The sequence below is a fragment of the Chiloscyllium plagiosum genome, unplaced genomic scaffold (assembly GCF_037043375.1).
Source record: "Chiloscyllium plagiosum isolate Xiang-an unplaced genomic scaffold, Cpla_swu_hap1 HiC_scaffold_27, whole genome shotgun sequence".
In the NCBI taxonomy this organism is placed as follows: domain Eukaryota; kingdom Metazoa; phylum Chordata; class Chondrichthyes; order Orectolobiformes; family Hemiscylliidae; genus Chiloscyllium; species Chiloscyllium plagiosum.
This window is the reverse complement of record NW_028270165.1, coordinates 60,454,033-60,598,211: the sequence shown is the minus strand read 5'-3', so window position 1 is coordinate 60,598,211 and position 144,179 is coordinate 60,454,033. Positions and strand designations below refer to the sequence as shown.

At 45.7% G+C, this 144,179-nt stretch overlaps 5 protein-coding genes, 2 long non-coding RNA genes and 1 pseudogene across 13 annotated transcripts; 2 read left to right on the top strand and 6 right to left on the bottom strand.

Moving 5' to 3' along the window:
- Nucleotides 1-13,590: 13,590 nt before the first annotated feature.
- On the bottom strand, nt 13,591-16,797 carry LOC148144365 (uncharacterized). The gene has a single exon (XM_087974678.1). It carries the CDS (start codon nt 16,408-16,410, stop codon nt 15,358-15,360), a length of 1,053 nt encoding a protein of 350 aa, XP_087830804.1. The 5' UTR covers nt 16,411-16,797; the 3' UTR covers nt 13,591-15,357.
- A 9,170-nt stretch (nt 16,798-25,967) lies between these two features.
- On the bottom strand, nt 25,968-38,736 carry LOC148144364 (uncharacterized). Its single transcript, XR_015751447.1, has 4 exons — nt 38,574-38,736; nt 37,215-37,387; nt 26,746-27,673; nt 25,968-26,661 (listed from the first exon to the last, which is right to left on the bottom strand). It is a non-coding gene; the product is annotated as an uncharacterized LOC148144364 (long non-coding RNA).
- A 2,023-nt stretch (nt 38,737-40,759) lies between these two features.
- LOC148144363 (uncharacterized) lies at nt 40,760-44,341 on the bottom strand. The gene is made up of 2 exons (XM_087974683.1): nt 44,173-44,341; nt 40,760-42,584 (listed from the first exon to the last, which is right to left on the bottom strand). Exon 2 carries the CDS (start codon nt 42,192-42,194, stop codon nt 41,322-41,324), a length of 873 nt encoding a protein of 290 aa, XP_087830809.1. The 5' UTR covers nt 42,195-42,584; nt 44,173-44,341; the 3' UTR covers nt 40,760-41,321.
- Nucleotides 44,342-52,636: 8,295 nt separating this feature from the next.
- LOC148144362 (uncharacterized) lies at nt 52,637-71,069 on the bottom strand (annotated as a pseudogene). Its single transcript, XR_015751444.1, has 4 exons — nt 70,930-71,069; nt 64,938-67,976; nt 58,785-58,951; nt 52,637-54,243 (listed from the first exon to the last, which is right to left on the bottom strand). The product of XR_015751444.1 is annotated as an uncharacterized LOC148144362 (transcript).
- A 1,200-nt stretch (nt 71,070-72,269) lies between these two features.
- Nucleotides 72,270-86,086, top strand: LOC148144361 (uncharacterized). 2 transcript variants are annotated; one of them, XM_087974685.1, is made up of 2 exons: nt 72,270-72,495; nt 81,234-86,086. In XM_087974685.1, the coding sequence occupies exon 2, from the start codon at nt 81,621-81,623 to the stop codon at nt 82,476-82,478; it is 858 nt and encodes a 285-aa protein (XP_087830811.1). In that variant the 5' UTR covers nt 72,270-72,495; nt 81,234-81,620; the 3' UTR covers nt 82,479-86,086. The 2 variants fall into 2 exon arrangements, with proteins under 2 accessions (XP_087830811.1, XP_087830810.1); XM_087974684.1 differs by lacking the exon at nt 72,270-72,495 and adding an exon at nt 80,162-80,291.
- Nucleotides 86,087-87,753: 1,667 nt separating this feature from the next.
- Nucleotides 87,754-94,550, bottom strand: LOC148144360 (uncharacterized). The gene is made up of 3 exons (XR_015751448.1): nt 94,420-94,550; nt 93,292-93,363; nt 87,754-87,880 (listed from the first exon to the last, which is right to left on the bottom strand). It is a non-coding gene; the product is annotated as an uncharacterized LOC148144360 (long non-coding RNA).
- Nucleotides 94,551-114,298: 19,748 nt separating this feature from the next.
- LOC148144359 (uncharacterized) lies at nt 114,299-125,992 on the top strand. 4 transcript variants are annotated; one of them, XM_087974674.1, is made up of 2 exons: nt 114,299-114,397; nt 123,129-125,992. In XM_087974674.1, exon 2 carries the CDS (start codon nt 123,512-123,514, stop codon nt 124,685-124,687), a length of 1,176 nt encoding a protein of 391 aa, XP_087830800.1. In that variant the 5' UTR covers nt 114,299-114,397; nt 123,129-123,511; the 3' UTR covers nt 124,688-125,992. The 4 variants fall into 4 exon arrangements, with proteins under 4 accessions (XP_087830800.1, XP_087830801.1, XP_087830799.1 ...); XM_087974675.1 differs by lacking the exon at nt 114,299-114,397 and adding an exon at nt 114,440-114,587; XM_087974673.1 differs by lacking the exon at nt 114,299-114,397 and adding an exon at nt 119,804-119,867.
- A 4,199-nt stretch (nt 125,993-130,191) lies between these two features.
- On the bottom strand, nt 130,192-143,112 carry LOC148144358 (uncharacterized). Of its 2 annotated transcripts, XM_087974672.1 has the most exons (3): nt 143,030-143,106; nt 138,511-138,595; nt 130,192-132,516 (listed from the first exon to the last, which is right to left on the bottom strand). In XM_087974672.1, exon 3 carries the CDS (start codon nt 132,192-132,194, stop codon nt 131,001-131,003), a length of 1,194 nt encoding a protein of 397 aa, XP_087830798.1. In that variant the 5' UTR covers nt 132,195-132,516; nt 138,511-138,595; nt 143,030-143,106; the 3' UTR covers nt 130,192-131,000. The 2 variants fall into 2 exon arrangements, with proteins under 2 accessions (XP_087830798.1, XP_087830797.1); XM_087974671.1 differs by lacking the exon at nt 138,511-138,595 and having other exon boundaries at nt 143,030-143,112.
- Nucleotides 143,113-144,179: the final 1,067 nt, after the last annotated feature.

The window sequence follows — 144,179 nt, the reverse complement described above, 5'->3', positions numbered from 1 at the left end:
GAATGGTTAATACTCTGTTACAAACTTGGTGGCACCCAGATTTTCAGAAAGCAGTGAGGAAAAGAGCTGAAGAGTGTTTAATTTGTAAATAAACAATATGCATGCTGTAAGAGGGCTGCCCTGAATTTGTTCACCACTTCCTTGCCTAGTGGGCCTTTTTACCTGTCTACAACTTGCTCTTATAGAATTACGTTGCGTATGTTGTTATGAATATTGTCTAATAAGAGTAGATGTATTTGGTAGATGAATCAAAACCATCCCAATGATTGAAACAGCTGCCACTATAGTGTTGGACAAATGCGAAATATTTGCATCAGTTAACCAAAACTCTTCAAAGTTTGCATTCACAGGTACGCCAAGCCAAAGAATTAGTACTGGGCATATTGGAGCCGAGATGGAAGGGCCCATTCCTCGTCCTGTTGGTCACCCATTCAGCAGTCAAGGTCAAGGGAGGCCGCATGGACACACACAACAAAATGCAAAAGAGCGCCACCTCCTGGAGGAACACCAGAAGACCCCATCAGAGACAGATCTTCAGCCTTCATCCGTGAATGGCTCAGCCTGATCATTCTGCCTTTCACTGCACTCTTTCTTACCTTTCTTTCATGAACTACATTTGATTGGACCTGATAACCTCTAGTAAACGGGAATTACAGTTTAATACTTTTCTTTCTACACAGAAGGTCAACCACTCTAGCTGCTGGGTATGTGTCCATATCCCCATCCATCCCAAACTTGCAACAAGCGAGCCCTTATAGAATTTGACAGACTTGCAGCTTTCTTTTCCCCTGCCTTTGGAACTGCTCGACTGAAAATCAAAGTCACCCCACAGATAATCCTGTGGACGGCTCAGTTCACTGTTGTGGCCCTCCTCTCCAGCGATCTCTCAGATGCCGAGATTTCCCCATCTTGATGATGATTCCCAACCCCTGGAGCCTTCTGCCCCTGTCCTTACTGAACCAGAGGACTATCTGTCTGATCTCCAACCACCACCCCCTGACAATCCCCCTGGCTCTGGGTATAATCCCCCTTTTGCTGACACCCCCAATCTCTTCTTTTTAATAAATAAATGGAGGGATTGTGGGAGAATTTGACCAAAATTGACACAAAACTGCGTGGAAGTCATTTTGTCACAAAGCAATGTTTGCAGTAAAATGTAGCCTGTTAACATAATGCTGTCTGAGCCCTGGCTAAGGAATTCTGTTTTGATAGCCTGACCTTGCAGCTGCAGGTTGTCTCTGCTCCTCAGACCATTAGATTGTGCTGCTTCATAGAGTGATGTATTGTTTCTCGCTGTTCCTTATCGGTAATTCGAGCAGAGCTAAACCTGCAGTAGAAGATAACATTCAGTTTTGCAGACATTAAGAAATGTGAACCTTACAACTGCCCCTCCGTTGCATAATTAATGGACAGTAGGCTTGTGTTTTACCATAAAACTTGTAACATTCTGTATTTCATTGTTCAACACAAAGTCCAACGTATTCCAAATAGGTCTTCCCAATGGCAATGAATAAAGCTAGTTAATTGCTCAAGGTCTCCTCTCCTGACTACTTTGCTTTAAATGATTTGGCACACGAGTTACTTTGCCCCAACAGTACTAACAGTTACACCTAAGGGAGACAGAATTCCTCATGTAGGGGACATCAGAATCCTGGGAGACCCCTATTTCTGGTTTACTTCCTAATGAACAAACATTAAGCATTTATTTTATTCTAATTTTGTTTCATTTTTCTTCTTTGATTCCCTGCTATGGCTACACTATGTGTCTGGATGGTTGACAGGCTGGGAGATTGTGGGTAGGCTTTCGATTGACTGAAAAGACATTTGGATAAGTACATGAACAGGCAAGGTTGAGAGGGACATGGGCCAAGCACTGGCAGGCAGGACTTGTTAGGTTCGTGAATATAGTCAGCATGGACCAGTTGGACTGAAGGGTCTGTTTCTGTGCTGTATGATTCTGTAAGTGTTCTATACTGGTTTTAAAAAATCATGCCTTCCCCCATAAACTTCCACTTCTTTGTTGTTCAAAGATCAGATGAACTCAGCCTTGAATATATTCAATGAGCCCCTAACTACAGGAAGGCATTTCTGAACCCATTTTCTCATTCCTGATGAAGGGCCCGTGTCTGAAGCATCGACTCTCCTGCTCCTTGGATGCTGCTTGACCTACTGAGAGTTTCCAGGGCCACACCTTTTGACGCTGATCTCCAGTATCTGCAATTCTCACTTTCTCCACATCCCAATGTATCACTATTTAAACAATACACCTCCTTTCTGCTTTTTTTTTCCACAGCAAAGGCTATAACTTCACATTGTGGTAGCGCATTTGCCACATGTTTGCCAATTGTGGTCTTGTCTACATTGGGGAGACCGAGCATAAACTTGGGGAACAGCTCGCCGAGCATCGCAGCTAGGTCCACAGAGGCTGACCGAACCTCCCAGTCACCACCTATTTTAATTCCCCTTCCCACTCCCTTTCTGACGTGACCATCTTTGCCACCTCCATTGCCACAACGAACCAAACCACAAGTTAGAGGAACACTACCTCACCTTCCGCCTGGACGCCTACAACCCAGAGGACTCAATATTGAGTTATCCAGTTTCAAATAACCTCCCTTCTCAGCACCAACCCTTCATTTCCACTGCTCCCTGCCACCATCCAGATTCCTTCTTCCTACTGACCAACCAGATCGTACCCTCAGCCTGTCTTCACCTATCCCCCTTCACCCCCCTGCCCTTTGCACCCCCTTTATCTGCATCTCCCCCTACACCCGTCCCCAGTCCCGAAGAAGGGATACACCCGAAACGTCAACTTCTCCATCTCCTGAAGCTGCCTGGTTCGCTGTGTTCTTCCAGCCTCCTGCCTGTCTATTTTGCCAATTGAGACACATCTGCACCAACGTTTCCAGAGTCTGTCCCTCCCGGATTCACTTCCTTTTCTTTCGATTGCTGCAAGTCAACAATTGCACGACACAATGAAAACGAAATGGCAAAAGGGGTGAGAAAACAGAGTGCCGTACTCACAGAAGTTGGACAGAGGAAAGAATTTACAGTCTGGGTGAAGCTTAATCTTCATTCACAGACAGGAGCAGGAATGGCAACTTCAGAAGCTCATGGTCCAACGCCCGCATTCAGACGATGGGGTGACTCTGAATGGCAGGAGGACCAGACTCCTTCCGGTCCTCCAGGGCTCTCTATTGGCCCATCAAGAAAAGGTCGCGCTCCTTTTTCTGTGGACAGCAATGAGCATGCTCAGTGTTTTGCTGACACTGGTGGACATGCTACTGCTTTGCTGACACCGGCAAACATGCGCGGTATGCGCTACGCGGATGCTGGTGTTCCTGACAGATTTTAAGTATCCAAACGCCAAAACGAAAAAAAAAGGCAGAGCCACAATTATTTTCCCGATGTGGTTCGACATTTCATTGCTTTTGCATTTTGTCTCGTTGCTCAACTTTTATATGTTTTTTCCCCTTGTTGAGAGAGAGTGTGCCCCAGTGAGCTGACTGTGGGAAGGAGCTATAGCCAGTTACACAAACTAAAGAAACATTACACTATTCGTAGCAGCGGGGTGACTGTACACGTTTCCCGAGTGTGATCCCAGTTTCAATTGTTCATCGGAAACACAGAGCCAAAAAGTCACCAGAACTGCGGAGAAGTTGTGGAAATGTGGGGACTGAGGGGAGGGATTCCATTCCCTGTGGGCACTGGAGATTCATCAGCTCAGTCGCAGTGCGGAGAGGCCGTTCTTCAAAAAAGTTATTACAATCAGTATTTACTGTGGAAAAGGATATGGAAGTATAGACTGTAGGGAAATAGATGGTGACATCTTGCAAAATGTCCAGATTACAGAGGAGGAAGTGATGGATGTCTTGAAACGGTTAAAGGTGGATAAATCCCCAGGAACTGATCAAGTGTACCCGAGAACTTTGTGGGAAGCTGGAGAAGTGATTGCTGGGCCTCTTGCTGAGATATTTGTATCATTGATAGTCACAGGTGAGGTGCCAGAAGACTGGAGGTTGGCAAACGTGGTGCCACTATTTAAGAAGGGTGGTAAGGACAAGCCAGGGAACTATAGACCAGTGAGCCTGACCTCGGTGGTGGGCAAGTTGTTGGAGGGAATCTTGAGGGACAGAATGTACATATATTTGGAAAGGCAAGGACTAATTCGAGATAGTCAACATGGCTTTGTGCGTGGGAAATCATGTCTCACAAACTTGTTTGAGTTTTTTGATGAAGTAACAAAGAAGATTTATGAGGGCAGAGCAGTAGATGTGATCTATATGGACTTCAGTAAGGCGTTCGACAAGGTTCCCCATGGGAGACTGATTAGCAAGGTTAGATCTCACGGAATACAGGGAGAACTAGCCATTTGGATACAGAACTGGCTCAAAGGTAGAAGACAGAGGGTGGTGGTGGAGGGTTGTTTTTCAAACTGGAGGCCTGTGACCAGTGCAGTGCCAGAAGGATCGGTGCTGGGCCCTCTACTTTTTGTCATTTACATAAATGATTTGGATGTGAGCATAAGAGGTACAATTAGTAAGTTTGCAGATGACACCAAAATTGGAGGTGTAGTGAACAGCGAAGAGGGTTACCTCAGATTACAACAGGATCTGGACCAGATGGGCCAATGGGCTTAGAAATGGCAGATGGAGTTTAATTCAGATGAATGCGAGGTGCTGCATTTTGGGAAAGCAAATCTTAGCAGGACTTATACACTTAATGGTAAGGTCCTAGAGAGTGTTGCTGAACAAAGAGACCTTGGAGTGCAGGTTCATAGCTCCTTGAAAGTGGAGTTGCAGGTAGATAGGATGGTGAACAAGGCGCTTGGTATGCTTTCCTTTATTGGACAGAGTATTGAGTACAGGAGTTGAGAGGTCATGTTGCGGCTGTACAGGACATTGGTTAGGCCACTGTTGGAATATTACGTGCAATTCTGGTCTCCTTCCTATCGGAAAGCTGTTGTGAAATTTGAAAGGGTTCAGAAAAGATTTACAAGGATGTTGCCAGGGTTGGAGGATCTGTGCTACTGGGAGAAGCTGAACAGGCTGGGGCTGTTTTCCCTGGAGCGTCGGAGGCTGAGTGGTGACCTTATTAGAGGTTTACAAAATTATGAGGGGGATAGGACAAATAGGCAAAGTTTTTTTTTCCCTGGGGTCGGGGAGTCCAGAACTAGAGGGCATAGGTTTAGGGTGAGAGGGAAAAGATATAAAAGACACCTAAGGGGCAACTTTTTCATGCAGAGGGTGGTACGCGTATGGAATGAACTGCCAGAGGATGTGGTGGAGGCTAGTACAATTGCAACATTTAAGAGGCATTTGGATGGGTATATGAATAGGTAGGGTTTGGAGGGATATGAGCCGGGTGCTGGCAGGTGGGACTAGACTTGGTTGGGATATCTGGCCGGCGTGGACAGGTTGGACCAAAGGGTCTGTTTCCATGCTGTACATCTCTATGCCTCAATAACATTATTTCCCATTGACAAAAACACATTCACGCGGCCTGATTACCTTGAGCTTATACAAGTGCCCTGTCATAACATCTTTAATAATAGCTTTGAACATTTTCTCTATGACATATGTTAAGGTAAACGGTCTGCGGTTTCCTGTTCTCTGTCTCCCTTTTTGAAGAAAAGAGTTTACCAATCTTAAGAAACCTTCCCTGAGACTAATGAGGTTTGGAAAATTAAAACCAATGCATTAACTATTTCACTAGTTAGCTTTTCTTTAAGAGTCTTGGATGAAGTCCTTCAGATACCTGGGACTTGTCAACTCGTGGTTCCACAGTTTACTCAGTAATACTTCCCTGGTAATTGTAATTTTCTTCAGGTCCTCCTTCCCTTTCAATTCCTGATTTACAGCTAGTTCTAGCGTGTTACTGATATGTCTCTAGTGAAGACAGATTCAAGCTCTTTTCAATTCATCTGCCATCTCTTTAGCCTCTGTTATTGAATCCCCAGAATCATTTTCTGCAAAACTAACACTTAATTTGTTAACTTTTTTAAAAAAAGCTAATGAAATTTTCCTACCTGTTTTTATATTTTTTGCTAACTTTCTTACCCTAATTGCTGTGCTCCTGCCTGTATTATTTCTGATGTTTTGCCCCAGCTCTCAACTCTAGCATCAACCTGTCTGCTTATTCTATTGAACTGACCTTGGTTAAGTGATGCAAAACACACAAGGGCAAATCTTTCCTCTCCAGAAAGTCTTCATACTTAATACGATAACATTCACTTTGAAGTATTGTTCATTAAAACTTTACCATGCACACACTACAGATTCAAAATCCCACAATGGCACCCAGTTTTGGAATGACCTTTAATTTTGAAGAGAAATCTGAATATCCAGTGATTAATTGGAGTTCCTCACCAATCTCTTGGCCACGACTCCACCTCTTGGAATATTTGCATCAAGAGCAAGCATCCCTCAGGATGGCAGGCTGGTTTCAGTAAGTGTCTGCACTCCTTGCTCATTACTTCAACTGCTCACCGGTCCATTTTGGACAGGAGCATATCTAACCTCAAGGTTCCCAACAAGACCGCCATCAATTCCTCGTTTCCCACGTTTTGGACTGGAGCCCAATGCAATAATCTGTTGCTCTTCAATGGCACTGATTTCTTTTGTGGTCATATGGCCTAATCCTGGCTGCCTACCTCCTGGACTGGCAGCTGGTATTTAGGTTATGATGTCTCTTTCCTTTAACACTCCCACACTTTGCCTTTTGAGAATTCCAAACCACACATCAAGAGAGCGCTCACAACTTTTCAGCACCTTGAGTCATAGAGATGTACAGCATGGAAACAGACCCTTCAGTCCAACCTATTCATGCCGACCAGATATCCCAACCCAATCTAGTCCCACCTGCCAGCATCCAGCCCATATCCCTCCAAACCCTTCCTATTCAAGTACCCAACCAAATGCCTCTTAAATGTTGTAATTGTACCAGCCTCCACCACATCCTCTGGCAGCTCATTCCATACATGTACCACCTTCTGTGTGAAAAAGTTGCCCCTTAGGTCTCTTTTATATCTTTCCCCTCTCATCCTAAACCTATGCGTTCTAGTTCTGGACTCCCTAACCCCAGGGAAAAGACTTTGTCTATTTATCCTATCCCTGCCCTTCATAATTTTGTAAACCTCTAATAAGGTCACCCCTCAGCCTCCGACGCTCCAGGGAAAACAGCCCCAGCCTGTTCAGCCTCTCCCAGTAGCTCAGATCCCCCAACCCTGGCAGAGGGGGAAGAGAGTAAGTGGCATGGTGTTTTCAAATTTGTGGAGGGGACGGTACTGTAGCTCAGTGATTAGCACTGCTGCCTCCCAGCGCCAGGAACCTGGGTTCGATTCCAGTCTTGGGCGACTGTCTGTGTGGAGTTTGCACATTCTCCCAGTGTCTGCGTGGGTTTTCTCTGGGTGCTCCGGTTTTCTCCCACAGTCCAAAGACATGCAGGTTAGGTGAATTGGCCATGCTAAATTGCCCGTAGTATTAGGTCCATTCGTCAGAGGGAAATGGTTCTTGGTGGGTCAGTATGAACTTGTTGGGCTGAAGGGTCTGTTTCCACACTGTGTAGGGAATCTAATCTAGAAACAAAAGAAAAGAACATTTTGCAGAAAGGAGAATTAACTGTTCTGAATTTCTACCCTGGACTGACAGTGATGACTTTTGTAATCTCTTTTTACAGAGTATTTGAGATCTGAAGTTTCAAAATGAACAGCTGAAGGCCTTATGCCCAAAACAGACTCTCCTGCTGCTCTGATGTTGCCTGACCTGCTGTGTTCTTCCAGTGCTGCACTTCTCGACACTCACTGTCTAGCGTCTGCAGTCCTCACTTTGACGTCAATGTCTGACAGTCACTCAATCCATTGGGACCACAACAATTTTCAACCATGATTCTGTGAGAAGGAGAAAGCTTGTTGGTTCCTGTTTCAGTACATTTTCAGCATCAGTGGGACTGGATGAGACCCTACTGTTGCAGCGCACTGTGTGTGGAGCCTGAAACAGCTATACGGCCTGGGAAGAGGAATTAACACCAGGGAGGAGCTGTACAGACGATTGTTTGCAGCTGAAGCTACGGCCATGGAGAAACCTGAGGAATCCCGCCCCATGGAGAAACCGTGGAAGTGTGGCAACTGTGGGAAAGGCTTTCATGCCCCGTCTGCCCTGTAGACTCATTGGCACAGCCACACTGGGGAGAGGCCATTCTCCTGCCCCCATCTGTGGGAAGGCCTTCAGTGATTCCTCCTGAGGCACCGGTTCGTCCACACAGGGGAGAGGCCCTTCAGCTGCCCCGATTGTGGGAAGACCTTCAGCGATTCCTCCTCCCTGCTGACCCACCAGCGAGTCCTCACTGGGGAGAGGCCCTTCAGCTGCTCAGAGTGTGGGAAGTGTTTCACCCACTCCTCCCACCTGCAGAGGCACCAGCGAGTTCACGTGCCATTGCAGGGGGATTGAAGGAGTGGTGGCCGAGTGCCATTATTGACTGGACTATCAACCCAATTCCGGGGACTCCCGGGTATGAATTCCGCCGTGGCAGTTGGTGGAATTGGAATTCTGTTGGAAGTCTTGGAGTTCAGAATCTATAAATGAAACCATTTTCATGGTGGGGGGGAATCCCATCTCATTCACTCACATCCTTTTGAGGAAAGGATTCACTCAGTCACCCTAGCTGTATCCTTTACCTGGTCTCACCGACAGGTGACTCCAAACCCACAGCAGTCTGTTGACTCTACACTGCCTCAACTCTCCAACCACCCTCCCCCAGCAGATGGGCTGGGAGAATCTTACAGGGAGACAGGGTATGGGTTGAAATCGCTGAGTGAGGCAATACTTCCTCTGGATTAAGGTTGTACCAAGGATCCAATTACAAAGGGACAACTTGGTAGTTACCAATAGTAAAGGAAGTGAGGTGGGGTGGTGTTTGCGCGCTTTGACCTACAGTTGTTTAAAAAGCAGCTACGTTTTCCATGCCTTTTTACTGGGGGATCTGAAGCTGTAACAAAGTTGGGTCACAATAAAGGTTACCTGAACTTACCGCCGGGCTCAGACTTTCATTGAAAGCTTTGAGCTCCAAGAGGTTTTTGTTTTAAAGCTGCTCATTTCTTTCAGCCTCCTGCACTAAGTTTCCAATGTCGTGTACCAGATGGAGCAGTGAATGAGCAGCTAGTATTTTTAGAAATGGTAAACTTTTCAGGAGTGCATGTACTGTGTTGTTACATCAGCAGTGTAAAGTTTACTGGTAACACTGGGAGGTATGGGCTGTATTCACTAGAAACGATGCGGAGGAGCCAGTGTTGGACTGGGGTGTACAAAGTTAAAATTCACACAACACCAGGTTATAATCCAACAGGTTTATTTGGAAGCACTTGCTTTCGGAACACTGCTCCTTCATCGGTTAGCTGTGAGAGAGGTATGAATAAAGGTGAGGGCTTGCATTTTCCTAAAACAGGGGTGGGCAGGACTTGTACAGTTAAGGGTAGAGCCCTGGACCATGTTGTGAAACAGAGAAACATTGGGGTGGAGGGGCATTCAGATACATAGTTCTTTGAAAGTTGCATCATTAGTGGACAGGGTGGTTAAGAACGTATTTAGCACCATTGCCTTTATTGTTCCCCCCACTGCGTATAGGAGTTGGCACATCATGTTGAGGTTGTACAGGATGTTGGTGAGGCCACTTCTAGAGTACTGAGTACAGTTCTGGTCGTTCTGTTACTGGAAGAATACTGTGCTGTACATCTCTATGACTCTATAAAAGAGCCATTACAAATTTGATGGACCAAACAATTGCCTTTTGAGAGAGATAAATGGGAGCATCAATATTTAAGTAAACTTCCAATTTTTGTTCTCCTCCCAAAGTCTCTGTTTTGTCAGGGACAGTGCAAGCCAGTAGGCTTTGCAACTCAACCTCATCTTGTCCCCACCCAATATTCAAGGGAAATTAAGGGATGATGAAAAATACTGGCCTTGCCAGTGATGCTCACAGTCCATGAACAAATTAAACAGATTATGGTGCTGCCATCACTGCATGTGTCAGAACTAAGTGATCAGAAAAATTCTGAACTCACACTACACACAGTTTGCGCACAATGCCATCATGTCTACTAATTCTGATCATTTCAATTGATATTCAGTCTGTACCAAATTCAGAGCAGCCATGGTTTATGTTTCATTGGCAATTCTACATGTTGACTTTCTATTATCACAATCTCTTTGACGTTGTTATATGTATTTAATCCTTAGATTGGTTGTGTCTTTAATTGTGAAACAGACTGAAAATTCACAACTTCACCAAATGCCAAAACGTTTTTTTTAGGATGTTTGGGCACGAGCACTGACAAATAAAATATCAAAGAAATACAAAGTTATCAGGAGAGATATCTTGTTAAACCAAATACATTGGCAGTGCAGAGAATTTCAGCAAAGTGCAATAAATATTCACTTTGTACCCCTTATTCAACTCATTCAAGAATTTCAAATTGAGCTTGAGGTAATTCAAGAGCAAATGGCAACATTCGTTTGTTAATACACTCACCATTAACTCTGATAAAAATAATCTTTCAAAGTCACAATGTTTAGTCCCAAACGGAGCAATTAAGTGCAAAGTTACTTTCAACCATTTAATAAAACATTGCAAATTTTATTTCTTATGAAAAACAATTTTATAGTTTTGATAAGATCTTTACAAATATATTAAACAAAACAGCTTTCCTGTGTATCAATATTTACAACAGTTATGCAGCTATTATTTGGCAATTGACCAACTAATTGAAATAATTTCAGAATAAATTAGCTGCTTCATTATAATACATTAAGATATTTTAATAAAGTCATGAAAACGAAATCTTTAACACAAAGTTAAATAAAATACAAAACCATCTTACAGAATTCAATTCAAATCATATCTGTTGAATCACAAAAAGATGATGCTCAATGTACCAATGACAGACAATCACTGGTAATGAAGGAAAAACATTGTAAAGAACATATATATATATATAGGAGAAAGTGAGGACTGCAGATGCTGAAAGTTTTTTTGGCAAATTGAAAACTACAATAGCAAAGCTTTAGAAAATCCATCACTGAGCCCAACCTCAAATCAATGTTTTTTTCAGGAAATCCTTTTCAGATTTCAGGCTTCTCCAGCTACAATTAGCACGAAGGGAAAGGCTGAGCAATAGCAATATCTTGGCTCTCACCCAAGTATTCTCCGAAGAAGAAAAAAATGGATGGGGACATGAATAAGGAAGGAATCAGAGGGATATGGGCCAAATGCTGGCAAATGGGTCACTAGATTACTTTAGGATATCTGGTCGGCCTGGACTGAAGGGTTTGTTTCTATGTGCTCATTACAGATACTCCTCTTCTTTGATCCCCAGTCATCTCCCCAAACCAGCTGTACTTTTCATGAAATAATTTGACAATTGTTGACTTCTATCAACCTCTTCAATCCTGAGAAATTTCCTCTCTCTGCAAAATGTGGTTCACATTGGCAAGTTCAATCCTCCTCCGGTCCACAGGAACGCACTTTATAATGTGCAACGTTCTCAATAGCTGTTTAACATTCAATGGGGAAACTATTTTCAGTCCAACAGTTAGACAGAATTTCTCTGAAATGTTTATGGAAAATGCACTGTCCCATGAAAGCTTGTGGGGCCACAGTTAAAATGCTTTTAACAGCCTTTTCTTTAAATTTCCCTGCCTTCCCAGGATAGAAATTATCTCCCAGAAATTATTTGCCCTGAAAAAAATCCAGCAGTAAAATGATTATGGAGCTCTCAGTAAAAATGTCTCAGTTGGGTTATCCAAGGTTAGAAATGGAAGAACATCTCCCTTCAAGGTTACAGCTCAATTTGCCCTTTCAGCGTTCCTTGAAATTAAGGTGTTCCATCATAGTGTTTAATTATGATCCATGAAAAGCAGTATCGACTCTCATCTGAGTGCAGAACCAACTCAACTGACTAAACAAGCAAAACAACTTTTCTGTATGCACTTTAGATGTGACATCCTCTCCCTCTCTGTTGACCCAACAAGATTACCAGGGCTATCGAGTAACGATTGCTGATCTACAGTTTGCTTCTGCTGGTTAACATAAGCATTTAATAACTGCCAGCCTGGTCATCCCCAAAGTCAAAGAACAGACTGTTCACCTGTGCCTGAGCAGAGGATAAATTTCACTTGGAACAGATCACAAAATGACAACTGTTACCAGTTCCACAACTTACGAGTTTCCATGGACAAAGTTAAAAATCACACAACACCAGGTTATAATCCAACAGATTTGTTTGGAAGCACTAGCTTTTGGAGCACTGCTCCTTCATCAGGTGGTTGTGGAGAATGAGATCATGGTCACGGAATTTATAGCCAAAGGAGTCAAGCATTATGGAAATGTGATACATTAAACAATTTTAGATTAAATCTTTCATCTTTTAGAATGGGTTTCTGCTCTTTGGTATGTTAATCCCAGAATTTGGTTTTAATTACCTTCTCAAAAATGCCATTGAAATGCAGAGCTTTTTGAACAGAGGTGTGAATTCTGTTTGTGTCCCAATGTCCAGTCAGACTGACATTTTTCTTAGAAAAGCTCTGTACTTAAATTACATTCTTGAGAAGGTAAATTATAAATTAGGGTGGATTGGCAGTGCTAAATTACCCACAGTGCCCAGAGATGTGCAGTTTAGGGTGGATTAGCCATGGAAAATATGGAGTAAGGGGGTGTGTATGGATGGGTAGCAATATGGAGGGCCAATGTGGAATAGATGGGCCGAATGGCCTGCTTTGACATTGTCAGGATTCTGTGACCCTCCTCAACAAAGGCACATTTTATCTGCATCTATTCTGTCAAGCCCCTTTCAGAATTCTACTGGGTTCAATAAGATCACTTCTGATTCAGAGAGATATACAGCACAGAAACAGACCCTTTGGTTCAAATCATCCATGGATTCTCAAACCGAACTCGTCCCACTTGCCTGTATTTGGCCCATATCCCTCTAAACCTTTCTTTTCATGTACCCATCCAAATGTCATTTAAACGCTGTAGCTGTCCCTGCATCTCCCACTTCCTCAGCAAGTTCATTCCTCATGTAAACCACCCTCTGTCAAAATGTTGCTCCTCAGGTTCCTTTTACATCTCTCTTTACACCTTAAAAAAAATGCCTCCTACCTTTGAGCTCCCCTACACTAAGAAGACCCTTTCTATTCACCTTACCTCCACTCCATGATTTTATAAGTCTCAACGAGCGCACCCCTCAACCTCCTGTGTTCTAGTGAAAAAAGTCCCCTCCTTGCAACTGAAACCCTCCAGTCCTGGTAAATCTTTACCAAACCATCTCTAATAGTATTCTTCCTGTTGTGGTTCTGTTCACCGAGCTGGGAATTTGTGTTGCAGACGTTTCGTCCCCTGTCTAGGTGACATCCTCAGTGCTTGGGAGCCTCCTGTGAAGTGCTTTTGTGATGTTTCCTCCGGCATTTATTGTGGTTTGTCTCTGCCGCTTCCGGCCGCTGGAACTGACAACCGGAAGTGGCAGAGACAAACCACAATAAATGCCAGAGGAAACACCACAAAAGCGCTTCACAGGAGGCTCCCAAGCACTGAGGATGTCACCTAGACAGGGGACGAAACGTCTGCAACAGAAACTTCCAGCTCGACGAACAGAACCACAACAACGAGCACCCGAGCTACAAATCTTCTCCCAAACTTTGAAGTATTCTTCCTCTTACAGGGTCACCCAGAGCTGCACCCGGAAAGTGGCCTCACCAACATTCTGTACCTCAACAAGATATCCCAACTCAATGGTGTGAACATTGGAGGCAATGCTGCTGAATGCCTTCTTAACCACCCTGTCTAGCAGTGATACAACTTTCAAAAAACTATGTACCTTAAATTCCCCCATGTCTCTGTTTTACAACATGACCCAGGGCCCTACCATTAACTGTACAAGTCCTGCCCTTCTTTTAGCAAAACACAACTGCTCGCTTTTATTCATACCTCTCTCATACACACGCTCTCTCTCTCAGTCATATACATGTACACACACCCCCACCCCCCGAAACACTCTCACAGGCTTATACTCCATCACACTCACATTTTACCAAATGTTCACACAATCTTATGCACACTCGCATGCACAAACTGACATGCACACAATCACACTCTCTCATGCACACACAACCCTATGGAGTGAATTTGTATTGGCAGAATTATATTTGTAGATAGATACAATTTTGCTCAAAAAGCACAGAATCTGCAGGCAGTCAATGCAGCCAGTCAATCCATGTAATATTTTATAAATTCCTATTGGAAATAGAACCAGTCTGATTCAAGATTGGGATACTGCAACCCATTCTAAAAGATGAATGGCTTAACAGCACTCTAGGTTTGTTCAATATATCCTATTAGTTGCATGACACTGATTTTTGCAATAAAATATGTGTCTTATGATCTTGCTCTGCAGCTACCTGATGAAGGAGCAGCGCTCTAAAAGTTAGTGCTTCCAAAGAAACCAGTTGGACTATAACCTGGTGTTGTGTGATTTTTAACTTTATCCACCCCAGTCCAATGCTGGCATCTCCACATCATATCTCGCGAACACAGCCCACATCTCCCGGTGCTGCCAGTAAGCTTTACAATGCTGATGAAACGACGCACTCTACACTCCTGAAAAATTTACAATTTCTAACGATACCAGCTACTCATTCACTGCTCCATCTGATACACGACATTGGAAACTTAGTGCAGGAGGCTGAAAGAAATGAGCAGCTTTAAAACAAAAACCTGTTGGAGCTCAAAGCTTTCAGAGTCTGAGCCCAGCAGTAAGTTCAGGTTACCTTTATTGCGACTCAAGTTTGTTACAGCTCCAGATCACCTCAGCAAAAAGCTGTTGAAAAAGTAGCTGCTTTGTAAACAGCTCAAGGTCAAAGCACCCCACCCCACTTTGTAATTGGATCCTTGGTACAGCCGTAACCCCGAGGAAGTATTGTCTCACTCAGCAATTTCAACCCAGACCCTGTATCCCAGTAAGTCTCTCCCCGCCCATCTGCCGGGAGGGAAAGAAGTGGGGGGAAGCAGATGGAGTCAACTACACTGCTGTCGGTCTGCAGTCACATGTAGGCCAGACCGGGTAAAGGATGCAGCTGGGACGACTGAGTGAATCCTTTGCCACAACAGCAGTTTCCTTCCCTAAAAAGGACGTGACTGAATCAGAATGGGGCTTCCCCCCTCCCCGCCCGATGGTTTCATTGTTAGATTCTGACCTCCAGATTTCTGACCGAATTCCAAATCCGCCATCTACTGCGGTGGGATTCAAACCTGGGAGTTCCAGAACTGGGTTGGTAGCCCAGTCCATAATGGCACTCGACAGTCGCTCCTTCAATCCCCCTGCGATGGCACGTGAACTCCTTGGTGCCTCCGCAGGGTGGCTGCCCGGGTAAAGCCCTTCCCACATTCGGGACAGCTGAAGGGCCTCTCCCCCGTGTGGACCCGCCGATGCTTCACCAGGGCGGAGGAATCGCTGAAGCCCTTCCCACATTCGGGACAGGGTAATGGTCTCTCCCCCGTGTGGACACGCTGGTGCTTCAGCAGGTCAGAGGAATTGCTGAAGGCCTTCCCACACTTGGGGCAGGGGAATGGCCTCTTCCCCGTGTGAACCCGCTGGTGTTTCAGTAGGGTGGAGGAATCGCTGAAGGCCTTCCCGCACTTGGGACAGATGAAGGGCTTCTGCCCGGTGTGGACCCGCTGGTGCGTGCGCAAGTTGCCCATCTGAGTGAATCCCTTCCCACACTCAGGGCAGCAGAAAGGCCTCTCACCTGTGTGGATCCGCTGGTGGATCAGCAGGACTGACGCCTGGGTAAAGCCCTTCCCACACTCGGGGCAGCTGAAGGGCCTCTCCCCTGTGTGGACCCGCTGGTGCTTCAGCAGGGAGGAGGAATTGCTGAAGATCTTGCCGCACTCTGTGCAAGGGAAAGGCCTCTCCTGTGTGTGGACCCACTTGTGGGTCTGAAGGGCAGAGGAATCGTTGAAGGCCTTCCCACACTCAGGGCAGCTGAAAGGCTTCTCCCCCGTGTGGACCCGCTGGTGCGTCCGCAACTTGTCCACCTGAGTGAATCCCTTCCTGCACTCGGAACAAGGGAATGGCCTCTCCCCCGTGTGGACCCGCCTGTGGGTCTTCAGGTCAGAAGAATAGCTGAAGTCCTTCCCGCAATCGGAGCAGCTGAAGGGCCTCTCCCCGGTGTGGACCCATCGGTGCCTCAGTAGGGCGGAGGAATTGCTGAAGGCCTTCCCACACCTGGGGCAGGTGAATGGCCTCTCTCCGGTGTGACTGCGCCAATGAATCTCCAGGGCAGATGGAGCACGGAAGCCTTTCCCGCAGTCACCACACTTCCATGATTCCTCCACGGGGTGGGATTCCTCAAGTTTCTCCATGGCCAAAGCTTCAGCTGTACACAAATGTGTATAGAGCCCCTCCTCACCATGAATTCCTCTTTCCAGGCCGTATAGCTGTTTTTGGGTTCACACTCAAGTGCGCTGCAACAGTAGGAACTTTTATCCAGTCCCATTGATGCTGAAAACGTACTCAAACAGGAACCAAAAGCTTTGCTCCTTCTCACAGAATCACATTCAAACATTGTTGCAGTCTCGATGGATTGAATGACTGTCAGACATTGACAACAAAGTGAGGACTGTAGTTACTGAACAGTCAGTGCTGGAAAAGCACAGCTGGTCAGACAGCATCTGAGGAGCAGGAAAGTCGATATTTCAGGCATAAGCCCTTCATCTGTTAATTTGGAAACTTCCATCCTCAGATCGCCAAATACTCTGTAAAAAGAGATTACAAAAGTCATCAGTGTCAGTCCAGGGTAGAAATTCAGAACAAGCATTTCTACTTTCGGGGGAACGTTCTTTTCTTTAGTTATTCCACAAAATTGAAAGCACCATCTCACTCTCTCTTGGTTCTCACATTAACGCCCCTGGGAAGTGGGGGGAAAGGAGACATCAAAGCATTAACACCGACACCAGAGAGAAACTGTACATACGTTAGTAGAAAGCCAGAGTCATAGAGATACACAGGACAGAAACAGACCCTTCGGTCAATCTCTTCTGTGCCAACCTGATACCCAAAATCAATCTAGTCCCATTTGTCAGTACTTGGCCCATATCCCTCTGAACCCTTCCTACTCAAACACCCATCCAGATGCCAGCATCCACCATTTCCTCTGGCAGCTCATTCCTTACACACATCACATTCTGCATGAAAACGTTGCCCCTTAGGTCCCTTTTACATCTTCCCCCCACCTTAAACCTATTACCTTCTGGTTCTACACTCCCCCATCCCAAGGAAAAACCCTTGTATATTTACCCTATTCATGCCCCTCATGCTTTTCTAGAAGTCTATAAGGTCACCCCTAAGTCTCTGGCGCGGGAGGGAAAACAGCCCCATCCCATCCCTCCTCACCCGGGTAATTAAGACACATTCCTGAGTTTCCAGAGTCTGTCCCCTCCAAGTGAACAGTTGCTCCAAGTGAACAGATTTTACCCCCACTCCCTCCCAGGATGAAGGGGTTGCCCAGAGGGAGGGAGTTTCACTCTGAAACGGACAGGGCCACTTCCGCGTTATGACGTCACAGATGAAGCGAGGGGGCGGGGAAAGGCCGACAACAGCCCCGCGCACTGCGCCTGCGCAGCCCTGCAGTTTGCAATTGGGTAATCCCTTTCAGAGAATTCCCAGAGTGTGGAAGCAGGCCACTCGGCCCAAGGAGTCCATACCGACCCTCCGAAGGGTAACCCACCTACACCCATCCCCCTATGACCAATGCACCTAACGTGCACATCCCTGAGCACGACAGGTAATTTAGCTTGGCCAATCCAACCTAACCTGGATAAAGTTAAAAATCAAACACCCAACAGGTTGATTTGGAAGGACTGGTGTTAACAGCGCTGCTCCTTCATCAGGTGGTTGTGGAGAATAAGATCATAAGGCACAGAATTCATGGAAAAACATTACAGCGTCCTGCCATTGAAATTACATATTGAACAGACCTGGGTTAAGTCTTTCATCGTTTAGAATGGGTTGCAGGTATCAATAATATGTAAATCCTAGAACTTCCTGTCAGTTACGTGTGTGCATGCATGCATGAGGGAGAAAAAAGTCTCTTTCCGTGCTGTATATCTCTGTCTATATGATAACAGATGCTTTATTTACGTTAGTGTAAATATTGTTGTAAATCATAGCTGGGTACTAATAGTTAGATGTAAGGGAGAGAGTATTCCTCAAGTAGTGCACTTGAGGAATAAGAATCCTGGGAAAGCTCTATTTCTGGTTTACTTCCCAATGAACAAACATTTGGGGGCAGCATGGTGGCTCAGTGGTTAGTACTGCTACCTCACAGCACTAGGGACCTGGGTTTGATTCTGTGTGGAGTTTGCACATTCTCCCTGGGTCTGAGTGGGTTTCCACCGAGTGCTCCTGTTTCCTCCCACAGTCCAAAGTTGCGCAGGTCAGGTGAATTGGTTATGCTAAATTTAGAATAGATTATTTACAGTGTGGAAACAGGCCCTTCAGCCCAACAAGTCCTCCGCCAAAGCGCGATCCATCCAGACCCATTCCCCTACATTTACCCCTTCACCTAACACTACGGGCAATTTAGCATAGCCAATTCACCTGACCTGAACATTTTTGGACTGTGGGAGAAAACTGGAGCACCCAGAAGAATCCCACACAGACACGAGGAGAATGTGCAACTCCCTGAGGCGGGAATTGAACCCGGGTCTCTGGCGCTGTCAGGCAGCAGTGCTAACCACTGTGCCACCGTACCGCCCACTATGCCCATAATGTTAGGTGCATTAGGTAAGGGTAAATGTAGAGGAATGGGTTGGTTCCTCTTTGGAGGATCAGTGTGGACTTTTTGGGTGGAAGGGCTTGTTTCCATACTATAGGAATCTAATCTAATTAAGCACAAGCACCTATATATTTTTAACTTTGTTTCATTTTTCTTGTTTGATTCCATACTATGACTACACTCTTGTGTCTGATTGGTTTGAGAGATTGGGAGGTTGTGGGTTGGGTCTCAATTGACTGAATGTTTTATTGTTCCAGAAGGTGAAAAGGGGTGGGGGTGGGGCGGATGGGGTCAAAGCTTCAGCAGAAACCCAGCAGAGCTGAGAGCAGACCCACATTTTACTCTGTTGGAACAGGAAAAATCAACAGAAGACAGAGAAACCAGGACCTGAAATCCGAACTGACACCAGATTACCCTGTGATCAGTGCTTTCATTAGCACCTCTCCCATTATCTTACTTTCCATTTGAGTACCCCCTCAATATTCAGAATCCAATCCTTGTCATTCTGAAGCCATGTCTCCATTAGGAGTCACAGATCATAATTATTCTCTTCAATGTGTGCAGTCAATTCATTCGCTTTTGTTACAATGCAGCACACATTCTGACACACCGTTTTTAGTTTCCATTTTTGTGATCTTTAGAATCCAGTTTTGATTGCTGGTATATTTACTCTCCTTGCCCCTTTCTGTCATTCTCTGATGTTAATTCTCCAGGTCACTACATTGCTCACTGGCCTTGATTTGGATTGGCCATGCTAAATTTTCCAAAGTGTCCAGGGATGTGCAGGTTCGGTGGGTTAGCCATGAGAAATGCAGGGTTATAGTTTCATAGTAATAGAAGCAGGAGTAGGCCATTGGCTCATCGAGCCTCCTCTGCCATTCATTAAGCTCATGACTGACCTATCCATCGTCTCAGCTACTCCTACCTCCATTGTCCCAACTACCCTTAATTCCCCTACCATTGCAAAAACCCATCCAACTGTGTCTTGAATATACTGAATGAAGCTGCCTCTCCTGATTCCTTGGCAGAAAATTCCATAGATTCACTACTCTCCAGGTAAAGCAGTTCCTCCTCATCTCTGTCCTAAATCTATTCCCCCTATTGAGTCCGAGTCTCATCTACCAGCAGAAATGACTGGATAGGGTAGGGCTTCATCCCCACAGTTCAATGAATTCTCACTTTCCAAGATGTATTCACTCATTCAGTTGCTGTCTCACAAATAAAAGATTTAATTGCAACTTCTTCTGTTCCCAGTCAAGGCAAAACATCTTTGAAAGCTGCTCTGAAAGTCCAGTCTTCACAACCACACATCTGCTTTCACTGAAGATGATGAGAGTCATAAGCACAGAAACAGACCCTTCAACCCAACTCATCTGTGCCAACAAGAAATCCTAAATTAATCTAAATCATTTGCCAGCATTTGGTCCATATCCCCCTAAACTCTTCCACTTTATATCCCCATCCAGATGCCTTTGAAATTTTGTAGTAATTGTATCAGACTCCATCATCCTCTGTGAAAACGTTGCTCCTCTGGTCCCTTTTAAATCATTCCCTCTCACCTCAAACATATGCCGTCTAGTTTTGGACTCCCCTACCCTGGGTACTCATCCTATCCTGCCCCTTATAAACATCTATAAGGTCACCCCTCAACCTCCAGTGCTCCACAGAAAATGTTCCTGGCCTATTTAACCTCTTCCTGTGTCTTAAACACTCCAACTCTGGTAACAGCCTTGAAAAACCTTTCTGAACCTTTTCAAGGTTTCACAACATCTTTCCTGTAGCAGGGAGACCAGAACTGAACACAGTATTCTAAAAGTGGCCTAAACCAATGTCCTGTACAGCCACTCCATGACCTCCTAAGACTCACTTTCAAGGAACTATGAACCTGCACTCCAAGGTCTCTTTTTGTTTTGCAACACTCCCCTTCACTGTGCCAGTCCTACCTGGATTGCTTGATCAAAACGCAATACCTCACATTTCTCTAAATTAAACTCCATCTGCCAGTCCTCAGCCCATTGGCCCATCCGATCAATTCTAATTCACAGCAAACTCTTTTTCCTCTCTTATTCCCTGGAAGCTGAAAATCTCCATCCAACGCAATCTCCCTCCATTCTCACTTTGTTGAACCTAATTCCTGCTGCAGGAGAAAGTGAGGTCTGCAGATGCTGGAGATCAGAGCTGGAAATGTGTTGCTGGAAATGTCATTCCTGAAGAAGGGCTAATGCCCGAAACGTCGATTCTCCTGTTCCCTAGATGCTGCCTGACCTGCTGCGCTTTTCCAGCAACACATTTCCAGCTAATTCCTGCTGCACCTCATCTTGAAGGGTTTGGTTCATGCTGATTAACAGGTGTCACAAAGGTAGTTCCGTTTTTGAATAAAAGCTTTTCCCTGGCTCAAGGAGACTCTGTCCATGACTTTTTTCAGAGAGGTAATAAACAGGCCGGGTTCCATTCAGTCTGGTTTGAACAGAGATGAAAAGAATTTTGAGAGGCCTTTTGTTTATATGTAAACAGATGTGACTTCAGGCCAAATTGGTCATGTTTTAGAAGTGACTTGTATAAAGAAAGGGGAGTGAGCTGAGCAGTTTTAGTTCAGTCTTGAACTGGCTGCAAGTTCAACAGGGAGCTGTGTGGAAACTCTCTCTCTCTCAATTTCAACCTATAAGCATGTGTTCCATTTATACTGGTTTTCAAAGGGAGTTGGCTTATTGGGACTGTTGTGTATATTCAGAACAGCATAACTGAGTCTCGTTGGATAGGCTGAGTGTTGTATGGGTTCTTTATTCTGATCTTTGTGTTTCATTGTGTAGTTTTGAGAATAAATTTTAGTCTGTTTTAAAATCTAGTAGTCAACTGAGCTAACTTACTCCAGATAATTTTCACTGTACACTTACCAAATCAAATTGCAAAGTTAAGGTCTGGGGCTGCCTGCTTAAGAATGTTTTGAGTGGTCTGGCTTAGTCCATAACAGGCCCACACTCTCACTCGGGGAGATACAATTGAAACATACAGAACATTGAAAGGCCTAAACAAAGTGGGCGTTGGGAAGATGTTTCCATTGGTGGGCGAGACCAGGACCTGAAAGAGACTAGAAAAGGGAAGACCTTTTCGAAGGGAGATAAGGAGAAACTTTTCAGCCTGAGAGTGGTGAATCTATGGAATTCACTGCCACATGAGGCTGTGGAGGCCAAGTCACTGGGGATATTTAAGACTGAGATAGATAAGTTCTTGAGTATCAAGGGTTATGGGGAGGAAGTGGGAGAATGGGGTTGAGAAACATATCAGCCACAATTGTGTGGTATGAGCAGACCTGATGGGCTGAATAGCCTACTTTCTGCTCCTGTGTCTTATGGTCTCTTGCTGTCTTGGACGCAGAGTGAGAGAGAATTGGGAGCAGGAGTCGGCCATTTGGTCTTTTGAGCATGCAGCAGCACTGAACAGATCATAACTGGATATGAATATGCCTACATCTAGGTGGATAGGCTGGGACATTTTTCCACTGAGGGACAGGAAGTTGAGAGGTTACCTATGAAATTTATAAAACCAAGAGGGGTGTCAATGAGGTGAGTGGCTGGTGCTGTTGCCTTCTGGTGGGGGTTTCAAGATTAGGGAGCAAACTTTTAAGGAGAGAGGAGAAAGATTTAAAAAAAGATATGAGGAACACCTTTTTTTGAAAGAGAGTGGTTTGTGTGTGGAATCAATGTCCTGAGGAAGTGGTGGATATAGGTACAGTAATAGCATTTAAAAGACATTTGGATAAGTACATGAGTAGGAAAGGTTCAAAGGGATATGAGCCAAACTACGTGGGACTAGTTTAGTTTATGAATACAGCCAGCATGGACTAGCTGGACTGAAGTGTCTCTTTCTGTGCTGTATGACTCTGTAACTGTTCTGTACTGGTCTTAAAACCATTATTTTTGCCTTCCCCCATCACCATCCACTTCTTTGTTGTTCAGAAATCAGATGAACGCAGGCTTGAATATATTCAATGACTGCCTGATCACAAAAAGCAATCCCAACTTCTGAATTCTTGCTAATGTACCACTCGCCTTGCTGATTGCTTGCTACACTTGTCTGACAACTGGCAGTGACTGGTGTGGAAAGTTGCCGAGACCCCATTGTACATCCACACATCATTCCTGGTGAAGGGCTCGTGTCCATATCACCAACACTCCTGCTCCTCGGATGCTGCCTGACCTGGTGTGCTTTTCCAGCACCACACTTTTCAACTCTAATCTCCAGCATGTGTAGCCCCCACTTTTTCCACATCCAATATATAACCATTTAAACAAATTACCTTTTTTTCTGCATTTTCTTCCACAGCAAAGGCAAAATCATCACATTGTGGTAACGCGTTTGCCAATGGAGACACAGACCTGGACCAACGTGTGCAGACTCTGTTCCCCCAACCCCCGATTTACCCCATTTCCTTTCAGTTGCTGCAAGTCAACAATTGAAGCTCAGAATTTAGAAAAGAAACGGAAAAGAGAGTGCCGTACTCAGATGTTGGACAGAGGAAGGAGGTTGCAATCGAGGGTGAAGTTCAATCTTTATTCAGAGAGAGAGGTGCAACAACAGCAACTTCCGAAGCTCATGTTCCAACTTCCGCATTCAGACAATAGGGGCGCTCTGATTGGCAGGAGGACCAGTCTCCTTCCGGTCCTCCAGTGCTTCCTATTGGTCCATCAAAAGAAGGGCGCGAGCCGTGTGCGCGGACACTGAGCAGCTGGCGCAGTTTTCTTGCTGACTCCGAGGAGCATGCGCAGTGCTTGCTGCCACAGAGACGCTGGAGACCCTGGGAGGTGGTATTACTGACAGATTTGAAGTGTCCAAATGCCAATAGGAGAAAAAAAGGCTGGAGCCACTTTCTTTTCCCCATCTGTGGCTCGACTTCTTAGTCCTTTTGCATTTGTTTGGCTGCTCAACTTTTGTATATCTCTTCCCCGGGGTTGGGGGTCCTAAACGAGAGGGCATAGGTTTAGGGTAAGTGGGGAAAATTTGAGGGACTTCGGATTAGAAAGAAAAACAGTGTGAAAGTTAATTGTCCTTAAGAAATACCCTCCCTTACACCCCAACAAAAATAGATTGCTCACAGCCTATTGGATCACTCAGTGGGAAGAATGTTGTGAAACTTGAAAGGGTTGAGAAACGACTTATAAGGATGTTGTTAGGTTTGGAGCTACAGGGAGAGGCTGAAAAGGCTGGGACTGTTTTCCCTGTAGTATTGGAGGCTGAGGGGGTAACCTTATAGAGGTTTATAAAATCATGAAGGGCATAGATAATGTAAATAGACAAGGTATTTCCCCTGGGGTGGGGAGGTCCAGAAGTAGAAAACATTAGTTTTAGGGCGAGGGGGGAAAACTTAAAAGTGTCCTATGGGGCAGCTTGTTTCACACAGAGTGGTGTGTAAATTGAATGAGCTGCCAGAGGAAGTGGTACAATTACAACATTTAAAAGGTATCTGGATGGGGACATGAACAGGAAGGTTTACAGGGATATGGGCAAAGTGCTGGCAAATGAGACAAGGTTAATTTGGGATATCTGTTCGGTCAGAACCAAAGGCTTTGTTTCTGTGCTCTACAATTCTATTTCGACATAGTCTGAGCCAATTTCACAAGACTAGGAATAGGCCATTCACCCATTACAGCCTGTCCTCAGCTGTGGCCTAACTGCACATATTTCAATGCGAGTTTCTAAAGATGTCTGCAGGTTTTTTATAAAATTAAACATGCTTTAATAATGTTTCTGAATATATCATTTTAGCTATTCTTAATTTTAAAAATAAGCCATTTCCCAGGTAGAATCATCACCATCCATTCTCTCTCCCTCTTCTTATCGGTTCCTGAATCCTGGCACCAGGCAGACACCAATATCATCTGGCCTCCTGCTGGCAACTGCAGAGAACGGAGACAATCCCTGACCCAATCAGAAGGCTGTCCGGAGGGCAATGACCGTCTCCCAGAATAAAGTGTCCGGTTAAGATCCCCCCACCCACCACCACCACCGTGTCTGCAGCCTGGCGTCCAGCTGAATCTGAGCCGAAAGTTCTCCAGCGTGTGTTTACCCTGGATGATAGCATACAGAGCCTCCCACCTTCTGTGAGACAAGTGCCACTCTATCCTCTCCGATGGGTGTTGTGTCACTGCTTAACTGTTTCCAGTGACTGAGCAGAGGTTGATGGCCAAGTTCAGAACCCAAGAGGATAACCTTGGGTGACCCCACTACACTCTACACTCTCTCTCACTCACGGTCTCTCTCAGACACACACAAATCCACCAATGCACACACCCTCTCACAGGCTCATACTCCATCATACACACATGCAAAAACACACACTCACACTACTCTCTCATGCACGCACATACAAGTCCATGGGACGAATTTGCGTTTGCAGTATTATATTTGCAGATAGATTCAACGTGTGCTTTTTGTGGAAAAATCGGCAGGCAGTTAATGAAGGCAATCAATCCATGTAATATTTTATCAACTCATACTTTGGAAATAGAACCAGTCTGATTCAAGATTGGGATACAGACAGACTGAACCTCACACCCTTCATGCATTGTCTGAGCTGAGATGTCACCTATTTTTATAAAACCTTAAGTCATCTTGAGAACATGAATTAATAGTAGTTCTGGGATTTACATATTAAATGAACAGAAACCTGCAACCCATTCGAAAAGATGGAAGACTTAACAGCAATCAAGGTTTGTTCAATATATCCTATCAGTTGCATGAAACTGTGATCTTTTGCTATAAAATCTGTGTCTTCTGATCCTGCTCCACTGCAGCGCTCTGAAAGCTAGTGCTTCCAAATAAACCTGTTGGACTATAACCTGGTGTTGTGAAATTTTACCTTTGTGCACATCAGTCCAACAGTGACACCTCCACAACGTTTCTAGTGATCACAGTCCATACTTCCACCAGGAAACTTTACAATGCTGATAAAACAACGCAGTACGTGCATTCCTAAAAACTTTACAATTTTTAATGATACTAGCTACTCATTCACTGCTCCATCTGATACATGACATTGGAAACTTAGCGCAGGAGGCTGAAAGAAATGAGCAGCTTTAAAACAAAAACCTCTTGGAGCTCAAAGCTTTCAATGAGAGTCTGAGCCCGGCAGTAAGTTCAGGTAACCTTTATTGCGACCCAACTTTGTTACAGCTTCAGATCCCCCCAGCAAAAAGGTCTAGAAAAAGTATCTTTTTTAAAAAAAACAGCTCAAGCTCAAAGCACACACACTTCTCTCCCCCCTCACCCCCACTTTCTTTACTATTTGTCAGCACAGAGTTGTCCTTTTGTAATTGGATCCTTGGTATAGCCATAAATTAGAAGTATTGCCTCATGCACCAATTTAAACCCATACCTTGTCTCCAAGTAAGTTTCTCCCCCCTCATCGGCTGGAGTTGGGGTGGGGAGGGAGAAAGGAGTGCAGAATAGTCATCCAGACTGCTGTGGGTCTGGAGTCACGTGTAAGCCAGCTCGGGTAAAGGATGCACTGGGACAAGTGAGTGAATCCGTTCCCACATTAGCAGTTTCCTTCCCTTAAAAGGTTGTGAGTAAATCAGATGGGGGTTCCCCCTCCCCTCCCTGACAATTGTTTCATTGTTAGAAATCTGGAGTTCAGAATCTAACCGAATTCCAATTCCGCCATCAGCCTTGGCAGCTCCCGGAACTGGGTTGATAGTCCAGGCGATAAAGGCACTCAGCCGTCACTGCTTTAAACTCCCTGCGATGGCATGTGAACTCTCTGGTGCCTCCGCAGGTGGGAGGAGCGGCTAAAGCTCTTCCCGCACTGAGAGCAGGTGAACGGCCTCTCCCCTGTGTGGACCTGCTGGTGCCTCAGCAGGTCAGAGGCCTGGGTAAAGCCCTTCTCGCACTCTGGGCAGCTGAAGGGCCTCTCTCCCGTGTGGACCCGCTGGTGCTTCAGCCTGTCGGAGGAACTGTTGAAGGCCTTCCTGCACTCTGTGCAGGGGAATGGCCTCTCCCCTGTGTGGACCCGCTGGTGGGTCAGCAGGGCGAAGGAATTGCTGAAGCCCTTCCCGCACTCGGTGCAGAGGAACAGCCTCTCCCCAGTGTGGACCTGACGGTGTGCCAACAGGGTGGAGGTCTGGGTAAAGCCCTTCCCGCATGCGGAGCACCTGAAGGGCCGCTCCCCCGTGTGGACCCGCTGGTGCCTCAACAGGTCAGAGCAATTGCTGAAGGCCTTCCCACACTCGGGGCAGCTGAAGGGCCTCTCCCTGGTGTGGACCCGCCGGTGCCTCACTAGGTCGGAGGAATTGCTGAAGGCCTTCCTGCACTCTGTGCAGGGGAATGGCCTTTCCCCGGTGTGACTGCGACGATGAATCGCCAGAGCAGATGGGAAACGGAAGCCTTTCCCACAGTCGTCACACTTCCACGGTCTCTCCACGGGGCGGGATTCCTCTGGTTTCTCCATGGCCAAAACTTCAGCCGCACACAACACGTGTAGAGCTCCTCCCCTCCGTGAATTCCTCTTCCCAGGCCTTATAACTGTTTCAGGCTCCACACTCAGTGCACTCCAACAGTAGGGTCTCTCATCCAGTCCCACTGATGCCGATAACGGACTGAAACAGGAACCAAAACGTTTTGCTCCTTCTCACAGAATCAGTCAAAAATGGTTGTGGTCCCGATGGATTGAGTGACTGTCAGACATTGACGTCAAAGTGAGGACTGCAGACGCTGGAGAGTCAAGTGTCGAAAAGTGCGGCACTGGAAAAGCACAGCAAGTCAGGCATCACCTGAGGAGCAGGAGGGTCGGCATTTTGGGCATAAGTCCTTCATCTGTTGATTTTGAAACTTCCGTCTTCAGATCTTCAAATACTCTGTCAAAAGAGATTACAAAATTCATTACTGTCAGTCCAGAATAAAAATTCAGAACAAGCAATTTGTTTGTGTTGTTACTCCACAAAATTGAAAGCACTATCCCACTCTCTCACCCCCCCGCCCTCCGCTCTAACTCATTCTCCTAAAGGTGTTGATTCAGGATCTTATCGGGGCAGAAAAGCAAAAACGTCAAGACTGACATCTCTCTGAGTTTTGGATAACTCCATCTGAAATTTAATATCTTTCACAACATTGGGATATTGCTGAGAGTGAGCAGGTCTGATTTTGGGAAGCAAAAAAATGTCAGTTCAGGGTGAACCTGCAATGCAGGTTCTTGAAGAACAACCAGACACAAAATGGTTAACATTCCCAGGAAGTCGGGGGGTAAGCAAAATGAGCCATCAAGGCATTGACACCGCCACCAGAGAGAAACTGAACATAGACATGACAAACGTTTGTGGAAAGCCACAGTCATCGAGATGTAGAGCACAGAAACAGACACTTCAGTCAAATTCTTCTGTGCCCAACCAGATATCCAAAATTAATCTTGTCCCATTTGCCAGCGCTTTGCCCATATCCCTTTGAACCCTTCCTTTTCATACACTCATGCTGATGACTTTTAAATGTTGTCATTGTACCAGCCTTCACCACTTCCTTTGGCAGCTCATTCCATACATGCACCATCCTCTGCGTGAAAATGTTGCCCCTTAGGTCTCTTTGCAGTCTCCCTCCCCTTGCCCTCACCTTAAATCTATTACCCTCGAGTTCTGGACTCCCCATCCCAAGGAAAAGACCTCGTCTATTTACCCAATCCATGCCCCTCATGAGTTTAAAAAAGTCTATCAGGTTACTCCTCACACTCTGATGCACTAGGGAAAACAGCAGCACCCAATCCTTCCAACCCTCCTTACCCGGGTAATTAAGACACATATCTGAGTTTACAGAGTCTGCTCCCTCCCTGGGTTCATTCCAGTTGCTACAAGTGAACAAATTACTTCCCCCCGCACTCCACCCACCGCTTCCACCCTCCCCCCTCTTTCTGAACAGTTAACAAAAATCCCTTCTCTTCACAGAACCCTCACTGTTCTAACAAGTCTACACCAACCTCCGAATGGCAACCTCACCACACCTATTCCCCTATTCCTATTGCTCTACATTTACCCCTTGACTAATACATCTAACCTGCACATCCCTGGGCACTGTGGGTAATTTAGCATCGCCAATCCACCCTAACCTGCACATCCCTGGGGACTATGTGTAATTTGACCTGACCAATCAAACCTTACCTGGACAAAGTTAAAAATCGCACAACACCAGGTTATCGTCCAATGGGTTTATTTGGAAGCACTAGCATTTGGAGCGCTGCTCCTTCGTCAGGTGGTTGTGGAGTGTAAGATCATAAGACACAGAATTTCTGGAAAAGCATTACAGTGTCCTGGCATTGAAATGATATATTGAACAAACCTGGATCATTAAGTCTTTCATCTTTTACAATGGATTGCAGATACCATTAATACGTAACCCAGAACTTTCTGTAAGGCACCTTCTCAGGATAACTTTATAACAAAAGGAGACACCTCAGCTCAAACAATGCATTAAAGGTGTGAGGTCAGAATCTGTCTGTATCCCAGTGTAGTGTCAGACTGGTTCTATTTCCAATGTGGAATTTACAAACTATTACATGTATTAACTGCCTGCAGATTGTGCATTTTTTGAGGAAAATAGAATGCATATGCAAATATCATTCTGCAAACACAAATTCACCCCCATGGACTTGTGCATGTGTGTGCATGAGAGAGAGAAAAAGTCTGTTTCCATGCTGTATATCTGTATGTCAATTTGACAACAGATACTTTTTTTCCTGTTGGTATAAATATTGTTGTAAATCATAGTGGGTACTAATAGTTCGATGTAAGGGTGAGAGAATTCCTCAAACAAGGCACTGTAGGAATCCTGGGAGAATAGTATTTCTGGTTTACGTCCTATTGAACAATATTAAGCAAAAGCACCTACTTATTTCTAATTTTGGTTCACATTTCTTGTTTTATTCCCTGCTATGACTACACTCGGTGTTTGGATGGTTAACAGGCTGGGAGATTGTGGGTTTGGATTGACTTATTGTTCCAGAAGGTGTAAAAAAAAAAGGGGTCCAAAGCATCAGCAGAAATCCAGGAGGGGTGAGAAATCAGGACCTGAAATCTGAGCTGACACCAGATTACCCTGTGATCAGTGCTTTGATTACCTGTGCACCCTCTACCTTTATCACCTCCTCAATATTGAGGATCCAATCCTTGTCATCCTGGAGCCATATCTCTGTAAGGAGTCTCATATTTTAATTGAAGGAGTTCCCTTCAACGTGTGCAGTCAATTCATTCGCTTTTGCTGCAATGCAGCACACATTTTTAGTTTCAGTTTTAGTGATCTTTAGAATCCAGTTTTGATTGCTGGGACATTTACTCTCCATGTCTTTCTGTCGTTCTCGGATGTTCATTTTTCACATCACTGTATTGCTCACTGGCCTGGATTTGGATTGGCCATGCTAAATTGTCCATAGTATCCAGAGATGTGCAGGTTAGGTGGGTTAGCCATGGGAAATGCAGGGTTAGAGTTTCATAGTAATAGAAGCAGGAGTAGGTCATTTGGCCCGTCGAGCCTGCTTCGCCATTCATTTAGATCATGACTGATCTCTCCATTGTCTCAGCTTCTCCTCCCTGCATTGTTGCAACTACCCTTAATACCTTTACCATGCAAAAACCCATCTGTGTCCTGAATATACTCAATTAAGCTGCCTCTACTGCTTCCCTGGGCAGAGAATTACATAGATTCACGATTCTCTGGGAAAAGCAGTTCTTCCTCATCTCTATCCTAAATCTACTCCAACTAATCTTGAGGTCTGGTCTCACCTACCAGCAGAAATGACTGGATAGGGTAGGGTTTCATCCCCACAGTGCAATGAAATCCCACTTTCCACAAAATCTCAGATGTACTCACTCACTCAGTTGCCGTCTCAAATGAAAGATTTCATTGTAACTTCTTCTACTCCCAGTAAGGACAAAACATCTTTGAAGGCTGCTCTGAAAGTCCAGTCTTCACAATGACACTTCTGGTTTCACCAAAGACCCAGAGAGTCATACAGCACAGAAACAGACCCTTCAGTCCAACTCATATGTGCCGCCCAGATATCCTAACTTAATCTCGTCCCATTTACCAGCATTTGGCCCATGTCCCTCTTCCTATTCTTGTACCCATCCAGATGCCTTTTAAATGCTGTAATTGTATCAGGCTCCACCCCTTCCTATGACAGCTCATTCAATACATGCACCATCTTCTGCGTGAAACAAGTTGCCCTTCATGTCCCTTTTAAATCATTCCCCTCTCCCCTCAAACATTTGCTCTCTAGTTTTGCATTCACCCTATCCATGCTCCTTATACATATTTATACGGTCACCCCTGAACATCCAATGCTCCAGGAAAATATCCCTGACCGATTCAGCCTCTCTCTGTAGATCAAACCCTCCAACTCTGACAACAGCCTTTCAAGTCTTTTCTGACCCCTTTCAAAGTTTCACACCATCCTTCCTGTAGCAGGGAGACCAGAACTGAATGCAGTATTTTAAAAGTGGCCTAACCAATGTCCTGTACAGCCACAACATGACCTCCCAACTCCGATACTCAATGCTCTGACTAATAAAGGAAAGCATACAAAATTCCTTCTTCACTATTCTGGCTACCTGAGACTGCACTTTCAAGGAACAATGAACCTGCACTCCAAGGTCTCTTTGTTCTGAAACACTCTCTTAACTGTCCTGCCTGGATTGCCTTACCAAAATGCAAACATCACATTTCCCTAAATTAATCTCCATCTGCCACTCCCTGGCCCATTGCCCCATCCAATCAATTCTAATTTATAGCAAACTCTCTGTAATTCTTATTCCCTGGAAGTTCAAAATCTCCATCCCACACACACTCCCTCCATTCTGACTTTGCTGAACCTAATCCCTGCTGTACCTCATCCTGAAGGGTCTGGTTCATGCTGATTAACAGGGTCACACTCAGGGGAATCTAACTGAAACAAACAGAATACTCAATGGCCTGGACGAGTTGATGTTGGGAAGATGTTTCCATTGGAAGGAGAGACTAGCAGCCGAGGGCACAGCCTTAGAGTAAAGGGAAGACCTTTCAGAACTGAGATTAGGAGAAATTTCTTTAGCCAGAGAGTGGTGAACTGATGGAATTCATTGCCACAGAAGGCTGTGGAGGCCAGGTAACTGAGGATATTTAACACTGAGACAGAAACAGCTCTTGAGTATCAAGGGGATCGAGGGTTACAGGGAGATAACAGGAGAATGGGGCTGAGACACTTATCAGTCGCGATTGAATGGTGTGGGCAGACCCAGTGGGCTGAATGGCTTAATTTCTGCTCTTATGAATAGGAAAGGTTCAGAAATATATAGGCCAAACAAGGTAGGACTAGTTTAGTTTATGGATATAGTCAGCATGAAATCAAGTATCTGTTTCATAGAACATAGAAGAATACAGCGCAGTACAGGCCCTTTGGCCCTCGATGTTGCACCGATCCAAGCCCACCTAACCTATACTAACCCACTATCCTCCATATACCTATCCAATGCCCGCTTAAATGCCCATAAAGAGGGAGAGTCCACCACTGCTACTGGCAGGGCATTCCATGAACTTACGACTCGCTGAGTGAAGAACCTACCCCTAACTTCAGTCCTATATCTACCCCCCCTTAATTTAAAGCTATGCCCCCTTGTAATACCCGACTCCATACGCGGGAAAAGGTTCACACTGTCAACCCTATCTAACCCCCTAATCATCTTGTACACCTCAATCAAGTCACCCCTAAACCTTCTTTTCTCTAATGAAAACAGCCCCAAGTGTCTCAGTCTTTCCTCATACGATCTTCCTTCCATACCAGGCAACATCCTGGTAAACCTCCTCTGCACCCGTTCCAGTGCCTCCACATCCTTCCTATAGTATGGCGACCAAAACTGCACACAATATTCCAGATGCGGCCGCACCAGAGTCTTATACAACTGCATCATGACCTCAGGACTCCGGAACTCAATTCCTCTACCAATAAAAGCCAGTACGCCATATGCCTTCCTCACTGCACTATTTACCTGGGTGGCAACTTTCAGAGATCTGTGTACATGGACACCAAGATCCCTCTGCTCATCCACACTACCAAGTATCCGACCATTAGCCCAGTACCCCATCTTTTTGTTATTCTTCCCAAAGTGAATCACCTCACACTTAGCTACATTGAATTCCATTTGCCACCTTTCTGCCCTGCTCTGCAGCTTCTCTATATCCTGCTGTAACCTGCCACATCCTTCCTCACTGTCAACAACTCCACCGACTTTCGTATCATCCGCAAACTTGCTCACCCAACCTTCTAACCCCTCTTCCAGGTCATTTATAAAAATGACAAACAGAAATGGTCCCAAAACAGATCCTTGCGGAACACCGCTAGTGACGGCACTCCATGAAGAAACTTTGCCATCAACTACTACCCTCTGTCTTCTTCCATCCAGCCAATTCCTAATCCAAACCTCCAACTCACCCTCAATGCCATATCTCTGTATTTTCTGCAGTAGCCTACCATGGGGAACCTTATCAAACGCCTTACTAAAATCCATATATACCACATCTACCGCTTTCCCCTCATCAACCTCCTTCGTCACCTTTTCAAAGAATTCAATAAGGTTTGTGAGGCACGACCTGCCCTTCACAAAACCATGCTGACTATCCTTGATCACATTATTCCTATCCAGATGTGCATAAATCCTATCCCTTACAATTCTCTCTAAGACTTTGCCCACAACAGAAGTGAGACTCACCGGCCTATACTTACTAGGGTTATCCCTACTCCCCTTTTTGAACAAGGGAACCACATTTGCTATCCTCCAGTCTTCTGGCACTACTCCAGTAGACAAAGAGGACATAAAAATCAAGGCCAATGGCTCTGCAATCTCCTCCCTTGCTTCCCAGAGAATCCTAGGATAAATGCCATCAGGCCCAGGGGACTTATCTATTTTCACCTTTTCCAGGATTTCCAACACCTCTTCTCTACATACCTCAAAGCCATCCATTCTACTTATTTGTGACTCAGTATTCACATCGACGACAATGCCCTGTTCCTGAGTAAATACTGAAGAAAAGTATTCATTCAGTGTCTCCCCAATCTCTTCCGCCTCCACACGCAACTTCCCACTACTATCCTTGACTGGACCTATTCCTACCCTAGTCATTCTTTTATTCCTAACATACCTATAGAAAGCCTTAGGGTTTTCCCTAATCCTACCGACTAAGGACCTTTCATGTCCCCTCCTTGCTGCTCTTTGCTCTCTCTTCAGGTCCTTCCTGGCTACCCTATAACTCTCAATCACCCCAATTGAACCTTCACGTCTCATCTTGAGATAGGCCGCCCTCTTCCATTTAACAAGGGATTCCAATTCCTTATTAAACCACGGCTCCCTCGCACGACCCTTTCCTCCCTGCCTGACAGGTACATAATTATCAAGGACACTCAATAGTTGCTCCTTGAACAAGCTCCACATATCATTTACACTCTTGCCTTGGAGTCTACTTTTCCAAGCCACACATCCTAAGTCATGCCTCACCGCATCATAATTTCCCTGACCCCAGCTATAACTCTTGCCCTGTAGTACACACTTATCCCTCTCCATCACGAGTGTAAAAATCACCGAATTATGGTCACTATCCCCAAAGTGCTCACCTACCTCTAATTCTAAAACCTGGCCTGGTTCTGGGTAACGAAATCCAGTATGGCCTCACCTCTTGTTGGCCTGTCTACATATTGTGTCAGGAAACTCTCCTGCACACATTGAACAAACACTGACCCATCTAACGAACTTGAGCTATAGCTTTCCCAATCAATATCAGGAAAGTTAAAGTCCCCCATAACAACCACCCTGTTACTGTCACTCATCTCCTGAATCACCTTCCCTATCCTTTCTTCAATGATTCTAGGACTATTAGGAGGCCTGTAAAAGACTCCTAACAGGGTGACCTCACCTTTCCTATTCCTAACCTCAGCCCAAACTACCTCAGATGGCAAGTCCTCATCCATCGTCCTTTCCACCACTGTAATACTATCTTTGACAAGCAATGCCACACCTCCCCCTCTTTTACCCCCACCTCTGACCCTACTAAAACATTTAAATCCTGGAACCTGCAACAGCCAATCCTGTCCCTGTTCTAGCCATGTCTCCGTAATAGCCACAACATCGAAGTCCCAGGTACCAACCCACGCTGCAAGTTCACCTACCTTATTTCGTATACTTCTTGCATTGAAGTATACACACTTCAAGCCACTTTCCTGTTTACAGACACCCTCCTTGGAAATTGATGCCATGTTCCTAACCTCCCTACACTCCAGGCCCTGCACCCTGAAGCTACAATCTGGGTTCCCATGCCCCTGCAGAGTTAGTTTAAACCCCCCCCCCAAGAGCACTAGCAAACCTCCCCCCAAGGATACTGGTGCCCCTCAGGTTCAGGTGTAGACCATCCTGTTTATAGAGGTCCCACCGTCCCCAGAAAGAACCCCAGTTATCAAAAAACCGGAATCCCTCCCTCCTGCACCATCCCTGTAGCCACGCATTTAAGTGTTCTCTTTCCCTATTCCTCGAATCTCTATCACGTGGCACGGGTAACAAACCAGAGACAACAACTCTGTTCGTTCTAACTCTGAGCTTCCAACCTAGCTCCCTGAAAGCCTGTCTAACATCCTCGGCACTCCTCCTAACTATGTCGTTGGTGCCAATATGGACCACGACTTCGGGCTGCTCCCCCTCCCGGACCCGGAAAACACGATCAGAGACATCACGTACCCTTGCACCTGGGAGGCAACATACCAAACGTGAGTCTCTCTCGTTCCCACAAAACCGCCTATCTGTGCCCCTAACTATCGAGTCCCCAATTACTACTGCTCTGCTCTTCTTCACCCTTCCCTTCTGAGTAACGGGGACAGGCTCCGTGCCAGAGACCTGAGCCCCGTTACTTACCCCTGGTAAGTCATCCCCCCCACAAGTATCCAAAACGGTATACTTGTTCTTGAGGGGAACGGCCGCAGGGGGTCCCTGCACTGGCTGCTTCCTCCAAGTCCCCCTCACTGTCACCCATCTATCTGCCATCTTTGGAGTTACTACCTCCCTATAACTCTGATCTATGACCCCCTCTGCCTCCCGAATGATCCGAAGTTCATCCAACTACAGCTCCAGTTCCCTAACACGGTCTTGGAGGAGCTGGAGATGGGTGCACTTCCTGCAAGTGTAATCGGCAGGGACGTCGATGGCATCCCTCACCTCATACATGTTGCAGGAGGAACATTGCACTGCCTTCACTGCCATCCCTCTAAAGCTAACTTTTATTTTTAAAAAAACTGGGTCTAAAGAATACAACAAGCAAAATTCAGCACTTCCTCTCCGCGCTTTTAAAGGGGGAAAAAACCTACCCAGGTAAGCTGACACTAACTGCTTCCGGGTCTCGGCTGCCCCTCTGGTCGTCGTCACTTCCCCCTGGTGCTCCCGCTCTTTCTGTGAAGAGAGAGTGAAAGAGAAAAAAAAAACACCGCTGCCCGCTACCGGTAAGCACTTTTAAAACCAAACGGTCTTACCTTCGCTGCTGCTCGCACTGGAAAATGTGTGCTGTACGATTCTGTAACTGTTCTTAAAACCATTTTTTTCCTGTTCCCTCATAACCATCCACTTCATTGTTGTTCAAAAATCAGATGAACTCAGCCTTGAATATATTCAATGACTCCCTAACCGCAGGAAGGCCCCACCCCACTTCTGAACTCAATTCCTCTTGCTAATACACGACTTGCCCTGCTGACTGCTTAGTGCACCTGTCTGACAACGGGTATTGACTGGTGTAGAAAGACATTGAAACCTCTTTGTACATCCACATAACATTCCTGATGAACAGCTCGTGTCCAAAACGTCAACTCTCCTGGTCCTCGGATGTTGTCTGACCCGCTGTTCTTTTCCAGGGCCACACTTGTCAACTCTGATCTCCAGCATTTGCACTTCTCACTTTCTCCATATCCCAACATGTCACATTAAAACAATGCACCTCCTTTCTGCTTTCTCACAGCAAAGGCTATATTATCACATTGTGGTAATGCATTTGCCATGTGTTTGCCAAGTGAGACACAGATCTAGACCAACATTTCTAGACAAAAAAGTGAGTACTGCAGATGCCGGAGATTAGAGTCGAGAGTGTGGTGCTGGAAAAGCACGCAGGTCAGGCAGCATCTGAGGAACAGGAAAATTCCTGATGAAGGACTTTTGCCCGAAACGTAGATTATCTTGCTCCTCGGACGCTGCCTGACCTGCTATGCTTTTCCAGCACCACACTCTCGACCAATATTTCTACACTCTGTCCCCTCCCTGAATTCACTCCCTTTCCTTTCAGTTGTTGCAAGTCAACAATTGAACGCCAGAATTAAAAAAAAGTGGAACAGATGTCGAGAAAAGAGAGTGCTGTACTCACAGTTGTTGGACAGAGGAAGAAAGTTGCAGTTTGGGGTAAAGCTCAATCTTCATTCAGAGAGACAGGAGCAGCAGCAGGGGCTTCAGAAGCTCATTATCCAACTTCCGCATTCAGACAATAGCGGTGTTCTGATTGGCAGGAGGACAAGACAACTTCCGGTCCTCCCGAGTTCCCTATTGGTACATCAAAAGTAGGTCATGAGTCGTTTGTGTACAACCAGGAGCATGCACAGTCTTTTGCTGACACCAGCGGACATGCGCAGTGCTTGCTGACACCGAGGGGCAGGTGCATTATGCTCTTCAGAGATGCTTACGTTACTGACAGATTTGAAGTGTCCAAATGCCAATCAGAGGAAAAAAAAGTTGAACCACAATTTTTTCCCCCCTGTGGCTCGACATTGTATATCTTTTGTATATATTTTGTATATCTTTTCCCTCGGTTAGGGGAGTCGCAAACTGGAGGGCATAGGTTAAGGGACCAAAGGATGAGAAAAAACGTGAGACATTTAATTTGCCTCAAGAAATGCCAGAACTAGAGGACATTAGTTTTGGGTGATCGGGGAAAGATTTAAAAGGGACCTAAGGGGTAACTTGTTTCACACAGAGGATGGTAAATGTATTGAATGAGCAGCGGGAATGGAGGCTGGTACAATTACAACTTTTAAAAGGCATCTGGATGGGTGTACGAATAGGAAAGTTTAAAGGGGTTTGGGCCAAGTGTTGGCAAATAGGAGTAGATTAATTTAGGATATCTGGTCGGCATAAACCAAACTGTTTCATTCCATGCTCCATGACTCTATTTCTTCATAATCAGAACCAATTTGACAATATTAGAATGGGCAACTCACCCCTTACAGCCTGTCCTCAACTGTGACCAGACTGCACATTTTTCTACGCAAGTTTCAGAAAGATGCCTGCAGCTTTTTTAAAAATAGAATTGAACATGCCGTAATGTTGTTTCTGAGTAGCTATTCTCAATGTTAAAGATCAGCCATTTCTTGTGCACCCCCATCTCCCAGGTAGAGTTATCACCATCTGTCTCTCTCTCCTTAGAAGGGCTTGATACAGCGAACAAAGAGGGATGGAGGCATGAGAAATAATAGGTGGTGGGGAAAGAGAATAGTTGGGGGGGGGAGGAGCTGAGGGTGGGTGTCAAGAGAGAGAAAATGGACAGGGGGACAGAAAGAGAATGGACAGAGGACAGTGACACTACAAATCCCACCTTTCCCAGGACCATAGTAATCATTTTTCAATATACAAATGGCTAAAGCAGTAGAATCACATAATCCCTGCAGGCCATTCAGCCCATTCACCTCACACTGACCTTCCAAACAGCATCCCACCAGACCAACCCACTTACCATACAACCCTGCAGTTCCCCATGGCTTACGCACCCGAAAATGCATATCCCTGGACACTTCAGCACAGATGATCCACCCTAAACTGCAGATCTTTGGACTGTGGGAGGAAACTGGAGCACCTGGAGGAAACCCACGCAGACACAAGGGGGACAATGTACCAAAGTCGCCTGAGGCTGGAATCAAACCCAGCACTGTGAGGCAGTAGTACTAACCACTGAGCCACCATGCCACCCAGAGCTTTGATGTTCTGCTTTGTTTTCATAGCTTCTGACTTCTCATGCGCCCTCAGCAGAAGCTCTGCCCTCCTGAGATTTGTGGACCACACCCACTGCAGCCTCCCATTCCCACTTCTCCTGTCCTGAGCACGTCAGTTCCTGAACCTGGTGCCAGACAGACACTGATGCCATCTGGCCTCCTGCTGCTAACTGCAGAGAAAGACGACAATCACCTGTCAATATTCTGCCCCTTACTCCCAACGCCCCCCCCCCCTCCCACCACTCAGCCAGGTAGCTCCTCCCCGCTGCCCAATCTCAGATCCCCTTTACCTCTGTGATTCACACTCTCACCCTTCTGACCCTGTCCAATGACCTAATCAGAAGGCTCTGTCCAGAAGGGAATGACCATCTCCTGGAATAAAGTGTCCGGTTAACCTTCCCCGTGACATGTCTGCAGCCTGGCTTCCAACTCCATCTCTCTGAGCCAAAGGTCTTCCAGCGTGTGTTTACCCTGAATCACAGCATCCAGAACCTCCCACCTTCTGCAAAGTGAAAGACAAGTCTCACCCTGCCCTCTCCAATGTGTGAGCGTGTAGATTAGATTTGATTCCCTACAGTATGGAAACAGGCCGTTTGGCCCAAAATGTCCACACTGACCCTCCAAAGAGTAACCCACCCAGACCCATTCCCCTCCCTATATTTACCCCTGACTAATGCACCTAACACTGTGGAATTTAGCATGGCCAATTCACCTGACCTGCATATATTTTGGATTGTGAGAGGAAACTGGAGCACCCGGAGGAAACCCATGCAGACATGGGGAGAATGTGCCAACTCCACATAGACAGTTGCCCAAGTTGGGAATCGAACCCGGATCCCTGGTGCTGCGAGGCAGCACTGCTAACCACTGAGCCAGCATGCCACCCAGTAACTGATTAATTGTTTCTACTGGCCAAGCAGAGGCAGATAGCCAGGTTTGGAACCCATGAGGACGGTCTCAACCGGGACCTTCACTACACTTAACACTGTCTCTCACTCCCACACGCACACATACACACCCAGTCACGCAGACCCTCTCTCACACATACACCTCCCACACTCAAATCCATGCACACACCTTCTCACAGGCTTCTACTCCATTGCATCGACACACTTTATCAAGCATGCACATGCAAACACACACACTGTCTCTCTCATGCGCGCACACACACACAAACCTATGCAGTGGATTTGCATTTGCAGATACATTGTGCTATTTGAGCAAAACACAATCTGCAGGCAGTCAATCTATGTAATATTTTATAAATTCCTACTTTGGTAATAGAACATATGTACTCAAGACTGGGATACAGACAGACTTGAACCTCACACCTTTCTTGCATTGTCTGAGCTGAGAGGTCACCTAATTTTATAAAATCTTAAGTCATCGGGAGAATGTGACTTAAAAGTAGTTCTGGGATATACATGTTAATGAACCGAAACCTGCAACCCATTCTAAAAGATGAAAGACTGAACTGCAACTGGACTGGTTCAGGAAATCTTATCAACTGCATGACACTGTAATGTTTTGCGATAAATTCTATGTCTTATGATCCTGCTCAACAGCTACCTGATGAAGGAGCAGCGCTCCGAAAGCTAGCGCTTCCAAATAAATCTGTTGGGACTATAACCTGGAGTTGTGTAGATTTTAACTTTATCCACCTCGGTCCAACACCAGCAACTCCACATCATTTCTAATTAACACACCCACACCTCCTGGTGCTGCCAGTAAACTTTACAATGCCGATAAAACGACACAGTACCTGCACTCCTGAAATATTTGCAATTTCCAACGATACTAGCTACTCATTCACTGCTCCATCTGATACATGACATTGGAAACTTAGTGCAGGAGACTGAAAGAAATCAACAGGTTTAAAACAAAAACCATTTGAAGCTCAAAGCCTTCAATGAGAGTCTGAGCCTGGCGGTAAGTTCAGGTAACCCTTTATTGTGACCCAACTTTGTTACAGCTTCAGATTCCCCCCAGCAAAAAGGCGTGGAAAAAGTAGCTTTTTATTTAAAAACAGCTCAAAGTCAAAGCGCACACACTCCCTTTCTTAACCTGTAGGAAGTATTGTCTCATTCAGCAATTTCAACGTATACTCTGTATCCAAGTAGGTTTCTCCCTGTTCATTTGCTGGGGAGAGGGAGGGGCCCAGTGGGGAAGAGAACAGAGTGGGGGAGGAAGGGTGGGGAGGAGGGAAGGCAGTGTAGAGTCAACCATAGGCCAGACCGGGTAAAGGATGCAGCTGGGACGACTGAGTGAATCTTTTCCCACAACGGCAGTTTCCTTCCCGAAAAATGACGTGAGTGAATCAGATGGGGGTTTTCTTCCCCCTCCCCCCCCCCCAAAAATGGCTTCATCATTAGACTTGGAACTCCAGATTACTGACTGAATTCCAATTTCACCATCGAACCCGGGAGGCCCTGGAACTGGGTTAATACTCCAGTCGATAATGGCACTCAGCCATCACTCCTTCAATGCCCCTGCTATGGCACGTGAACTTGCTGGTGCCTCTGCAGGTGGGAGAAGCAGGTGAACACCTTACTGCACCTGGGGCAACTGAAGGGCCTCTCCCCTATGTGGACCTGCTGGTGTTTCTGAAGTGTGATCGCCTGGGTAAAGCACTTCCCGCACTCGGGACAACTAAAGGGCCTCTCCCCCGTGTGGATCCGCTGGTGGGTCTCGAGGTTGGAGGCCCGGGCAAAGCCCTTCCCACACTCGGGGCACCTGAAGGGCCTCTCCCCGGTGTGGGACTGCTGGTGTCTCAGCCGGGCAGAGGCCTGGGTAAAGCACTTCCCGCATTCACAGCAGCTGAAGGGCCTCTCCCCTGTGTGGACCCGCTGGTGGGTCTGCAGGGTGGAGGAATCGCTGAAGCCTTTACCGCACTCTGGGCAGCTGAAGGGCCGCTCCCCTGTGTGGAGCCGCTGGTGGATCAGCATGGCAGAGGCCTGGGTAAAGGCCTTCCTGCACTCGGAGCAGCTGAAGGGCCTCTCCCCTGTGTGGACCCGCTGGTGGGTCAGCAGGTGGGAGGAATCACTGAAGGCTTTCCCGCACTCGGGGCAGGAGAGTGGCCTCTCCCCCTTGTGGATTCGCTGGTGCCTCAGCAGGGCGAAGGAATTGCTGAAGACCTTCCCACACTCGTGGCAGCTGAAAGGCCTCTCCCCTGTGTGGACCCGCCTGTGGGTAAGCAGGGCGGATGCCTGGGTAAAGCCCTTCTTGCACTCGGGGCAGCTGAAGGGCCTCTCCCCGGTGTGACTGCGCCGATGAGTCTCCAGAGCAGACGGGGCACAGAAGCCTTTCCCACAGTCGCCACATTTCCACGGTTTCTTCACGGGGCGGGATTCCTCGGGTTTCTCCATGGCCGAAGCTTCAGCTGCACACAAACGTGGGTACAGCCTCACCCTGCCGTGAATTCCTCTTTCCAGGCCGTATAACTGTTTCAGGCTCCGTGCTCACTGCGCTGCAACGTAGGGTCTCTCATCCAGTCCCACTGATTCTGAAAATGTATTCAAGCCGGAAGCAAACGCTTTGCTCCTTCTCACAGAATCACAGTCAAAAATCGTTGCAATCCCGATGTCCCAGTGTCACTGTCAGACATTGATGTGAAAGTGAGGACTGCAGATGCTGGAGAGTCAAGAGTTCAAAAGTATGACGCTGGAAAAGCACTGTAGGTCAGGCAGCATCCAAGGAGCAGAAGAGTCAATGCTTTGGGCGATTTTGAAATTTCCGTCTTCAGATCTTCAAATACTCTGTAAAAGGAGATTACAAAAGTCATTACAATTAGTGCAATGTAACAATTCTGAACAATTCTACTTTCTGCAGATTATACTTTTCTTTTGTTATTCCACAAAATTGAACGCACCATCCCACTCTCTCTCCCCCTCTGTTCTCACTCCGCTCTAATTCTCCTCAAGGTGCTGATTCAGGATCTTACAGATGCAACAAACATAGAGTCATAGAGATGTACAGCATAGAAACAGACCTGAACCCAGGGAAAAGCCTGTCTATTTAACCTATACATGCCCCTCATAAATTTGTAAACCTCTATAAGGTTATCCCTCAGGCTCCAAAACTCCAGAGAAAACAGCTCCAGTCTGTTCAGCCTCTCCCTATAGCTCAAATCCTCCAACCCTGGCGACATCCTTGTAAATCGTTTCTGAACCCTTTCAAGTTTCACAACATCTTTTCGTTGGAAGGAGACCAGAATTGCACACAATATTCCAACAGTGTCCTAACCAATGTTCTGTACAGCCGCAACATGACCTCCCAAGAGTTCAAAATTAACATGAAAGAAGTCTTCGATAAGCATTTGGTACTTAAAGTTTGACAAGGCACTGATGAAATGCATCCAACAATCTTGAAGGAAGGGACTTGGAGGAGGTGCCAGAAGACTGGAGAATTGCAAACATTGCAGCCTGGTTTAAGAAAGGTTGTAAAGTTAATCTCAGCAATTATAGAGTCATAGAGATGTACAGCATGGAAACAGACCCTTCGGTCCAACCCGTCCATGCCAACCAGATATCCCAACCAATCTAGTCCCACCTGCCAGTTTAAATTTGGTGGAGAAGCTTCCAGTAATACTTATTCTGGTCAAAATTAGTAGCCACATGGAGAAAGGTGGATTGATTAGGAAGAGTCTGCATGGGATTTATGACGGGGACACTGCATTTAACTAACTTGTTAGAGATTTGTGAAGACGTTACAGGCTTGATAAGGATAACGCTTCAGCTCTCCTCTTTGTTATCCATCCTGGCTATCTTGGGGAGCCTGGTACACCTATAGCCTTGACATTATTCTGAATGGCATGCGTTTGAGGCGATTAAAGCACCAAAGTGTGACTTCAGATTACTTGGCTACATTGGTGTCTCGGTTTTGCTATCCTATCTTTCCCATAAAGGCTGACAGAACAGGCTGTGTACAGGAGTCTGCTGGACAACACCCTCATTAATCAAAAGAGAAAGAGCTATTGATTCAGCACCTCAGTAAATCTTGAAACAGTCTTGGCTCCTATGCACATGTTGGGATACATGAAAGGAGATGTTTATATTTTGCTTCTGTACTTAGAATTCATAAATTGAAGCCAGTGTACATTTTTAAAATCTTCAAGATTAAAAGTACAGAGGAGATCAATATTATACAACAATCCAACAACCCCGTCCCAAGACAACAGGCGCCTGACCCTCACAAAGCTGGCGGCCGGTTGCCCGGGCAACCCGAGAGCTCCTTCGCCGGTGAAGTAAACACTGGGCCTGTGGGGCTTCTATTGGAGGCCTGAGGCCTCCCCCTAGGAGTTTATAAACTCCCCAGTCTCCCTCCTCCCGCGGTTCCCAATCCTACCCTGTCTCACTGTCTCCTCTCCCCGGGGGCAGGAGCCAGGTCTTGGCGCTCGGGGCCTGGCGACCTCCCCGGGATGTTCCTGAAACCTGGTCCTGTTCTGAAGGAGGATCCCCGGACCCGAAACACCTCCTCACATTCCTCCCGACACGAGCTGCCGGACCTGCTCAGCTTTTCCAGAGGCTCCTGTTCTTGTTCCTTCAGCCGCCGGCGCCATTCCTCTCCCACACTCAGTAACACTGTCTTTGGCCCATTGCACATGCGCCAACTTACAGGGGGCGTGGTCCAGACGGAGTCGTCACCAACTGAGGGGCGTGGCTGGGGGAGCCCTCCAACCAATAGGGGACAATGGGGGTTGGTTTTCCCCGCCCCCAGCCTGTTCAGGAATGTTACTCCAGACCTTTGGAAAGCTGAAACATCAGGAAACTTCCAGACACAAACAAAGGGATTTTCAAAGATGAATAGAAATAGGTAAGGTAAATTACGAAAGAAGGTAAAAACAATGAAATTATGAAAGAAGCCTAGCATAAAATATCAAAAGCTTCTGTTGGTCTGCCAAAGGGAACAGAGTCGCTAAAGTAAATGTTGGTTCCTTGGAAGGTGAAGCAGGTGAGTTAATAAGGGGAACACTGAAATGACAGAGCTGCTAAATCAATACTTTTCCTCAGTTTTCACGTTGGAGGACAGCAGTACCATTCGTATTGGAACGAGCAAGTCAAAGGCTCTAGAAAAGGTAGAACTTAAACAATCAACGTCGATAGGTACACTGTTAGGATTGAGGGCAAACAACTCCCCTGGGCCTGATGGCCGACATCCTCGGGTACTAAAGGAAGTGGCAGTGGAGATTGTGGATTCATCAGTTACAATATTCCAAAATTCCCTGGACATGAGAAAGATTCATTGAGTTTATTTAATACAGAGATAGGTAGGTTCTTGATTGTCAAGGTGATCAAAGAAAGCGGGAGAATGGATTTGGGCGGCACGGTGGCACAGTGGTTAGCACTGCTGCCTCACAGCGCCAGAGACCCGGGTTCAATTCCCGACTCAGGCGACTGACTGTGTGGAGTTTGCACGTTCTCCCAGTGTCTGCGTGGGTTTCCTCCGGGGGCTCCGGTTTCCTCCCACAGTCCAAAGATGTGCAAGTCAGGTGAATTGGCCATGCTAAATTGCCCGTAGTGTAGGTAAAGGGGTAAATGTGGGGGTATGGGTGGGTTGCGCTTCGGCGGGTCGGTGTGGACTTGTTGGGCCGAAGGGCCTGTTTCCACACTGTAAGTAATCTAATCTAATCTAATTTGAGAAACGTTTCAGCCATGATTGAATGGCTTAGTTTCTGCTCCTATATCTTAGGATCTTATGGTTCCAGTGGATTGGAAAAATGCTAATGTAATGCCTGTATTCAGAAAGGGAGGCAGGCAATATGTGGGAAATTGCAGACCAGTTAGTTTAACATCTGTTGTTGGGAAGGTGTTAGGGTCAATTATCAAGGAAGCAATATCAGGACGTTTGAAAAGTCAAAACTCTATCCATCAGAGTCAGCATAGTTTTATGATGGGCAAATCAGATTTGACGAAGTTCTTCACAGATGGAACAAGTGGATAATAGGGATCCTGTAGATGTAATATATCTGGCTTTTCAGAAGGCATTTGCTAAAGTGCCAAGAAAGCGTTAACTCGCAAGGTTAGATCATATGCGATATGGGCTGATTTATCAGCTTGGATAGGTGGCTGGCTGATGGGCAGAAGACAGACAGTCCAAATTGATGGCTTTTTTTTCTGGATGGCAAGAAGTAACTCGTCAGGTGCCACAGGGTTGGGTCCTTGGACCCCAGCTATTTACAATCTACATTAGTGACTTGGATACACGTATAAAAGGCTCATTTGCCAAATTTGTGGATGACACATAAATAGGTGTGATGGTAAATTGCAATGAGGATATATGAACCTTACAAATGGATCTGGATAGGTTAGGAGAGTGGGCCAAAATGTGGCAGATGGAGTTTAAGGTGGATAAGTGTGAGGTCATGCATTTTGATCAAAAACAAAACCAGCAAAGCAACCTATTATCTAAGAGAGGGTTTGGGGTGATCTGGTGCAGAGGGATCTGGGTACCCTCATTAATGAGTCACAGAAAACTAGCATGCAGGTATAGTAGATAAGTAAGAAAGTGAATGCAGCATTCGCTTTTATCGCTAAAGGAATAGAACATAAAGGGAAGGAAGTGTTGCTGCAACCAAACATAGCATTGCTGAAACTGCACCTCGAGGATTGTGCCCAGTTTTAAACTCATTTCCCCTTATATGGTTATGGTAGGGGATTTAACTTTCCAACCATAGACCAGGACTGCCATAGGTTTAAGGGTTTAAATGGAGAGGAATTTATTGAGCGTGTTCAAGAAAGATTTCTGACTTAGTATGTGGATATATCTATGGAGAAGGTGCAAAACTTGACCTACTCTTGGGAAATAAGGCAGGACAGCTGACTGAGGTGTCAGTGGGGGTGCACTTTGGGGCCAACGACCATAATTCTCTTAATTTTAAAATAGTGATGGAAAAGGATAAACCAGATCTAAAAGTTGAAATTCTAAATTGGAGAATGTCTCATTTTGACAGTAATAGGCAAGAACTTTCAAAAGCTGTTTGGGGGCAGATGTTTGCAGGTAAAGAGATGGCTGGAAAATGGGAAGCCTTCAGAAATGAGATAACATGAATCCAGAGACCGTATATTCCTGTTAGGGTGAAAGGAATGTCTGGTAGGTGTAGGGAATGTTGGATGACTGGAGAAATTGATTGTTTGGTTCAGAAAAAGAAGGAAGCATATGTCAGGTATAGACAGGATAGATTGAGTGAATCCTTAGAGTATAAAGGTAGTAGGAGTATATTTAAAAGGGAAACCAGGAGGGCAAAAACTGGACATGAGATAACTTTGGCAAATAGGGTTAAGGAGAATTAAGTGTTTTTACAAATACATTAAGGACAAAAGAGTCACTGGGGAGAGAATATGGCACATCAAAGATGAGCAAGGCAGCCAATGTGTGGAACTACAGGAGATGGGGGAGATACTAAACAAGTATTTTGCATCAATGTTTACTCTGGAGAAGGACATGAAAAATATAGAGTGTAGGGAAATAGATTGTAACATCTTTAAAAATGTCCATATTACAGAGGTGGTGGTGCTGGATGTCTTGAAACACGAAGGTGGATAAATCTCCAGGACCTGATCAGGTGTACCAGAGAACTCTGTGGGAGGCTACGGGAAGTGATTGTTGGGCCCCTTGCTGAAATATTTGTATCATTGATAGTCACAGGAGAGGTGCCAGAAAACTGGAGGTTGGTTAACGTGGTACCACTATTTAAGAAAGGTGATAAGGAAAAGCCAGAGAACCTGAAATCGGTGGTGGGCAGGTTGTCGGAGTGAAACCTGAGAGACAGGGTTTATACATAATTGGAAAAGCAAGGACTGATTAGGGATTGTCGGCATGGCTTTGTGCATGGGAAATCATGTCTCACAAACTTGATTGAGTGCTTTGAAGAAGTAACAAAGAAGATTGATGAGGGCAGAGCAATGGACACGATCTATATGGACTTCAGTAAGGTGTTTGACAAGGTTCCCCAAGGGAGACTGGTTAGCAAGGTTAGATCTTATGGAATACAGAGAGAACTAGCCCTTTGTATACAGAACTGGCTCAAAGGTAGAAGGTGGTGGTGGAGAGTTGCTTTTCAGACTGGAGGCTTGTGACCACTGGAGTACCACAAGGATCGGTGCTAGGTCCACTCCTTTCTGTGTTTTTTATGCAAATGATTTGGATGTGAACATAGATGTATAGTTAGTAGGTTTACTGATGACACCAAAATTGGAGGTGTAGTGAACAACGAGGAAGGTTACCTCAGATTACAATGGGATCTTGATCAGATGTGCCAATGGGCTGAAGAGTGGCAGATGGAGTTTAATTTAGATGAATACGAGGTGCTGCATTTTGGAAAAACAAATCAGAGCAGCACATCTACACTTAATGGTAAGGTTCTAGGGAGTGTTGTTGAACAAAGAGACCTTGGAGTGTAGGTTCACAGTTCCTTGAAAGTGGAGTTGCAGGTAGATAGGATAGTGAAGGTGGTGATTGGTATACTTTCCTTTATTGGTCAGAGTATTGAGTATAGGATTTGAGAGGTTATGGTGTGGCTGTACAGGAGAATGTTTAGGCCCCTTTTGGAATAAGTGTATAATTCCGGCATCCTGCCTCTTGGAAGGATGTTGTGAAACTTGAAAGGGTTCAGAAAAGATTTACAAGGATGTTGCCAGGGTTGAAGGATTTGAGCTATATGGAGAAGTTGACTAGGCTGAGGCTGTTCTCCCTGGAGTGGAGGCAGCTGAAGGGTGACCTTAGAAGTTTTATAAAATCATGAAAATCATGGATAGGGCAAATAGGCAAGGTCTTTTCCCCCAAGATGGAGGAGTCCAAAACTAGAAGGTATAAGCTTAAGATGAGAGGGGGAAAGATTTAAAAAGGAACTAAGGGGCAATGTTTTCATGCAGAAGGTAGAGTGTTATGGAATGAGCAGCCAGAGGTAGTGGTGGGTACAATTACAACATTTAAAAAGGTGTCTAGATGAATAGTTCATATTTAGAGGAATATGGAGCAAATGCTGGAACTTGGAACTGGGCCAGATTGGAACATCTAGTCGGCATGGATGAGTTGAATGAAGTGTCTGTTTCTGTGCGTGTGACTCTATAAGTCTATAACTGCTATGACTGAAACTAGACCTTTTTTACTGATAATCTTCCTGCTGGATTTTTTTTAGTGCACCCAGTTTCAGTCGATTTCTGGTGGGAAAAATTGGCATATGTCCTGTATCCTGGAAATTCTGAAAAATAAAAATAAATAATTCTCTCTGTGAATGGTACAATCCACACCCAATGATGTGAATGGTACAATCCTCTCCTCCACAACCCTCCACCTTTGAATGATGCAATCGTTCCCCTCTGAATGGTATAATCCTTTACTCCCCCACAGCCATTAAGGGTACAATCCTCCCAAATCTCAATGGTACGATCCTTTCCACACCACCCGGAATGAATGGTACAATCCTCCCCCTGAGCTGGGATTCCCCAATCCCTTTCTGTTTCACATTTCCGAAGCCTTTCCCATTTTGAGAACAGTCTCTGTTTCTGGTCTTCCCACCAAAGTGCATAACGTCAGACTTTACCACATTATATTCCATCTGCCCCTTCTCTGACCATTCTCCTGGCCTGTCCAAGCATTCTCAGCATGGACCCCTTTGGAACTCCAAAGACCCCTTTATGCCAACTCTCTGCCTTCTGCCAGTCAGCCAATCCTCTATCCGTGCCAGTAACTTGCCCCTCCACCAGGGACTCTTATCTTTCTTAGCAGCCTCCTGCATGGCACCTTGTCAAAGGCCTTCTGGAAATCCAAATCGCTCACGTCCACTGGCTCTCCCTTTGTCTAACTTACTCACTACCTGCACAAAGAATCCTAATAGATTTGTCAGACATGACCTCCTGTTGTCAAAGCCATGCAGACTCTATCCTGTTTTAACATGCACCTCCACATACTTCCCACTCTCACCCTTCATAAAACCTGTTAAGTTTACCCATTTTTACCATAAATACGTTGTTCTGCTCTTTAAAATGAATTCAAGTTTAAAGATTTCATATTATGTATGTACACTACCTTTGCCCTTCATAATATTTAGCACAAGGTATGAAACTGACTGTGACTGCATCAAGTAAAGGAGTTAGTAATAGTGAGAAAGGAGTGGCTAAATATCTAAACCTACCCATGCAACAGTCAAGAAGGCACAACAATGCCTTTTCTTCCTCAGGATGCTCAAGATATTCGACATGTCCACAATGACACTCACCAACATTTACAGATGCACCACAGAAAGCATTGAATCTGGGTGCATCACGTCCTGCTACGGCAACTGCTCTGCCCAGGACCGGAAGAAATTACAGAAGGTGGTGTGCACAGCACATTCCATCACGGAAGCCAACCTCCCACTCATGTAATCCATCCACACTTCTCGTTGTCGTGGAAAGGCTACCAACCTCAAAGACCCCTCCCACCCCGGGAATGATCTCCTGCACCATCTTCTGTCAGGCAGAAGATACAGAAGCTTGAACACATGTACCAACAGGTTCAAGAATAGCTTCTTCCCTGCCATTATTAGATGCTGAATGGTGCTCTCCAATTTGAAATCTAATGTTGCTTCTGCGCACCTCTTGTGCAGCTGTAACCCTGTATGCCTCACTCTGTCTAAGCGCAGTATGACCTGCATGTCCTTGGTTTGCTCGGATCTGACTGTACTGCTGATAAAACAAAACTTTTAACTCTACTTAGGTACATAGCACAGTACAGGCCCTTCGGCACTCGATGCAGTACCGGCCCTTTATCCTACTCTAAGATCAGACTGACCTACATACCATTTATTGTACTAACTTTCATGTACCTATCCAAGAGTCGATTAAATGTCCCTAATGTATCGGACTCTACTACCACTGTTGACAGTGCATTTCACACAGCCACCACTATCCGAGTAGAGAACCTACTCTGACATCTCCCCGAAACCTTCCTCCAATTACCTTAAAATTATGCCGGGAGTGTGGTGCTGGAAAACCATAGCAGGTCAGGCAGCAGCCAAGGAGCAGGAGAATTGATGTTTTGGGCATAAGCCCTTCATCAGGAACGAGGCTTGTGGGCCGGGGGTGCTGAGAGATAAATGGGAAGAGGGTGGGGTTGGGGACAAGGTAGCTGAGAATGCCATAGGTAGATGAAGGTAGGTGTGTGTGTGTGTGTGTGTGTGTGTGTGTGTGTGAGAGAGAGAGGTGGGGGTTGGGGTGGCAAGATGATAGTTCGGAGGGGGTTATGGTGCAGATAGATAGGAAAAAATGATGGACAGGTCAGAAGGGGCAGCGCCAAGTTGGAGGCTTGGGACTGGGATAAAGTGGGGGAGGTGAGGAAACTGTTGAAATCCACATTTGTCCTGTGTGGTTGCAGGGTCGCAAGGCAGAATATGAGGTGTTCCTCCTCCAGGCATCGGGTAGTAACGGTTTGGCGATGGATAGGTTGGAGAAGTGGGTGGAGCTGATAGATTGAAAAGTTGATGGACAGGTCAAGAGGGCGTGCTGAGTTGAAGGCACGGGACTGGGATAAAGTGGGGGGGGGGGGGGGGGGGGAGGGTGGAAAATGATGTCTAGCATCTGCAGTCCTCATTTTCTCCTCCTTAAAATTATAGACATTTGTAAGGGGCATGGATAGGGTGAATACCCAAGGTCTTTCCCCAGGTAGGGGAGTCCAATACTAAAGGGGCAGAGGTTGAAGGTGAGTGGGGAAAGGGATCGGAGGGGCAACATTTTCACGCAGAGGGTGGTGCGTGTATGGAATGAACTGCCAGAAGTGGTGGAGGCTGGTACAATTACAACATTTTGTGGGCGGCACGGTGGCACAGTGGTTAGCACTGCTGCCTCACAGCGCCAGAGACCCGGGTTCAATTCCCGCCTCAGGCGACCGACTGTGTGGAGTTTGCACATTCTCCCCGTGTCTGCGTGGGTTTTCTCCGGGTGCTCCGGTTTCCTCCCACACTCCAAAAATGTGCAGGTTAGGTGAATTGGCCACGCTAAATTGCCTGTAGTGTTAGGTGCAGGGGTAAATGTAGGGGAATGGGTCTGGGTGGGTGCGCTTCGGCGGGTCGGTGTGGACTTGTTGGGCCGAAGGGCCTGTTTCCACACTGTAAGTAATCTAATCTAATCTAAAAAAAAATCTAATTTAAAAGGCATCTGGATGGGGATATGAATAGGAGGGGTACAGATGAACATAGGCCAAATGCTGGCAAATGGGTCACTAGATTCATTTAAGATATGGACTGAAGGGTTTGTTTCAGGCTCTACAACTCTATAACTATGTCTACATAGTTGAAACCAATTTCACAAAATGAGGAATAGGTCATTCACCCCTTACAGCCTGTCCTGAGCTGTGGCCTAACTGCACATATTCCAGTGCAAGTTTCAGAAAGATTTCAGCAGCTCTTTTAAAAAATTGAAATGCGTTTAGACTTCAATGATGTTTCTGAATATATCATTTTAGCTATTCTCAATTTTAAAGATAAGAGTTTCGAGTGAACACAGCCCACACCTCCCAGTGCAGCCAGTAACCTTTACAATGTTGATGAAACGATGCAGTACCTGGACTCCTTAAACATTTACAATTTCTAACGATACTAGCTACTCATTCACTGCTCCACCTGATACACGACATTAGAAACTTGGTGCAGGAGGCTGGAAGAAATGAGCAGCTTTAAAACAAAAAACCATCTGGAGCTCAAAGCTTTCAATGAGAGTCTGAGCCCAGCACTAAGTTCAGGTAACCTTTATTGTGACCCAACTTTGTTACAGCTTCAGATCTCCCCCAGCAAAAAGATGTAGAGAAAGTAGCTGCTTTTTAAATAGCTCAAGGTCAAAGCGCACACACTCCCCCGCCCCCCCCACCCCACCTCACTTTCTTTACTATCGGTCAGCACAGAGTTGTCCCTTTTTAATTGGATCCTTGGTACAGCCTTAACCCGTGGGGCCGGGAACGGGGGCAGTGTGGAGTGAAACAGACTGCTGTGGGTCTGGAGTCACGTGTAGGCCAAACCAGATAAAGGATGCAGCTGGGACGACTGAGTTAATCCTTTCCCACAACGGCAGTGCCCTTCCCTAAAAAGGGCGTGAATCAGATTGGGGTTTTCTCTCCCCTTCCCCCCCACCCACAGAACATGGTTTCATCGTTAGATTCTGACCGTATTCCAATTCCGCCATCTGCCGCAGTGGTATTCAAACCCAACAGATCCCAGAACTGGGTTAATAGTCCAGTCGATAACGGCACTCGGCAGTCGCTTTGTCAGTCCCCCTGCGATGGCACGTGAAGTCGCTGGTGGCTCCGGAGGTGGGAGGAGCGGGTGAAAGCCTTCCCACACTCAGGGCAGCTGAAGGGCCTCTCCCCTGTGTGGACTCGCCGGTGGGTCAGCAGGGAGGAGGAATCGCTGAAGGCCTTCCCGCACTCGGGACAGCAGAAGGGCCTTTCCCCCGTATGGACTCGCCGGTGGGTCAGCAGGGAGGAGGAATAGCTGAAGGCCTTCCCACACTCGGAACATTTGAAGGGCTTCTCCCCCGTGTGGACCCGCTGGTGCCTCAGCAGGGAGTAGGAATAGCTGAAGGCCTTCCCGCAATCAGGACAGCTGAAGGGCCTCTCCCCTGTGTGGACCTGCTGGTGGGTCAACAAATTGGAGGAACGGCTGAAGGCCTTCCCGCACTCGGGGCAGCTGAAGGGGGGTCTCCCCCGTGTGGACCCGCTGGTGCCTCAGCAGGGTGGAGGAATCGCTGAAGGCCTTCCCACACTCGGGACAGCTGAAGGGCCTCTCCCCCGTATGGACTCGCCGGTGGGTCAGTAGGGAGGATGAATCGCTGAAGGCCTTCCCACACTCGGGACAGCTGAAAGGCCTCTCCCCCGTGTGGATCCGCTGGTGCCGAAGCAGGGTAGAGACCTGGGTAAAGCCCTTCCCGCACTTGGGACAGGAAAACGGCCTCTCCCCGGTGTGGATGCGCCAATGAATCTCCAGGTCAGACGGAGTACGGAAGCCTTTCCCACAGTTACCACACTTCCACGGTTTCTCCATGTCCAAAGCTTCAGCCACAAGCAAACGCATGTCCTGCCCTTCACTGCTGTGAGTTCCTCTTTCCAGGGCGTATAACTGTTTCAGGCTCCACTCTAGTACGCAGCAACAGTAGGGTCTCTCATCCAGTCCCACTGATAATGAAAATGTACTGAAATAGGAACTAAAAAGCTTTGCTCCTTCTCACAGAATTGTAATCAAAAATCGTGGCTGTCCCAGTCGATTGAGTGACTGTCAGATATTGACGTGAAAGCGAGGACCGCAGATGGGGGAGAGTCAGTGTTGAAAAGTGCGGCGCTGGAAAAGCACAGCAGGTCAGGCAGCATCCGAGGAGCAGAAGAGTCAACATTTCAGGCATAAGGCCTTCATCTGTTCATTTTGAAACTTTTGTCTTCAGATCTTCAAATACTCTGGAAAAAGAGATTACAAAAGTCATCACTGTCAGTGCAGGGTAGAAATTCAGAACAAGCTATTCTACTTTCTGTGGAGCATTCTTTTTTGTTATTCCACAAAATTGAAAGCAACATCCTTCTCTCCCTCTCCCCCTCTCTGTTCTCACTCCGCTCTAAGTAATTCTCCTGAAGGTGCTGATTCAGGATCAGAACAGCAAAAACGTCAAGATTTACATATTGGATAACTCCACCTGAAAGTTAATATCTTTCACAACATTGGGATACTGCCGAGAGTGAGCAGGTCTGATGTTGGGAAGCAAAACAAAATGTGTCAATTCAGGATGAATCGGGAATGCAGCTTGAGGAATAACCAGACACGTCAAGGTATTAACACAGACACCAGAGAGAAACTGAACAGAAGAGACGTGGCAAACGTTAGCAGAAAGCCAGAGTCATTAAGATATACCGCACAGTAACAGACCTTTTGGTCCAATTCGACGATGCTGACCAGATATTGTAAATCAATTTAGTCCCATTTGCCAGCACTTGGCCCATACCCCTTGGCCAATCCACCCTACGTTGCACATCCCTGGACACTATGTGTAAGTTAGCATGGCTAACCCACACAAACCTGCACCTCCTTGGGCATGATGGGTACTTTAACATGTGCAATCCACCCTCACCTGCACATCCCTGGGCACTATGCATAATTTAGCATGGTCAATCCACCCTAACCTGGGTAAAGGTTAAAAATCACACAAACCCGGGTTATAGTCCAACAGGTTTATTTGGAAGGACCCGTTCAGAGCACTGCTCCTTCATCAGGTGGTTGTGGAGAATAAGACCATAAGGCACAGAATTTATGGAAAGACATTTGTGGCCTGCCACTGAAATGATATATCGGTCAAATCTGGATTGTTAAGTCTTTCATCTTTTAGAATGGATTGCAGGTATCATTAATATGTAAATCCCAGAACTTCCTGTAAGGCACCCTCTCAAGATAACATAAGGCTTTACAACAAACGGTGGCAGCTCAGCTCAGACAATGCATTAAAGGTATGAGGTCAGAGTTTGCCTGTATCTCAGTCGTGAGTCAGACTGGTTTTATTTTCAAAGCCAGAATTTATAAAATATTATCTGGATTGACTGCCTGCATGAACTGCCGAGTCTCATCCACCAGCTGAAATGACTGGATAGGGAGGGTTTGATCCCCACAGGGCAATGAATTCCCACTTTCCACCAAAATCCCAAATGTCCACACTCACTCAGTTGCTCTCTCACAAATCAAATATTTCATTGTAATTTCTTCTGCTCCCAGTAAGGGCAAAAAATCTTTGAAAGTTGCTCTGAAAGTCCAGTCTTCACAACCAGACTCCTGCTTTCACCGAAGCCAATTAGTCATACAGCACGGAAACAGACCCTTTGGTCAAACTCGTCTGTGCCAAACAGATATCCAAAATTAATCTGGTCCCATTTGCCAGCATGTGGCTCTTATGGTTCTATACCATTCCTATTCATGTACCCAGCCAGATGCATTTAAAAGATAATTGTACCAGCCTCACCACTTCCTCTGGCAGCTCGTTCCATACATCCACAACCCTCTGCGTGAAAAAGTTGCCCCTCAGGGCCCTTTTAAATCATTCCCCTCTCACCTCAAACCCTCTAGTTTTGGACTCTCCTACCTTGGGGAAAAGACCTTGGATATTCACCCTATCCATGCTCGTTATAAACCTCTATAAGGCTGCCCCTCAGCCTCCGATGCTCCAGCGAAAATATCCTGGATCTACTCAGCCTTTCCCTGTGGTCCAAACCCTCCAAGTCTAGCAACATCCTCGCAAATCTTTTCCGACCCCTCTCAAAGTTTCACAAGTTCTTTCCGAAAGCAGGGAGACCAGAACTGGACGCACTATTCCAAAAGTCACCTTACCAATGTACAGCCACAACATGATCTCCCAATGCCTATACTCAATATGCTGACCAATAAAGGAAAGCATACCAAACACATTCTTCACTATCCTGTCTACCTGCGACTCCACTTTCAAGGAGCTATGACCCTGCACTCCAAGGTCTCTTTGTTCAGCAACACTCCCCTTCACTGTGCCAGTCCTGCCTGGATTGCTTGACCAAAATGCAAAACCTCATTTCTCTAAATTAAACTCCATCTGCCACTCCTTGGCCCATTGGTCCATCCGATCAATTCTAATTTATAGTGAATTCTGCTTCCTCTCATTCTCGAGAAGCTGAAAATCTCCATCCCACACACTGTCCCTCCCTTCTCACTTTGTAGAACCTAATCCCTGCTGTATCTCATCCTGAAGGGTCTGGTTCATGCTGTTTAACAGGCCCACACTCAGGGGAGATCTAATTGAAACATTCAGAATACTGAACGGCCTGGACAGAGTGGACGTTGGGAAGATCTTTCCATTGGGAGGAGAGACTCGGGCTCGAGGCACAGTCTTAGAGTAAAGGGAAGACCCTTTACATTGGAGGTAAGGAGAAACGTCTTCAGCCAGAGAGTAATGAATCTATGGAATTAACTGCCACAGAAGGCTGTGGAGGCTAGGTCACTGAGGATATGTAAGACTGAGATAGATAGGTTCTTGAGTATCAAGGGGATCGAGGGTTACGGGGAAAAAGCAGGAGAACGCGGATAAGAAACTTAACAGCCACAATTGAATGGTATGAGCAAACCCAATGGGCTGAATGGCCTAATTGCTGTTCCTATATCTGATGGTCTCTTGCTGTCCTGGACACAAACTGTATGAATCCAAGTAAGATTCTGTTAATCCATTTTTTAAGATTAGAATCAGTCTAACCGTTGTGGTACAGACAGCCTCACACAGGGAAACTCACACCTTCAATACGTTATTTGGGACAACATGATACCAATTGGGAATGTAACTTTTAAAAAAGGTTTTGCTATTTACATATGAAAGAACTAAAACCAACATGGTTATTCTAAAAGAGGAGAGACTTAACAAATAACCCAAGTCTTTTTCAATATATAATTTCAGTTACACCCCACTGTAAACTTTTGCTATAAATTCAGTGTCTTACAATGGTATTCTTCACAACCACCCGATGAAGGAGCAGCAATCTGAAAGCTAGTGCTTCCAAATAAACCTGTTGGACCATAATCCTGTGTTTTTGATTTTTAACTTTGGACACAGAGCGTGAGAATTGGGAGCAGGAGTTGGTCATTTGGTCTTTGGAGCCTGAACCAGCATTGAACAGACCATAACTGGATATGAATCTTCCTACATCTCGGTGGATAGGCTGGGACTTTCTTCACTGGAGCACAGGAGGTTGAGAAGTGACCTTATAGAGGTTTATAAAATCATGAGAAGTATACATGAGGTGAATGGCAGGTGTCATTTCCCTCAGGTGGGGGTTGAAAAGACTTGAGGCAGCTTTTTTTTTAAATACAGTAGTTCACGTGTGGAATGAATGTCCAGAGGAAGTGATGTTACTTTCAAAAGACATTTGGTTAATTACATGAATAGGAAAGGTTCGGAGGGATATGGGCCAAACACAGGTAGGTGGGACTAGATTAGTTTGTGAATATATTCAACGTGGTCTAGTTGGACTGAATGGTCTGTTTTTTTTTGCTGTATGACTGTAACTGTTCTGTACTTGTCTTAAAAACATTTTCTTGCTTTCTCCCATAAACATCCACTTTATTGTTGCTCAAAACTCAGATGAACTCAGCCTTGAATATATTCAATGACCACTAACTGCAGGAAGGCATCCACAATTCTGAACACAATTCCTCTTGCTAATATACCACTTGCCTTGCTGATTGCTTGCTGCACCTGTCTGACAACTGGCAGTGACTGGTGTAGAAAGACACTGAGCCCCCTTTCTATATCCACATATCATTCCCTATTCCCTTGTGCCTGAAACATCGACTGTCCTGCCCCTCAGATGCTGTCTGACCTGCTGTACTTTTCCAGCGCCACACTTACTGACTCTAATCACCAGTATCTGCAGATCTCACTTTCTCCACATCTCAGTATATTACCATTTAAATAATACACTTCCTTTCTGCTCTTTTTCACAACTTCACATTGTTGTACTCTTTTTCTCATGTTTTCCAATTGTGGTCTTCTCTACATTGGGGAGACTGAGCATAAACTTGGGAACGGTTTGCTGAGCATCGCAGGCAGGTCCACAGAGGTTGACTGGACCTCCCAGTCACTACCCACTTTAATTCCCCTTCCCCCTCCCTTTCTGAAAAGACTATCTTAGGCTTTCTCCATTACCACAATGAACCAAACAGCAAATTGGAGGAACAACACCTCATCTTCCGCCTGGGCAGCCTATAACCTAGAGGACTCAACATTGAGTTCTCCAGTCTCAAATAACCTCACTTCCCATTCTCCCCCCCCCCCCCCCTCAAACGACTCCCTTCTCAGCTCCTCCCCCTCATCACTCATGAACCAGATTTATTCCTCCCATTCACCAACCAGGTCAGACCTTTCACCTATCCCCAATTCACCACCCTGCCCCAAGGACACTCTTTATCTGCACCTATCCCCAATCCTGAAGAAGGGTTACACCTGAAACATCGACTTCTCCACCTCCTGATGCGACCTGGCTTGTTCTTCCAGCCTCCTGCATGTCTATTTTGCCAATTGCGACACAGACGTGGAGCAACGTTTCTAGAGTCTGTCCACCCCGATTCACTGCCTTTCCTTTCAGTTGCTGCAAGTCAACAACTGAAGCCCTGAATGAAAAAAAAAGAAATGGAAAAGGTGGTGAGAGAAGAGAGTGCCGTACTCACAGATGTTGGACAGAGGAAGGAGATTGCAGTCTGGGGTGAAGCTCAATCTTCATTCAGAGAAACAGGAGCAGGAGAAGCAGCTTCAGAAACTCAGGGTCCAACTTCCGCATTCAGACAATGGGGTGGCTCTGATTTGCAGGAGGACGAGACTCCTTCCGGTCCTCCTGTACTCCCTATTGGTCAATCAAAAGAAGATCGCGCGCCTTTTTGTGCGGACTGCGATGAGCATGCCCAGTGTTTTGCTGACACCCGGCGAGCATGCGCATGGCGTTGCTGACACCGGCAAACACGCGCTGTATGCTCTATCGGATGCTGGTGTTCCTGACAGATTTTAAGTGTTCAAATGCCAATAGGAAAAAAAGGGGTCGAGCCACAATACGTTTTCCCCGTTCGACATTTTATTGCTTTTGCATTTTGTCTCGCTGCTCAACCTTTGTACGTCTTTTACCCTTGTTGAGAGAGTCTCCCCGTGAGCTGACTGTGGGCAGCGCTTTAACTAGTTACACAGACTGAAGAAACATTACACTATTCGCAGGAGGGAGTGACTGTACACGTTTCCTGAGTGTGATCACACTTTCAATTGTTCATCGGAAACACAGAGCCAAAAAGTCACCAGAACTGCGGAGAAGTTGTGGAAATGTGGGGACTGAGGGAAGGGATTCCATTCCCTGTGGGCACTGGAGATTCATCAGCTCAGTCGCAGTACGGAGAGGCCGTTCTTCAAAAAATTATTACAACATTATTTCCCATTGACAAAAACACATTCACGCTGCCTGATTACCTTGAACTTATACAAGCGCCCTGTCATAATATCTTTGATAATAGCTTTGAACATTTTCCCCATTACATATGTTAAGTTAAATGGTCTGCAGTTTCCTGTTCTCGGTCTCCCTTTTTGAAGAAAGGATTTTTCCAATCTAAAGAAACCATCCCTGAAACTAATGAGGTTTGGAAAATTAAAACCAATACATTAACTATTACGGGGAGAATGCGGGTAAGTAGAGTTGAAATGCCCATCAGCCATGATTGAATGGCAGAGTGGACTCGATGGGCTGAATGGCCTTACTTCCACTCCTATGTCTTATGGTCTTATTTCACTCGCTAATTTCTCTTTAAGAGTCTAGGATGAATTCCTTCAAATACCCGGGACTTATCAGATCGAAGTTCCAACAGTTTACTCAGTACTAATTCCTTGGTGATTGTAATTTTCTTCAGTTCCTCCCTCCCTTTCAATTCCTGATTTACAACTAGTTCCAGGGTGTTACTTGTATCCTCTCCAGTGAAGTCAGATTCAAACTCTTTTCAATTCATGTGCCATCTCTTTATCCTCCGTTACTGAATCCCCAGACTCATTTTTGTTAACTTTTTTTTTTAAGAAAAGCTGACAAAACTTTCCAACCTGTTTTTATAATTTTTTTAGCTAACTTTCTAACCTTAATTGCCGTGCTACTGCCTGCATTATTTCTGATATTTTGCCACAGCTCCCAACTCTAGCATCAACTTGTCTGCATATTTTATTGAACTGACCTTGATTACGTAATGCAAAACACACAAGGGCAAATCTTTCCTCTCCAGAAAGTCTTAGTACTTAACATGATAAAATTCACTTTGAAATATTGTTCATCCAAATTTTACCAAGCACATCCTACAGATTCAACATCCCACAATGACACCCAGTTTTGTTATGATCTTTAATTCTGAAGAGAAATTTGAATACCCAATGATTAACTGGAAGAACTCTTCATTAAGTTTTCACATTTTTAAACAAATAAAAATTACCAATTAATTGGAGTCTTGATAGTGTATTCACTTTCTGGGAATAGTCCAAGGGATGCAACATCTCTCTAGGATTCACTTGAATCCTTCTCAGGATTCCAAGTATTCCTGGTAATTGTATGTGGGAAAAGATCCGCCACCCTGGCAACCCACAATAGGCCCACAAAAGCAAAATTGGCCAAACTGTACCAAAACACCCAGAATGTCTTAGCAGGGACCAAGCAGGCTGACAAGTGAAACTAGACAGCACTTGCAGACAAGGGAATACCTGTACACCTCAAGTACCCACTAACAATGACAGAGTACCACAGCTATCACAAGGCCCTGAGGGCAGTTTCACAACACAGCAATACCAAAGCCACACAAAGAACAGGTCAGACAGAGAGGCACCAGCAAGAGCATTGCTCCCAGGACAGGACAATGGAAGCACCTCACCGCTTCAGAGGAGACATTAGCACCTACCTGCGAAGACGAATGGAAGCTCCTGATCCATCGATACTGTCAGAATGTTGCTTTGTGTAGAGAATTAGGACATTCCTCTGATAACTGTTTTCCGATTAGCATCATTGTAACTAGATTACTCCATTTCCAGCAGCAACATTTCACTGCCACCCAGAGAATTGGCTATGAGGTTGCTTTACTATCCAAAGCCATCATGTCCCTACAATGTGCCCCTGTCCTGAACCCCACCACCCTGCTTCCACTCACTCTGACCACTATTATGGATGAACACAACTGTTTAGACCTTGTCCAGCAGTTTGTTGCCCCATGCCCTGACCTCTCTGAAACACCTCAAGACAACTCTGACCTCATATTCTATACATATGGCTCATCCTTCAGGCCCTCAGACCACTGCACACTGGCAGGATGTGCCCTCTGCACTCCTTTCACAGTTCTAGAGTCAGCTGCACTGCCAAATGGCACATCTGCACAAGCTGCAGAGCTGATTGCACTCACTAGGGCTTGTGTCATTGCTAAAGGACACACAGCAAACATTTATCCTGACTCCAGATATGCCTTCGGAGTCATCCATGATTTTGGCACATTCTGGAAACAGAGAGGCTTCATCACGTCAGCAGGGAGGCCACTACAACATGCTACGCTGATTTCTAATCTCCTGAAAGCAGCCCTGTTACCCTCAGCCCGAGCAATTATCAAATGCCGTGCCCATACCTCTGCCACTGACCCGGTCACCCTCAAGAATGCCTCAGCTGACACAGCAGCCCGGAAGTTGCACTGCACCCCACCATCTACATCCTGCAGGCTCCCAGAATAGCGCAGGCCCCAGTATTCCCTGACCCCATGGAGGCTGTGCAAGCTACCCAAGAAACTGCTCCACAGCAGGAAAAGGACAGTTGGGCCTGCATTGGGGCCACACAATCTCCTTCCCTCAACCTGCTAATACGCCCTGATGGCCGCATCATTTGCCCAAATGCCCACCTACACACACTGGCCCTAGCAGCCCACTGCATTGGCCATACAGGCAAGAGGGGCATGATACACACTAACGCAGTCCTGGTATGCACCAGGATTCACTGCCGCTGCCCAAGTCCTGCTGTCACAGTGCCTCATCTGCCTGCAGAACAATGCAGGGAAGCCAGTTGCCAAGTACCTGCCAGTTCCTGAGGAGCCTTTCAGCCTCTTACAGATTGACTTCACACACATGCCCCAAAAACAGGGTTACAAGTACACCCAGGTCATCAGAGACATGTTCTCCGAATGGGTGGAAGCATTTCCCACAAGAAAGGATGATGCATGTATGGTAGTAAAATGCCTCCTAAAGGATGTCATCCCCAGATTTGGAGTTCCCAGTAGCATAACCACGGAGAAAGGGACTCCCTCACGGCTTAGCTCGTGACCAGCATTAGCAAGGCACGAGGGATACCACAGCGACACCCCATCCCCAACCAATCCGTTGTCAGACATGGTTGAGCGGATGAATGGCATCCTGAAGACCACACTGACTAAAACCACCCAGAAAACAGGACTGACCTGGTCAGACACCTTGCCACTTGCCCTCTATGCTACACATGCACAGCCAAACTGAACAGCTGTGCTCACCCCTTTTCAAGTACTTATGGGGCAGCCTATGCCCACTGCCACCAGACCCCTGACACTCACACAGCCCTGTTTCTGACACAAGAGGCCCAACTAGGGTATGTCCAGGCCCTTAGCAGGAGCATTAGTGCTCATACAACCAGGTCAGGGCTGCGTTGCCCACACCCCAACCGGTGCCCATTCATCTGTTCTGACCTGGGGACTATGTCATGATAAAATCACTAGAAAAAGATTCTCTCTCCCATCGGTGGAAAGGTCTGTACCTGATCCTGATGACAACCCGGACAGCTGTGAAACCGGAAGGATGGCCCGAATGGACACATACCACCCGCTGCAAGAAGGCTCCACAACCTCTGAACAGGGACCACACAGAGGAAGGCACCACTCCAAACACAGAGGATGAATCCACCTGCTCGCGGCAGCCATCACCATCTGATCTGTCTGACCATCACACTGTGGCTTGCTGGTAAACAGGGCCAAGGGGCAGCACATTTCATAACCCACTGTGATTTGCAGGCCAACACCTTCCTCAAAATGGCCCATGGGTATGCCCAGCGATTTAATCAGACCCGCTGCTGGGTCTGCACTAGGTCCCTGTCCACTCTCACGGGGGGCATTTCCTTAGCCTCAATCTCCTTAAATATCTCTGACATGGCGGAATGGTGCCTGGAGCCAGACAGGTCCCCTGAAGTTACCACACTCAAAATACCACCAGCAATGACCAAATATGGGGACAACAGCCCAGCCCGCTGGAGGTCTGCGGGTTACCACCTGGAAAAATATAAAGGGTGGTTTTACCCGGCCTACAACCTCTCCCATGAGCCCCCAGCCCTGACCATTGCTGACACTAACACACACGGGCCACCTGCAGGATCCATCTGTTTGAAACACACACAGCCATCTGGCTGGGAGGCTGACTGGAGCCGGTGCACTGACTCCCTGGTCCTAACTCCCGCAGCACGCCGATCCGCTGCAGAAGGCAGCATTTTAAACCGACAGGTCCTCAACAGGATCACTCAGAATACCACCTTCCTCACCAGCTGGACAGGGACCCAGACACTCCATCTCCAGACCGACAACGGCACCTATTTTATCTGTGGCCACAAAGCCTACCCCTGGCTGCTGTTGTCCTGGACTGGGAGCTACAATGTTGGGTATGCAGTACCATTCATTTATCACTTCCAGTCCCCTCCCTTTCCAAAGCTCATGCCACGCATCAGACGAGCCCTTGCTGCCATTGAAGCAGCTCTCTACCTGATGTCATCCCACTGTGCAACCTTACAGTTACAGGTAGAAGCCCACAAACTCACTGTCACAGTACAGGAGGTGGCAAACTCCACAGCAGACGCATTCGCTCAGCTGAATGTGGAGGCTGTTGCCGTCTGTACTGTGACTCTGCAAAACAGGATGGCCCTGGACTACCTACTCGCTGTGAAAGAGGGCACGCGCAGAGCCTGACTGCAGGGACTGATAGCCCTCATCGCTATCATTGCCAGGCTTAGAGTGCTAGCCATGGCTATCCGACTCTGCTGTTCAGGCCTACGTACAATTCTGTTACCCTCTGTCCCCCTTACCATTCAGCTAGCACAGATCCACTGGGAGAACATCCCCGTCCCTAAAATAGCCTCTCCTGGACCAGACTCGGACACTGAGAGCTATCTGTCTGATACCGAGACCCCCACCCGACAATCCCCCTGGCTCCGGCTACATTGCTCCTTCTCATCCCTCCCCTAAGCAAAACAAAAAGAAAAGGGGGGGGGGGGGGGGGGGAAGTTGTGGAAAAAGATCTGCCACTCTGCCAACCCACAATAGGCCCACAAAAGCAAAATTGGCCAAACTGTACCGAAAACACCCAGAATGCCCATGCAGGCTCGCAAGCCAAACCAGACAGCACACACGGACAAAGGAGTACACTTCAACCTCACTACAATGACAGAGCACCACAGGTATCTCAAAGCCCCAAGGGCAGTTTCACAACCCAGCAATACCAAAGCCACACAAAGAGCAGGTCAGACAGAGAGGCACCAGCAAGGACTTGCTTCCAGAACAAGAAATGGAAGCACCTCACCACTTCAGAGGAGAAGTTAACACCTACCTGTGAAGAGGAATGGAACCATCGATAGTCAGGATGTTACACTGTGTGAAGGAACAGGACATTCATCCGATAACTGTTTTCCAATTAGCATCCTTGTAACTAGATTACTCCATTTCCAGATACATTGTATATTCCCCATTTCTTAATCAGCCTTATTGTACAGCATTATTATAAAAACTGGTCTCATCCTCAGCTCCTAGAAGAGAAATTCTGATCTATCTGTACAGACTGTCAGTTCTGTGTCAGACTAGTCAGTTTCTCTTCCAGTGACATTGCTTGTAATAAAGTGTTTGTCAATTTCACTTTGAACCACGCTTTGTGATCTCTAACTTATTGGGCAAATTTCTCCGACATGCTATAAAAGGGCAACCAGAACTGTACTCAGTACTCTGAAAGTGGTCTTACCAACATGATGTCCCAACTCCTATACACAACGCTGTGAACAATGAAGGCAAGTGTACTGAACGCCTCTTAACCACCGTCTACCAATGATGCAACTTTCAAAGAACCTGAAACCCACCATGTCTCTGTTCTACAACGCAACCCAGGGCCCTATCATTAACTATACAAATCCTGCACTTCCTTGTTTTAGCAAAATGCAACCCCTCGCTTTTATCCACACCTCTCTCATACACATGCTCTCTCTGAGACACTCACACCCTCTCACAGGCTTCTCCTCCATCACACTCACGCTTCAAGCATGCACACACGCAAACAGACACACGCGCTCTCATGCACACACACACTCTCTCATGCACACACAGGTCTATGGGGTGAATTTGCATTTGCAGATATATTCAATTTTGATCAAAAAGCACACAATCTGCAGGCAGTTGATACATGTAATATTTGTAAATTCCTACTTTGGAAATAGAACCAGTCTGATTCAAGATTGGGATACAGACAGACTCAAACCTCACACATTTCATTATTGTCTGAACTGAGATGAAACCTATTTATATAAAACCTTAAGTCATCTCGAGAATCTGACTTCAAAGACTTTCTGGGATTTACACATTAATGAACTAAAACTTGCAACCTATTCTAAAAGACAAAAGACTTCACAACAATCTAGGTTTGTTCAATATATCCGATCAGTTGCACTATACTGTGATCTTTTGCTATAAATTCTGTCTTATGATCCTGCTTCACAGCTTCCTGATGAAGGAGCAGCGCTCCGAAAGCTAGTGGTTCCAAATAAACCACTATAACCTGATATGTGATTTTTTAACTTGATCCAACCCAGTCCATCTCTGGCTCCTCCACATCATTTCTCGTGAAGGCAGCCCACCTCTCCCGGTGCTGCCAGTAAACTTTACAATGCTGATGAAATGACGCAGTGCTTGCACTCATGAAAAATTTACAATTTCTAACGATACTAGCTACTCATTCACTTCTCCATCTGATACATGACATTGGAAACTTCGTGCAGGAGGCTGAAAGAAATGAACAGCTTTAAAACAAAAACCTCTTTGAGCTCAAAGCTTTCAATGAAAGTCTGAGCCTGGCAGTAAGTTCAGGTAACCTTGATCAAGACCCAACTTTATTACAGCTTCAGATTCCCCCAGCAAAAAGGTGTAGAAAAAGTAGCTTATTTTTTTAAAAACAGATCAAGGTCAAAGAGTACACAGTCTCTCCACCCCCCACTTTCTTTACTATTAGTCAGCACCAAGTTGTCCCTTTGTAATTGGATCCTTGGTACAGCCTTAACCCGTAGGAAGTATTGCCTCACTCAGCAATTTCAACCCAGACCCTGTATCCAAGTAAGTTTCTCTCTATTCATTTCCGCAGGTGGGGGAGTCAACCACACTGCTCTGGGTCTGGAGTCACATGTCGGCCACCCGGGTAAAGGATGGGACGACTGAATGAACCCTTTCCCACACGGCAGTTTCCTTTCCTAAAAAGGACATGAGTGATTCAGATGGGGGATCTCACACCCCCGCCCCCAAAAATGGTTTCAGCGTTAGATTCCGAACTCCAGACTTCTGACCGAATTCCAATTCCGCCATCTGCCACGACGGGATTCAAATCCAGGGGTCCAGTCGATAATGGGACTCTGCCATTGCTCCTTCAATCCCCCTGCGATGGCATGTGAACTCGCTAGTGCCTCTGCAGGTGGGAAGAGCAGGTGAATCCCTTCCCACACTGAGAGCAGGTGAATGGCCACTCCCCAGTGTGGACCCGCTGGTGGGCCAGCAGGGTGGAGGCCTGTGTAAAGCCCTTCCCACACTCAGGACAGCTGAAAGGTCTCTCCCCAGTGTGAACCCGCTGGTGCTTTAGCCTGTCGGATGAATTGCTGAAGGCTTTCCTGCACTCGGGGCAGGTGAAGGGCCTCTCCCCGGTGTGGACCCGCCGGTGGGTCAGCAAGGTGGAGGCATGGGTAAAGCCCTTCCCACACTCAGGGCAGCTGAAGGGCTTCTCTCCAGTGTGGACCCGCTGGTGCTTCAGTATGTCGGAGGAATTGCTGAAGGCCCTCCCGCACTCAGGGCAGCTGAAGGCCCCTGTGCAGGGGAACGGCCTCTCCCCGGTGTGAGTGCGCCGATGAGTCTCCAGGGCAGACGGGAAATGGAAACTTTTCCCACAGTCACCACACTTACATGGTTTCTCTACGGGGTGGGATCGCTCAGGTTTTTCCATGGCCAAAACTACCCACAAAAATGTGTAGAGTCCTTCCCTGCTGTGAATCCCTCTTTCCAGCCTGTATAACTATTTCTGGCTCCACACTCAGTGCACTGCAACAGTCGGGTCTCTCATCCAGTCCCACTGATTCTGAAAAGATACAGAAACAGGAACCAAAAAGCTTTGCTCCTTCTCACAGAATCACAGTCGAAAGTTGTTGCGTTCCCAATGGATTGAGTGACTGTCAGACATTGACATCAAAGTGAGGACTGCAGACACTGGACACTCAGTGTCGAAAAGTGCGGCGCTGGAAAAGCGCTGCAGGTCAGGCAGCATCCGCGGAGCAGGAGAGTCGATGTTTCAAGCATAAGCCCTTCATTTGTTGATTTTGAAACTTCCAAATTCAGATCTTCAAATAATCTGTAAAAAGAGATTACAAAAATCATCACTGTCAGGGCAGGGTAGAAATTCAGAACAAGCAACTCTACTTTCTGCAGAATGTTCTTTTCTTTTTTTACTCCACAAAATTGAAAGCATCATCCCACTCTCTCTCTTCTCTCCCCCTCTGTTCTCACTCCGCACTAATTCTCCTGAAGGTGCTGATTCAGGATCTGACAGCGGCAGAAAAGCAAAAATGTCAAGACTGACATCTCTCTGAATTTTGAATAACTCCACCTGAAAGTTAATATCTTTCCCAATATTGGAATACTGCTGAGACTGAACAGGTCTGATTTTGGGAAACAAATACTGTGTCAATTCAGGGTGAACCTGCAATGCAGCTTCTTCACGAACAATGAGACATGAAATGGTTAACATCTCCAGGAAGGGGGAGAAAAGGAGACATCAAGGTATTGACACCGACACCAGAGAGAAAGTTAACATGCCGATCAGGTATCCAGAAACAATCTAGGCCCGTTTGCCAGCACTTGGCCCATTTCCTTTAACCCCTTCCTGTTCATATACCCATCCAGATACCTTTTAAATGTTGTGATTGCACCAGCCTCTGGCAGCTCATTCCTTACACACACCGCCCTCTGAATGAAAAAGTTGCCCCTGACGTCTCTTTTAAACCTTCCCTTCCCCACCCCATCTGCCCACCCTGAACCTATTACCCTTACATTCTGGAGTATCCCATCTCAAGGAAAAGACCTTGACTATTTACCCCATCCATGCCTCTCATGATTTTATCAATTTCAGCCTCCAGCGTGCAAGGGGAAACAGTCTCAGTCTGCTTGGCCTCTCCCTATCACTCAAACCCCCCAACCCTGGCAACATCCTTGTAAATCTTTTCTGAACCCTTTCAAGTTTCACAACATCCTTCTGATACGAGTGAGACCAGAACTGCACACAACCTTCCAAACGTGGCTATGGTTCTGCTGAACAATGGCAATTTAATTCCAAAATATTAATTTCTTCATGAGAAGGGAATAATTGGCAATGTAGCTGTAAGAGACCTCTTGCGGAAGAGTGAAGAACTGAGTGAGAGAACTTTCCATTAAAATGGAGAGGAACCGAGGTGATTCTGAGACTGGGGACTTAAGTCTAAAGCAAGAAAATTACAACAGCAGAGGCACAAACAGGCCACAACAAATGAAGGAACATTTTTGAAAGAAATGACAAACATTTAAAGAGCACCTGGAGGAACTGCAACCGTTGTCCATTCCTGTCTGAAAAAATAAAACACAGAAGGTGACACAGCCACGGCTAACAAGGGACATGATGGATAGGACTAGATCCAAAGGAGTGGCGTACAAATTGGCTAAAAATAAAGTAGCAGATCTGAAGACTGGGAGCAGTTCAGGTTTCAACAAAAGGATTTGTCAAAAGGGGAAAATGGGGTATGTGAAGTGGAAAAAAATTAGAGAAAACAATAACAATGAGAACAGGCAAAGTTCTCATGTGGAACAAAGAGATGGCAGACCAATTAACCACATATGTTGCTTCTATCAAAACACAGGTAGCATCCCATGTTGGGGAACACATGGTCCAATGAGAGCAGAACTGAAGGAAATGAGCAGTTGTGGGGAAGTGGTGTTGGGGAAACTGATGGGATTAAAAGTTTACAAATCCTGGTGCTGGTAACCCACACCCCAAACTATGGTCCGAGGTCATGCAATTGGCAAATCTTGGGCTGATCTTAGCAGAACTGTTTAATGGTAAGGTCCTATGGAGTGTTGCTGAACAAAGTGACCTTGGAGTGCAGGTTCATAGCTCCTTGAAAGTAGAGTCACAGATAGATAGGATAGTGAAGAAGGTGTTTGGTATGCTTTCCTTCATTGGTCAGAGTATTGAGTACAGGACTTGGGAGGTCATGTTGCAGCTGTACAGGACATTGGTTAGGTCACTTTTGGAATATTGCATGCAATTCTGGTCTCCTTCCTATCAGAAGGAAGTATGAACCTTGAAAGGGTTCAGAGAAGATTTACAAGAATGATGCCAGGGTTGAGGGATTTGAGCTATAGGGAGAAGTTAATCAGGCTGGCGGTTTTCCGTGGAGAGTCGGACGCTGAGGGGTGACCTTATAAAGGTTTATAAAATGATGAGGTACACGGATAGAATAAATAGACAAAGTCTTCTCCCTGGGGTGGGGTAGTTGATAACTCTAGAACATAGGTTTAGGGTGAGAGGGGAAAGATTTAAAGGAGATGTAAGCGGCGACTTTTTCATGCAGAGAGTGGTAAGTGTATGGAATGAGCTGCTGGAGGAAGTGGAGGAGGCTAGTGCAATTGCAACATTTAAAAGGCATCTGGATGGGTATATGAATAGGAAGGGTTCGGAGAGATATGGGCTGGATGCTGGCTGAAGTTATCCCTCCTCCTGCATTGAATTTCAAATCCATCTTCATCATGTCTTTCCTCCACTCCTGGCGTTCTCTTTTCTCCTGTCTACAAACTGAAAATAACATCAACACATCAATGCTCTCCTGGTCACTGCGGTCTTGGAAGTACCCAGATCCTGTTCCAGCTCCACAAATGATCAGATTCATTCACCTCAAATTCACAGTCCGCCTTCGTGTCATTCTAGATGTCTCTCTCTCTCCCACTCCCTTTTCCTGTTTTAAGACCACACAGACCAAGCTCAGGGCCAGGTCTCTCAGAGTGAAATGAGGAAATTCTAGTTGAATGACACCAACTGTCACTTCTCTCCCGGAAATGACAGCTGATGGTGCCCTCACCAAGATGGCCGCCCGTGCTACCCGCCCCAAGTCAACATGCGCCTTATCCTTACAAAGATGGCGCCCTGTTACCCGGGCAACACGAGAGCTCCTTCGGCGGTGAAGTGGGCCTGGGGAGGTTTTATTCACGGCCTCAGGCCTCGCCCTCGGAGTTTATAAACTCCCCAGTCTCCCTCCTCCCGCGGGTCCCAATCCTACCCTGTCTCACTGTCTCCTCTCCCCGGGGGCAGGAGCCAGCTCTTGGCGCTCGGGGCCTGGCGACCTCCCCGGGATGTTCCTGAAACCTGGTCCTGTTCTGAAGGAGGATCCCCGGACCCGAAACACCTCCTCACATTCCTCCCGACACGAGCTGCCGGACCTGCTCAGCTTTCCCAGCGGCTCCTGTTCTTGTTCCTTCAGCCGCCGGCGCCATTCCTCTCCCACACTCAGTAACTTTACCTCACCGCACGCATGCGCACTACCGGGGCCCATAGAGAGGTTTCTCGATCGCATGGGATCGTGGGAATTGAAGGCGCCATTAATGTCGTGAAATCCAGTATCCCATATGCCTTCTTAACTGTCCTATTCACGTGTTAATGAAGTGAATGAAGAAGGGGTCATGCCCGAAACGTCGATTCTCCTGCTCCTTCGATGCTGCCTGACCTGCTGCGCTTTTCCAGCAACACATTTTCAGCTCTGATCTCCAGCATCTGCAGTCCTCACTTTCTCCTCCTTAATGAAGTACACGTCAGTGGTAAATCATTCATCGATTTTATATTTATACATTGAGTGGAACACTACAGGTGTTTAACTCTAAACTCTAGTTCCAATTCAGTGTCAGTATAATTGCTTTTTATCTGCTCTAAAATAAGCACCGAATCAATGCACTCCATCTGACCCTTCTTAACGTTAGATTAGACTAGACTAGACTACTTACAGTGTGGAAACAGGCCCTTCGGCCCAGCAAGTCCACACCGACCCGCCGAAGCGTAACCCACCCAGACCCATTCTCTTACATTTACCCCTTCACCTAACACTACGGGCAATTTAGCATGGCCAATTCACCTAACCTGCACATTTTTTGGATTGTGGGAGGAAACCGGAGCACCCGGAGGAAACCCACGCAGACACGGGGAGAATGTGCAAACTCCACACAGAGAGTCGCCTGAGGCGGGAATTGAACCCGGGTCTCTGGCGCTGTGAAGCAGCAGTGCTAACCACTGTGCTACCGTGCCGCCCAAACGTTGATTTTCTTTAGTTTGCAGATTCTAACACTCTGTTTCAATAATTTATTGAAATCTACTTCTGGTACATGGGTGTCACTGGCTGGCCAGCATTTGGTTCTCCTTGAGAATGTGGTGGTGAGCTGCCTTGAACTGTTGCAGTCCACAACGTGTTGAGGGAAGGAATTCCAGGATTTGGACCAGTGACACTGAAGGAACATTTCCAAGTGAACATGGTGAGTGGCTTGGAGGGGTACTTGCAAAAGGTTGTGTTCCCATGTATCTGTTTTCCTGGTCCTTCTAGATGGAAGTGGTTGTTAGTTTGAAAGGCAATTTGTAAGGTGCTTTGGTAAATTTTTGCAGTGCATCTTGTAGATACTCCACACAACTGCTTCTGAACTGTGGATATGGTACCAATCAAGCAGGCAACATTGACCTGGATGGTATGAAGCGTTTCAAATACAGTTGAAGCTGCAACCCTATCCAAGCTAGTGGGGAGTATTCCATTACACTGCTGACTTGTGGCTTGTAGAAGTTGGAACAGGTTTTGGAGAGTCAGGAGGTGAGTTACTCACTACAGTATTTCTGGCCTCTGACCTGCTCTTGTAGCCACTGTGTATATATGGTTCATCTTGTTGAGTTTCTGTTCAATGGTTAACCCCAAGGATGTTGATCGTGGGGTATTTAGTGACAGTAACATTGTTGATATCACAGGTCAGTGGTCAGATTATCTCTTTTGGGGATGAGTCATTCTGTGACATTTGCATGGCATTCATGTTACTTGCCACTCATCAGCCCATTGGATATGGTTAAGATCTTGTAGCATTTCAAACTGAACTGCTTCAGTTTGTGGGGAGTTGTATATAGTGCTGAACATCTGCAATTATTGCGACATGTCCACTTCTGAACTGATGATGGAGGTAGGTCATTGATGAAGATGGTTCAGCCTATGAACTCCTGCAGAGTTGTCCTGAAGTTGAGATGACTGACCTCCACAAATCATAGCCATCTTTCCATGTGCTAGGTATGACTTAACAATTAAGACATATAAAACTAATTGAAGGAATAGGTATGAGACAACCCTCTTCAGGGTGTCTCCAGTGCAGGTTTTTCTGTTCTCGAAACAATCTGATAAATGTTGACATTCCTCAGCCTTTTGATCTTGGCAGTTTCCTTTCTCTCCAACATTTATTTCACATTAGCAAGTTGAATTCTTCTGCATTTTTCAGGAAAATGTTTTACAGAAGGTAACATTCTTAATATCTGTGTAATATTCCATGGGAAAACTGTCTACAGTCCACCAGTTGGAGAGAATTTCTCTGAAAAGGTTTGTCAAATGCCCTGCTTCCACAAGACCCAGTGTTCCCAAAGTTGAAGTACTTTTAACAGCCCCATTATATTTTCCAGAATTCCCATGATAGGAGACATGTGCCACTTGTACCCACCACAAATCTCCTGAAACTGGGTGCGCTACAAAAGTCCAGCAGGAAGATTATCAGTAAAATGGTCTGGTTTCAATCATAGAGTTATAGACATCTAGAGACACACTGCACGGAAACAGATCCTTTGGTTCAACCCATCCATGCTGACCAGATGTCCCAAGCTGACCCAGTCCCAGGTTCCAGCCTTTGGCCCATATCCCTCCCAGATGCCTTTTCAATATTGTAATTGTACCCATCTCCACCACTTCCCCGGCAGCTTATCTCACACACACACGCACACACGCACGCACGCACGCACACACACACTCCCTTCATGCTACCCACAGCACCCCTTCTCTGTTCCCCACCACCCTCAGCACCCCCTATCCATCCACAGCACCTCCTGTCCATTTCCACCCTGCCACCCACAGTGCCCCATGTCCATTTCCCTTTCCCCACCCTCTGCCCCCCCATCCATCCTCTCTCTCTCCCCTCACCGTCCGCTCTCCATCTCGCTGTTCCCTGTCTATTCTCTCTCTCCACCAACTTTCTGCTGTCCATTCTTCCACCGCCCCCACACTCTCCTTGCCACTCATTCTCTCTCTCCACCCACCCTCTGCCCCCGTCCATTCTCTGTCTCTCCTCACATTCTGCACCCCACACCATTCTATCTTCTGCGCACCCCCCCTCCCCCCCCCAACACTCTACCCCCACATTCGCCCTCTCAGACCCTTCCCCCCATTCTCTGGGTCCCCCACGCTTAGCCCCACAGGCCTTTCTCTCCCCCCCCAAGTCCTTCTCTTCTCCCTCACCCTCTGCTCCCCCGTCCATTCTCTCTCTGTTCTCCACAGCTCCACCCAGCCCCCGTCCATTCTCTCTCTAGTCTCCCCAGCCCCCGTCCATTCTCTTTCTGTTCTCCCCAGCCCCACCCTCTAGCCCCCATCAATGAGAGGAAGGAATCTGGTTGGTGGCAGGGAGCAGGAGAAGCTAGAAAGATAGGGAGCTTATTTGAAATTGAGTTCCCCAATGTTGAGTCCTCCCAACTCTACGCAGCCCCGGGCAGAAGATGAGATGTTGTTCCTCCAATTTGCAGTTTGATTCATTGTGGTAAGGGAGGAGGCCAAAGATGGTTATGGCAGAAAGGGAGTGGGAAGGGGAATTAAAATGGCTGGTGACTGGGAGGTCCGGTCAGCCTCTGCGGGCCCAGGTACGATGTTCAGTGAACTGTTCCCCAAGTCTCCCCGATGTAGAGAAGTCCACAATTGGCAAACACATGGCAAATGCAGTACCACAATGTAAAATTATAGCCTCTGCTGCGAAAAAAAAAGCAGAAAGGAGGTGTATTGTTTAAATGGTAATGTATTGGGATGTGGAGCAAGTGAGGACTGCAGATGCTGGAGATCAGAGTGGAAAAGTGTGGCACTGGAAAAGCACAGCAGGTCAGGCAGCATTCAAGGAGTAGGAGAGTTGACGTTTTGGGCATGAGCCCTTCATCAGGAATGATGTGTGAATGTACAAAGGGGCTCAGTGTCATTCCACACCAGTCAGTACCAGTTGTCAGACAGGTGCAGCAAGCAATCAGCAAGGCAAGTGCTTTGTTAACAAGAGGAATTGAGTTCAGAAGTGGGGATGTCTTCGTGCAGTTAGGGTGTCATTGAATGTATTCAAGGCTGAGTTCGTCTGATATTTGAACAACAAAGAAGTGGATGTTTCCAGGGGAAGGCAAGGAAATGATTTTAGAACAGTTTCAGTCCAAATAGTCCATGCTGACTATGTTTTCAAACTAAATTAGTCCCAACTGCCTGTGTTTGGCCCATATCCCTCCAAACATATCCTATTCATGTACTTGTCCAAATTTCTTTGAAACGTTGTTACGGTACCTGCATCCTTCCTCTGGACATTTATTCCACACACAAACCACGCTCTGTGTTTTTTTTTTAAAAAACTGGTGCCCCTCATGTCTTTTTAAAATCTTTCTCCACTCACCGCCAAACTTTGCTCCCTAATCTTGAAACCACCCTGGAGAAAGGAGACCCGCCGTTCACTCATCTATATCCTTCATGATTTTATAAACCTCTGTAAGATCACCTCACAGCCTGCTGTGCTCCAGTGAAAAAGTCCCAGCCTATCCATTTAGATGTAGTTAGATTCATATCCGGTTATGATCTGTTCAATGCTGGTGCAGGCTCGAAAGACCAAATGGCCGACTTCTGTTCCCAGTTCTCTTACTGTGTCCAGGACAGCAAGAGACTATAAGACATAGGAGCAGAGAGTAGGCCATTCAGCCCATCAAGTCTGCTCATACCATTCAGTTGTGGCTCATAGGTTTCTCAATCCCATTCTCTTGCTTTCTCTCCATAACCCTCGATCCCCTTGGTACTCTAAGAACATATGTCTCCGTCTTAAATGTACTCAGTGACCTAGCCTCTGCAACCTTCTGTGGTAATGAATTACATAGATTCACCACTATCTGGCTGAAGAGGTTTATGTTTATCTATGTTCTAAAAGGCCTTCTCTTTACTCTGAGGCTGTGCCCTCGGGTCTGAGTCTCTCCTACCAACGGAAACATCTTCCCAACGTCCGCTGTGTCCAGGCCATTCAGTATTCTGTGTGTTTCAATTAGATCTCTCCTGAGTGTGGGCCTGTTGGTCAGCATGAAGCAGACCCTTCAGGATGAGGTACAGCAGGGATTAGGTTCAGCAAATGGAAAGAGTATGTGGGATGGAGATTTTCAGCTTCTAGGGAATAAGAGAGGAAAGAGAGTTCATTATAAATTAGCATTGTTCAGGTGGGCCAATGGGCCGAGGAGTTTAATTTAGAGAAATGAGAGGTGCTGCATTTTGAAGCTGTATCAAACATTGTTTAGGCCACTTTTGGAATACTGTGTTCAGTTCTGGTCTCCCTGCTATAGCAAAGAGGTTGTAAAACTTTGGAAGTGGTTGCAGAAGATTTACAAGGCTGTTGCCATGCTTGAGACCTACAGTGAGAGGCTGAAGAGGCCAGGGATATTTTCCCTGGAGAATTGGAGGCTATGGGGGTGATCTTATAGATGTTTATGAGGGACATGGATAGAGTAAATACCCAAGCACTTTTCCCCAGGGTAGGGGAGTCCAAAACTAGAGGGCATATGTTTGAGGTGAGAGGGGAATGATTTAAAAGGGACGTGACCGGCAAGGTTTTCATGCAGAGGATGGTGCATGTGTGTAACAAACTACCAGATAATGACAACATTTAAAAGGCATCTGGATAGGTACATGAATAGGAAGGATTTAGAGGGATATGGGCCAAATGTGACTAGGTTAATTTAGGATATTTGGTTGGCATAACAAGCTGGGCCGAAGGGTCTGTTTCCATGCTTTATAACTCTAATCAGCTTTATTGAAAGCAGAAGAGTCAGAGCACTTTCAGAGTAGCTTTCAAAGATGTTTTGCCCTTACTGGGAGCAATAGACAATAGGTGCAGGAGTAGGCCATTCTGCCCTTTGAGCCTGCACCACCATTCAATATGATCATGGCTGATCATCCTTGATCAGTATCCTGTTCCTGCCTTATCTCCATAACCCTTGATTCCACTATCCTTGAGAGCTCTATCCAACTCTTTCTTAAATGAATCCAGAGACTGGGCCTCCATTGCCCTCTGGGGCAGAGCATTCCACACAGCCACCACTCTCTGGGTGAAGAAGTTTCTCCTCATCTCTGTCCTAAATGGTCTACCCCGTATTTGTAAGCTGTGTCCTCTGGTTCGGCACTCACCCATCAGTGGAAACATGTTTCCTGCCTCCAGAGTGTCCAATCCTTTAATAATCTTATATGTCTCAATCAGATCCCCTCTCAGTCTTCAAAACTCAAGGGTATACAAGCCCAGTCGCTCCAGTCTTTCAGCGGAAGGTAGTCCTGCCATTCCAGGAACTGACCTCATGGGCCTACGCTGCACTCCCTCAATAGCCAGAATGTCTTTCCTCAAATTTGGAGACCAGAACTGCACACAATACTCCAGGTGTGGTCTCACCAGGACCCTGTACAGCTGCAGAAGAACCTCTTTGCTTCTATACTCAATGCCTCTTGTTATGAAGGCCAACATGCTATTAGCCTTCTTCACTACCTGCTGTACCTGAATGCTTACCTTCATTGACTGGTGTACAAGAACACCCAGATCTCTTTGTTCTGCCCCTTTACCTAAATTGATTCCATTTAGGTAGTAATCTGCCTTCCTGTTCTTGCCTCCAAAGTGGATAACCATACATTTATCCACATTAAACTGCATCTGCCATGCATCTGACCACTCACCTAACCTGTCCAGGTAATTTCCTAACATCCTCCTCACATTTCACCCTGCCACCCAGCTTTGTATCATCGGCAAATTTGCTAATGTTATTACTAATACCATCTTCTATATCATTAATATATATTGTAAAAAGCTGTGGTACCCCACTGGTCACTGTCTGCCATTCCGAAATGGAGCCGTTTATCACTACTCTTTGTCTCCTGTCAGCCAACCAACTTTCAATCCAAGTTAGTACTTTGCGCCCAATACCACGCGCCCTAATTTTGCTCACTAACCTCCTCTGTGGGACTTTATCAAAAGCTTTCTGAAAGTCCAGGTACACTACATCTACTGGATCTCCCTCGTCCATCTTCAGAGTTACATCCTCAAAAAATTCCAGAAGATTAGTCAAGCATGACTTCCCCTTCATAAATCCATGCTGACTCTGACCTATCCTGTTACTACTATCCAGATGTGTCATAATTTCATCCTTGATAATAGACTCCAGCATTTTTCCCGCCACTGAGGTCAGACTAACTGGTGTATAATTTCCTGTTTTCTCTCTCCCACCTTTCTTAAAAAGTGGTACAACATTAGCCACCCTCCAATCAGCAGAAACTGATCCCGAATCTATCAAACTCTGGAAAATAATCACCAACGCATCCACAATTTCTCGAGCCACCTCCTTCAGTACCCTGGGATGTAGACCATCAGGCCCCGGAGACTTATCAACCTTCAGACCTAACAGTCTCTCCAACACCAAATCCTGGCAAATATAAATTCCCTTAAGTTCAGGTCCTTCAGCCACTGTTACTTTATGGAGATTGCTTGTGTCTTCCCCAGTGGACACAGATCTGAAGTACCAATTCAATTCTTCTGCCATTTCTTTGTTCCCCGTAATATATTCCCCTGTTTCTGTCTTCAAGGGTCCAGTTTTAGTCTTAACCATTTTTTTGCCTTTCACAAACCTAAAAAAGCTTTTACTATCCTCCTTTATATTTTTGGCCAGTTTACCTTCGTACCTCATTTTTTCTCTGCGTACTTCCTTCTTAGTAATCCTCTGTTGTTCTTTAAAAGCTTCCCAGTCCTCCGTTTTCCCACTTATCTTTGCTATGTTATACTTTTTATCTTTTAACTTTATATGTTTCTTTACTTCCCTCGTCAGCCACAGCCACCCATGCCTCCCACTAGGATCTTTCTTCCTTTTTGGAATTAACTAATCCATTGAACTTTGGCCAGCTCCTCCCTCATAGCTCCATAGTTCCCTTTATTCAACTGAAATATTGTCACTTCCGATTGTACCCTCTCCCTCTCAAATTGCAGATTGAAGATTATTGTATTATGATCACTACTTCCCAGTGGCTCCTTCACTTCGAGGTCCCTGATCAATTCTGGTTCATTGCACAGAACAAGTAACAGTGAAATCTTTAATTTGTGGGACAGCAACTGAGTGAATGAATACATCCAGAATGTTAGTGGAAAGTGGGAATTCATTGCACTGTGGGGATGAAGTGCTTTAAGGTTTACCGGCAGTAAGTACAGTGTGCTGAGTGAAGGGTTAGGTGGGTTCTTGTTTTAAACTGCTCATTTCTTTCAGCCTCCAACATTGTATTTCCACTGCTGTACATCAGAAGGAGTGAATCAGTCGCTATTATCATTAGAAACCTTACGTTTTTCAGTACCGCAGGTACTGCATTGTTTTCCTGAGCATTTTAAAGTTTACTGACAGCAGCGGGGTTTGGGCCGTATTCACTGGAAACGATTAAGCAGACAGATAACACACATACGAGAGGGCAGGGTGGGACTTGTCTTTTGATTTGATGGAAGGTGGGAGGTTCTGCGCGCTGTGATCCGGGGCAAACACGACTACAGTAAATCATTCAATCTCTACAGTGTGGAAGTAGGCCATTCAACCCCTCTGAAGAGCATGCCATCCCGACCCACGCCCACCAGCTCCCTGCCCTGTCTAGTAGTTCCTGCTGGCGGATGAGACTCGGCCATAAAATTAGGGGGAGTAGATTTAAGGTAGAGATGAGGAGGAGCTGTTTTTCCCGGAGAGTAGTTAATCTGTGAAGGGTGAGGGTGGATTGGCCATGCTAAATTGCCCCACATGGTCCAGGGATGTGCAGATCAGGGTGGATTCGCCATGTTAAATTACCCATAGTGCCCAGGTATGTGCAGGTGAGGTCTATTCGGGGGGTAAATATCGGGCAGGAGGGGAAGGGGAATGGATGTGGGTGGGTTACCCTTCGGAGGGTCGGTGTGGTCTCATTGGGCCGGGTGACCTGCTTCTACATTGCGCGGATTCTCTGAAGGGAAAGGATTTTTGCAAACTGTGCAGGGCAGTGCAGGCCGTCAATCCGGAGCAGGCGCAGTGCGGAGCCGCCGTTCGTCCAGCCCCGTCTCGTAGGCCGTCGCTCGAACTTGCTCCTCCCACTGTCCCGGCCTCGCTCCGCCCTCTCACTCTCCTCTTGTCCCCGCTGCTCGCCCCTCCCCTTCCTGTCTCTCCCTCCGCCGCCTCGCCCCATCGATGACGTCACAACGCGGAAGTGGCTCTGCTCGGTTCAGAGTAAAACCCTTTCTCTGGGCAACTCTTCAATCTCAGAGGGAGAAAATCTGTTCACTGGTAGCAACTGGAGTGAATCCAGGGAGGGCGCAGACTCTGCAAACTCAGGTATGTGTCTTAATTGCCCGGGTGAGGAGGGACGGAAGCATAAGGTGGGCCTGTTTCCCCAGCCCGCGCCAGAATCTTAGGGGTAACCTTACAGACTTTTATAAAATCATAAGGAGCATGGATAGGGTAAATAGACATGGTCTTTTCCTTGGGGTGGGGGAGTCCAGAACTAGAGAGTGATTGGTTTAGGGTGAGGGCAGCGGGGGAGGGGGCGTGGAGATTTAAAAGAGACCTAAGGAGGCAACTATTTCACGAGGTTTGGGCGGGTGTGAATGTGTGTACGAAAGTAGTGGAGGATGGTACAATCACAGCATTTAAAAGGCATTTGGACGGGTGTATCAATACGAACGGTTCAGAGGGCCAGGGAGCACGTGCTGGCAAATGTGACTAGATTAATTTAGGCTATCTGGTCAGCACAGAAGAGTTTGACTGAAGTGCCTGTTTCTGTGTGTATATGACTCGGCTTTCCACTAACGTTTGCCACATCTGTGTGTTCAGTTTCTCTCTCTGGTGTCGGTGTTAATACCTTGATGTCTCATTATGCTCCCCTTCCCGGGGACATTAACCATTTCTTGAGGTTGTTCCTCAAGAAGCTGCATTGCAGGTTCATCCTGAATTGGCACACTTTATTTTGCTTTCCAAATCAGACCTGCTCACTCTCAGCATTATGCCAATGACGTGAAAGATATTAACTTTCAGGTGGAGTTTCAGAGAGATAAGTCTTGACGTTTTTGCTTTTATGCTCCTGTAAGATCCTGAATCAGCATCTTCAGGAGAATTAGTTAAAGTGGAGTGAGAACAGAAGGGGAGAGAGAGAATGGGATGGTGCTTTCAATTTTGTGGAATAATAAAGGAAAAGAATGTTCTCCAGAAAGCAGAATCACTTGTTCTGAATTTTTACCCTGAACTGACAGTGATGACTTTTATATTCTCTTTTTACAGCGTTTGAAGATCTGAAGACAGAAGTTTCAAAATCAACTGTAACATCAACTCTCCTGCTCCTCGGATGCTACTTGATGTGCTGTGAATTTTCAAGTGCCGTGCTTTTGACAGTGACTCTCCAGAGTCAGCAGTCCTCACTTTGGTGTCAATGTCTGACGGTCACTCAATCCATCAGGACCACAACGATTTTTGACTGCGATTCTGTGAGAAGGAGCAAAGCTTTTTGGTTCCTGTTCGAGGACATTTCCAGTATCAGTGGGACTGGATGAGAGACCTACTGTTGCAGTGCACTGAGTGTGGAGCGTGTAACAGCTATACCGCCTGTTAAGAGGAAATCACGGTGCGAAGGGGCTGTACACGAGTTTGTGTGCGGCTGAAGCTTTGGCCATGGAAAAACCTGAGGAATCCTGCCCTGTGGAGAAACCATGGAAGTGTGGTGACTGCGGGAAAGGCTTCTATGTCCCATCTGCCCTGGAAACTCATCGGCGCAGTCACACCAGAGAGAGGCCCTTCAGCTGCCCTGAGTGTGGGAAGGGCTTTACCCAGGCCTCTGCCCTGCGGACTCACCAGCGGGTCCACACAGGTGAGAGGCCGTTCCAGTGTCCCGAGTGCGGGAAAGCCTTCAGCAATTCCTTCAACCTCCAGACACACAGGCGACTCCACACTGGTGAGAGGCCATTTTCTTGCTCCGAGTGCAAGAAGGCATTCAGACATTCCTCTGACCTGCTGACCCACTGGTGGGTCCACACGGGGGAGAGGCCCTACAGCTGCCCCGAGTGTGGGACGGCCTTCAGCAATTCCTCCCACCTGCTGACTCACCAGCGGGTCCACACGGGGGAGAGGCCATTTACCTGCCCCAAGTGCGGGAAGAGATTTAGTCAGGTGAGCAACTTGTGGAAGCACCAGCGTCTCCACGCTGGGGAGAAGCCCTTCAGCTGCCCCGAGTGCAGGAAGGCCTTCAGCAGTTCCACCACTCTGCTGACCCACCGGCAGATCCATATGGGGGAGAGGCCATTCCCCTGCACAGAGTGCGGGAAGGCCTTCAGCAATTCCTCCATCCTGCTGAGACACCAGAGGGTTCACACAGGGGAGTGGCCCTTCAGCTGCCCTGAGTGCAGGAAGGGGTTCAGCAATTCCTCCAATCTCCAGACCCACCAGCGGATCCACACTGGGGAGAAGCCCTTCGGCTGCACAGAGTGTGGGAAGGCCTTCATCCGCTCCTCCCACCTGCAGAGGCACCAATGAGTTCATGTGCCATCGCAGGATGATTGAAGGAGCAACAACCGAGTGCCATTAGGGACTGGACTATCAACCCAGTTCCTGGGACTCCTGAGTTTGAATCCAGCCGCGGCAGATGACGGAATTGGAATTCGGTCAGAAATCTGGATTTCAGAATCTGATGATGAAACCGTTTTTAGGGTGGGGTGAAATTGCTGAGTGAGGCAATACTTCCTCCAGGTTACGGCTGTACCAAGGATCCAATTACAAAGGACAACTTGGTGATGACCAACAGTAAAGAAAGTGAGGTTGGATGGGGGGGTGGGTGAGAAGTATGCGCGCTTCGACCTTGAGCTGTTTAAAAAGCAGGTACTTTTTCTACACCTTTTTGCTGGGGGGATCTGAAGCTTTAACAAAGTTGGGTCACAATAAAGATTACCTGAACTTACCGCGGGCTCAGACTCTCATTGAAAGCTTTGAGCTCCAAGAGGTTTTTTGTTTTAAAGCTGTTCATTTCTTTCAGCCTCCTGCACTAAGTTTTCAATGTTGTGTATCAGATGGAGCATTGAATGGGTAGCTAGTATCGTTAGAAATTTTAAATTTTTCAGGAGTGCAGGTACTGTGTTGTTTCATTGGCATTGTAAAGTTTACTGGCAGCACTGGGAGGTATGGGCTGTGTTCACTAGAAACGATGTGGCGGTGCCAGTATTGGACTGGGGTGGATAAAGTTAAAAATCACACAAGACCAGGTTAGAGTCCAACAGATTTATTCGGAAGCACGAGCTTTCGGAGCGCCGGTCCTTCCACAGGTAGCTGTGGAGCAGGATCATAAGACACAAATCTTATAGCAAAATTCATAGTGTCATGCAACTGATGCATTTTAGAATGGGTTGCAGGTTTCGGTTCATTAATATGTAAATCCAAGAACAACATCTAAGTCATGTTCTTGAGATGACTTATGGTTTTATATTTTTTTTAAAAAGTGACAACTCGGCTCACACAATACATTAAAGTTGTGAGGTTCGAGTCTGTCAGTATCCCAATCTTGAATCAGACTAGTTCTGTTTTTAAAGTAGGAATATATAAAATATTACATGGATTGACTGCCTATAGATTGTGCGCTTTGTGAGCAAAATTGAAAGTATCTGCAAATATAATTCTGCCAATACAAATTCACTCCATAGAGTTGTGTGTGTGTGTGCATGTGAGTTTGTGTGTGAGAGTGCATGTAAGAGTGTGTGCATGCTTGGTAAAGTGAGAGTGTGATGGAGTAAAAGTCTGAGTGTGTGTGAGCATGTAAGGGTGTGCGGATATGAGAGAGGTATGATTAAAAGCAAGGGTTTGCATTTTACTAAAATGAGGAAGGACAGGACTTGTATAGTTAGAACAGAGACCCGGGAGGGTTCAGATACATAGTTATGCAACCTGCAAAGAACTGGTAGACTGGATGGTTAAGAAGGCATTTAGCACCATTGCCACCCAGACCCACCCCCTTACTTCATATTTCTCATAGCTAATCCACCCTACCTTGCATATCCTGAACAATAAGGGTAATTTAGCATGGCCAATCCAGAAATGCACAACATTTCTAAGAAAAATGCCCATCTGACTCAACCCTGGGACCCAGACAGAATTCACACCTATTGTTCGAAAAGCTGTGCATTTGAATGACTTTCTTGAGAAGGTAATTAAAAACAAGTTCTGGAATTAACATGCCAAAGAGCAGAAACCCATTCTAAAAGATGAAAGATTTAATCTAAAATTGTTTAATATATCACATCTCCATGACACTGGACTCCTTTGGCTATAAATGCCATGATCATGATCTCATTCTCCACGCCGAACCTGATAAAACAGCAGTGCTCCAAACGTTAGTATTTCCAAATAAATCTGTTGGTTTATAACCTGGTGTTGTGAGATTTTTAACTTTGTCCAAGGAAACACGTGTTGTGGGATTGGTAACAGTTGTTATTTTGTGATCTGTTCCTCCTGAAATTTCTCCTCTGCGCAGGCACGGGTGAACAGTCTGTTTTTGTGCTTTGTGCGAGATCAGGCTGGCAGCTTTTAAATCCTTATGTTTAGCAGCAAAAGAAAACTGTAGGTCAGCAATCGTATTTCGAGAATGGTACTTCCAGCTCTGGTAGTCCTGTTGGGTCACCAGAGAGGGAGGGAGAGAAGATGTCACATCTAAAAATCAAACCGAAAAGTTGTTTTGTTTGTTCCGTCAGTTGAGTTGGTTCTGCACTCCGATGAGACTGGATACTGATTTTAATGGATCAGAATTGAACCCGACAATGGAACACCTTAAATTTCAAGAACGTTGAAAGGGCAAATCAAACTGTAACCTTGAAGAGATATGCTTCCATTTCTAACCTTGGGTGATCCAAATAAGACATTGTTACTGATCACTCCATTTCAGAGTGCTGCTCTTTCATCAGCTGGTCGTGGACAGTAAGGTCATGATCACAGAATTTATAGCCAAAGGAGTCCACGGTCATGGAGATGTCCTTTACTAAACAATTTTAGATTAAATCTTTCATATTTTAGAATGGGCTTCTGTTCTTTGGTATGTTAATCCCAGAACTTGTTTCAAATTACCTTCAAGAATGTCATTTAAATGCAGAGCTTTTCGAACAACAATGTCAGTCTGACTCGATATTGGGACACACAGAATTAACACCTATTGTTAGAAAAGCTCTACGTTTAAATGACATTCTGAAATGGCTGATCTTCAACATTGAGAATAGTTACATTGATATATTCAGAAACATTGTTAAAGTCTGAAAGCATGTTCACTTTTTGAAAAGAGCTGCTGAAATCTTTCTGAAACTTGCATTGAAACGTGCGTAGTTAGGCCACAGCCCAAGACAGGCTGTAAAGGATGTAAATAATCCTAGTTTTGTGAAATTGATTCTGACTATGTAGAAATAGTCACAGAGTTGTAGAGCACAGAAGCAAACCCTTCAGTCCAGACAACCAAATATCCTAAATTAATCTAGTGACCCATTTGCCAGCATTTGGTGCATAGCCCTCTGATTCTTTTCTATTCATGTCTCCAACCAGATGCATTTTTTTTCTTCTTCAGCTAATTGAAGCTGGAGAAGCCTGAAATCGTTAAAGGATTTCCTGAAAAAAACTTTTATTCAAGGTTTGGCTCAATGGTGGATTTTCTAAAGCTTTGCTATTGTAGTTTTCAATTTGTCAAAACAACTTTTCAGTTGTTGTTGTCCAAGGCAGAGTAAATATTCATTTAAGATATAGTTGAGATCTCTACATTCTTTACAATGTTTTTCCATCATAACCAGTGATTGTCCATCATTTGGTACATTGAGCATCATCTTTTTGTGATTCAACAGATATGATTTGAAGTGAATTCTGCAAGATACTTTTGTATTTTATCTAACTTTGCTTTTTGTTAAAGATTTCCTTTGTGACATTTTAATTAAAATATCTCAGTGTATAATAATGAAACAGCTAATTTATTCTGAAATTATTTCAATTAGTTGGTCGATTGCCAAATAATAGCTGCATAACTGTTGTAAATATTGACACCCAGGAAAGCTATTTTGTTTAATATATTTCCTTTGTAAAGATTTTATAAAATTGTATTTTCATCTGAAATAAAATTTGCAGTGTTTTATTAAATGGTTGAAAGTAACTTTGCACTTAATTGCTCCATTTGGGATTAAACAGATTATTTTTTATCAGAATCATATGCACAATTTATGGTGAGTGTATTAACAAACAAATGTTGCCATTTACCATTGAATTGCCTCAAACACAATTTGAAATTCTTGAATGAGTTGATTAAGGGGTACACTGTGAATATTTATTGCGCATTTCTGAAATTCTATGCACTGCCATTGCATTTGGTTAAACAAGATATGTATCCTTTCTCATAACTTTGTATTTCTTTGATATTTCATTTGCTATTGCCCAAATAACTTCATCAAATGCCAAAACATTTTTTAGGCTGTGAATTTTCAGCCTGGTAATGTCATTCAGTTGTGAACAATCTGAAGATTAATTTAAATACATATAAGAATGTCAAAGAGATTGTGATAATAGAAAGTCAACATGTAGAATTGCCAATGAAACGTAAACCAAGGCTGCTCTTAATTTGGTACAGACTAAATCGCAATCAAAATGATAAGTAGAAATAACAGCATTGTGCACAAACTGTTTGTAGGGAGTTCAGAATTTTTCTGATCATTTAATTCTGACGCATGCAGTGATGGCAGCACCATGATCTATTTTAGTTGTTCATGGAATGTGAGCAACACTGGCAGAGCCAGTATTTTTCATCATCCCCTCTTGCCCTTGACTTCTAAGCACACAGATGTGAATATTGGGTGAGGACACAATGAGGTTGAGTTGCAAGGCCTACTGTGGCATAACAAATTGTACTGGCTTGCATTGTACCCTGATAAGACAGATTTTGGGAGGAGAACAAAAATTGGAATTCCTACTTAAATATTGATGCTCCCATTTATATCACTCAAAAAGATATTGTTTGCTCCATAAATTTGTAATGGATCTTTTGTTGAATTATTTCCACATATATCTGGAATCATTTTCTTTTCAAGAATTTTGTATTAACTTTTGCCACTTACTGGTACCATCACCCCTTCAAGATCATTCCAAATCGTAATAACTTGCTTATTTTCTTAAAAATTAAATCTTAACCCCCACCCCTTCCCCGCGCCCCAGCCCAAATCCCTTTTCTTATAAAGTGGCTGCACTATTTCGAACATGGTCATGCTTTCTAAATATTACCATGTACTTTTAATTATGAGATTTCAGTGTGTCTTTTTAAATATAAAAATGCCCCTTCAAATGTAGTTATGCCCTTTAAATGTGTTGTGTTCCTCTAAGCGCAATCTTGCCCCTCGATAATGTATCTTTACCCCTTCAGATATGACTGTCTCTTAGAGGGTCATTTCTACTGATAAATAGGGCAACGTCTCTTCGAAATGTAGATTTATTTAGATATGACTGCGTCATTTTGCATATTAAGATATCCCTTTGAAATGTAATTTTGTCCATTTCAATCTATTTGCAGAAATAGCCCATTAAATGTCCATGTCCCTTTTAAAATGCAGATTTCCCGCTTCAGGGAGCAGCAGTTGTAGCGCGAGGTGGCTGTTGCTTGGTGACGGTGAGGCTCCCCGGCCCCGCCCATCTCCCTGAGCTGACGTCACGCGGGGGTGAAGGCGGTTGGGAGGAGAAGGCGCTCGAGCGGGGAAGCGGCGGGAGGGCGGCCGTTAGGAAAATGGCGCCGTGCGGCCCGGGGCAGACACCCGTCACTGGGCACCGCCGCCTTCCTGGCGCAGCTGCTGTGTCACGGCCACACCGGCCGGCTGTACAGCAGGCAGGAGCCGGGGAGCATTCTGGAGGCGGATGTTCCTCAGTCATTGAAGGGGTAGGACCTGTTGAGAGAATGGTTAGTGAAGTGTGTGGTATACTGAGCCTTATTAACATGGATATAGTTTATAATTTGTCAAAGTATACATTTTATTATTTAGAATGGTAGAGATGTACAGCACGGAAACAGACCGTTCGGTCCAACCAGTCCATGCCAACCAGATATCCTAAATTAATCCAGTCCCACTTGCCAGCACTTGGCTCATGCCTCTAAACCCTTCCTGTACATATACCCATCCAGAGACCTTTTAAGTGCTTTAATTGTAGCAGCCTCCACCACTTCCTCGGGCAGCTCATTCCATTCACGCACCACCCTCTGCATGGAAACGTTGCCCCTTAGGTACCTTTTATATCTTTCTGATCTCACCCTGAACCTAGGCCCTCTAGTGCAGACCTTCACCCCCTACACTAGGGAAAAGACATAAGAAAGTTGAGCAGCCAGACAAATGCTGAAGCCACAAAATATCGAGCCAGATGGGGAAAAACGTTGTGGTTCTACCTTTTTTTTTCCTATTGGCATTTGGACACTTCAAAATCTGTCAATAATACCAGCATCGCCACTGAGCATATTGCATATGTTCCTCTGTGTCAACAAGCATTGCGCATGTTCCTTGCTTTGGGTGTCACCCTTGTTCAGGACTGGAGGTGGGTGTTGGGAGAGCTGCAGAACAAGGGTGTGTTGGGAGCAGGGTGGTGAATTGGGGATAGGTGGAGACAAGGAGAGGGTACAAACTGGTTGGTCACTGGGAGGAAGGAATCTAGTTGGGGGCAGGGAGGGGTGAGGAGGACCCTGGGAAGGGATTTCAGGAGTGGGGAAGGAGGTTATTTGAAATTGGAGAACTCAGTGTTGAGTCCTCCAAGCTGTAGGCTGCCCAGATGGAAGATGTTGTGGTGTTCCTCCAATTTGTGGTTTGGTTTGTTGTGGCAATGGAGGCGGCCTAAGATGGTCATGTCAGACAGGGAGTGGGAAGGGGAATTAAAATGGGTGGTGATTGGGAGGTCCGGTCGGCCTCTGCAGACCCAGCTGTGACGCTCGGCGAACCATTCCCCACGTTTACCCTCTGTCTCCCGAAGACCACAATTGGCAAACACATGGCAAATACAGTACCCCAATGTGAAGTCAGAGCCTTTGCGGTGTTAAAAAAAAAACAGAAAAGAGGTGCATTGTTTAAATGGTGACATATTGGGATATGGAGAAAGTGAGGACAGCAAATGCTGGAGATCAGAGTCGAAAGGTGTGGTGCTGGAAATGCTCAGTCAACATTCGATGAGCAGGAGAGTTGCGCTTCAGGCACAGGCCCTTCATCAGGAATGACGTGTGGATGTACAAAGGGTCCTTCTACAACAGTCAATGCCAGTTGTCAGGTGCAGCGAGCAATGCAAGTGGTATATTAGCAAGTGGAAATGAGTTCAGAAGTGGGGATGCCTGCCTGCAGTTAGGGGATCATTGAATATATTTAAGGCTGAGTTCATCTGATTTTTGAACAACAAAGAGGAGGATGATTATGGGGGAAGGTGAGAAAATGGCTTTTAAGACCAGTACAGAACTGTTACAGAGTCATACAGCATAGAAACAGACCCTTCAGTCCAACTAATCCATGCTGACTATGTTCTCAAACTGAACTAGTCACACCTGCCTGTGTTTGGCACATATCCCTCTGAACCTTTCCTATTCATGTACTTATCCAAATGTCTTTTAAATGTTGTTACTGTACCTGCATCCACCACTGTGTCGGGATGTTCATTCCACACACAAACCACTCTTTAAAAAAATAATGCTGCCCCTCAAGTCTTTTTAAAATCTTTCTCCACTCACTTTCAAAGTTTGCTCTCTAATCTTAAAATCCCCGCCCGTGGGGATTGACACCCACCATTAACCTCATCTACCCCCCTCATGATTTTATAAATCTCTAAGGTTACCTCTCAACCTCCTGTGCTCCAGTGAGAAAAGTCCCAGCCTATCCACCTCGATGTAGGTAGATTAATATCCAGTTATGTACGGGACTTTGGTGGAAAGTGGGAATTCACTGCACTGTAGGGATGAAACCCTACCCTATCCAGACATTTCTGCTGGTGGATGAGACGAGGCCACATAATTTGGAGGACTGGATTTCGGATAGAGATGAGGAGGAACTATTTTTCCTGGATAGTAGTCAATCTATGGAATTCTCTGCCCGAGGAAGCAGTAGAGACAGCCTCATTAAGTATATTGAAGACACAGTTGGTTAGGTTTTTGCATGGTAGGTTAATTAAGGATAGTTGGGATAATGCAGGGAGGAGGAGCTGAGACGATAGACAGTTTTACCCTTATTGTAATGAATGGCGGAGCAGGCTGGATGGGCCAAATGGCCTACTCCTGCTTCTATTACTATGAACCAATAACCCTGCATTTCCCATGGCTAACCCACCTAACCTGCACATCCCTAGACATGATGAGCAATTTAGCCTGGTCAATCCAAATCAAGGCTGGTGAGCAATGTAGTGATGTGGGAAATTAACATCAGAGAATGATAGAAAGGGACAAGGAGAGTAAATATACCAGCAATCAAAACTGGATTCTGAATGATCACAAAAATGGAAACAAAAAGTGATGTTTCTGCATGTGTGCTGCACTGTAACAAAAGTAAATGAATTGTCTGCACACATTGAAGAGAATAATTCTGATCTGAGGCTCCTTCCAGAAACATGGCTTCAGGATGACAAGGATTGGATCCTGAGTATCGAGGGGGTTGTCAAATGGGAAGCTAGGTAGAGGTAGAGGGTTGCCACTGCTAATCAAAGCACTGACCACAGGGTAGTCTGGAGTCTGCTCTGATTTCAGGTCCTCATTCCTCTGTCCTCTGATCTCCCTGTTCCCAAAGAATAAGATGTCAGTCTGTTCTCAGCTCTAATTGATTTCTGCTGAAGCTTTGACCCCCACCCCCTCTTTTTTTACACCTTCTGGAACAATAAAATATTCAGTCAGTCAATCAAAGCCCAATGCACAATCTCCCAGTCTCTCAACCAACCAGACACAAAAGTGTAGTCATAGCAGGGAATCAAACAAGAAAAATTAAACAACATGAGAAACAAATAGGTGCTAGTGCTTAATGTCTGTTCATTAGGAAGCAAACCAGAAATAGGGCTCTCCCAGGATTCTGATTGTGCCCAACATGAGGATCCTCTCTCCCTTACATCTAACTGTTAGTACCCAGCTATGATTTACAATATTTACACCAGAAATGAAGCATCTTATCAAATAGAGATAGACACGTACAGCACGGAAGTAGACTTTCTCTCTCTCACGTGCGCGTACACACAAGTCCATGGGGGTGAATTTTTATTTGCAGATACATTCTATTTTGCTGAAAGATGCACAATCTGCAGACAGTCAATACATATAATATTTTGTAAATTTGACTTTGGAAATAGAACAAGGTTTGGACTCTGACCTCACACATTTAATGTTTTGTCTGAGCTGAGATGTCATCTTTTGTTACAAAACCTTAAGTTAAGTTATGTTGAGAAGTGCCTTACAGGAAGTTGGAGATTTACATATTAATGAGGCCTGCAACCCATTTGAAAAGATGGAAGACTGAACAATCCAGGTTTATTCAATATATAATTTCAGTGGCAGGACACTGCAATGTTTTTCCATAAATTCTGTCCCTTATGATCTTATTCTCCACAACCAACTGATGAAAGAGTTTCGTGCCGAAAGCCAGTGCTTCCAAATAGCTTGGTGTTATGGGATTTTTTTTTACTCCTGTATATTTTTTTTTACTCCTTTTTTTTTAAACCCCCACACTACCGCCTAACCGCGGTATCAAACCGCGGTTTTTTTTCCCCAGCACCCATGGTGTGTGTGTGCAGGTGTGAGACACAGTGAGAGACACAAAGTGAACGAATCTTTATTCAATTTCCACTACCAGGAAGATAGGAAAACACCCGAGTGGCCAGTGACAAGCAGTGCCCTTCACATCAAAGGGCAGCGCTGTGTGATCAAAACAGTGAAGGGGAGGGTAGGGACTAAATCAAAATAGAGTTGGAGGGGGAAATAATGCACTCCACTCCCTGCGGCGCCCACCTCTCCCTGAACAACTCCAGGGTGTTGGTGGACACCACGTGCTCCTTCGCCAGGGACACCCGGGCTCTAACGTAACCGCGGAAGAGGGGCAGGCCCTAACGACCCCCTCCACAGCCCGCTGCCTGGACCTGTTGATGGCCAGTTTGGCCAGGCCCAGGAGCAGACCCATGAGGAGGTCTTCAGACCTGCCCTCCCTCCTCCGTACCGGGTGCCCGAAGATGAGGAGCGTGGGACTGAAGTGCAACCAAAAGCAGAGGAGGAGGTTTTTAAGAAAATCAAAAAGGGAGTGCAAAAGCTCACACCCAATATATTATGTGATTTTTAACTTTGTCCAGGTTAGGGTGGATTGGCCATGCTCAAATTACCCATAGTGCCCAGGGATGTCCAGGTTAGGTGCATTAATCAGGGGTGAATGTAGAGAAATGGGGGTAGGGGAGTTACTTTCTGGAGGGTCGGGTGGACTTGTTGGGTCGAGTAACCTGCTTCCACACTGTGGGGATTCTCTGGAGAGGAGAGATTTCTGCAAACTATGCAGGGCAGCACAGGTGTCTCCATGTGAGTTTGTGCGTGAGTGTGTTTTTGCATGCGTGCTTGCTTGGTGAAGTGAGTGTTATGATGTATCAGCCTGTGCGAGGGTGAGTATTGGGGATGTGTGTGTGTCAGAGAGTATTTGCGTGTGTCAGAGAGTATGTGCATAAGAGAGGTGTGGATAAAAGCCAGGGGTTGCATTTTGCTAAAACAAGGAAGGGCAAGAGGGTCTGCAGAGGCTGACCAGATGTCCCAGTCACCACCCATTTTAATTCCTCTTCCCTCTCCCTTTCTGACATGACCAGCTTTGGCCTCCTTCATTGCCACAACGATCCAATCCACAAATTGGAGGAACAACACCTCATCTTCCACCTGGAGTTGTCTAATTTCTCCCCTCCCATCCCCCAACTCCCTTCACGGCCTCTGCCCCTCCCTTTCATTCTTCCCTGCCACCAACCAGATTCCTTTCTCCCATCGACCATCAGGTCGTCCCCTCTGTCTTCACCAATCCCCACTTCAACACCTTGACCCCAGCACCCCTTTATCTGCATCTTGTTCTACACCCATCCCCCATCCGGAAGAAGGATTACACCTGAAACGGCGACCTCTCCAATTCCTGATGCTGCCTGGCTTGCTGTGTTCTTCCAGCCTCCTGACTGTCTATATTGTCAATCGAGACACAGGCCTGGACCAACTGTTCCAGAGTCTGTCCCCTCCCTGGATTCACTCCCTTTCCATTCAGTTGCTGCAAGTCAACAATTGAACCCCAGAATGAAAAAATAAATTGAAAAAGTGGGTGAGAAAAGAGAGTATTTTACTCACAGATGTTGGACAGAGGAAGAAAGTTGCAGTCTGGGGTGAAGCTCAATCTTCATTCAGAGAGAGGAGCAGCATCTGTAATCAAATAGACAGAGTCATAGATGTACAGCATAGAAACAGACCCTTCACTCGAACCTGTCCATGCGGAGCAGATATCATAACCCAATCAAGTCCCACTTGCCAGCACCTGACCCATATCTCTCCAAACCCTTCCTATTCATAAACTCATCCAGATGCCTTTTAAATGTTGCAATTGTACGAGTGTCCACCACTTCCTCCGGCAGCTTACTCCTTAAATGCACCACACTCTGCGTGGAAACGTTGCCCCTCAGAACTCATATCTTTCCCCTCACTGAAAACCTATGTCTCTAGTTTCCACCCCCCCACCCGCCACTGACTCCAGGGAAACGACCTTGTCTATTTATCCTCAGCCTCTGACCCTCCAGAGAAAATATCCCTGGCTTACTCAGCCTCTCCTTGTAGCTGAAACCCTCCAACTCTGGCAACAGCCTTGTAAATCTTTTCTGATCCTTTTCAAAGTTTCACAACACCTTTCCGATAGAAAGGAGACAAGAGGTGGATGCAGCATTCCAAATGTGGCTTAACCAATGTCCAGCACAGCCACAACGTGACCTCCCATACTCAATGCTGTGACCAATAATGGAAAGCATACCAAACACTGCCTTCACTATTCTGTCTACCCGACACTCCATTTTCAATGAAGTATGAACCTGCACTCCAAGGTCTCTTTATTCTGCAACACTCTGCAGTCAGTCCTGCCTGGATTGCTTGACCGAATTGTATTTCTCTAAATTAAACTCCATCTCCCATTGGCCTATCTGATCAATTCTAATTTATAGTGAACTCTTTTTCTCTCATTCTGCAGAAGCTGAAAGTCTCCATTCCTTCATACCCTCCCTTGATGCTGCCTGACCTGTTGTGCTTTTCCAACACCACACTCTCGACTCTGATCTTCAGCATCTGCAGTAGTCATTTCTCCAACATTTTCAGAGTCTGCCCCCCCCCGGCCCCGATTCACTCTCTTCCGTTTCAGTTACTGCAAGTCAACAACTGAAGCCCCGAATGAAAAATAAATGGAAAAAGAGGGTGAGAAAAGAGTGCCATACTCACAGATGTTGGACAAAGGAAGGAAGTTAGTCTGGGGTGAAGCTCAATCTTCATTTAGAGAGAGAGGAGCAGCAGCAGCTTCAGAAGGACATCGTCCACCTTCCACATTCAGACAGTAGGGGGGCTCTGATTGGCAGGAGGATAAGTTTCCTTCCAGTCCGCCAATGCTCTCCATTGGTCCATGAAGGTCCAGAGCCGTTTCCGGGGACAGCGATGAGCATGCAGTTTTTGCTGACACCGGCTAACCCGCACAGACCTTGCTGACACCGAGGAGCATGTGCAGTATGCTCTGGAGATGCTGCTGTTACTGACAGATTTTAAGTGATCAAATGCTAATAGGAATAAAAAAAGAGTAGAGCCACAATTTTCTTCTCCTGTAGCTTGACGTAACCGGACATGCTTGTCGCTATTTTTGCTATTTGTCTTACCGACACCACTCATGATTTTCCAAGTCTCAATAAGGTCACCCCTCAACCTCCTGCACTCCACTGAAAAAAGTCCCAGTCTCTCCTTATAACTCAATTCCTCCAGTCCTGGCAACATCCTGGAAAATGTTTTCCAAACCCCCTCCAATAGTATTCTTCCTATTACACGGCGACCAGAACTGTACTCAGTACTCAAAGTGGCTTCACCAACATCCTGGACATCCTCAACATGATGTCCCAAATCCTATCTCAACGGTGTGAACAATGAAGGCAATGTTGCTAAATGCCTTCTTAACCATTCTGTGTCCCAGCAATGCACCTTTCAAGAACAATGTACCTGAAAGCCACCATGTCTCTCTGTTCTACAATACGACCCAGTGCCCTACCATTACCTGTACAAGTCCTGCCCTTGTTTTAGCAAAATGCAACCCCTCGCTTTTATCCACAACTCTGTCATAAACATGCTGTCTCTCAGACACACACACATATGCATCACCCACTCCAACCAAAATACTCACCCTCTTACAGACTTATACTCCAATCACACTCACACTTTACCAAGCGTGCACACACGCAAACACATACACACTCACACACAGATAATAGTCTATGGGGTGAATTTGCAGATACATTCAATTTTGCTCAAAAAGTGCACAAACTGCAGGCAGTTAATCCATGTAATATTTTATAAATTCCTACTTTGGAAATAGAACCAGTCTGATTCAAGCAAGAGTGGGATACAGACAGACTTGAACCTCACACCTTTCATGCATTATATGAGCTGAGAGGTCACCTATTTTTATAAAACATTTGAGAATGGGGACTTAAAAGTAGTTCTGGGGTTTACATATGAATGAACTGAAACCTGCAACCCATTCTAAAAGATGAAAGACTTACTATCATTCTAGGTTTGTTCAATATATCCCATCAGTTGCATGACACTGTGATCTTTTGCTATAAATTGTGTCTTATGATCCTGTTCTACAGCTACCCGATGAAGAGCAGCGCTCTGAAAGCTAGTGCTTCCAAATAAACCTATTGGACTATAACTGGTGTTGTGTTTTTAACTTTGTCTACCCCAGTCCAACACTGGCTCCTCCACATCATTTCTAGTGGAGACAGCCCATACCTCCCGGTGCTGTCTGTAAACATTACGATGCCCATGAAATGACGCAGTAACCGCACTCCTGAAAAATTTACAATTTCAAATGATATTAGCTAGTCATTCACTGCTCTGATACATGACATTGGAAACTTAGTGCAGGAGGCTGAAAAAAATGAGCAGCTTTAACACAAAAACCTCTTGGAGGTCAAAGCTTTCAACTGTACCATTCAAAATCAGAGACAATTACACAGAGTGGTGAACTAAGCCTAGACAATCACAAAGGTCAACCTCCCATCTATATAATCCATCTATCAGGCCCACTGTCAAGGAAGGGCCGCCAGCATTCTCAAAGACCCATCACAGCCTGGCAATGTTTTTCTTCAACCTCTACCATCGAGGTGGATAGTGCAGAAACCTGAACACATGCACCAGCCGGTTTTGAAACAGTTCCTACCACACTTTTGTTAGAATACCGAATGGACTCTAAAACTCTTAACATTCGCCTGGACCTGTGTTTTTGTTTTTGCAGCTATTTATTATTTACATATCTTTGCTACTTAACTCTGATCTGCCTGTACTGCTCTCAAGACAAAGCTTTTCACTGTATCGCGGCGCACGTGACAATAAATCAATTCAATGAGAGTCTGAGCCCTTCAGTAAATTCAGGTAACCTTTACTGTGACCCAACTTTGTTACAACTGCAGATCCCCCCCCCCAGCAAAAAGGTGTTGAGAATGTAGCTTTTTCTTTTAAACAGCTCAAGGTCCAAGTGCTCACACTCCTCCCACCCCCCCCACTTTCTTTACTATTGGTCAGCACCAAGCTGTCCCTTTGTAATTGGATACTTGGTACAGCCTTAACCTGTATTGCCTCACTCAGCAATTTCAACCCACACCCTCTATCCAAGTACATTGCTCCCCACTCATTTGCTGGGGGTGGCAGTGTAGAGTCAACCACACTGCTATGGGTCTGGAGTCACGCAAAGGCCAGACCGGGTAAAGGATGCAGCTGGTTTTCAGTATCAGTGGGACTGGATGAGAGACCCTACTGTTGCAGCGCACTGAGTGTGGAGTCTAAAACAGATATACGGGCCTGGAAAGAGGAATTCACAGCAGGGAGGGCCTGTACACAATTTTGTGTGCAGCCAAAGCTTTAGCCATGAAGAAACCCGAGGAATCCCGCCCTGTGGTGAAACCGTGGAAGTGTGGCAACTGCGGGAAAGGCTTCTGTTTCCCGTCTGTGTTGGAGACTCATCGGCACAGTCACACCGGGGAGAGGCTGTTCTCCTGCCCTGACTGAGTGAATCCTTTCCCACAACGGCAGTTTCCTTCCCTAAAAAGGACATGAGTGAATCAGATGGGGGTTTTCTCCAGCTCCCCCCACCCATGAAAACAGTTTCATCATTAGATTCTGAACCCAGATTTCTGACCAAATTCCAATTCCGCCATCTGACTTAGCGGGATTCGAACCCGGGAGTCTCAAGAACTGGGTTGATAATCCAATCAATAACGGTACTCTGTCATCGCTCCTTCAATCCCCTTGCGATGGCACATGAACTCTCTGGTGCCTCCGCAGGTGGGAGGAGCGGGTGAAGCCCTTCCCACAGTGAGAGCAGTTGAACGGCCTCTCCCTGGTGTGGACTCACCGGTGTCTCAGCAGGTTGGAGAAATCGCTGAAGGCCTTCCCACACTCGGGGCAACTGAAGGGCCTCTCCCCAGTGTGGACCTGCTTGTGTTTCAGCCTGTCTGAGGAATGGCTGAAGGCCTTCCCGCACTTGGTGCAGGGGAAGGGCCTCTCCCCTGTGTGGACCCGCTGGTGGGTCAGTAGGTTGGAAGCCCAGATAAAGCCCTTCCTACACATGGGGCAACTGAAGGGCCTCTCCCGTGTGGACCCACTGGTGCCTCAGCAGGGCAGAGACCTGGGTAAAGCCCTTTCTGCACGCGGGGCAGGTGAACGGCCTCTCCCCCGTGTGGACCCGCTGGTGGGTCAGTAGGTTGGAGGAATTGACGAAGCCCTTCTCACACTCAGGGCAGGAGAACGGCCTCTCCCCGGTGTGACTGTGCCGATAAGTCTCCAACACAGACGGGAAACAGAAGCCTTTCCCGCAGTTGCCACACTTCCACGGTTTCTCCACAGGGCAGGATTCCTCGGGTTTCTTCATGGCTAAAGCTTCAGCTGCACACAAAATTGTGTACAGGCCATTCCACTTTCCAGGCCCGTATATCTGTTTCAGGCTGCACACTCAGTGCGCTGCAACAGTAGCGTCTTTCATCCAGTCCCACTGATACTGAAAACGCACTCAAGCAGGAACCAAAAGCTTTGCTCATTCTCATAGATCCATAGTTGAAAATTGTTGCGGTCTCAATGGATTGAATGACTGTCAGACATTGACATCAAAGTGAGGATTGAAGACACTGGATAGTCAGAGTCGGAAAGTGCGGCACTAGCAAAACACAGCAGGTCAGGCAGCATCTGAGGAGCAGCAAAGTCTGTTTCGGGCATAAGCCCTTCATCTGCTGATGTTGAAACTTCCGTCTTCAGATCTTCAAATACTCTGTTAAAAGAGATTACAAAAGTCGTCACTGTCAGTCCAGGGTAGAAATTCAGAACAAGGAATTTTACTTGCCGTTGAACATTCTTTTCTTTTGTTATTTCATAAATTTGAAAGCACCATCCCATTCTCTCTCCCCTTCTGTTCTCACTCTGCTCTAACAAATTCTCCTGAAGGTGCTGATTCAGTATCTGAGAGGGGCAGAAAAGCAAAAACGTCAGGACTGACATCACTGAAATTTGGATAACTCCACCTGAAAGTTAATATCTTTCACAACAACATTGGGATATTGCTGAGAGTGAGCAGGTCTGATTCTGGGGAGTAAAACAAGTGTAAATTCAGGTTGAACTTGCAATACAGCTTCTTGAGAAAAAAACAGACACGAAATGGTTAACATCCCAGGAGGTGGGAGTGGAATGAGATATTAAGGCTTTGACACCGACACCAGAGAAAGACTGAACATACAGACGTGGCAAATATCTAGTGGATAGCCAGAGTCAGAGATATACAGCACAGAAACTCTCAGTCCAACTTGTCCATGCCGACCAGATATCCCAAATTAATATCGCCCCGTTTGCTGGCACCTGGCTTCTATTCCTCTGTACCCTTCCAATTCATATACCCATCCAGATGCCTTTTAAAATGCTGTAATTGTACCAGCTTCCACCACTTTCTCTGGTAGCTCTTTCGTTGCAAGCACCACCCTCTGAATGAAAAAGATGCCCGAGGTCCCTTTTAAATCTGCACCCCCATCCCACAGCCCTCACCCTGAACCTGTTACCCTCTAGCTCTGGACTCTCCCATCCCAAGGAAAAGGCCTTGTCTATTTACCCTATCCATGCCTTTCATGATTTTATAAACGTCTATAAGGTCACCTCTCAGCCTCCGGCGTGCAAGGGGAAACAGCCCAGTCTGTTTGGCCTCTCGCTATCACTCAAACCCCCTGGTTACATCATTGTAAATCTTTTCTGAACCCTTTCCAGCTTCACAACATCTTTCCAATAGGAGGGAGACCCGAATTGCACACAATCTCCCAAAAATTGCAATGGTTCTGTTAGCCAATGGCAATTTAATTCCAAAATGTTAATTCCTTCATGAGAAGGGAATAATTGGCAATGTAGCTGTGAGAGGTCCCTTGCAGAAGAGTGAAGAACTGAGTGAGAACTTTCCATTACGTTGGAGAGCAACAGAATTGATACTGAGACTGGGGACTTAAATCTAAAGCAAGGAAATTACAGGCACAAACAGGCTGCAACAAACGAGGGCACATTATTGAAAGAAATGACAGACATTTAGATAGCACCTGGAGTAACTGCAATAGTTGTTCCATCCTGTCTGAAAAATAAAACACAAAAGGTGGCCCAGCCACAGCGAACAAAGAATATTATGAACAGGACTGGATCCAAAGAAGTGGCATACAAATTAGCTAAAAAAAAGCAGCTAGTCTGAAGACTGGGAGCAGTTCAGGTTTCAACAAAAGGATTGATTAAAAGGGGAAAATGGGGTATGTGAAAAGGGAAAAAAAGGATTGGTGAAAACAATTACAATTAGAAACCGGCAAAGTTCTCATGTGGAACAAAGATGGCAGACCAATTAACCACATATGTTGCTTATATAATCACAAAAGGAGGGCACAAGTAACGTCCCCAAAATGTTGGGGAACACATGGTCCATTGAGAGCAGAACTGAAGGAACTGAGGAGTCATAGGGAAATGGTGTTGGAGAAATTGATGGGATTAAAAGTTTACAAATCCCCAGCACCTGGTAATCCACACCCCAGGCTATGGCCCGAGATGCATCATGCAGTTGTCCAATTTAGGCTGATCTTAGCAGGACTTCAACACATAATGATAAGGTCTTTGGGAGTATTGCTTAACAAAGAGACCTTGGAGTCTAGGTTCATAGCTTCTTAAAAATACATTAGGAAGTGCAGTGGAGATGGTGGATTCATTAGTTATAATATTCCAAAGTTCTCTAGACGTGAGAAAGATTCATTGAGTTTATTTAAGACTGAGATAGGTAGGTTGTTGATTGTCAAGGTGATCAAAGGTTATGGGGAGAAAGTGGGAGAATGGGGTTGATAAACCAGTCAACCATGGTGGAGCAGACTCGATCGGCTGAATGGTCTCATTTCTACTCCTATATTTTATGGTCTTATGGTTCCAGTGGATTTGAAAAATGCTATTGTAACACCTGTATTCAAAAAGGGAGGGAGGCAATATGTGGGAAATTGCAGACCAGTTAGTTTAACACCTGCTGGTAGAATCAATTATCAAGGAAGCAATATCAGAATGTCTGAAAGTCAAAACTCCATCCATCAGAGTCAGCATGGTTTTATGAAGGGCAAATCAGATTTGACTAAATTCTTCAAAGATGTAACAAGCAAAGTGGATAATGGTGATCCTGTAGATGTAATATATCTGGCCTTTCAGAAGGCATTTGCTGAAGTGCCACACAAAAAGTTAATTCACAGGTGGAATCATATGGGATTAGGAGTAATTTATCAGCTTCAATAGGTGACTAGCTGATCGGCAGAAGACAGACAGTCCGAATCTATGGCTTTTTTTCTGGATGGCAAGATGTAACGAGTGAGGTGCCACAGGGTTGGGTCCTTGGACCTCAGCTATTTACAATCCACATTAGTGACTTGGATACAGGGATAAAAGGCTCTTTTGCCAAATTTGTGAATGACACAAAAATAGGTGGGACGGTAAATTGCAATGAGGAAATAAGAACCTTACAAATAGATATAGATAGGTTAGGAGAGTGGGCCCAAATGTGGCAGATGGAGTTTCAGGTGGATAAGTGTGAGGTCATGCATTTTGGTCAAAAAAAAGGGAGGTGACCTACTGTCTAAATGGGGAGAGACTTTGGGGTGCTCTGGTGCAGAGGGATCTGGGTATCCTCATTAATGAGTCACAGAAAACATGCAGGTACAGGAGATCAGAAAGAAAGTGAATGCAACGTTGGCTTTGATAGCTAAAGGAATAGAAGACAAAAGGTAAGGAAATGTTGCTGCAACTATACATGGCATTGCTGAGGCCAGACCTGGAGGATTGTGCCCAGTTTGAGACCCTTTTTTCCCCTTATATGGTTATGGTAGGGGATTTAACTGTCCAAACATAGACCGGGACTGCCATAGGTTTAAGGATTTCGTTGGAGAGGAATTTAAGTGTGTACAAGAAAATTTCTGATTCAGTATGTGGATGTACCTACTAGAGAAGGTGCAAAACCTGACTTACTCTTGGGAAATAAGGCAGGACAGGTGAGAGGTGTCAGTGGGGGAGCACATTGGGTCGGCGCCCATAATTCCTTTAGTTTTAAAATAGTGATGGAAAAGGATAGACCAGATCTAAAAGTTGAAGTTCTAAATTGGAGGAATCCTAAGTCTGACAGTATTAGGCAAGACCTTTCAAAAGCTAATTGGGGCGGATGTTCGCAGGTAAAGGGACAGCTGGAAAATGGGAAGCCTTCAGAAATGAGATAATGAGGAGACCAGAGATGGTATATTCCTGTTGGGGTGAAAGGAAAGTCTGATAGATGTAGGGAATGCTGGATGACTAGAGAAATTGAGGGTTTGATTAAAAAAAAAGGAAGCATATGTCAGGTATAGACAGGATAAATCGAGTGAATTCTTAGAAGAGTATAAAGGTACAAAGTATAAACAAGTATACTTAAGAGGGAAATCAGGAGGTCAAAAAGGGGACATGAGATAGCTTTGGAAAATAGGGTGAAGGAGAATCAAAAGGGTTTTTACAAATACATTAAGGACAAGAGGGTAACTAGGGAGAGAATGGTGCACCTCGAAGATCAGCAAGGTGGATTGTGTGTGGAACCGCAGAAAATGGGGGAGATACTAAATGAGTATTTTGCATCAGTATTTCCTGTGGAAAAGGTTATGGAAGATATAGACTGTAGGGAAATAGATGGTGACATCTTGAAAAATATCCATATTAAAGAGGTGGTGATGCTGGATGTCTCGAAACACAAAGGTGGATAAATACCTGGGACCATATCAGGTGCCTCTAGAACTCTGTGGGAATCTGGGGAAGTGATTGCTGGACCCCTTGCGGAGATATCTGTAAATCAATAGTCACAGGAGAGGTACCAGAAGTCCAGAGGTTGGTTAACTTCTGAACTCAATTTTTCTTGCTAATGTACCATTGCCTTGCTGATTGCTTGTTGCTCCTGTCTGACAACTGGCAGTGATTGGTGTAGGAGGACGCTGAGGCCCCTTTGTACGTCCATTCCTGATGAAAGACCCATGTCCAAAACGGCGACTCTCCTGCTCCTCCGTTGCTGTCTGACCTGCTGTTTTTCCAGCACCACATTTTTCGACTCTGATCTCCAGTTCTCACTTTATCCACACCCCAATATATCACCATTTAAATAATGCACCTCCTTTCTGCTTTTTTTTACTGCAAATGCTATAACTTCACATTGTGGTACTGTATTTGCCATGTGTTTGTCAACTGTGGACTTCTCTACATCGGGGAGACCAAGAGTAAACTTGAGGAACGGTTCGCCGAGCATCGCAGCCGGGTCCGCAGAGACTGACGGGTCCTCCCAGTCACCACTCATTTTAATGCCCCATCTACCAGTTCCCCCTGCACTCTCCCCCACCGCCCACTCCGCCACGAAGAAGGTTTACACTCAAAACATCGCCTTGTCCACCTCCTTATGCTGCCTGGCTTAGTGTGTTCTTGCAGTCTCCTGCCGATGTATTTTGCCAATTGAGACACAGACCTGGACCAATTTTTCCAGTGTATGTCTCGGCCTGGATTCACTCCTTTTCCTTTCAGTTGCTGCAAGTCAACAACCGAACCCCAGAATGAGAAAAAGTGAAATGGAAAAAGTGTGTGAGAAAAGAGACTACCATACTCACAGATGTTGGACGGACAAAGGAGGTTGGAGTCTGGGGTGAAGCTCAATCCACATTCCAAAGAGAGGAGCGCGAGCAGCAGCTTCAGAAGCTTGTGGTCCAACTTCCGCATTCAGACAATGCGGTGGCTCTGATTGGCAGGAAGACCAATCTCCTACTGGTCCGCCAGGCCTTCCGATTGGTCCATCAAAAACAGGTCGCGCGCCTTTCGTTTTGGCAGCGATGAGCATGCGCACTGCGTTGCTGACACCAGCAAATATTGGCAAGAAACTCTTGTGGGGTTCTAGTTTTACGGACAGATTTTAAGTGTCCAAATGAAAAGAGGAAAACAAAGGTAGAGCAACAATTTTGTTCCCCCGTGGCTCGACATTTTATTGCTTTTGCATTTTGTCTGGCTGATCAACTTTTGTATGTCTTTTCCGCATGTTTGGGGGGAGGGGAGGGGAGTCCAGAACTGGAGGGCATAGGTTGAGGATGAGAGGGGAAAGATTTCTGAGGATCTTAAGGGCCAACCTTTTTGCACAAATGGTGGTATGTGTATGCAATGAAGTGGTGGAGGCTGGTACAGTTACAATATTTAAAATGCATTCTCACAGGGCTATGAATAGGAAGGATTCAGAGGGAAATGGGCCAAATGCTGGCAAATGGGTCACTAGATTAATTTAGTTTGTTTCTGTGCTATACAAATCTATAACTCTATTTTGACATAGTCAGAACCAATTTCATGAGACTAAGAATAGGCCATTCACCCCTTACAGCTTGTCCTGAGCTGTGGCCTAACTGCGCCTATTTCAATGCTAGTTTCAGAAGATTTCAGCAGCTCTTAAAAATTGAACATGCTTTCAGATATTAATGATGTTTCTGAATGTATCATTTTAGCTATTCTCAATTTTAAAGATCAGCCATTTGTCACCCGTCCTGACTCCAAGTTGAGTCATCACCATCTATTCTCTCTCTCTTCTGAAAAGGCCTTGATACAGTAATCAAAGAGGGCTCGAGGCATGAGAAAGGATGGGGAGAAAAGAGAGAGAATGGATGAGAGGGCAGAGGGTGGTGTGTAGAGAAACAGAAAATGGACAGGAACAGAGGGTGGGGTTAGAGAAAGATTGGGGGGCAGAGGTTAGTGGGGGGGGGGGAGGGAAGAGAAAGACCTGCAGGGCAAAGGGTAGGGGGCAAAGTGAGAGAATGGGGCAGCAGAGAATGGTGGAGGGGGCCAAGGGAGAATGGGGTACAGAGCATTGTGGGGTAGAGAAATAGTGGAGTGCAGAGGGTGAGGGGAGAGAGAATAAATGGGAGTCATTGGATTGCAGGAGAATGGACAGAGGGCAGAATGTGGGTGGAGAAAGAGAATATATGGGGGAACGGAGGGATGGAGAGCAGAGGGTTTGGGGGAGAGAGAAAATGCACAGGGAGTCAGAAGATGGGAAGAGGGACTGGACAGGGATGCAGAGGGTGGGGGTGAGAGAAAGAAAGAGAGACAGAATGGATGGTGTGCCGGGGGTGATGAGGGAATGGACAGGGGTGCCGTGGGTGGCACGGGGGAATGGAGAGGGGGGAGCCATGAATGGCGGGGGAGAATTGATGGGGGTGCTGTGGGTGCCACAGGGGAGAATGGGCAGGCCGTGCCGTAGTTGGTGGGGGAGAATGGACAGGGTGCTATAGGTGGCAGGGAGAATGGTCAGGGGATGCTGTGGGTGACGGGGAGAATGGATGGGGGGGCGCTGTGAGTGGCAGGGAGAATGGACAGTGGCACTGTGGTTGGCAGGGGGTAAGGCCAGAGGCACTGTGGTGTTAGAGGAATGGATAGGTGGTGCTGTGGGGATGTTTGGGTCTTGGAGGGAGATGGTGGTGGTGAAAGCATCCCACTCACTCCCAGCATCCCCTTCTCTGCACACATGCGGTGCACATTTTTGTGAGTCTGGATGGGATGCTGTTTGGAGGGTCAGTGTTGATTCGATGGGCCAAATGGCCTGCTCCCACACTGTAGGGATTCTATGATTAGGAGAGCTGTCAAACCAACAACTTCCAATTGGTGAAGTAAAAGACCAGGAGCCAATCTTTAAGCAGTTTTCCATTTATTCACTCAAACTGCCCTTTCAATTGAATTCCTTGAATTTAATGTGTTCCGTTGTAGTTTAATTATGATCCATGAAAAGCAACATCCAGTCACATCTGTGGGCAGAACCAACTCAACTGACTGAACAAGTGTAACAACTCTTCTGTATGCACTTTAGATGTGACATGCTCTCCCTCTCTCTCTGTTGACCCAACGGGATTACCAGGGCTAGAATTACCACTCTCAAAATACAATTGCTGATCTACTGTTTGCTTCTGCTGCTTAACATAAGGATTTAAAAGCTGCTAGCCTGATCTCGCAGAAAGCACAAAAACAGACTTGTCACTTGTGCCTGCGCAGAGATAAACTTTCATTTGGAATAGATCACAAAATAACAACAGGTGCCAATCCCACAACTCTGTGTTACACATGGAGGGAGGGGAGGGGAAGTAAAGTGTTTTACTCTCAGACGTTAGAGGGGAGGACAAAGTTTCAGCCGGTGAGAAATTAAAATTAAACCCTGTGCTGTTTTATCTTATAAAAACTTAAATTGCATGGATTTGGGGGAAATAAAAAATGAAGGAAAGGGAGCTTGCCAAGTTTCCAAGCCCCCACAACACACACACACAATTCCCACTGCTCAGCCGGAGACAGTACTGCTCCCTACTGTTTAGGAGTAAACTCTGGAAAGGTGGTGGTATTGATAGTGAGGAGGATGGTCTCCGGCTACACTTTGATATCAATCAGCTGGTAAATGGGGCAGAGAGATGGAATTTAATCTCCAGGCATTCTGGGAAATGTAATAATGGATGAAAGTAATCAATAAATAGTAGGTCCCTGCAGAGTGCTGAGGAACAAAGGAACCTTGCTGTCCAAGTCCAGAGATCCCCGAAGGTATCAGTACAGATAAAACGAGGGAGTGAGGAAGGCATAGATTTGTATTTTTTTCATACAGAGGGTGGTACGTGTGTGCAATGGGCTGCCAGAGGAAGTGATTGGAGCTGGTACCATTATAACATTTAAAAGGCATCTGGTTGGATATATGTATTGGAAGGGTCGAGAGAGATATGGGTCAAATACTGGCAAATGGGTCACGAGATTAATTTAGGGTATCCAGTCAGCATGGGTGAGCTGGACTGCAGAGTCTGTTTCTGTGCTGCATGACTCTACCCGCTTAATTCAATGCAAGTTTCAGAAACATGTCTGCAGCTTTATGCTTTTAGATTAACAATGTTTCTGAATATATCATTTCAGCTGTTCTCAATTTTAAAGATTAGTCATTTCTTGTGCTCCCCTGTCTTCCAGATTGAGTCATCACCATCCATTCTCTCTCTTTCCCGAGAAGGGCTTGATACAGCAATCAAAGAGGGCTCGAGGTACGAGAAAGGATGGGGGGAAGGTAGAAGGGAGAGAGAATGGACAGGGGTGCAGAGGGTGGGGGGAAAGAGAGAGAAAGAGAATGGATGGGGGGGCAGAGGGTAGAGGGAGAGAGAGAAAAAATGGACAGGGGACAGAGGGTGGAGGGGAGGAGAAAGACTTGGAGACAGAGAATGGGGGGGAGAGAGAGAATGGCTGGGCAGAGAGATTTGGAGAGTGCAGACTGTAAGGAGAGAGAGAGAATGCACGGGGACAGTGGGTTGGGGAAGTGACATCTCAAATCCCACCTTACCCAGGAATGGTGTCAGTGTTCCATGAACTGGAACCCACTCCATCCACAGCAGACTTGGGGGCAGTCGTTTCTCAATAGACACATGGCTAAGACAGTAGATTCATATAATCCCTATATAATCCATAAAATTCAGACTGACCTTCCAAACAGCATCCCACCCACTTTCCCTGCAGTTCCCCATAGTTCACCCACCCTAGGTTGCAGATCCCTGGACACTTCAGCATGGCCAATCCACCCTACACTTCAGATGGTTAGACTGTCGGAGGAAACTGGAGCACCCAGAGTTCACCCACGCAGACACAAAGGTTCACACAGAGAGCTACATGAGAGTGGAATTGAACCCAAGTCCGTGGTACTGTGAGGCAGTGGTGCTAACCACTGAGCCACCATGGCTCCCAGAGCTTTGAAGTTCTGCTTTGTCTTTGTAGCTTCTGACTTCTCATGAGCCTTCAGCAGCGGCTCTCTCCTCCTGACATTGTTAGACCACACCCGCTGCAACTTCCCTTTTCCATTTCTCCAGCCCTGAGCAGACACTGATGCAACTTGGTCTTCTGCTGCCAACTGCAGAGAATGGTGACAATCCCTGCCACTATTCTCTCCCTGACCCCCACTGCCCCCTCCCCAACATTGTTCTTACTCCCACCACACAGCCAGTTAGCTCCTCGCTCGTACAGAGCTCTCTCAAACCCCCTTTATTAGATTAGATTACTTACAGTGTGGAAACACGCCCTTTGGCCCAACAAGTCCACACCGCCCCGCCAAAGCGCAACCCACCCATACAGCTACCCCTTACCTAACACTACGGGCAATTTACCATGGCTAATACACCTGACCTGCACATCTTTGTGACTGTGGGAGGAAACCGGAACACCTGGAGGAAACCCACACAGACACGGGGAGAATGTGCAAACTCCACACAGTCAGTCGCCTTAGGTGGGAATTGAACCCGGGTCTCTGGTGCAGGGCTAACCACTGTGCCACCGTGCCGCCCGTTCTGTCTAACTTGTGCTGACATCCTCCTGACCCTGTCCACTGACCCAGTCAGAAGGCTTTGTCCGTAGAGGAAAGACCATCTCCCAGAATAAAGTGTCCAGTTAACTTTCCCCTTTTCCCCAGATGTGTCTGCAGTCCGGCTTCCAGCTGCATCTTTCTGAGCCGAAGGTCCACCAGCATATGTTTGCCCTGGATCACAGTATCCAGAGGGTCTCAACTTCCGCAAATCGAAAGACAAGGCCCACCCTGCCCTCTCCAATGTGTGTTGTGTAACTGCTTAATCGTTTCTGGTAGCTGAGCAGAGGCTGATAGCCAAATTTGGAACCCCATGAGGGTGGTCTCAACTGGGACATTGGGTTTATGTCACACTACAGGTGACCCCACTACACTATACACTCTCTCTCTCTCACTCTCACACTCATGCTCGCACTCAGACACACACACACATGCTCACACCCTCTCACAGGCTTATACTCCATTACTCACACACCTTACCAAGCACGCACATACACAGACACACACATCAGTCTATGGTGTGAATTTGCAATTGCAGGATTTTAATTGCAAGTACATTCTATTTTGCTCAAAAAACGCACAATCTTCAGACAGTCTATCTATGTAATATGTTATAAATTCTATGATGGAAATAGAACCAGTCTGACTCAAAATTGGGATACAGACAGACTCTGACATGAGTGAATCTCATGGGATATTTTTTTCCGAGAATATGGTTTCATCATTAGATTCTGAATCCCAGATATCTGACTAAATTCGAATTCTGCCATCTGCCACAGTGTGATTCGAACCCAGGACTCCCCAAAGCTGGGTTGATGGTCCAGTCGATAATAGCACTCGGCTGTCATTCCTTCAATCACCCTGCAATGGCCTCCACAGGTGGGAGGAGGGGGGTAAAGCCCTTCCCACACTGACAGCAGGTGAGCAGACTGTCTCCGGTGCGGACCCACTGGTGCGTCTGCAGGCTGGAAGAATCAATGAATTTCTTCCTACATTCGGAGCAGGTGATTGGCCGCTCCCTGTTGTGGCCGCTGGTGAGCTTCTAAAATCTCAAAACAAATAATCAAGAAAGAACCCACTCTATTCACTACCGCAGACTTACAGCAAGGCTACACATTAAAAACTATGCACTTGTCTGTTTCTGTACTGTGAGCTCTCCCACACAGATTCCACCAAGACCAGTTGTGAATTTTGTGTTTGTTAATTTTTCCTAGACGCACTCCAATGTTCAGAGATACATGATTTCAAACAACAAAGGCAGTAACTACATAGATGCACTGCTGTGTCAGCTAGCAGTGTAGGATTTTCTCTCTATCTCTCTCTTTCAGACCATGTGCTCGCTGCCATTAGCTGTCTTTCTCTCTTTTAAAAGTGCTGTTGACTTGATTTTTTTACTCCAAAGTTCCAAAACAATGCAACAGCATATAAAACAGTAATTGCTGCTCCTGGAATTCAAGGAAATCGCCTCCAACACTGAAAATATCTTTAAAAAAGAGCAGCTCTTACAGCCACAAATTTTCTCAGCCTCCATCTTGGATTAGTTCTTGGTGAACATTCCCATCTCCCAGGTTACAGTTATTGAAATAATCTGCTTTTCTATTTTTACTACCAAAGTGGATAACCTCACATTTATCCACACTAAACTGAACCTGCCATACATTTACCCACTCACTCAGCCTGTCCAAATAACATTGCATCCTCCTCACAGCTCACCCTTCCACCCAGCTTTGTGTCATCTGCAATTTGTGATATATTCCAATTAGTTTCTCATCTAAATCACTGACATATACTGTGAATACCTGGGGTCCGAGTCCTAATCCTTGCAGTTCCCCAATCATGAATCATTATACAACATCGATCTGACTGATCCTCCCTGACTGACCATACAAAATAACAGATGTTAGCCTTATACATGTAATTAACAGGACTAAGACCATTTATAATGCTGCCTCCCAAGACCTACTTCACCTCAGAATGCAGCCTTTTGCCTGAAAAATGGGCGAGTTCTGAGAAATTTTACAAGGTAATAATCATACCCAGCCTGTAGTCCGGCACCCGGCAGAAACTATCAGATTGGATTATTACCTGTCTCCACCAAGCAGTGCATCGTGTAGTTGATGTGGGTAAAGTCTTAACATGTAAACCTAGCTCAGGCGAAGAGGCTGATGAGTTCCTTACCCGTTTTAAGGAATGCTATGGTGCTTCCTCTGGTGACGCTAACTACCTACAAGGGTGATCATCCCAATTTAATGCCCTATGTATGACTCTCTTACCTGATCAGGTACAGAAAGCTATTAAAACCCACAATATCCACTGGCAAGATGCTGAGGTTGCACAATTCAGCCGAGAGGTTTGTTACTTCTGAGAATGAAAGGATCCCAAGAGTAAGACAGAACTTGCCCAAACTACAGTGGCTAAACTTAAACCCAGGATTCAAAGTAGACCTTTTCGTCTGCAAGGTCAGTCAAGCTAGCAAATGAAACCCTCATACTATCGTCCAGTATGGCACGACAGTAGAAATGGTACTATATATTCACAACATCCCAATGGACCTTGCGGTCCTCCTATGTATCCTTCCCCAACAGTCCATGATGCCCCTATACATCCTCTCATTACTCTTCACTGCCTCCCCCACCCCCTAGAGTCCCCCAACAGCTACACCTTTGTTTCAATTGCAGTGAACTAGGTCATTGGTCCAAGAACTGTCCTTTCCATAGCAGTCCCTGGTTCATCACCGGAGTAAAAACAACAGACAATCTCCTGGTCTCCCTCCCCAGTGATCTCAGCAGGTTGCCCTTTTACTGCACAAAACCCTTTTCAAAACTGACTCCCGGATATGGGGCAGCTTCCTGCTTTGAATTTTCCCATACTTACCGCTAGCCCAGAGGATGTACCTATGCTAATTCTTAACCATAATAGCCATGATATTGAATTTATGTTTGACACAGAAGCCACTGTTTCATCACTTCCCGTCCATCTTGCTAATGCTTTTGATTTTCAAATCTTGGACGATGATGAAATCCTGCAGTGTTTTGATAGTTCCTCTAATAAACATGCATACGCTGTCCCTCTGACAGTGGTGTGGAAAACTTGTGTCACGCTTCCTTTTTGCTTTGTTGTTACTAATGGATTACGTAACCCTCTACTCGCTAGAGATCTCCTCTGTCCTCTAAATATTACTATTGAATGTAATGATGATGGTATCCTGATTCAGGATCCACCTCATTTTGTTCAATGCATCAATACCAAACCAAAGCCTCCTCGATGGTGGTCATTTGATTTGGATCCTTATGCTTTTGATCCTATTTTACATAACGTCCCTCACCCCCACATTACTTTAGCTTATGATCTCAGGCTTGAACACACTATAATCCCTTACTGGGCACTACTCAGCACACTTGGGTGATTGGTGAGATCAGGTCACCAGCTGGTGGCGTTCTTTTCGTGTCCGTTCCTCTTCATAGCTGGAAAACTGGCCCTCTCATTTTCCCCTGTGTCACCACTCACTTGAACCCAAAACACAAAGCCCAAGAAGTAGGTTTTGACGCTAAGACTCTTTTTGACCATGCTGATCAAACTTGCCGTGAAATTCAGCTGCTCACTCAAGGATCAATAATATTTTATGCACATCCTTAGTCATTTCACGGCAGCCTTCATCATCATTATGCCCACCATCACCCGCAGGACGCAGTATACCCTGGAGTCTGGGTGGACTCTAAAACATAAGTGGGCCTTGCTAAGGTCCCACCCATCATTGTTCTGATCAAACCTAATTCTGTCCTCCTGTCTATATCTCAATACCCCCTGAAACCAGAAGGTGAAGCTGGCATTCAACCTGTCATTGATTCATTTCTACAGCAAGGCCTTCTAGTCCCATGCCATTCTTCTGTCAATACACCTATCTTTCCGATCCCTAAACCGGAACATCCTGAATGTCGTTCACGACCTTCATGAAGGAAATAAAATCATTGAGGCTCATAATCCTCCAGTTGCTAATCCTGCTACTATCCTCAGCCAAGTTCCAGTTGATGCCAAGCTCTTCACTATCGTTGACCTCCAACATGCATTCTTTTGTCTTCCTTTGCATCCAATAGCCCAATACATTTTTGCCTTCTTATAAGGGCCGCCAATATATGTGGACTTGCCTACCTCAAAGGTTTATTCAGTCGCTGACACTCTTTTCAGAGACTCTTCACACCCAGCTTGAATTATTTGAATTTCCTGGAAACGCTACCCTAGTTCAATACATCGATGACCTCCTAGCTAGCCCTGACAAAGTGTCCAATCACACTGACTCCACTACCTTTTACAACCATCCACATCAATGTGGCTATATTGTACCCCCAAGCAAAGTTAAGACTAATCAGAAAGAAGTTAAGTTCCTAGGTACTCTCATTTCTGAATTCGACCGGTGCTTGACACCTGAACGTATTGATCCTATTCTTTGTATTGCCCCTCCAACCACTCCTAAACAGATACGGTAATTTCTTGACCTCATCAATTATTGCCGACAATGGATTCCTAATTGTGCCCTTCTGATCAAAAGTTATCTCCCCTATCCTCGACTAATGTGCCTTAACGGTATGAACTCACCCCATAACAACTACAAGTCTTTACAGAGCTTAAAACTACCCTCTCTTCAGCACCCACGCTAGGCAGACGTTTGTATGACTGCCACTTTCATCTTTATGTTGCCATTCTTGATACCTGTGCGACAGCTGTTCTCACCCAGCAACATGGCTCCTCTTGGCGCCCTATTGCCTATTTTTCTACTAAGCTTGCTCAAGGCATGCCTTCCTGCACCCAGATTCTCTCTGCCATCCATACTATGGTAGTGGCTACCTCTAATATAACTTTACATCAAAATGTAGAAGTCTGTACCTCGCATTCTGCAGTATCCTTGCTGATTTCTAAACATAGAGGAGAAAATGAGGACTGCAGATGCTGGAGATCAGAGCTGAAAATGTGTTGCTGGAAAAGCGCAGCAGGTCAGGCAGCATCCAAGGAGCAGGAGAATCGACGTTTCGGGCATGAGCCCTTCTTCAGGAATGGGAAAGTGTGCCCAGCAGGCTAAGATAAAAGGTAGGGAGGAGGGACTTGGGGGAGGGGCGTTGGAAATGCGATAGATGGAAGGAGGTTAAGGTGAGGGTAATAGGCCGGAGTGGGAATGGGGGCGGAGAGGTCAGGAAGAAGATTGCAGGTTAGGAAGGTGGTGCTGAGTTCGAGGGTTGGGACTGAGACAAGGCGGGGGGAGGGGAAATGAGGAAACTGGAGAAATCTGAGTTCATCCCTTGTGGTTGGAGGGTTCCTAGGCGGAAGATGAGGCGCTCTTCCTCCAACCGTCGTGTTGCTATGGTCTGGCGATGGAGGAGTCCAAGGACCTGAATGTCCTTGGTGGAGTGGGAGGGGGAGTTGAAGTATTGAGCCACGGGGTGGTTGGGTTGGTTGGTCCGGGTGTCCCAGAGGTGTTCTCTGAAATGCTCAGCAAGTAGGCGGCCTACTGTACATTGGGGGGACTAAACGCCTCCTAGCAGAGCGCTTTAGGGAACATCTCTGGGACACCCGCACCAATCAACCACACCGCCCCGTGGCCCAACATTTCAACTCCCCCTCACTCTCTGCCGAGGACATGGAGGTCCTCGGCCTCCTTCACCGCTGCTCCTTCACTACCAGACGCCTGGAGGAAGAACGGCTCATCTTCCGCCTCAGAACACTTCAACCCCAGGGCATCAATGTGGACTTCACAATTTCCTCATTTCCCCTTCCTCCACCTCACCCCACTTCCAAACTTCCAGCTCAGCACTGTCCCCATGACTTGTCCTACCTGCCTATCTTCTTTTCCACCTATCCACTCCACCACCCCCTCCCCTCATACCTATCACCTTCTTCCCACCCCCACTCACCTATTGTACTCTATGCTACTTTCTCCCCACCCCCACCCTGCTCTCATCTATCTCTCCACCCTTCAGGATCTCTGCCTATATTCCTGATGAAGGGGTTTTGCCCGAAATGTCGATTTTACTGCTCCTCGGATACTGCCTGAACTGCTGTGCTTTTCCAGCACCATTCTAATCTAGACTCTGGTTTCCAGCATCTGCGGTCATTGTTTTTACCGAGAGGAGACAGTGAGACAGGGGAGGATTGGAAACCGCGGGAGGAGGGAGACTGGGGAGTTTATAAATTCCTTGGGGTGGCCTGAGGCTGCGAATAAAAGCTCCACAGGCCCAGTGTTTACTTTGTTTGGGGAAGGACCTCTGGGGGCAACTGGTCGCCATATTCGTGAGGGTACGACGCATGTTGTCTTGGGGCGGGGAGCGCGAGCATTCATGTTGGTGTGGGCACCATCAACTGTCATTTCTGGGAGAGAATTCCAACTTTGTGGCAGCCTTTGTGTCAACTAGGATTTTCTCATTCTGGATATAAGTTTGCTCGCTGAGCTGGAAGGTCATTTTCAGATGTTTCATCACCATACTAGGTAACATCATCAGTGAGTCGATGAAGCGCTGGTATTATGTCCTGCTTTCTATTTATGTCTTTTGGTTTCTTAGGGTGAGTGATATCATTTCCATTCTTTTTCTCAGAGCATGGTAGATAGGGTCCAAATCAATAGATTTCCAGTTAGAACATAGAACATAGAAGAATACAGCGCAGTACAGGCCCTTTGGCCCTCGATGTTGCGCCGATCCAAGCCCACCTAACCTATACTAACCCACTATCCTCCATATACCTATCCAATGCCCGCTTAAATGCCCATAAAGAGGGAGAGTCCACCACTGCTGCTGGCAGGGCATTCCATGAACTTACGACTCGCTGAGTGAAGAACCTACCCCTAACTTCAGTCCTATATCTACCCCCCCTTAATTTAAAGCTATGCCCCCTTGTAATACCCGACTCCATACGCGGGAAAAGGTTCACACTGTCAACCCTATCTAACCCCCTAATCATCTTGTACACCTCAATCAAGTCACCCCTAAACCTTCTTTTCTCTAATGAAAACAGTCCCAAGTGTCTCAGTCTATCCTCATACGATCTTCCTTCCATACCAGGCAACATCCTGGTAAACCTCCTCTGCACCCGTTCCAGTGCCTCCACATCCTTCCTATAGTATGGCGACCAAAACTGCACACAATATTCCAGATGCGGCCGCACCAGAGTTTTATACAACTGCATCATGACCTCAGGACTCCGGAACTCAATTCCTCTACCAATAAAAGCCAGTACGCCATATGCCTTCCTCACCGCACTATTTACCTGGGTGGCAACTTTCAGAGATCTGTGTACATGGACACCAAGATCCCTCTGCTCATCCACACTACCAAGTATCCGACCATTAGCCCAGTACCCCATCTTTTTGTTATTCTTCCCAAAGTGAATCACCTCACATTTAGCTACATTGAATTCCATTTGCCACCTTTCTGCCCAGCTCTGCAGCTTCTCTATATCCTGCTGTAACCTGCCACATCCTTCCTCACTGTCAACAACTCCTCCGACTTTCGTATCATCCGCAAACTTGCTCACCCAACCTTCTAACCCCTCTTCCAGGTCATTTATAAAAATGACAAACAGCAATGGTCCCAAAACAGATCCTTGCGGAACACCGCTAGTGACGGCACTCCATGAAGAAACTTTGCCATCAACTACTACCCTCTGTCTTCTTCCATCCAGCCAATTCCTAATCCAAACCTCCAACTCACCCTCAATGCCATATCTCCGTATTTTCTGCAGTAGCCTACCATGGGGAACCTTATCAAACGCCTTACTAAAATTGCAGTAGCCTACCATGGGGAACCTTATCAAACGCCTTAATATGACATCTTAGAATGTCATGCTCCAAGGAATTCTTGTATGTGTTTCTGGTTGGCTTATAGGATGGTGGTTTGTCATAGGATGGATGGATGGTCCCAGTCAACATGGTGTCCTCCTTTGTATGTAAAGATACTAGTTTTAGTGGATCATGTGTTTTTGTGGCTAGTTGATGTTCATATATCCTGGTGGCTAGTTTTATACCTGTTTGTCAGATGTAGTGTTTGTTACAGTCATAGAACCCCTATGTGTGGAAATATGCCCTTCGGCCCAACAACTCCATACCGACCCTGTAGAGAGTATGCCAGCCAAGCCCATTCCTCTACAATTACCCCTGACTTATGTACCACTATGGGCAATTTTAGCATGGCCAATTCACCTAGCCTGCGTATCTTTGGATTGTGGGAGGAAACCAGAGCACCCGGAGGGAACCAACACAGACACTGGGAGATTGTGCACATTCCACACAGACAGTCGCCCCAGGATGGGATTGAACCCGGGTCCCTGGTGCTGTGAGGCAGCAGTGCTAACCACTGAGCCACTGTGCCGCCCCCTTATATTTCAACAGTCTTTCAACTTTAAACACATTCATCACAGTCTTCCCAGAGGATTAGACTGTTCTCTCTCATTAGAGATGGCTGGTGGTGGTTTATCTTGAGGGTCACCACACCTCAGCCGAGGGGAAAGGCCGAGAAGGAGATCCTCACATTTCTCCAGCTTGGGTGATACATAATGTGAAGCACCTTGGTATACTTTTGTTGAAGTGTGATCATCAGTATTAGCTGCTGCTGTTGCTGTCATTTATTGGCAAGACTCATGTCAAGTGAAACAATTTCAGCAAGAAATTGGCAGCTGGCAGAGCTCCCCCACCCAATGCCAAAAAAAGTGAATGCTTTTGTTGGTGAAAGAAAATTGGCAAAGAAAAAAAAGTTAAAGTATCATGTACCTTTAGAAAGAGTGGAAGGGTTGATTTTTCAAAATAAATGAAAACAACATTTATGAAATGGAGCAACAAACTAAATTAACAACGCAGGTTTCTTTTCACATAACTGCACTACTGCAAATGTCTGTATTATGGGAAAATGTTATGTACTAAAATATGTTCTTATTTTGTAAAGAGTCAGGTCAATAGGTTTAATTTTGTCAACAGTGATCAATAAGATCTTGATTGATACAGCATCTATGTGAGATACACTGGGAGTTAATATTTGATCGAGTAAGTCTCCACTGACCACCACAAGAACAAAGTTTTTCCCTGTCTGAACTGTCAAAGATGTGCTTTCTTCACAAATTTTGACTTCTTGGTGTGTTTGTATGTCTTGCAATATTTGATTTTAAAGTATGTAATTTACAGTGAAAATGAATTGTTTGTGCTTTTTAATGTTGATTTTAAGGTACGCTGATAAGAAACGGTGTATGCATTTAGACCATCTAAAAATAGAATGCTTTTCATACTCAAAGTTGCTGTGCAAACAAAACACAATTTGGGAGGTGATGGTTGTTCCCTATCTCAAAGCCAATATAAATAATACCTGTGGTGTCAACACATGCAACCACTGCCTTTCACTTTTTTTTTTGAAAATCATTGGGAATTTAACACATCACACGACTGCAGCAGTATCTGAGCACGTTACATCGGGCTTCCAATCAGGATGCTGTAACAAACCTCAACCTAATTTGGGATGTTGGGGAAAGTGCAAAATAAATGAATCACTAGTACATACCCTGTGGTTAAAGAGCGCTACAGCAGTATTGTACGGACATGTCAGCTGTCTTGGTGAGACCTAACTTTACTCTGCGACACCTTGATTGGTTGTCGCTGACTGCATGTAAAACGAAACATTATGGAGTAAAGACATTTTTGCGACTGAAAATGTTTTATTTGGCCTTCAGCAGTCACACCTACACTTTTACCATATATTTTGCTGCTTATTTTGATTTAACTTGATGATATGTAACCTCGGTTGCTAAACAACCCTCAGTGGAGCCTCCAGCGTTATTTGAGGTCCAACACAAAAGCCAACTTCTTCCGAATACAAAATGTTGCTGACTACAAAGAAAAATCATACAAAAGCTTTTATCAACACCCAGATCGATTTACCGCAAGAAATAGCAGTATTGGCCATTCTGCTCCACCATTCAGTGAGATCATGTCTGATCTGATAACCCTCAATTCCATTTTCCTGCCTTTTCCCCAAAACCCTTGATTCCCTACTGATCTTCCATTGACACCTTCAACTTTTCAGAAGCTTAACTTATCTAGAACTTTGAAGACTGAGACACTTGGACACACAGTACCAACATCAATCCTTGTTAATTGTCCTTGCTTCTGTGCCACAGAAAATTGTTTTCTGGATCCTTGTTTGAGTCTACAAACTGCTCAATAAGCTCAAACAACCCTCTTCTGTTCTTCTAATGAGCCAATAGAATCCATTGGCTCCATTTCAATGAAACTGAAAAAGCTTCCTATCACTTTTGGTTGCAGCCAATAGGGCCAGGATTAAAGATGATTCTCATTTTCCTAAATACTTGGAATAGGTTCAATTGATTTTAAACAAACAAGTTCTGACACATGTTCGGGTTCGTTTGAGAAGTTTAGCAGAATTGTTTTTCTCAGATGGGACAATGAAACTTCTTTAGATTGTTTCCACTATTGGAGGTCTACCTCCAGTTCTTTTTCTTAGCACATTATAATGATTTTCTGAACTAGTTTTATTTCATTATATCCATCCCTTCAAACAAACCAATTCTTCCCATAAGTAAATTCATCCATCTCCAGCACATTCTAGGTGATATTGTTCCTTAAATTCCATTAAAATGTCCTATCTCTTTCCTTAAATCTATGCCCCCTAATTGCTGAAGCCGTCCACCAAGGGGAAAAGTTTCTTCCTATCTAGACCCTAAGTGTCTTATCTGTACAAACAGGTCCTCACCCATCCTTCTCTGCTCTAAGGAAAATACCCTCAGCCGATCTAATCACTCTCATAGCTGAAACCCACCAACATGCACCACCCAGGGTTAGTATTCCTTTCTGCACCCTTTCTAGTGCCATCACATCCTTCTAATAATGTGACGACCAGATCCAGTACTCCAGCTGTGGCCCAACGAATGTCTTGTACAGTTCCATCATGATCTCCTGGCTCTCATGTTCAATGCCTTAACTATTGAGGGCAAGTATTTCATCTGCCGCCTTAACCATTTCATCCACATGTCCTGTTGCCTTCAAGAATCTATGAACACATATACCTTTCTCTGATCTTCAGTATATTCTAAGTTCTTGTGATTCTTCATGTACTCCCTTGCCTGTTGATCTTCCTGAAATGTATCATCTCAATCTTTTCAGGATTGAACTCCATCTGTCATTGTTCTGCCCATCTGACCAACCCATCTTTATTGCCCTGTAGTCTAAAACTTTCCTCCTTGCCATATATTAGTGTGGGTTCTGAATTTCTTTTGGGCCTGATTTATTTAGGTTGCTATGTGTTTATTTTGTGGGATATTTTAAGAAGATTGGGAGGATACTTGGATCCAGTATCTTTTTATACCCAAAGAACAAACTCAAACCAGAATTTTTTTTTATCCAATGTTTTCCCTGGTAACATTTTCACAATGACTTCAATTCCTGCAACACCCTTAGCTTAACTTAAACTATGTTCAAATCGAGACATTACTGAATGGAGATCATAACTTCTTGTACTATTAAATCTGTCTCAAGCAATGCTGCAAATTAGGTAACCTTGCATTATTATTTTATAACTGTGCTCAAAACCTTTTCTAAAAAGTGACCGGATGAAGATTGAAGTTGACTGAACTGCTTTCTTCATTTTAAAATATTGCCAAAAAAAGTAAATGTTCAAGCATATGCAATTTTTTTTTTTCTCTAAAATAGGTAATGAGGTGAAAGGGAATAATGGACAAAGCATTGAAAACAATGCTGACTCTAATTCAGCAAGTATGTTCTTTTCAATAAGTTTAATTCAAGATTTACATTAATTACAATTATGTGAGTGATACAAATACTTTAAGGCTGTTACTTAAGTTTAGAAATTCAATCACACTCTGTGTAGATGGCTTAAAATCATTATATCAAAAGCTTAAAGCGCTTGCATAAAACACAAAACCTCAGTTATGTTTATTATTTCCCAAAATGGGTTATCAAGTAAAAGGGAGGTTTTATTGGAGATTTGATGACAGCGGGCAAAATGGCAACTCTAATTTCGCAAGTATGCAAGGTTTAAGCTTAAAATGCATGACGGGTTTATTTATCCAAGAAATAAGCACCTTTACTCTCTCTAATATTAGCTCCAATTATCAATATTTGATATGAAATTAGAAGATCTAGCTTGAGAAATCTACAACGTATTGCCACACGCTTGCCATAAATATGACAGGAACACAGTAAAAGTAGTGAAAATTAAGTCAGATCTTTGTGGTTACAGATCCATAAGATACAGAAGCAGAATCAGTCCATTCGACTTGTTGAGTCTGCTCCACCATTCGATCATGGCCAATGTTTCTCAATCCCATTTTCCTGCCTCCCCCCTATAACCCTTGATTTCCTTACTAATCAAGAGCCTATCTTTATCTGATTTAAAAGCACTCAGTTACTTTCCTCATTTCAGTGCCAATGAGTTCCACAGAGTCACCTCTTTCTGACTGAAAAAAATCTTCCTTATCTCATCCCAGCATTTCTTGCCACCGAGAACTATGGGGGCAGAGTCCATGTGTATACTTCCTTGCATGGTAATTTGTAAATAACATTTGTTTTTTCAGGTTCATTAGCTGCTGCTTAAGTGTGTTGGTAGATTTGTGGGCTACCATGATGTGGAGAGGTTTGAGTTGTCTGGACATCATTTCACAGATGTCTTTGATGTAAGGTAATGTGGCTAGGGTTTCTGCGCATGTGTCTGCTTTGAGTTTGTTGTTGAGAAATCAGCGGACAGGGTTTATTGGGTACCGTTCTTCTTGAATATGTTGTATAAGTATTTATCTTCTGCTCTTCGTAGTTTCTGGGTGGTGCAGTGTGTAGTGGCTCGTTGAAATAGTGTCCTGATGCAGATTCGTTTGTGATGATTTGCTTCTGCATTAGGTACTTGAGTCTGTGTATGTTGTTTTCCTGTAGACGTTAGTCTGAAGTTCCCTATTGACTGTTCGCTCTGCTGACATCTAGGAATGGCACTTTGTTGTTGTTCTCCTCTTTTGTGAATTTTATGCCAGTAAGGATATTGTTGATGGTATTGTAGGTTTCCTCTAATTTGTTTCATTTTGTGATGACAAAGGTGCCGTCACTGCGGCGGACCCAAAAGTTGGATTGGAGCATTGGGAGGGCTGTTTGTTCGAGTCTCTGCATTATTGCTTCTGCTAGGAACCTTGATATTGGTGGTCTCATGGGTGTTCTGTTGATTTGTTTGTAGGGCTTGTTATTGAATGTGAAGTGGGTAATAAGATACGGGTCCACAAGCTTGACAATGTTATCTTTGCTGATGAAGTTGGTGCTGTTTGGTGTTTGTGTCTTTGGTGGTTCTTGTAGTGTAGTCAGTGTTTCTTTGGCCACGTTGATGTTAATGGATGTGAACGGGGCTGTTATGTCAAAGGACAGCATTATTTCATCCTCTTCTATCTTGGTGTCTTTGGTGTTCAGGAATTCTTGGGTAGAGTGAATGGAGTGGCATGAATCTTCGACTTGGTGTTTTAGTCTTCACTGGAGGTCTTTGACTAGTCTGTATATTGGTGTTCTGGGTAGTGAGACTATGGGCCTGAGGGGGGGCTCCTGGTTTGAAGAGGAGAACAACAACAAACTGCCATTCCTAGATGTCACAGTAGAGTGAACAGTCAATGGGGAACTTCACACTAGCGTCTACAAGAAACAATACACATGGACCAAATACCTAACTACAGAAGCAATCATCCCAACACCCACAAACGAAGCTGCATCAGGAGATTATTTCAACGAGCCACCACACATTGCAGCCCAGAGGAACTGCGAAGAGCAGAAGAGAAATATGTATACGTACTCCAGAACGGATACCCAATAAACCCAGTCCGCCGATTTCTCATTGATGCTTCCAAGCTGACCCTCAAATTTGGTTTGTCCCTGCATTCTTTCCTGGCTGTCTTTTGTGGGTTTTGAAAACTTTCCCAATCCTCTGACTGAGGATAAGAGTTGGGAAGTTGTGTTGTGGCTGTACAGGACATTGGGTAGACCACTTTTGGAATATTGTGTGCAATTCTGGTCTCGCTCCTCTCAGAATGATGTTGTGAAACTTGAAAGGGTTCAGAACACATTTAAAAGGATGTTGCCAGGGTTTGAGCTGAATGGGCTGGGCTGTTTTTCCTCGTGCATCAGAGGCTGAGGGGTGACTGAGGGTCATTAATAAAATCATGAGAGGCATGGATAGGGTAAATAGACAAGGACATTTCCCTGGGTAAGAGAGTCCAGAACGAGAGGGTAAAAGGTTTAGGGTGGAGGAGGGTAAGATTTAAAAGGGTCCGAAGGAGTAATCTTTTCATGCAGAGGGTGGTGTGTGGAAGGAATGAGCTCCCTGAGGAAGTGGTGGATGTTGATACAGCTATGACATTTTAAAGGCATCTGGATAGGTATATGAATAGGAAAGGTTTAGAGGGATATGGGCCAAGAGCTGGCAAATGGGACGAGATTAGGCTAGGATATCTGGTTGGCCCGAAGGGGCTGTTTCTGTGCTGTAGATCTGACTCTGGCTTGCCACTAACATTTGCCATGTCTGTATGTTTAGTTTCTCTCGGGTTGTCTGTGTCAATGCCTTAATGTCACATTCCACCCACCACATACCACCACCACCACAGGGACGATAACCAATTCATGTCTTTTTTTTATCAAGAAGCTGTATTGCAGGTTCAACCTGAATTTACACTTGTTTTGCTTCCCAAAATCAGACTTGCTCACTCTCAGCAATATCCCAATATCCTGAAAGATATTAACTTTCATGTGGTGTTATCCAAAATTCGAAGGTGTCAGTCCTGACGTTTTTGCTTTTTCTGTCCCTGTAAGATCCTGAATCAGCAACTTCAGGAGAATTAATTTGAGGGAGTGAGAATAGAGGAAGAGAGAGAGTGTGGGATGCTTTCAATTTTGTGGAACAGCAAAAGAAAAAAATGTTCTGCAGAAAGTGGAGTAGCTTGTTCTGAATTTCTACCCTGGACTGATCGTGATGACTTTTGGAATCTCTTTTTCCAGAGTATTTGAAGATGTGAAGACTGAAGTTTAAAAATCAACAGATGAAGGGCCTATGCCTGAATCGTCGATTCTCCTGCTGTTTGGATGCTGCCTGACCTGCTGTACTGTTCCAGCACCGCACTTTTCAACTCCTCTCCAGCGTCGACAGTCCCCACTTTCACATCAATGTCTGACAGTCACTCAATCCATCGGGACCTCAACGATTTTGAACTATGATTCTGTGAGAAGGAGCAAAACATTTTGGTTTCTGTTTCAGACCATTTTCAGCATTAGTGGGACTGGATGAGAGTCTCTACTGTTACAGCGCACTGTGTGTAAAGCCCGAAACAGTTATACAGCCAGGAAAGAGAAATTTACTGTGGGCAGGGGCTGTAGCTGCGGCCATGGTGAAACCAGAGGAATCCCACACCGTGGAGAAACCATGGAAGTGTTGCGACTGCGGGAGAGGCTTCAATGCCCCATCTGTCCTGGAGATTCATCGGCGAAGTCACACCGGGGAAAGGCCATTCTCCTGCCCCGAGTGCGGGAAAGGCTTTACTTGCTCCTCCCACCTGCTGGACCACCGCCGAGTCCACACCGGGGAGAAGCCATTCTCCTGCCCTGAGTGTGGGAAGGGCTTCACCTACTCCTCCCACCTGCTGGCCCACCAGCGCGTCCACGCTGGGGAGAGGCCCTTCCCCTGCTCTGAGTGTGGGAAGGCCTTCAGCAAATCCTCGGACCTGCTGAAGCACCAGCGGGTCCACAGAGGGGAGAGGCCATTCAGCTGCCCTGAGTGCAGGAAGGCCTTCAGTGATTCCTCTATCCTGCTGAGGCACCAGTGGGTCCACACGGGGAAAAGACCGTACTCGTGCCCTGAGTGCAGGAAGGGCTTCACCCGCTCTTCTGCTCTGCTGACCCATCTGCGGGTCCACACGGGTGAGAAGCCCTTTAGCTGCCCAGAGTGCAGGATGGCCTTCAGCAGGTCTTCCCACCTGCTGAGGCACCAGCGGGTCCACACTGGGGAGAGGCCCTTCTCCTGCCTCCAGTGCGGAAAGTGCTTTACCCAGCCCTCCAACCTGCTGACCCACCAGCGGATCCACACCTGCGAGAGACCGTTCTCCTGCCCCGAGTGCGGGAAGGGTTTTGCTGTTTCCTCTAACCTCGTGGCCCACCGGCGGGTCCACACAGGGGAGAGGCCATTCAGTTGTCCCGAGTGCGGGAAGGCCTTCAGCAATTCCTCTGCCCTGCTTCGGCACCGGCGCGTCCACACTGGAGAGAAGCCGTTCTCCTGCCCCGAGTGCGGGAAGGGCTTTACCCGCTCCTCCACGCTGCTGACCCACCGGCGGGTCCACACGGGGGAGAGGCCATTCAGCTGCCCCGAGTGCAGGAAGGCCTTCAGTGATTCATCTGCCCTGCTGAAGCACCAGCGAGTCCACACCGGGGAGAGGCCCTTCAGCTGCCCTGAGTGCGGGAAGAGGTTTACATTTTCCCGCAATTTGCGGAAGCACCAGCGGGGGCACCAGCGCTCACAACAATCAGATTCCAACGCTGACATTGCCATGAGTCCCCCCCAGGACTGATTCTCCTGACAGTGGGTGCAGTGGGAGAGTTGGTGCACTGTATTTGTTTTCCATTGGACTGCAACCTCACGGCTCAGGGGTGGCATTGTGACTCAGTGATTAGCACTGCCTCATGGCACCAGGAACCAAGGATCAATTCCACCCTTGGGGCGACTGTCGGTGTGGAGTTTGTGGAGTATAGGAGAATGGATGAGATAAGAAACCGCTGCCTTTCTTGAGACAAGTCTCCCGGAGAGAAGTTGCTGACTGACTGTCTGATCTGTTGATCCTCACAGTGCCCCATTGCCCTCAGTTAATTGGAGGAGGTCCACACAGATGTACCGAAGCCCCTCTTTAGACAGTGGAAGGAAACCTGTGCAGACAGGGAAAACGTGCAAACTCCACACAGACAGTTACCTGAGGCTGGAATTGAACCTGGGTCCCTTATGCTGTGAGGTAGCAATGCTAAGCAGTGTGCCACCCCAATATGTTATAAAACTGGAATAAACCTACTAAGTTGGAAATGTGTCCATACCAAGAACTTGCTGTAAATGTTTGGAAGCAAAAGTCCATCGGAATTGTCTTTGGGATGGATCCAAAACTAACTTCGTTAATGATTGAAATTACTTTGACCTCTGGAACTATCTGCTAGAGAGTGTGTTGGAGTCAGATTCAATTATGGATCATTAAACTGAAAAGGAAAGCAATTGCAGTGTTCAGTGAAGAATAGTACAAGGTACTGTAGTGGGTGGCATGGTGGCACAGTGGTTAGCACTGCTGCATCACAGCGCCAGAGATCCGGGTTCAATTCCCGCCTCAGGCGACTGACTGTGTGGAGTTTGCACGTTCTCCCCGTGTCTGCATGTGTTTCCTCCGGGTGCTCCGGTTTCCTCCCACAGTCCAAAGATGTGCAGGTCAGGTGAATTGGCCATACTAAATTGCCCGTAGTGTTAGGTAAGGGGTAAATGTAGGGGTATGGGTGGTTGCGCTTCGGCGGGGCGGTGTGGACTTGTTGGGCCGAAGGGCCTGTTTCCACACTGTAAGTAATCTAATCTAATCTAATGAGTTTCCTGATTGGGGCTGTTCACTTGCTCCTGTTACCATTTCAGGTTGCTAACTTTTCGTTAGCATCCTGCACATGTTGGGATTTTTTCTCCTTTCTATATCTCCTTGAGTGACTCAGTGACAAATCTAGTTTATGAATTGTTCCTATGATATCTCATGAGAGGGTTTATGATATTCACAGTGTGTCCAAGTGACGAAAAACAAACTGTTCACCTTAAATATTTAATTTTAAACAATGGAAATAAAATTAATGTTGGGAAAACACAACTTGCTGTGTAGTAAGATAATCAGAAATAGGAATGGGAGTAAGTAATTGACCGTTGAGATGCGTTGTCTTTCATTTATCTAAATTCTCTTTCCTGCACTTGTTTTTTCATGACTTCATCTGCTGAAGTGACTACACTCCAAAAGCTTGTGATTTCAACATAAGAGCATAAGAACTAGGAGCAAGAGTCAGCCTTCCGGCCCTTCGAGTCTGCTCCACCACTCAATCAGATCATGACTAATCTATGCTGCACTTACCTGCGTTTTCACCATATCCTTAATTCTTTTATTTTTCAAAAACATATCTACTGCTTCTAGTGATTGCTGAAGTAATATCAAATACTTCCCTGGGCAAGGAATTCCATAGATTAACAACCCGCTGGGTGAAGAAGTTTCTTCTCAGTTCAGTTTTAAACCTGCTTCCTCTAATCTTGAGGCCGTGCGCTTTTATCCTAGTCTCACCTACCAATGCAACATCCTACTTTTATTTCTTTCATAATTTAATATATTTCTGTAAGATCCCCTCCAAACAAACCTGCTGGACTATAACCTGGTGTCATGTGACTTATGACTAAAAAATTTGTTATTACGCATCCTCATAGCAGTGGGATTTCAGGGCTCGAAGGTAGGGACACTACCACTGCGCCATAAAAAAAACCTCTGCAGCAAATAGGCCTTCTTCTACTGAATGAGTGGGGAGAGGTTTCTTCCCAACATGGGATACAAATATTATACCCTCAGAGCCCTTTACACTAAATTGAGCCCTCATCGATTGAATGAATGGATGTGGAGGTGCCAGAGTTGAATTGGTTGATAACGTTAAAAATCACATCTTCCCCCTGAATATGTGACACTACCGCTATAGCCCCACAGCCCGTTGCAGTAAATTGGGTCATCTGCTGTTGAATAAATGAACGGGAATGAAAAGGGCGGATACACTGATGTGGTTGTGAAATTCCCAACTAATCCCAAAGCTTGTGGTCGGTACCGACGAATCGGAGAGAGATATTGCAGAGGGTGGGACCAACACGACACACAAAGCCAGCCGCCATTGGTCAGGTGGAGTAAGGTGCGCTCTGATTGGAGGGGGCGTGGATGTCACGCGTCACTGAAGGAGGAGACGGAAAGAAGAAGAAAAACAAAGATGGCGGCACGAGGCTGCGGTTTTCTCATCGACTCAGCGGGTGGTTTCTGACGGAGGGAGGGGGGCAGACAGGCATCGTTTACCTCAGAAAATACCTTTAAAATACATTTCAAATTAAAGCCGGAACTTTTCAAACAAAAGTTGTGAAGAAAAGGAGACAGTCCCCGGTGGGGTTTATTGTTTATTTGTGTATAATTCCCGGGGCCCGGGAAGGGGGAGGTGACGGTAACCGGGTGAACGATAAAACAAATTAAAAATGTCGGCGGTGGAGGAGAGAGAGCCGGCGCCCGCGGCTTCGTCGGCGGCGGCCGGAGCCCAGGAGCTCAACAACCCCCCGGAGCTGGAGGAAGGTCCGAGCTCCAAGAAGCGGGGGGTCCGGCTGGAGGCTGGATTTGCTCAAGGCTTGTATCTATTAACTTATTTAAATGGTACCTACTGTATGGGGCTATGGTTTGCATTAAAACCGGAGGATCATGTCAGTGTTTGTTTATATTGAGCAGTTGTAGTTGGTAAAATACACTCCCTGGAGGAGCACCTTCTATGATGCTGCATTTCTTGCCTTCTGCCCTTCCCCCATTTGTTATCTCCCATCCTGATTTTACATTTTATTTGGTCAAATTTAATTTCATATTAATCGGACTTGGTATTCATTGTGTTCTTAATTTTTGTTGGATTATTGTAAGAAAAAATTAATGGTGTCATGTCATTTCTGATGTCAGAGTTTGACATTGAATGTGCAGATGTGAATATCAGTAAGTTGTGAAAATAAATCAAGAACTTGTGCTTTTTAACAAAAACAGCTGTTCACTGCTGTCAATGGCATTGTCTCATTTGAGGGTGATGATTCAAGTCTGATCAACAAACTGTTTCATTGTCGCCCAATTTAATTTAAATTTTTTTAGAAAATAACTCTGGGAGATTAAGATTTATACAACTTATAAATAAATCTTATAAATATGTCCAGTTCTCTACCTGGTCTCCTCTACATTGGGGAGAATGGAGGCCAACTTGCAGAACATTTTAGAGACCAGCTCTGGGATACTGAAATTAAATGACTCCACTGCCCTGTGGCCGATCATTTTAACTCTCCCTCCACCACCACCAAACTCTAACCACCTGACGCCTGGAGAAAAAACACCTCATCTTCTGTCTCTTAAATACAGCTGCTGTTTTCTCTACTTATGGATGTTTGTAGTTTCCTTAATTAGATACTGATTCAGGGGCTTGGTGGTGATAGGGAAACTATCCTTGACTGATAATGTCACAGACACAAAGCATTAGACATTTTACTACTTTTATTGCAACCTTTTTCTGAATGATAAAGCTATAAAAATATGAAAATAACATTCTAACAACAATAACAGTAAACCAACTACTACACAAAACATATCAAAACTATACTCACTACAGATCAATAAATAATGTGCAATAAGACCATAGCTCTCATTCTTCAGGAGCATCAATTATTACCCCAACATTTGTTTGAAATTCTTCCTGTCAGGGCATAGAGTTCATTAAACCAAACCAACATGGCTACACAAAGGCCCTAATTAAAATGGCAGACAAATCTGCTTCCAGATAATTCAAAAAGGGCTGCCATGTCTTATAAAAATTCTGTCTTTTGGTGCACCATATTTGTGAGAAAGTCCAAAGCATGAAGGCAAATGTGCTAAGCGCCTTCTTAACCACCCTGTCTACCAGTGGTGTAACTTTCAAAGAATTATGTGCTGAAACCCCCAGGTATCTCTGTTCTACATCAAGACCCAGGGCCCTACCATTAATTGTACAAGTGCTGCTTTGTTTGTTTTACCAAGATGCAACCCCTTGCTTTTATCCATACCCCTCTCAGACACACACATTCACCAACCCCCCCCCCCCCCCCCCGCCCTCCTCCGAAACTCTCACCCTCTGACAGGCTTATACTCCCATCACACACACACTTTACCTCACATGCACATACACAAACATGCACTCTTAAGCACACACTCTCAACACTCTCACACAAACTCACATGCACACACATACTATGGGGTGAACTTGCATTTAGAGTCAGAGTCATAGAGATATACAGCATGGAAACAGACCCTTCAGTCCAACTTGTCCATGCCAACTAGATATCCTAATCTAATCTGGTCCTATTTGCCAGCACTTGGCCCATATCCCTCTAAACCCTTCCTATTCATAAACCCATCCAGGTGCCTTTTAAATGGTGTAATTGCACCAGCTTCAACCACTTCCTCCAGCAGCTCCATCCATACACACCACCCTGTGTGAAAAAAGTTGCTCCTTTGGGTCCCTTTTATATCTTTCCCCTCTCACCCTAAACCTATGCCCTATAGTTCTGGACTCCCCAACCTCAGGGAGAAGACTTTGTCTATTTACCCTATCCATGCCCCTCATGATTTTATAAACCTCAATAAGGTCACCTCTCAGCCTCTGATCCTCCAAGGAAAATAGTCCCAGCCTATTCAGCCTCTCCCAATAGCTCGATCCCTCCAACACTAGCAACGTCCTTGAAAGGGTTCAGAAAAGATTTAAAAGTTTCACAACATCTTTCTGATAGGAAGGAAACCAGAATTGCACACAATATTCTAACAGTGGCCTAACCAATGCTCAATGCTCTGACCAATAAAGGAAAGCATACCAAACACCTTCTTCACTATCCTATCTACCTGCAACTCCACTTTCAAGGAGCTATGAATCTGCACTCCAAGGTCTCTTTGTTCAGCAACACTCCCTGGGACCTTACCATTAAGTGTCTAAGTCCTGCTTTTCCAAAAGGCAGCACCTTGCATTTATCTCCATCTCCAAAGTAAACTCCATCTGCCTACCCTCAGCCCACTGGCCCATCTGTTCAAGATCCTGTTATACTGTCTATTATGCCTCCAATTTTGGTGTCATCTGCAAACCTGCTAACTAATACCTCCTATGTTCACATCCAAATCATTTATATAAATGATGAAAAGTAGTGGACCCAGCATTGATCCTTGTGGCACACCACTGGTCACAGGCCTCCAGTCTGAAAAGCAACCCTCTACCACTACCCTCTTTCTTCTACCTTGCAGAATTTGCAGAATTATATATGCAGTTACATTCAGTTTTGCTCAAAAAGCACACAGTCTGCAGGTATTCAATCCACGCAATATTTTATGAATTCCTACTTTGGAAATAGAACCAGTCTGACTCAAGATTGGGATACAGATGATCTCTGACCTCAACTTTAATGCATTGTCTGAGCCGAAATGTCACCTTAAGTTACGTCGAGAATGTGACTTAAAAGTAGTTCTGTGATTTACGTATTAATGAACCTAAACCTGCAACCCATTCTAAAAGGTGAAAGACATAACAGCAATCTAGATTTGTTCAATATACCATTTCAGTTGCATAACACTAATCTTTTGCTACAAATTCTGTCCTATGATCCTGCTCCACAACTACCCGATGAAGGAGTACTCCAAAAGCTAGTCCTTCCAAATAAACCTGTTGGACTATAACCAGCTGTTATGTGGTTTTTAAACTTTGTTTCTAGTGAATACAGCCCACACCTTGCACTGCTGCCAGTAAACTTTACAATGCTGATGAAATGATGCAGCAGCTGCAGAGATGAAAAATGTAACAGTTCCTAACAATATTAGCTTCTGATACACAACATTGGAAACTCAGTGCTAGAGGTTGAAAGAAATGAGCAGCATGAAAACAAAAATCTGCTGGAGCTCAGCTTTTAATGAGAGTCTGAGTCCGGTGGTATATTTAGGTAACCTTTATTGCCACCCAACCTTGTTACAGCTTCAGATCTTCCCTGCAAACCCGGGAGTCCCCAGAGCTGGGTTCATAGTCCAGTCGATAATGGCACTCACTCCTTCAATCCCCCTGCAATGGCAAATGAACTCGCTGGTGCTTCTGCAGGTAGGAGGAGTGGGTGAAACCCTTCCCACACTGAGAGCAGGTGAATGGCCTCTCCCCGGTGTGGACCCGCTGGTGAGTCAGCATGCTGGAAGAATTGATGAATCCCTTCCCGCACACAGTGCAGGTAAAGGGCCTCTCCTCTGTGTGGACCCACTCATGCTTTCGTAAGTTGCCCATATGACTGAACCCCTTCCCACACACTGAGCAGGCAAATTGCCTCTCCCTGGTGTGGACCCGTTGGTGCTTCTGCAGGTCACCCACATAACAGAAGGCCTTCCCGCACTCAGGGCAGGTGAATGGCCTCTCCCCCGCGTGGACCCGCTGGTGCCTCTGCAGGATGCCCACATGACCGAAGGCCTTCCCGCACTTAGGGCAGGTGAATGGCCTCTCCCCCGTGTGGACGTGCTCGTGATTCCGCAAGTTGCCCACATGATGGAACCCCTTCCCACACTCTGGGCAGGTGAATGGCTTTTCCCCTGTGTGGATCCGCTGGTGGGTCCGTAGGTTACTAACATAACGGAAGGCCTTCCCGCACTCGGGACAGGTGAACGGCCTCTCCCCAGTGTGGACCCGCTGGTGCCTCCGCAGGTCGCCCACATGACCGAAGGCTTTCCCACACTCAGAGCAGGTGAGTTGCCTCTCCCTCGTGTGGACCTGCTCGTGATTCTGCAGGTCGCCCACCTGACTGAACCCCTTCCCGCACTTGGGGCACCTGAAGGGTCTCTCCCCCGTGTGGACCCGCTCATGCTTCCGCAAGTTGCTTGTACGATGGAAAGCCTTCCCGCACTCGGAGCAAGTGAACGGCCTCTCCCCAGTGTGGACCCGCTGATGGATCAGCAGTGCAGATGAATGCGCGAACCTCTTCCCGCACATCAAGCACGTGAAGGGCTTCTCTCTTGTGTGGACCCGCTGGTGTGCCCGCAGGTTGGAAGAATTCGCAAACCCCTTCCCGCACACTGAGCAGGTGAACGGCTTCTCCCCGGTGTGAACACGCTGGTGTGTCTGCAGCTGAGACAACTGAATGAATCCTTTCCCGCAATGGTGGCAGATGAACGGCCTCTCCCCAATGTGAACACGTCTGTGTATTTCCAGCACAGAGGGAGAAGGGAATCCTTTCCCACAGTCCCCGCATTTCCATGGTTTCCCCATGAGGAGAGCTTTCCTTGTGTTGCTCTGGGTTTGAAATTATAAATACAAAGGGTATATAGTCTGTCCCCAACGTGAGGGGTGAGATTTTGATATTCCAAGCTGAGTAAATGGTGTGAAGTACTTTTCAGTCAACGCACTGGATCTCCCTCACTCGGGTGTCTCAGTATTCTTCCTGCCACACCAGTGTCCAAAACCTCTCAACCAGACAAAAGCAAACATTTCTTCTCAATTTGAATGACTGCTGATATCCAAGTCCCAATGAATCAAGGAGCTCTGCCAGAAGTCGACGTATCAATTGCTTCAAATTTCTTTCCACGTTTTTCTGCAAAAATAAATTCACAAAGTTTGTGAGAAGATTTATAGCTCGGGTGTTCGTTGTTGTGGTTCTGTTCGCCGAGCTGGGAATTTGTGTTGCAGACGTTTCATCCCCTGTCTAGGTGACATCCTGAGTGCTTGGGAGCCTCCTGTGAAGTGCTTCTGTTTTGTTTCCTCCGGCATTTATAGTGGTCTGTCCCTGCCGCTTCCGGTTGTCAGTTCCAGCTGTCCGCTGCAGTGGCCGGTATATTGGGTCCAGGTCGATGTGTTTATTGATTGAATCTGTGGATGAGTGCCATGCCTCTGGGAATTCCCTGGCTGTTCTCTGTTTGGCTTGTCCTATAATAGTAGTGTTGTCCCAGTCAAACTCATGTTGCCCCGATTTCATCTGCCTTCCCTGTTGGGCCTCTTGCATTGAAGTAAATGCAGTTTAATTTATCAGTGCTCCCTTGTTCTCTGCTTTTTTCCTTCCTGTCCTGACTATTTGACTCACTCCCTTTCCCAACTGGACGAATCTCAGGTTAATCTCTTTCCTCACTATTTCCCTGGGGCCCATCCCCCACTTACTCATTCAACCCAAAGGACCAGCCACGTTACTATACATCAAGAACATTTCTGAACTGACAGCCAAACTACTACGACCACTAGGACTCATAACAGCACACAAACCACAGCCACTCTCAGACAACAACTCACCAGGACAAAGGACCCGATACCCAACATGAGCAAAACCAACGTAGTGTACAAAATCTCATGCAAGGACTGCACAAAACACTACATAGGACAAACAGGAAGACAGCTTACGATCCGTATCCATGAACACCAACTAGCCATGAAACGACACAACCAGCTATCCTTAGTAGCCACACACAGATGACAAGCAACATGAGTTTGACTGGGACAACACTACTATTATAGGAAATGCCAATCAGAGAACAGCCAGGGAATGCCTAGAGGCAATGCGCTCATCCACAGATTTTATCAATAAACACATCGACCTGGACCCGGCCACTGGAGCGGACAGCTGGAACTGACAAACCGGAAGCGGCAGAGACAAGCCACTATAAATGCCGGAGGAAACAACACAGAAGCGCTTCACAGGAGGCTCCCAAGCACTCAGGATGTCACCTAGACAGGGGACGAAATGTCTGCAGCACAAATTCCCAGCTTGGCAAACAGAACCACAACATAAATTCACAAAATAAGTGATCACTGCCAGTACAGTTAAATGAATGTAACATAGGTGGCAATTCCTGTAGTTTGCCAGATGTCTGCTGATCACATTATCCAGGTCACAGAAACCTGAAAACCCTCATGCAGCCAGATAGCCTTAAGTGTGTATGGAGGAAAACTTCATTTAGGTGACAATGACCTGGAACAAGCTAAATCAAGGACAGGATAATGAAATGTCAAGGATGCTTGCAGAAAGAAAGCCAGTAAAGTTGCTGAATGAGTAAGTGGGGGATGGGCCCCAGAGAAATAGTGAGGAAAGAGATTAACCTGAGATTCGTCCAGTTGGGAAAGGGAGTGAGTCAAATAGTCAGGGCAGGAAGGAAAAAAGCAGAGAACAAGGTAGCACTGATAAATTAAACTGCATTTACTTCAATGCAAGAGGCCCAACAGGGAAGGCAGATGAAATCGGGGCATGGTTAGGAACATGGGTCTGGGATATCATAGCAATTACAGAACGTGGCTCAGGGACGGACAGGGCTGCCAGCTCAATGTTCCAGGATACAAGTGCTATAAGAAGCATGGTGTGGGCGCAAGAGAGGAGGGGGAGTGGAGTTTCTGATAAGGGATAGTATTACTGCTGTATTTAGAGAGGATATTCCTGGGAATACATCCAGGGAAGATATTTGGGTGGAACTGAGCAATAAGAAAGGGATGATCACCTTACTGGGATTGTAATATAGATCCTCTAATAGTCAGCGGGAAATTGAGAAACAAATTTGTAATGAGGAGATTTCAGTTAGCTGTAAGTGTAAAAGGATGGTCATGGTAGGGGATTTTAACTTTCCAAACATCGATTGGGACTGCCTCTGTTCAGGGTTTAGATCAAGAGGAATTTGTTAAGTGTGTACAAGAAACTTTTCTGAGTCAGTATGTCAATGATCCTACCAGAAAAGGTGCAAAACCTGACCTACTTTTGAGAAATAAGGCAGGGCAGGTGACTGAGGTGTCAGTGCAGGAGCACTTTGGGGCCAGTGACCATAATTGTAGTAGATTTAGAATAACGATGGAAAAAGGACAGACCAGATCTAAAAGTCAAAGTTCTAAATTGGAGGGAGGCTAATTTTGATGGTATTAGGCAAGAACTTTGAAAAGCTGATTGGGGGCAAATGTTCGCAGGTAAAGGGACGGCTGGAAAATGGGAAGCTTTCAAAAATGAGATAACGAAAGTCTAGAGACAGTATATTCCTGTTAGGGTGAAAGAAAAGGCTGGTAGGTGTAGGAAATGCAAATGACTAGAGAAATTGGGGCTTGGCTAACAAAAAGACAGAAGCATATGACAAGTATGGATAGGAAAAATCGAATGCATCCTTAGAAGAGTATACTTTAGAAGAAAATTAGGAGGGCGAAAAGGGGACATGAAATAGCTTTGGCAAATATGTTAAAGGAGACTTAGAAGGGGTTTTTATAAATACATTTAAGGACAAAAGGGTAACTAGGGAGAGAATAGGGCCTCTTAAAGATCAGCAAGGCAGCCTATGTGTGGAGTGGAGAAGATGGGGAAGATCCTAAATGAGTATTTTGCATCATTGTTTACTGTAGAGAAGAACATATAGAATGTGGGGACATAGATGGTGACATCTTGCAAAATGTCCATATTACCAAAGTGGTGGTGCTGGATATCTTGAAACACATAAAAGTGGATAAATTCCCAGGATCTGATCAGGTGTACCCCAGAACTCTCTGGCAGGTAGGGAGGTGATTTTTGGGCCCCTTGCTGAGATATTTGTATCATCAATAGTCACAGGTTCCAAAAGATTGGAGGTTGGCTAATGTGGTGCCACTATTTAAGAAAGCTGGTCAAAAAAAGCCAGGGAACTACAGACCAATGAGCTTGACATCGGTGATAGGCAAGTTGTTGGAGGGAATCCTGAGAGACAGGATGTACATGTACTTGGAAAGGCAAGGTCCAATTAGCAATAGTCAGCATGGCTTTGTGAATGGGAAATCATGTCTCACAAACTTGACTGAGTTTTTTGAAGAAGTAACAAAGAGGATTGATGAAGGCAGAGTGGTGGGTTTCACCTACATGGACTTCAGTAAGACATTCAACAAAGTTCCTCATGGAAGATTAGTTAGCAAGGTAAGATCTCAAAATACAGGGAGAACTAATCAACCGGATACAGAAGTGGCTTGAAGGTGGAAAGTGGCTTGAAGAGGAAAGAGGGTGGTAGTGGACGATTGCTTTTCAGACTGGAGGCCTGTGGCCAGTGATGTGCCACAAGGATCAGTGCTGAGTCCACTACTTTTCATCATTTATATAAATGATTTGGATGTGAACATAGTGGGTATAGTTAGTAAGTTTGCAGATGATGCCAAAATTGGAGGTATAGTGGACAGCGAAGGAAGTTACCTCTGATTAAAACAGGATCTTGATCAGATGGGCCAGTGGGCTCAGGAGTGGCAGATGGAGTTTAATGCAGATAAATGTAAGGTGCTGCATTTTGGAAATGCAAATCAGATCAGGACTTATTCAACCTCAGTGTCATAGAGATGTACAGTACGGAAACAGACCCTTCGGTCCAACTCGTCTAGGCCGACCAGATATCCAAAATTAATCTAGCCACATTTACCAGCACTTGGCCCGTGTCCCTCAAAACCCTTCCTATTCAAACACCCATCCAGAGGCCTTTTAAATGTTGTCATTGTGCCAGCCTCCACCACTTCCTCTGGCAGCTCATTCAATACATGCACCAACCTCTGCATGAAAAAGTTGCCCCTTAAGTAATTTTAAATCTTTGCCCTCTCATCCTCAACCTCTGGACTCCCCTACCCCAGGGAAAAGACCTCATGATTTTATGAATTTCTATAAGGTCACCCCTCAGCCTCCAACGATCCAGGGAAAACAGCCCCAATCTATTCAGCCTCTCCCTGAAGCTGAAAACCTCCAACCCTGGAACGTCCTTGTAAATCTTCTGAATCTTTCAATCCTTGCCATTCAAATACTAATTTTTCACAGAGGGTGGTTCATGTGTGGAATGAACTTCCTGAAAAAGTGGTGGATGTGGGTACAGTTAAAAGACATTTGTTTAAGTACATGAATAGGCAAAGTTCGGAGGGATACAGGCCAGGAGCAGGCAGGAGAGACGAGTTTAATTTGGAATTATAGTTGGCATGGATTGGTTGGACCGAAGGTCTGCTTCCATGCTGCATGACTCTATGGCAGGTTCATAGTTCTTGAAAGTGGAGTCACAGGTAGACAGGATAGTGAAGGTGGTGTTTGGTACACTTCACAGGATATTGGTTAGGCCACTTTTGTAATATTGCATGCAATTCTGGTACCAGTGATCCCATCCTGACACACCATACACCAGAGATAATGACTAAAATTGACTGGGACACAGAATAAAATCATAGCCTCTTTCTGAACTGCAGAGATTTTATTTGGTCCATAGAATACATTGGGTATCGGAGTTGGGAGGTCATGATGCAGCTATACGGGCGGTACGGTGGCACAGTGGTTAGCACTGCTGCCTCACAGCGCCAGAGACCCGGGTTCAATTCCCGACTCAGGTGACTGACTGTGTGGAGTTTGCACATTCTCCCCGTGTCTGCGTGGGTTTCCTCCGGGTGCTCCGGTTTCCTCCCACAGTCACAAAGATGTGCGGGTCAGGTGAATTGGCCATGCTAAATTGCCCGTAGTGTTAGGTTAAAGGGGTAAATGTAGGGGTTATGGGTGGGTTGCGCTTCGGCGGGTTGGTGTGGACTTGTTGGGCCGAAGGGCCTGTTTCCACACTGTAATGTAATCTATACAGGACATTGGTTAGGCTACTTTTGGAATATTGCATTAGATTCTGGTCTCCCTGCTACAGGGTAGGAAGGATGTTGTGAAACTTGAGAGGGTGCAGAAAAGATTGACAAGGATGTCACCAGGGTTGGAGGATTGTGGTATAAGGAGAGGCTGAATAATATGGGGCTGCTTTCCCTGGAGAGTCAAAGGCAAGAGGGGTAACCTTGTCAAGGTTTATAAAATCATGAGGGGCATAAACAGGGTAAATAGGCAAGCACTTCTCCCAGGGTGGGGGTGTCCAAAACTAGAGGGTTTAGGGTGGGAGGGGAAAGATTTAAAAGGGACCTAAGGATCAACGTTTTCACAAAGAGGATGGTGCATTTATGGACTGAGCTGCCAGAGGAAGGGGCCAGTACAATTACATTTAAAAGGCATCTGGATGGGTATGTAAGTAGGAAGGGTTTAGAGGGATATGGACCAAATGTTGGCAAATGGAACTAGATTTACATAGGATACCTTATCAGCATGGATGTGTTGGATCAAAAAGTCTATTTCCGTGCTGTATATTTCTATGTCTATTTGATAACAGATGCTTTATTTCCGTTGATGCAAATATTGTTATAAATCATAGCTGGGTACTAATAGTTAGATGCAAGGGAGAGAGAATTCCTCAATTAGGGCACAATAAAAATCCTGGGAGACCTAATTCTGGTTTACGTCCTAACAAACAAACATTAAACAAGAACCTATTTAATTCCTAATTTTGTTCCATTTTTCTTGGTTTATTCTCTGCGATGATAACACTGTTCAGTTGACAGGCTGGGAGATTGTGGGTCAGGCCTTGAGTGACTGAATGTTTTATTGTTCCGGAAGGTGTAAAAAGTGGGGTCAAAGTTTCAGCAGAAATCCAGCAGAGCTGAGAACAGACAATATCTTACTCTGTGAGAACAGGGAGATAAGAGGACAGGGAAATCAGGACCTAAAATCCGAGCTTACACCAGACTACCATGTTATCAGTGCTTTGACTGGCAGCGCCTTTACCTTTAACTGGCTTCCCATTCAACTTGAATTCCATGTACCCCCTCGATATTCAGGATCCACTCCTTGTCATCCTGAAGCCATGTCCCTGTAAGGAGTCTCAGATCATAATTATTCTCTTCAATGTGTGCAGTCAATTCATTCACTTTTGTTACAATGCAGCACACATTCAGACACGCCATTTTTAGTTTCAGTTTTTGTGATCTTCTGAATCCAGCTTTGATAGCTGGTACATTTACTCTCCTTGTCCCTTTCTATCATTCTCTGATGCTCATTTTCCACATCACAAGATTGCTCACCTGCCTTGATTTGGATTGGCCATGCTAAATTGCCCAGTGTCCAGGGATGTGCAGGTTAGGTGGGTTAGCCATGGGAAATACAGGGTTACAGGTTCATAGCAATAGAAGCAGGAGTAGGCCATTTGGCCCATTCACCCTGCTCTGCCATTCATTAAGATCATGGCTGATCGATCCATTGCATTATCCCAACTACCCTTAATTTCCCTACCATGCAATAACCCATCCAACTGTGTCTTGAATATACTCAATGAAGCTGCCTCTACTGCTTCCTTGAACAGACAATTCCAGAGAGTCACTACTCTCCCGGAAGAGCAGTTCCTCCTCATCTGTCCTAAAACGACTCCCCCTAATCTTGAGGCCATGTCATCTATTGCTAATCTCACCCACCAGCAGAAACAACTGGATTGGTGATGGGGGAGGGGGGTAGCTGCATGAGTGGTTTACTCTTCAGAGGGACTGCCGTGGACTTGATGAGCTGAATGGCCTGCTTCCACACTGTTGGGCTTCTATGATTTACCGCAGTTGTCTGCCCTGGATCACAGCACCCAAAACCTCCCACCTTCTGCCAATCCAAAGACAAGTCCCACGAGAGTGTGTGTGTTATCTAAATGCAGAATTGTTTCTCATGAATACAGCCCACGCCTCCCACTGCTGCCAATAAACTTTACAATGCTGATGAAACAATGCTATACCTGCAGTACTGAAAATCGTGAGGCTAACGATACAGTTACTGATTCACTGCTCCTTCTGGTGAACAGCATTGGAAATAGTGTTGGAGGCTGACACAAATGAGCAGTTTAAAAGGATCGATCAGCCATAATCTTAATGAATGGCAGAGCAGGGTGGATGGGCCAAATGGCCTATTCTTGCTCTTATTAATACGAACCTATAACCCTGCATTTCCCATTGGTTCCCTGTTCAGCACACTTTACTTACTGCCAGTAAACCTTAAAGCACTTCAACCCCACAGTGCAATGAATTCCCACTTTCCACCAAAATCCAGGATGTACTCACTCACTCAGTTGCTGTTTCACAAATGAAAGATTTCACTATAACTTCTGCTCCCAGTCAGGGCAAAATATCTTTGAAAGCTGCTCTGAAAGCCCAGTCTTCACAACGACACTTCTGCTTTCACCAATGATTATCAGAGTCATACAGCATGGAAACAATCCCTTTGGTCCAACTTGTCTGCGCTGGCCAGGTATTTTAAATTAAACTAGTCCCATTTGCCAGCATTTGGCCCATACCCCTCTAAACCCTTCCTATTGATATACTCATCCAGGTGCCTTTTAAATGTTGTAATTGCAGCAGGCCACTTCCTCTGGCAGCTCATTCAATAAACACACTGAAAAAGTTGCTCCTCAGGTCTGTTTTAAATCTTTCCCCTCTCAAGTGAAACCTATGGACTGCCCTACCACGAGGAAAAGATTTTTGCTATTCACCTTATCCACACTCCTTATAAACTTCTATAAGGTCACCCCTCAGGCTCCCATGCTCCAGGGAAAATATCCACGGCCTATTCAGTGTCTCCCGACAACTCAAACCCTCCAGCTCTGCCAACATCCTTGTAAATCTTTTCTAAACCCCTTCAAGTTTCACAACATTCTTCCATAGGAGGGCCACCAGAATTGCACACACTATTCCAAAAGTGGCCTAACCAATGTCCTGTGCAGCCGCAACATGACCTCCCAACTCCCGTACTCAATTGTCTGACCAATAAGGGAAAGCATACCAAATGCCTTCTTCATTATCTTGTCTCCTTACAATTGCACTTTCAAGGAATATGAACCTGCAAGGTCTCTTTGTTCAGCAATATTCCCTATTAACTGTGTAAGTCCTGCCCTGATTTGCCTTACCAAAATGCAACACCTCACATTTATCTAAATTAAACTCATTCTGCCACTCCTTGGCCTATCAGCCCATCCTATCAATTCTTTCTTTCCCCTCTCATTCCCTAAAAGTTGAGTCTCCATCTCCCACACACACACCCTCCACTCTCACTTTGCTGAACCTAATCCCTGCTGTACCTCATCCTGAAGGGTCTGGTCTGTGCTGATACACAGGCCCACACACAGGGGAGATCTAATTGAAACAGACAGAATACTGAATGGCCTGGACAGAGTGCTCATGGAGAAGATGCTTCAATTGGTAGGAGAGACTAGGACCTGAGGGCACAGCATTAGAGTAAAGGGAAAACCTTTTTAGAACAAAGATAAGGAGAAACCTTTTCAGCCAGAAAGTGATGAACATGTGGAATTCACTGCTACAGAAGGCTGTGGAGGCCGGGTCACTGAATATGTTTAAGACAGAGACAAATAAGTTCTTGAGTGTCAAGAGGGAAATCGAGGGTTACGTGAAGAAAGTGGGAGAATGAGATTGAGAAACTTATCAGCCATGATTTAATGACGGAGCAGTCCCGATGGGCTGAAAGGCCTAATTTCTGCTCCTGTGTTTAATGGTCTGTTATTGTCCTGGACTAGGAGTGAGAGAATTGGGAGCAGGCCATTTACCCTGTCAAGCCTGCACCAGCATTGAACAGATCATAAGTGAATATGAATATACCTGCATCTCTGTGAATAGGCTAGAAATGTTTCTACTGGAGAAGAGGACGTTGAGTGGTGACTTAATAGAGGATGACAAAATCATGAGTGATATCGATGAGGTGAACAGCGGAGATCCTTTCCCTTGGTGGGGATTCAAGATTAGGGAGCAACTTTTGAAGAAGAGAGGAGAAAGATTTTGAAAAAGACATGAGGGGCACCATTTTGTTTCCCCACAGAGAGTCGTTTGTGTGTGGAGTGAATGCCCAGAGAAAGAGGTGGATGCAGGTACAGTTAAAACATTTAAAAGACATTTGGATAATTACATGAATGATGAAATTTAACTTAGATAAATGTGAGGTGCTGAATTTTGGACAAACAAATCAAAGTAGGACCTATACACTTTACGGTAAGGTCCTGAGGAGTGTTGCTGAACAAAGAGACCTTGAAGTACAGGTTCATAGTTCCTTGAAGGTAGAGTTGCAAGTAGATAGGATAGTGAAGGCAGCATTTGGTATGCTTTCCTTTATTGGTTAGAGCATCGAGTAAAGGAGTTCGGAGTTGATGTTGTAGCTGTCCAGGACATTGGTGAGGCCACATTTGGAAAATTGCATGCAACTCTGCATTCCTTCCCATCAGAATAATGTTTAAAACTTGTAAGCGTTCAGAAAAAGATTTACCAGGATGTTGCCAAGTTTGAAAGATTTACGCTCTTGGGTGAGGCTACATAGGTTGGGGCTGTTTTCCCTCGAGTATCGGAGGCTGAGGGGTGATTTTACAGAGGGGCATGGCTGAGTAAATAGACAAAGTCTTCTCCCTGTGGTGGGGGAGTCCAGAACGAGGGGGCATAGGTTTAGAGTGAGGGGGGAAAAAAGACATAAAAGGGACCTAAGAGGCAGCTTTTTCACCAAGAGAATGGTAATGTGTACAGAATGACCAGTCAGAGGAAGTGGTAGAGGCTGGTATAATTAGAGCATTTAAAAGGCATCTGATTTAGGAAGGATTTAGAGGGATATGGGCCAAGTGCTGGCAAATAGGACTAGATTGGAATAACTGGTCGGCATGGACAAGTTGGACCGAAGGGTCTGTTTCCATGCTGTACATCTCTATGACTCCAACAGGGAAGGTTCAGAGGGAAATGGGCTAAACACAGGGTGGGGCTAGTTTAGTTTGAGAACATAGTCAGCATGGACTACTTGAACTGAAGAGTCTGTTTCTGTGCTGTATTACTCTGTAACTGTTCTGTACTGGTCTTAAAATCATTTTCTTGCCTTCCTCCATAATCATCCACTTGTTTGTTGTTCAAAAATCAGATAAACTCAGCCTTGAATATATTCAATGACGCTCTAACTGCAGGAAGACATCACCAGTTCTCAACTCAATTCCTCTTGCTAAATACCACTTGCCTTGCTCACTGCTTGCTGCACCTGTCTGACAACTGGCATTGACTGGTGTAGAAGGATGCTGAGGCCCTCTGTACATCCACACATCATTCCTAATGAAAGGCTCATGCCCGAAATGTCAATTCTCCTGTTTTTGCCATGTGTTTTTCAACTGACCTGGACTAACTTTCCCAGAGTCTGTCCCCTCCCTGGGTTCACTCCGTTTCCCTTCAGTTCCTGCAAGTCAACAGCTGAACCCCGGAATTGAAAAGGGGGTGAAAAAAGAGAGTGCTGCACTCACAGATGTTGGAGTGAGGAAGAAAGTTGTGGTCTAGGCTGAAGCTCAATCTTAATTCAGAGAGAGAGCAACATCTTGGTCCAACTTCCGCATCCAGACAATGGGTTTGCTGTGATTGGCAGGAGGACCAGTCGCCATCCGGTCCTCCTGAGCGTCCCATTGGTCCATCAAAACAAGGTCGTGGGACATTTCCGCTTGTTGCACGAGCATGCGTAGTGTTTTGCTGACACCGGCGAACATGCGCACTGCGTTGCTGACACAGAGTAGCATGCGCAGCATGGAGATGCTGGTATTACTGACAGATTTTCAAAGTTAAAAATCACACAACGCCAGGGTATTCCAAAAGGTTTATTTGGAAGCACTAGTTTTCAAAGCGCTGTTTCTTCATCGGGTGGTTGTGGAGCAGAATAATTAGACACAGACTTTATCGCAAGAAGATTATAGTGTCATGGGAGTAATATTAAACAAATTTAGCTTACGTCATTTAGAATGACCATGATAGTTTCTGTTCCTTCATATGTAAATATCAGAACTTTTTAAAAGTTACATTCTCAAGATTGCTTTTAACAATAGGTGTCTTCTCAGCTAAAGTAATGCATTGAAGGTGTGAAGTTAAAGTCTGTGTCCCACTGTTAGGTCAGATTGATTCTATTCCTAAAGTGGGAGTTACAGAATCTTACGTGGATTAATGCAGGTTTTGAACAAAATATAATGTAGTTCTGCACGTACATATTCACCCCAAAAACTTGTGCATGTGCGCGCAAGTGAAACCGAGTGGTTATGGGGAGGTGGCGGGGTGAGGTGTGAGTGTGTGTCTGTGTGGGAGTGTAATGGGTTATAAGTCTGTGAGAGGCTGTGTGTGTGAGCATATAAGAGAGCGCTTGTGTATGAGAGAGGGTCTGCGTGAGTGTGTTGGTCTGGAGGAGCGTGTGTGTGTGCGTATGAGAGAGTGTATAATGTAATGGGGTCAGCTGCAGTGTGACATGAATCCAAGGTCCCAGTTGAGGCCATCCCCATGGGTACCGAACTTGGCTATCAGCCTCTGCTTGGCCAATTTGCATTTTTGAGGAGAAAGTGAGGTCTGCAGATGCTGGAGATCAGAGCTGAAAATGTGTTGCTGGAAAAGCGCAGCAGGTCAGGCAGCATCCAGGGA

What these genes read in the sequence shown, in the direction of transcription:
- LOC148144365 (XM_087974678.1), bottom strand. Translation starts at nt 16,410, where the DNA reads ATGGAGAAACTTGAGGAATCCCACCCCGTGGAGGAATCATGGAAGTGT.
- LOC148144363 (XM_087974683.1), bottom strand. Translation starts at nt 42,194, where the DNA reads ATGGAGAAACCCGAGGAATCCCGCCCCGTGAAGAAACCGTGGAAATGT.
- LOC148144361 (XM_087974685.1), top strand. Translation starts at nt 81,621, where the DNA reads ATGGAAAAACCTGAGGAATCCTGCCCTGTGGAGAAACCATGGAAGTGT.
- LOC148144359 (XM_087974674.1), top strand. Translation starts at nt 123,512, where the DNA reads ATGGTGAAACCAGAGGAATCCCACACCGTGGAGAAACCATGGAAGTGT.
- LOC148144358 (XM_087974671.1), bottom strand. Translation starts at nt 132,194, where the DNA reads ATGGGGAAACCATGGAAATGCGGGGACTGTGGGAAAGGATTCCCTTCT.